Source organism: Cryptomeria japonica, chromosome 9 (assembly GCF_030272615.1).
Source record: "Cryptomeria japonica chromosome 9, Sugi_1.0, whole genome shotgun sequence".
NCBI classification, from domain to species: domain Eukaryota; kingdom Viridiplantae; phylum Streptophyta; class Pinopsida; order Cupressales; family Cupressaceae; genus Cryptomeria; species Cryptomeria japonica.
In genome coordinates this window covers 430,535,318-430,679,496 of record NC_081413.1, presented here as the reverse complement: position 1 = coordinate 430,679,496, position 144,179 = coordinate 430,535,318, and the positions used below count along the sequence as shown (strand labels likewise).

At 36.8% G+C, this 144,179-nt stretch overlaps 3 protein-coding genes and 1 pseudogene across 4 annotated transcripts; 2 read left to right on the top strand and 2 right to left on the bottom strand.

The window, feature by feature from the left end:
* Positions 1–51,713: 51,713 nt before the first annotated feature.
* On the bottom strand, positions 51,714–119,587 carry LOC131077851 (NADH dehydrogenase [ubiquinone] 1 alpha subcomplex subunit 2). Of its 2 annotated transcripts, XM_058015435.2 has the most exons (4): positions 119,452–119,587; positions 119,206–119,343; positions 113,891–113,997; positions 51,714–52,110 (listed from the first exon to the last, which is right to left on the bottom strand). In XM_058015435.2, exons 2-4 carry the CDS (start codon positions 119,289–119,291, stop codon positions 52,016–52,018), a joined length of 288 nt encoding a protein of 95 aa, XP_057871418.1. In that variant the 5' UTR covers positions 119,292–119,343; positions 119,452–119,587; the 3' UTR covers positions 51,714–52,015. The 2 variants fall into 2 exon arrangements, with proteins under 2 accessions (XP_057871418.1, XP_057871416.1); XM_058015433.2 differs by lacking the exon at positions 119,452–119,587 and having other exon boundaries at positions 119,206–119,427.
* Positions 119,588–121,681: 2,094 nt separating this feature from the next.
* On the top strand, positions 121,682–122,522 carry LOC131077839 (small ribosomal subunit protein uS2c-like; annotated as a pseudogene).
* Positions 122,523–122,756: 234 nt separating this feature from the next.
* Positions 122,757–123,305, top strand: LOC131077834 (ATP synthase subunit a, chloroplastic-like). Its single transcript, XM_058015408.2, has one exon. It carries the CDS (start codon positions 122,757–122,759, stop codon positions 123,303–123,305), a length of 549 nt encoding a protein of 182 aa, XP_057871391.2.
* Positions 123,306–139,959: 16,654 nt separating this feature from the next.
* Positions 139,960–143,697, bottom strand: LOC131858427 (uncharacterized). Its single transcript, XM_059211662.1, has 3 exons — positions 143,628–143,697; positions 140,422–140,633; positions 139,960–140,331 (listed from the first exon to the last, which is right to left on the bottom strand). The coding sequence occupies exons 2-3, from the start codon at positions 140,602–140,604 to the stop codon at positions 139,960–139,962; spliced, it is 555 nt and encodes a 184-aa protein (XP_059067645.1). The 5' UTR covers positions 140,605–140,633; positions 143,628–143,697.
* Between the last annotated feature and the right edge of the window lie 482 nt (positions 143,698–144,179).

Genomic DNA, 144,179 nt, shown 5'->3' with positions numbered 1-144,179 from the left:
AACAATATACAATCATAACCCACACAAAATTAATTCATCCCATGCTTAATAAAGATATATCCTTGGTTATATCATGATGTTATGAATGTATTAAAACTACTCCGACTATATTACTAATTTATGTTTTGATTGTTATGAATGATTTGAGATTGGTCAAGTGGACTACAGACTAATGCCTATACAATGGGCTACAAAGTCAAAAATAGCAAGAAAAAAAAATCATGAAAGAAACCATAGAAGAGTCAAACTAGGTACATATGTCATCAAATTACAAGAATTACATGGAGAGAATTCTTTGTAATCCAAAATGAATTGCATGAATCCATATGTAAAAAATGAGTGATGCAAAAAAAAGTGATATAGTGACACATAGGAATTGGTCAAAGATTCAACTAGTTCTAAGAACCATTAGACCTTGAAATGGTGAAAAAGTGATCCTTGGTCAATATGTACATCAACCTATAATAGATCTTCCCTTTTTCACAAAAATCATTTAGAATAGGTGTGAATGGGTTTGGCTATAGTCCTCAAGGAGATCCAAACAATCCTAGAACCACATTTAATCTATTTAATGAGGGAAAGGGTTAAGTTGTGATTAGGGATTGATTTGAATGTATGCAATAACCTAGATTGAAGGAAGCCAAAATGAACGATTTTATCAAAATAGGTAAATGCAAAACAAAAATGTAAAAGAGAGTTCTATATCTAAGAATAAAATGTTGAATAAAGTCTATAACTAAAAACTAGAGAAAAATGTGTCGAATAGGGGCATTTGGAACTCTAGTCCTAAATTACTCTGATGCAGAACAAATTGACAAGAATCATCTCAAGAGGTTTCAAGGATGCCACAATATAAATATCAAATGAAACTAGAAGGATAGGGGTGTTGGGTTCCCTAGACACATTGTGTTGGGTTAATCTATTCAAAACCTTAAACTATTCCTAATTGTCTACTTTATTTGAATGCATTGTTGTCTCAATAACAATCTTCATATTTAAACCTAGACACATGAAAAGAGAGGGAAAAAAGTTATATTACATAGGGGCTTGCCTAAGTCAAACCTTGTATTTGTGTTTCCACCTCTAAAATAGCTATGAAAGGTGATAAAGAATGACTTACCTCAAGGGAAAAAGGTAAATAAATAATGGTAATGCTAAAATGATAATGACTAACTTATATGTGAAGCCCTAGCTTGGATTCCACACAAGGTGTTTATGAAGATCTTGTAGTTGTTATTACATTGCATGATAACAAATTGAACCTTAGAGTTCTTGAATTATAATTAAAATTGATTGCTAGATCACTTAGGATTATAATATGATAGAGGGAATCATCTTTATATGTGACTAACACATTTTCGGCAATAATTATGTGGAAAGGGGTTGAGATAGGAATACCACTATTAAGGGCCTGACATCGACTTTCAAATATTGAGATTTGGAGCCAAATTAGGAGGATTGTGAATTTGGCATCCTAGTCTAGCCCAATTAGGTTGCACAAAGATTAAGGCACTAGGGGGTGAGACCAATGTTTCCAATTTAGACTGACCTTGAGACTTTTTGCTCCAAATCAAACACTACCTCCCAAATGGATGCTAAAAACATTGTAAACTTATAAAGGGTATACAATTCTTGACTCTACATTTAGCCCCTAATTTCACGAGGGTATGAGATTATGCCCATACACATGATAAAGTATAGAGTAGTCAAAGCCAAGGCACTTATCAAAAATAAAAAATATGACGCAAACATAAATCAAACATGAATCAATCATAAGATACGCAAAGCACATATCAAACATGCAAAACACATGGAAGACATGCAAGACAAACACACAAAACATATAGAAGACACACAAGTCATTAAAAAAACACATAAAAAACAAATATTTCAAGTCAAAAAGGTAAGGGGGCCTCAATATAACTCCATACCAAGCATCATCCATAGAATATAATAAATATATAACTAACTTATTAGGAAACTTAAACAAAACATAAGAAAATACTAATAAAAACATATATAGGAGCTTCATCAAACACAATGCAATAACACATTTAGTGCAAAAAAATGATGGGTAGATCACTTTGCAACTAGTTTTTCGTTAGGGGACATGCATGATGTGAAGTCATCATGGGTCTAGCAAGTTGTGTTATGCTAGATGAGTATGGATGCCAAAAAGCATCTAAGTATTCCACTAGCTAGCAAGTTGTGCTATGCTAGGTGATCCATAAACTAACAAAAAAGATCATAAACTAGCAAGTTGTGTTATGTTAAGCAATCAAGGTGAATTTTATGAATGCTATTGGCTAGAAAGTTGTGTTTTGTAAGGTGATTTGTAGATCAACAATCAAACTAGTAAGCCACACTATGCTAGGTGAGAAAAGGTGAATAGTATGAATACCATTGGCCAACAAGTTGTTAGGAAAATGGTGTCGTAATCTTGTAATTATATAAGGTTACTATTTATAGTAAGTTTATATTTGAGCATGTATTTGGTCCAAAAATATTACCAAATATATGGATTAGCTAAAATTAAGCATGTCAAGAAAAATTGTTGTAAGATCATGTCTGGATTTGAAGATATCGAAGCTTCCAAGTTTGAAAGTTTCAAAGTCAATTTTGAAGACCTTAGAGGAATTTTTGGGCCTAAAAGTGGTCATAATGACCATAGTGTGTTATACCTTGATAGAGACTTCACTAGCTCTCATACGCTTCAAATGATTGATCAATCAAACCCCCAAATCAAAATTCATGGTCTTTGAAAGTTGGATCTCCTAAAATGGAAAGTATAATAATGTGTTCGAAACATAAGTGAGTTGTAAAGGGGAGTGAGATGTGTTGGTGTGTTTTTGGACACATCATAGGGCATCTTGGATTAGTGATAAGTTTGGTGGCACTTTTTGGTAGTTTTATCTCATGGTTTCGTAATAACATTTGGCCGTTTTATTATTGTATCTCTTATATATTATGTGCATGAGATGGAGGTTGTGTGTAAGATTCTTATAGTTTTTTAGTTACCTACGAATATCTTGTTGGTGATACTCCTATGATAAGATCTATCTAAAGTAATATTATATTTTGTTGTTTATTTCTAAATAATATATTGGGTGGCTTTTAAAGTGTGGGCTATTCTCTTGAAAGGGTTTTCTCCACGTAAATTATTATGTTATGGTGTGGATGTTATTTGTATTATTAATTATTGATTTATATAATTTATCCATCCTATCAAGATTAGTGTAGGAAGTATAACTTCTACTACCTTAACTTCCTTTTATGTGGTATAAGAGTCTGATCATCTTTGGTTTCAATTGTGGGTTGTTAAGTTTTTTGAACTAATTAAGATTTGAGTGAGAGCTTGTGTAGAAGATAATGTGTGATCTTGTTGCAAGAATTTTCAGATGGCAAGTTCATCAAGGAGATTAGAGGTGGAGAAATTTTCTAAAAATAATTTTGATATGTGGAAGTTGAAGATGGGGGATCTATGGGATGATATTTATGAGAATTTCTTTGAAACTACAAATCCTAATTTGATTGCTCAGTATGACATTATGGATTGTACAACCAAGGGTCTTATTAGATTGTTCTTGACAGACTATGGTTTAATCAATGTCCATTAAGAGTCCTATACAAAGAATCTATGGAATAAAGTGTTAGATAGATCAGATAACCAAAAGACAACTGAGAGGGGGGGGTGAATCAGCTGTCACAAATTACCAGAAGCATTAGCAATTTAAAACAACAATACCGAAACCCAAAACAATAATACCAAAATAGCAGTTAATCCAATTAAGCATAAACAATAATCATAGAATAAAAGCCATCCACACAACACCAAGATTTGTACATGGAAAATCCAATGAAGGGAAAAGCCATGGTGGGAAGCCTACCCACAGTCAGATAATACTTTTGCAGTAAGTATGTGAATTACAATGAAGGGGTATGTACTTGCAAGAATGCCAACAGCCTAGAGCACACTGCTCATCACAAAAGGAGCCTCATTGACAACATACAAATCCATACTAGAATCTAGAGAAGTGTTGAACTACAAAAGATAGCATCTCCTATGCCTGAGTACAATTCCAGTTAAGCTCAATACCGGAGGACTAAATCCTCTTACACAAACCCAATTTGATCTCCAATTATCGACCAACTCCTCTTCCTGAATGATATTACATTATTCGCATATTACATTCCTTGACCATGACCTCTTACATTAACTATGATGATCTACAATGAGATCTTATGTTAGAAATTAGGATCTTAGGATACTAATCATTATAAACAAGATTATAAAGTAAATGAAATATGAAACATACATGTAAAATGTACACAGTACACAAGATATACATGGGGAAAACCCTTTCGGGTAAAAAACCCCATAAAGAATCATTTAATTAAAACACTTACAAATATAGTCTATAATAAAATAGACATGAACCTAGGGACACTCCTCCAATACTTCCACATGGCCAATAATACCTCATATGCATAGTGATACAACTCACAATAAAGCTCCAAATTCACACACCTCTCAAATGAGAGAAAACCTCCTTAAATATAGGAGGAAGGGTGGCTTCACTAGTCACACCTTTTCAATAACCGCCACTTATAAATAATTAATAATCTAATAGTTATTAGATTATAATTATTTTAAATGGGATATGCTTATAAAGCATATAATATATAAGGTTTTATAACCTTATATTAGAACATTATATATAAATGTTATAAGGATGTGATCCCTAATAACATTATGTTCTAACACTCCCCCTTAATGTTAATAGGGGATCACATGTCAATTTCCATAAAAGAAAAAATGAAGCACCCCAATAACGTAGGTCTTCTTTGACAGTGATAAACAGGGACACAAATATATGCCAACATGAAGATCATGCATTCCGGACTACATGAAAGTCATCTTGTCATAATTTATAATCCCAGTGTTTTAAAAATGATGTTGTGAGGTCTTAAAGAGCCGCGGTCCCCTCAAATTAGCCTCTCCCCAGGTTCATTACATAGTGCTCGTAGATCTTAATACAATGCTTTTACAAGTGGAAGTTTTACAAGGAGAAGAATTTACAATATGCCTGTAGGACTTTAAAAAATCTGCCCGTAGGTCTTACGATACTGTGCCCATAGGACTTAAAAAAAATCTGCCCGTAGGTCTTACGATACTGTGCCCATAGGACTTAAAAAAAATCTGCCCGTAGGACTTAAAAAATAAAGGATTTAGCCACTAGGTGGTGTCATTGACATGCACACTCCCCCTCAATGGCATCACCTAAGGCCAAGCATTATTTGAATTTGGAGCATATAATGCCTAAAGGTCTTATGCCTATTAGGTCTTAAATCTAGGATTTAGCCACTAGGTGGTGTCATGTACACTCCCCCTTAATGGCATCACCTCAAAGCCAATCACTGCATAGAGGATTTCAAAGTGATGGCTAAAAATATAATATATAGTATGTGCTCATGATCTTCAAAGTGTCTTTATTATAAAATGCTTTCACTTGAGTGAGGTGCCCATGATCTTCAAGGTGCCTTTATTATATAATGCTTTCACTTGAGTGAGGTGCCCATGATCTTCAAGGTGCCTTTATTATATAATTCTTTCACTTGAGTGAGATGCCCATGATCTTCAAGGTGCCTTTATTATAGAATGCTTTCACTTGAGTGAGGTGCCCATGATCTTCAATGTTTATTTTGATCTTTAGAAATGATATTCTCTAGAAAGAGTAAAGTAAATTCAAGTAATATAGTACTTTCATATGTATCCAAATGGAATTCTTCAATAAATCTTCAAGGCCATATTGATTCTTCAAGAGCTACATTCATATTTTGTCCATTTGATTCAAAGACACATAGAAGATAGTCTTCTTATTAAAGTATTGCAGCATCCATGTAATAGCACTTGCACCATATGTTTTGAAGGCATAACCTCGCCATAGAAGAAACAATATAGTTAGTAACATAGTAATCAACTTAATTTTTTGTACAAAGAAAGAACATAATATTATTTTTTTGTCATTTGCCAAAGATCATATAATATTCCTTATAAAAATATAGTCCAATGATTGGTAGAAAGGAGATCAACATATATTTTCATGAGAAATAATTTGTTGTCTTGCTTAAAATACAAAAATAGACATGCTACTACATATAGAAATGATCCACGAAAAATTAGGCAACGGGTGAGCTATCCTTTCTAGGTTTGCTCCCCAGATAGTTTATAAGGGCGATAGTCACCCATTTTAAATAGTATGATTGAAAGAAAAGAAAAAAAAAAAGATCAAATATAGAATAGAATAACAAATCACTTGGATCTCCAAAAAAAAGAATGCTAATGAGAAATTTTTAAATTTACTTATGAATATTTAATAGCCTTTATATTTCATTGGTAAATATTTTATCCTCTATCTATAGATGATCATTGTGATAATTTGATAGTAAATCATTCATACATCAAACATAGTACAAGTAGGAATATTCTCAATGTTAATATAATGCATATCCTTCATCAAATACTAAAAAAATTAAGATAATTCATGATGTTCCTTCCCTTTATTCCTTCGTATGTGACATTTTAAATGCAACATAAGCACTAATATAGTTAATAATAAGTAATTTGGAAGCTCCACTTGAAAGGGTATGTTGACATATTGAAGTAAAGTTAGTTGATTAAAGATTCAAAAAACATTCCATGGGTCTTAAATATATATGAAGACTTAAAAAAATATTGAAAGTAAATAGATAAATTTCATGATAATGACAATGGATACCAAAAATTACCCTATCAAAAATGTAGTTTAAAATATTCTCATAATAATTTCATGCCAATTAGAATGACAAAGAGACCTCAAGTATATAATTTTCTTCTAGATATTATCATGCCAATTTATATGCTTAGAAGGGGTCTAGAGAGTCTTCCCTTCTTGTCGTCCTCCCCCCACATCCTTACGGGGTCTCCCTTTATTCTTTACGAGCAGCCGCATCTTTGGTGTAAGGGGCGTAATCCCCCACTTGCCTGATCGATGAACAAGACTTGCCTTTAATTATGTTAATCATAATCAGGTATTAATATATTTCCAACTTTGTTTGATAGGATCGGTCTACCTACACTTATCTGATCGAATTTACTAGATTAGCGCCATGTGTTGCCACTCTCGATACCATAACTATCTTCTCCTATTTGTGCTTCTCTTTCGAGCATACTATAGTCCCTTTCCCTACGACTCGTTTATTTGATACTGGAAGAAGTCTTCAACGAAACTCATTATATATTGCTCTTATCAATGCAGAGGTAATGTGTTTGGTGTTTGGCCTTTGATGGCAGGAGTATCTGGAAAGAAACAATTCTTCACAACATCATCATATTCAGTCATTATCAACATATGCCTTAGTCGATCTGGGGTAATGAATTATCTTCAGACCCATCGTTCGTATAATCTTTTATCGTAGCTTCTATATTACCCACATCATTGATATACTACTGTGTCTCCTCACAATTCATTCATAATTCTAGTCATCAATAGCGTAACCATCGTTATCGACCAATGTTTGGTCAATGTCGCATTCTTCATGTGTTATCGATTGGTTTTGTGATATCGATTAATGTCATGTTGGTTGTCCTCTACCGTTGTTGACCAATTGATTTATCAATGGCAATCTATAGGATTCCTGGAGATATCTTTAAGGGCTGATGGTAGTATTGATACCTTGTAGCTCTTCCATATAGTATGGATTGTCTTATCCGGTGGAGATGATATGTTGCTTACTATCCTTCTTGGAGATGATCGATTTTCCTCTAACCATTAGCGATTATTTGTGACTTCCAGTATGATTGATGTTGATCAACTTCAAGTAATCGGTTGATCACCATGTTCTTCATCAGGTGCATATGATTGATATGTTTGTATCATCGATCTATTGTGTTGTGATCATCTTCTATAGAATCATTAATTGTTGCTTAAGGAAAATCATCTTTATTCATAAGACTTGTAATAGCTTATCCATGTAGTGTATCATTTATAAAGATAATACAACAATCTTTCTCAATATTAAATATATTTGATGAGGTTTGTAGAGAAAGATTATAAGTTGGTGCACTACATTATTACATTTCTATTATTACATAACCTGGCGACTAGGGTCACCATGGAGGGAGCAAGCAGTGGAGGGAGCAAGTAGGGGTGTCATGGTACTCATAACCGCAGTCCAAGCTATAAAACATTGTTTCCACATAATTAGACTTGGAATAATCCTCTGGAATAGTTAAGGGGCGTTCCTCGTGAGTGAAGCACTCGGTGAAACCAGTCATAGAGTCCACTACGTATGGCTTGTACTGGTATGCTATTCCCTTACTCAAGTACTTCTACATCGAGAAATGCCCACAATCTCAACATATTAAGTGTATGATAGATTGTGCTAGCAAGTTTGTGTTTCAGATCGACTCCCCGATGGTTAATAAAAATGTCGTATGGAAGCGATGAACCAGATGAAGATGAAGATGCATAGCTTGGTGTAACTTGATCAAAAGCATTTCCATTCTCCATCTGATTGAATTCAGAGGAAAGGATGAGCTTGGAGCAAAGGCGAAGAAGTTGGAGCAAACGTGAAGCTGTGCAGAAAGGGAAGACTCTATATCTGAATTTATAGAAATCCCGCTAGAGTTTTATGCAGCAAATTACGTGAAAGGATTGCAAAAAGATGAACAAAATGAAGATTACGATCAATACATTTATGAAGCTCAGATAAGCTCCTTTGGTAAAGCAGATTAGAGAATGTTTTACTTCCACGCACTATTGTGAATGGAACACAAATGACTTCTTCAACATAAAATTCATGTGTTAAGAGTCGTTGAATTTTTTGAAACACAATGTGTTATATGTGAAGGGTTGTGACCCATTTTGCCCTCCTTAACCTTTCGTACAAGGACAAGTCTTTCATTTTAAATGAGTATGGAGATTAAAGCAATATGACAATGAAATAAATGAGTATAGAGATTAAAGCAATATGACAATGAAAAGTAGAAGATCTTCTTATGAGGCTTATAAGAGTTTTTTTTTTATAAGTCTATGCATGATATTTAAAATAATGTATAATTTTAAATATTTATTTAATTTCAAGATATTACAAAAAAAATGATAAGTTGATGATGTAATTTATTAAAAGGTTTACGAATTACCAATTAGTTACTTAATATGAATTTGATTTGGAAAATTTAAAATTAATTTTGAGAATTATTGTTGATTAGTATTTATCAATACAAATAGAATATTTGAAGTTATTTGATCATAGATTTTCACTAACAAGGACATTTTTAGTTATCATTTATTTTAAAAAAAATATATCTCAAATTTGTCCTTATTTAATGTAAAATAATATAAATGGTTGTACACCTTTTCAAACTAGGCTCAAGGTAGGCTCACAGGGTGTACTTACTTAAATGTGGAAGCTTGATTTTTTGAGTATTTTGAAATTACTTAATGATATAACATACATGTTGATTGAGCATAAGGAATTTTCCCATCAAGTTCTATAGATCTTCTAGAATAATCTATAAAAATGATTAGTATAGCCTAATAGGCTCTAATACCATGTTAGAAATTAGGATCTTAGGATACTAATCATTATAAACAAGATTATAAAGTAAATGAAATATGAAACATACATGTAAAATGTACACATTACACAAGATATACATGGGGAAAACCCTTTCGGGTAAAAAACCCCATAAAGCATCATTTAATTAAAACACTTACAAATATAGTCTATAATAAAATAGACATGAACCTAGTTACACTCCTCCAATACTTCCACATGGCCAATAATACCTCATATGCATAGTGATACAACTCACAATAAAGCTCCAAATTCACACACCTCTCAAATGAGAGAAAACCTCCTTAAATATAGGAGGAAGGGTGGCTTCACTAGTCACACCTTTTCAATAACCGCCACTTATAAATAATTAATAATCTAATAGTTATTAGATTATAATTATTTCAAATGGGATATGCTTATAAAGCATATAATATATAAGGTTTTATAACCTTATATTAGAACATTATATATAAATGTTATAAGGATGTGATCCCTAATAACATTATGTTCTAACATCTTACATCTTATTTATACAAACCCTCGACCATAAACAATTGGGTCGGCCACCAGACAATAAACCAATTACATAATTACAAACCATGTCGGCCTTAGACCAAACAAATAATATCCAGCACATAAGACATCCCGAAAATACAACAATTGGTCTTATCCACACATTTCATTAATGTTGGTCCATAACCTAGATCAACCGAGACCAAGTATAGGTCCACACGCTTCAGCAATGATCCAAATGCCAAGTCTCAAACATGATCACCAAAAGCATCTTGAAACTCCATCAGAAGCTACACCATTACCAATTATGCAATGCATCAAATATCTCCACCAAAAGCTCTGTCGGTGAAACCCTTGCCGGAACCATAAACCAATCTTCATAGCAAGCAGGATAGCATCCAATCACCAAACCAAAATCAACTGACCAAATATGAGTATAAGCATTATGAACAAGTTAATTCCATCACCAGATTATACCAGAGTCAAACGGATCATTCCGGATCCAAGTTAACTAAAAACTACTCAACCTACCGGGGCTAGAAGGGTGTCGGTAAAGCATCCAAACAGCTAGTGTTGACATCAATGACAAAAAATCAATGCAACACAAGTCTCCCCCTATGGAAGATAGCCAGCAATCTCCTACATATAGCTCTGAATATCAATTTCTCTCTCCCTTTGAATAATATCTCTGTAAAGTTCTGAATTTCTTTTTCACATCACTATCTCTCCCCCTTTGACATCAATGCCATAAATCTGACAGAAATATCAAAGAAAAAACATAAGCCTCTAAATCTCAAAGTTGACTACTCCTCTTGAGAAGTAGCATCCCACATCAGTGTTGGAATGAATAGTATCTCTGATAATGCATGTCGGACTGATGCCAAACCGCATCAATCAAGTCTCCGTGAAAGGGGCAGAAACCCGCAATCTGTCTCTCAGGTAATCAAATGATTCCTTGGATAAAGGTTTAGTGAAAATATCTGCAATTTGTTATTTAGTGTTCACATAAACCAGTTTAACTTAATTTGCTTCCACCTTCTCCTTCAAAAAGTTATACTTGATATATATGTGTTTTGTCTTAGAATGAAATATTGGATTCTTTAATATATCAATAGCAGCAGAGTTATCACAGTGAATAAGTATCGGTGCATCACAATCCACCATTATATCCTTCAACATTTGCTTCATCCATAAAAATTGTGTACAATTAGTAGCAGCAGCAAAATACTCAGCTTCAGAAGTAGATAAAGAAGTACATGAATGTTTCTTGTTGATCCATGAGACCAACTTCTTTCCAAGAAAGAAAGCTCCACCGGAAATACTTTTCCGATCATCAACATCTCTAGCCCAATCAACATATGTATGTGCACATAAAGAAAAGTTGTCATTCTTAGGGTATCATAAGCCTTATTCTGATGTACCTTGCAAGTATCTAAAAATCCTTTTCACCGCCATCTCATGATTTTCTCTAGGATCACTCTAAAATCTTGAAACAATACAAACAACATTCATAATGTGAGGCATAGTCTGAGTCAAATAAAGTAGACCTTCAATCATATATTTGTATCTTGTATGATTTATCAGTGCAGTAACATCTTTCCTTGTCAATTTCTCACTTGTAACCATAGGTGTACTTACCGGTTTAGAATCTCCCATATCAAATTTCTTCAACAATTCCTTAGCATATTTAGTTTGACAGATAAAAATACCTTTGTCGGTCTGAGTAATCTGCAAACCTAAGAAACATTTCATCTCACCAATCATAAACATCTCAAATTCTTTCTCCATATTCTTAGAAAATTCTATGTATAATTTATCTTCAACTCCAAAAATAATGTCATCAACAAATACTTCAACAATCAGTATATCATCATCAATGATCTTATAATATAAATTATTGTCAACACTACCCTTAGTAAAACCAAGCTTCAAAAGATATTTATCCAACCTTGCATACCAAGCTCTAGGTGCTTGTTTCAATCCATATAAAGCTTTCCTTAACCTGCAAACCATATCAGTATCATCTGAGAGTTAAAAACCATCACATCGCTCAATATAAACTTCCTCTTCAAGATCCCCATTCAAGAATGCACATTTAACATCCATCTAATAAACCTTGTAGTTTTTATAAGCAGCATAGGCAAGAAATAATCTTATAGCTTCAATCCAAGCTACTGGTGCAAAAGTTTCTCCATAATCAATTCCTTCCTTCTGAGAATATCCTTTACAAACCAATCTAGCCTTATTCCTTATAACTTTACCATCCTCATTCAATTTATTTCTAAAAACCCATTTACTTCCAATAACATTTTTTATTTCTTAGGTCGGGGAACCAAAGTCCATGTGTTATTTTTCACAATCTAATCTAATTCTTCTTCCATAACTTTTAACCAAAATTTATCTTTGCATGCCTCAATTACTGATAATGGTTCAACTTGTGAAATTAAACATACCTCATTAGTTTCCAGTCTTCTTCTTGTCATCACTTCATTGTGTTTATCCCTAATGATTTGATCTTCAGAATGATTCAATCTCACATACCTAGGAGTCTTCTGACTCTTTGTTCCTCTTCCATATTCTTGAATTACTGTAGAATTCTCTGATGTTGCTGAAGTAACTAGTTCAACTCTCTGTTCTAGTAAAGGTGCTACCAGTTCAAATATAATTATTTCCACTGTTGGTTCCTTCTCATAAATTTTTATTTGACTTTTGCTCAGCTCATCTACTTTGACATTAGCACTCTCCACTATTCTCTGCAATCTCTTGTTATAATATCTATATGCTTTTATTTCATTAGAAGAACCAAGAAATATGCCTTCATCACTTCTAGGATCAAATTTCCCAATAGTATCATCTCTTCTAATATAACATTTACTACCAAAAATTCTAAAATACTTAGTTGTAGGTGTATTTCCAAACCATAATTCATAAGGTGTCTTACCGTTTTCTCCTTTGCTATGTACTTTGTTGAATGTGTAAATTGTTGTACTCATTGCTTCTCTCCAGTAGATATGAGGTAGACTTGCTTCCATCATCATTGTTCTAGAAGCATCCAAGATAGTTTGGTTTTTTCTTTCCACAACTCCATTTTGCTAAGGTGTCCGAGGAGCAGAAAAATGTCTTCTTATACCATGCTTGTCACAAAAGTTATTAAACTCACTAGATGTGAATTCTCCACCATGATCTGATCTCAAACCTTTAATCTTCAATCATGTCTCAATTTCCACTTTAGCCTTAAAGATTTTAAACTTTTCAAATGCTTCATATTTTTCTCTCAAAAAAGTAACCCACATCATTCTAGAATAATCATCAATGATTAGCATGTAATATCTATCACCGTGAAAACTTTTAACTCTAGCAGGGCCACACAAATCAATATGAATAATATCAAGAACATCATTTGATTTATCTTGTATACTCCTAAAAGAGGTTCCAACTTGTTTACCCATTTGACATTCTTTACATACCGGATTATAGGGCTTCATAATCTTAGGTATATCTCTAACAGCCTTAGTTGAACTAATCTTCACAATGCAATCAAAATTCACATGGCATAGCATTTTATGCCATAACCAACTCTCATCAATTTGTGTAATCAAACATGTATTCTCACTGAAGTTCAAATGAAATATGTTACCTTTTGTCTGTGTACCAATTGAATCTCCAAGCTAGATCTATTAATGATTTTGCATTTTCCATCCTTGAACTGTAATTGAAATCCCTTATCACCAATTGTCCTACACTCAAAAGATTATGCTTCAAACCTTCAACATAATAAACATTGTCAATAATGTTCTTACTATGCAATGATATAGTTCCTTTTCCTTTGTTCATACATGCCTTGTCATCTCCAAATCTAACTAGTCCACCATCAATTTCTTGCAAAGACAGAAACTTCCCTTTATCTCTAGTCATATGATGTGAACAACCACTGTCAATTACCCATTCATCCTTGTCCTCAATTTTAGCAGCAAGTGCCTTCTCCTCAGGTACATTGTCTTCCAGTGCTAGATTATCTTCCTTGATAGCTAGGAACACCCATTCCTTTCCATTGTCAGATCCACTAGTAGAATCTTCTATCAGTTTATCATCTGAATCAGTAATGCCTTACTCATCCGCTATGTAGCATGATTTGTCTCTATTTTTCTTGAATCTATACTTGCTTTGATATCCAAGGTTAGGTTTAAATGATCTTTTAACTCTTTCTTCAAATCTTGAATTTCTTTCAGGACATCTAGATACAAAATGCCCAATCTTATTACATGCAAAACATTTAAAAGGTTATTTTCCTTTCATACTTACTTCCTACCGGTCCTTTTGGTACTATTCTAGAAAATAGTGCTTCAATTTTCTCAAACTCGTCATCTTCTCTCTTCATATCTTCTAATTATTTTTTCATATAAAGCTTTCTAGTCTTGCTTACCGGTTGTAGATGTAGATGCATGAAAAGAAGGTTCAGTCTTTACAGCTCCAGAAGGTCCAAATTCCTCAAGCTCAAAAGAAGATAGTTTCCCAACCAAAGTATCTATGTTGACAAATGTATTAGCCATTGTTCTCAACTCATTAATAGCAGTAGCCTTCATTTTGTAAGTCGGCGATAGGGCTCTCAGGACTTTAGAAACAATATCATCTTCGCTCAGAGTTCCACCACAACATTGAATTCCCATAACAATCCCATTTACCCTTTCCATTAATGCAATAATCCTTTCATCTTCTTCCATCTTAGGTTTTCATATCTCACCCAATAACCATCAATTTTAGCAATCTTCACTGTAGGGTTGCCTTCATTAAGAGTCTGCAATTTATCCCATATAGCCTTTCTAGATGATTTGTCGGTTAATATCATTGTTTGTTGATCAGAAAGTGCACACAAGAGGATGTCTCTTGCTCTACAATCATTCTCAAGCCCTTTGTCAAGGTTTGCCGAAAGAGGCTTTCCAGATCCTGGATTAAAGGGTGTGACACCATTCTATGTGATCTCCCAAATCTCCTTGCCAAGACATCTCATATGAGTCTCCATCTGAATCTTCCATATTGTACAATTTGTTCCTTCAAGCCTCGGTATATCCCTTCGAAATATAACTCCAGAAGAACTGGATGAACTTGAACTATTAGTCGCCATAGGATCCTCCTCAAGCGGTTAAACTTTCTGCAGAGAGGACCAAAGCTCTGATACCAATTGTAGGTTAATAAGACAGATGCATGGATTAGTAGCTGCACTGCAGAGTTCTTTTTTGAGCTGCGCTGCGGATACCTGCATATTTATTCCACTAGCCCTATTTACTATAATTCATATAATCGGAAGACAACTGAGAAGGAGGGTGAATCAGTTGTCAAAAATTACCGAAAGCATTAGAAGTTTAAAACAAAAATGCCAGAACCCAAAACAATAATACCGGAAGAGCAGTTAATCTAATTAAACATAAACAATAATCACAAAATAAAAGTCATCCACACAACACCAATATTTGTACGTGGAAAACCTGGTAAAGGGAAAAACCATGGTGGGAAGCCTACCCACAGTCAGATAATACTTTTGTAGTAAGTATGTGAATTGCAATGAAGGGGCTTGCACTTGCAGGAAGGCCAATAGCCTAGAGCACACTACTCATCACAAAAGGAGCATCACTGACTACATAAAAATCCAGACTACAATCCAGAGAAGTGTTGAATTGCAAAAGATAGCATCTCCTATGCATGAGTACAGTTTTGGTTAAGCTCAATACCAAAAGACTAAATCCTTTTACACAAACCCAAATCGATCTCCAATGATCGACCAACTTTTCTTCTTGAACGATATTACATTATTCGCACATTACATTCCTTGACCATGACCTCTTAAATTAACCATGATGATCTATGTTGTGCATGTGAATTGTGATACATATAGCTACAACACAAACACTCAATAGATCATTACAAGCATGGTTATCAAATTGAAATCAAACGAAATATAAACCATGACAAAGCAACCTATCGCCTCCTAAGATATGCGAGTATGGATTTGCTCTCAGATATGGATAAGCAATCCCAATGACTTGACTACACCTAGACAGAGGATTTGAAATGATGAAGATGTGCAAACTAGATGAGATTGATTATGTTAGATTGATCCAAGAGTCTAATTAAGCTAATGATATGCATGATTAAGCTATGATGATAATGCAATTAAGCTAGAAAAGAGATTGATTAAGCTACATGACTCAACAATTATGCTAGAAAATGATCAAATTAAGCTAATGCAATTTCCTATAATAACAATTCTCAAATGATATGCCTATAGTAACAATGCCTAAATTTACAATGAGATGGGATCCTTTGTGCGTCAAAATGGGGGATATTTATAGGATTTCCAAGGCTAGGGGTGAGGTAGCTGGAATCAACGGTCAAGATTGAGTCTGAAGATATCAAGGGTGAAATTGGAGGAGGTTGGAGAAGAGGTTGGAGGAAGGGACACTTGTCATCTCTGTGGTGACAAGTGTCAAGGAGCCTTTCTCATGAGAGGGAAAGTGTCCAAGGGAGGAGACATGTGGCCAAAGTGTCATGCATCTCAAGGGGAGAATATCCACACCATCGGAAGTTAGGATAAGGAGGTTAGAATGTGCAAGATAGGATAGGATTAGGCAAACCCAAGGTTAGGTGGAATGGGTTAGTTAGAGGGATGGTTAGGTTAGGTGGTTAGAAGTTAGGAGGCATGTGGGTAATTTCAATTTAAAAATTCAAATAATAGGAAAAGACTAATTAATTTTCAACAACTCATAAATTGATTTGTTTTAATTAATTAGGGGATTAGAAGAATCAATTGAAATAGGGGGAGGATTAATTAATCAAAGGGGACCATTGAAATGAACCTATTAGATAAATCCTTTGATTTATTAATAAGTAGATGAAAGGGAGAATTTAATAAAATTACTAATGAATTCAATTAAATTAGGGAGGAGGATTAATTAAATAATTGCTTAATTAATTAATTATATTCAGACCATTTTTAGGTGTATACATTTTGCCCCTCTTTGAATTGAGGTGTGATGATGTGTTGATTCAAAGAATAATCTCATTTTGATAATGATATTGGTTTGATAGGATGCCCTAGACATTGACTGATAAATTGTGGTATGATGATGCCCCCTCAGGAGATCAATTGAGATAATTGATCTTCGGAGTGTGTGCATTTTCGCAAAATTGATATCCCGATTAGAAATGATTCGATTTCTGCAACTGTGGTTGATGAAAGTGTGAGTTCTACGATCACAGTGATGTGGTTCTTGATTATTGATAAACTTAATTGATTAAATTGATAAGATCGAGATTCAGTCTGGTTTCAGGAATGACACCTCCTGTATAAGACAAAAATGATCAAAGCGTCTAGTTTCAGGAATGATATATCCTGTATAAGACTTGATCACAACATCGAGTTCCAGGAAAGATACATCTTGTATAATACATGATAGAATTGATTTAGATGTGATCGATTGATAGAATTGATAAGGTTGATTGAGTAAAGAACTGACATTTTGTTGATATTAAGTTGCAGGAGGATTCAGATATGTTGATGTTGGTTCAGTTGAGGGGGTAACATAATATTTGCGTTGGGTCGACAATATCTGGAGAGAGATGAGTCATGAGTCTGATTGTGTATACACTTATGATGATACCTTGATGATTCCTGTGATATATTTAACCTTGGATAAGATGAGAATACGGGATCCCATGCAAGAATGACATGCAAGCTAAATGCAAATGAAAATGCAAAGCTACAACCGAACCAGTCACTCGGTTATTGCGTTTTTTCATCATTGAGATTTTTTTTTTAAACGTGGGAAGTGAGTGCAAACATCGATGGTATAATTAAACCATGATGACCTGAGAACTACTTTCCTAGATTTTGATATTGCAAGTTAGCACAAACATCGAGGTATAATTGAACCAAGATGACCTGAGTGTTGCTTGCGTAAAACAGGCAATATTAACCATTTCTATACGCAAATTGGAAATGTCTTCGATGATATTCTGATGATAATGTCCTTAGACAAATTTACACATATTAACGATTAATTTACAGATAGCAAACAAGAAAAATATCATGTTCCTTCCTTGTTCCTTTAGTCAGAGACATCCTGGAGTCACTCAAAAATTGTGATAGAGAAAATCAAGATAGAAAAGTTGAACAATCATGTTAAAATCATTATCCAAAATATATCATCCATTGAAAGGTCTGTGATGTGCTTAAACTGACATGTGATAGTTTGATGGTTGACAATTTGATCTTGTGTTCAATGTTGGATGTGTCTCAGTTTTTTATTGATAAGAGTTGCCTGACTATTGTTCTCTTTGTTTGATTAAGCTCAAAATGATCATAAATTTTGCCCCCAGCTAGGTACAGGATTTTGCCCCAAGCCTAGAAACAGAGTAATTATGATATACCCAATGATCCAAACCACGGCGAGAAGCCACCTAAGATGCTTGCATATGTACAAAGGCTTTATTATGGATATGAACAGCGCTGATGGAAAATGAATGCAAGAGGAAGGATGCATGAACTAATAGATGGAAGAGCTAGCGGACAAATAGATTTTGTTTGCCAAGTTTTCACCAATTGTTTTTATTGCACTTTTTCTCATATTTGATTTTTTTTTCACTATTTTTGGATTTTCGGCTTTTTCACTGTTTTTGGATTTTCTGCTTTTTCACTGTTTTTGTATTTTTCTTCTTTTTCACTATTTTTGGATTTTTTTGCTTTTTCAGACATAAAACTTCTTCAGATGCATGATATTGATGGGTTCCTTGAGTTGATCCTCGTCCTGTGTTGATAGTTGATAGGCTCCTGACCCAAATACTGTTGTGACCACAAACAGACCTAACCAGTTTGGTTCAAACTTTCCTTTCTTTTCTCAATCTGCCTGGTTGCGTGGATTTTCTTTGAGTACTAGTTCCCCAACATGAAATGTTCTCAGTTTGGCCTTATGATTATAATAGTGGCACATTCTTTTCTGATATACCTTTAAATGATCAAAGGCATTTTGTCTTCGTTCATGGATCAATTCTAACTCTTGCAATCTAGATACTCGTTGTTCTTCATTTGGGATAAGAAATTTTAATGATACTCATAGAGAAGGTATCTCTACTTCTATTGGTAGTATTGCTTCTGATCCATACACAAGAGAGAAAGGTGTGGCACCTGTTGGTGTGTGAATACTAGTACGGTAGACCCAGAGAGAAGGGTTCAATTGAATATGCCAATCTCTTCCAGCATCATTCACGATCTTTTTGAGGAATTTCAGAATGGTTTTGTTTGATTCCTCTTCTTGCCCATTCTCTTGTGGATAGTATGGTGTTGAAAATCTTTGTTGGATCTTGAATTTCTCACATAGTTCTTGGACATCCTGATTCTTGAATGGTCACCCATTATCAGTGATAATGGTCCTGGGTATTCCATAGTGAAAAATGATGTAGTTCAAGATAAATGCAATAATTTGTTTTCCTGTCATATTGATGAGAGGTACTACCTAAATCCATTTTATGAAATATTCTGTAGCTACAAGGATGAATTTGTGACCATTGGAGGAAGAAGGATTTATCTTTCCTACTAGATCAAGACCCCATTGGTAGAAAGGCCAAGATGTTGCCAAAGCATGAAGTTCTTGTGTTGGTGCATGAAGTTCTTGTGCTAGTGCATGAATCAAATTTCCATGGATCTGACATTGTTTGCATGTTTTAGCTATCTGAAAAGAATCTCGTTCCATAGTTAATAGCCCAAGCATATGAGTTTTTTTTAAAAGGGTAAGACCACTTGAATGAGCTCCACAAATGTCGTTATGGACTTCATTTAAGACCTTCTCAGATTTTTCTTGTTCAATACATCTTAAAAGAGTATCGTCCAGACCTCATTTAAACAGGGTATCCATGACAAGAGTATAATGGGAGGATTGGTGAATAAAGTTTCTCTTTTGGTTTTTTCACAAATTGGGAGGTAGGGTGTTATCTTTCAGATATGTATAAGTTTGGCCATCGCGAGAGGAATCATGCCCAATAAGGTGACAGATAGTTTGGGAATCAAGACAATTATGAGCAAGGTAAAATAACTTTTTCACCAAGAATTCATAACGCTCTTGATTTTCCTGTGTCTGAAGTAGAGAAGCAAGTGTTTCCATGGCATCTGCTACTTTGTTGTCATTCCTTGGGACCTGCTGAAAAGTCATTTCTACAAATTATTTCTTGATATCATCAACCATCTTATAAGGCATTAAATTTTCATCCTTTGTTTGATAATTGTCATTGATTTGATTGATGACGAGCTCAGAGTCTCCAAAGACTGGAAGTTGTGTAACGTTCCATTCTATAGCCATTTTGATACATGTAACCAAAGCTTCATATTTTGTTGTATTGTTGGTGCATGGAAAGATTAATTTGTACGCTTTTGGAATTGTATGACCTTGTCGTGTGATGAATGGAATGCCTACTCCAAATCCATGTTGTGCTCCATTATTGATGCCTGCTCCTGGACTGATATTTGGGTGATGTATTATAAGATCTGGATCGAACCCTGGAATGTCTACATATGACCATCTTTTGATTTGCCTTTTTTTGAAGAGTTCCAAATATTTATGTATTTCATGTTTGCATAGAGAGATTTTTGGATGTAGATCATTTGTGCCCATGGTAACTACCTCTATTGTTTCTATCGGGATAGATAGGTAAGGTGTCAAATCTCCCATCTTTCGGTGCCTCGAGGAGGTTTTCACCATTAGATGCATCCTTTATTTTTACGTTTTCTCAGTCTAATGTTATGATTAATTAGAAATAAAGGTTTTCTCGGTCTAATGTTGCCAATGAATGGTTTTCAGCATTATACTTGATATTGTTTTCTTTATTTTCACTTTTGCGACTAGGAGATTTGGCACCCACTTGACTCGAAGGTACGTTAGCAAAATCCCTAGTGAAAGTTGTTGTGGGTTTGATTTCATTAAGATATAAGGATATGGCATGGTCATTAGGAAAGGTATCAATGGTGGCATGTCTTTCATTTTCCCAGTCCATAGGTTCAGGAGGGATTAAGGATAAAGGATCCTCATGTTGAATTATGTCAAAGATATTAGGGGTCATGATAGAGATGTCAGAGATTTCAATATGTATTTCCATGTCTAGAATGATACTCTCGTCAGAATGACCTCTTTCAAGTAGCTTCTGATCATCCTCGATTAAGTCCAAGTCAACCGAATGTGATTCTGATTCAAGTGGGCTAGCTCCTAACGTTTGTCCTGCATACATGTGAACTATATCAACACCTACATCTTCTTCATCCCTTTCAATTTCAAGTTGCTCTTGTTTGCTTTTCCATGATAGCAAATATTTTCCATTCCCTCGATCTCTTAGCTGCATTTGTTTTTCCATGCTTGACAATATTGATGCAAATGATTGTTCCTTGGATTGTGTGCTTGAAGATGTTGCCTCTCTGTTATGAGGAATAATGACCTCTTGAGCTGGTTTTAGATTACTACAACACTGCAATGGATTTGAGTCTACTGAGATCATGATTTCCTACCCATTGTATGGAAATTTTAGGCACTAATGACATGCTAATAGAATAGCTTGTATGTCATGTATCCATGGTCTTCCCAAGAGTATGTTGTGTGGTAATTCCAAGTCTAGAACTTGGCATGCTGTGTCTTTCTGTAAAGGTCCCACTCTGATGGGTAATATCACAATTCCTTTAGAGGAATGCTCTTCTTCATCATATGATTTGATGGTGATCTTTTTGCGGGGATCAACTGCATCTTTTGAATAACCTAGAGCATGGACAAGACTCAATGAGAAAATGTTTAAGCCATCTCCACCATCTATGGGATTTGAATAGGATCCTCTAAAATAGGTTTGATGTCCATTATGGATATCCCTTGGGGAACTTCATCCTTGGGTGTATTGTTTGGTGATGATGCTATTGAAGGTTCTTGCAAGATTTCAAGAGGTGTAGGAATAGATGCCTTTGGAGAGTTAATTTTCTTATGGGGGAATGAGCCATTGCTAGACATAGGTGTGTGATTGTGATCTTTCTCATCAAAATCCCTTAGGGATCTCTTTAAGAGTTGCATAAAAGAGCTACCTTTCTTTGGAGATGTATTTGAATCCTTGTGAGGTTTTGACATAGTTGGCTTTTGATTTTGGACTTGTTTGATTTCTCCAATATGTTGATATGTTATGTCTTCTTGTATTTTTCTTTGGTATTCCATGTTTCTATGATCTTCAGCTATTTCGAATGCTTCAATTTTCGTTTCAGCAATCTTATTTCTCTGCGCTCTAGTTAAAACGGGCATATACGTGTGTTTGATATTGTGCAAGGATTCGATTGTCCAAAAAAAATTTTGATGAGTGATCAACTGTCAATGTAAATGTGATAGATGATATGACACGAAAAGATGATTCAAGTGTTTGAAAGTTTGCAAATTTTTTCGATCTTCGGTTTTGGAGTGCAAAGATGATGATTTTGATAAAAACCAAATCCAATAGGAATGATATATCCTACGATGTGGGACAAGGTTTTCCTAACCAAACATTGTAGTTTCGTGATAGAGGATAATATATCCTGATGAGAAACTATGTTTTGAGTGATCAGTTTATCAAAGAGGGTGATAATGCACTTTGAGATGTTAGATCTTGAACTTGTTGAAGGCGAATACTTGAAAACCTTGAGGTGTCTATTTCTAGAATCCGACTTGACAGGTGATAACTTGACCAAGAGAACCAAGGAGACAATCTAAGCATAGAATGAAAAATATCATGTGTTTATTTTCATTGTAAACTGACCAAGCAAATATGACAAGTCTGAAAAGACATGCAAGAAGATAGCTCTGAACTGACAGAGATAGAAATTTGAACGACACCTTATACAACTTCGAATGGAAATTTAAACAAGCTCATACGACAAACCACAAATCTCACATGACAAAAAGGAATAAAGTCATATGAACTTTCTCACAGAACCAGACAATAAAAGATGACACAAAATTCTCTACTGAACTGACTCGTACAAAAATTCTCACCAGACCAGATGATAAAAGATAACACAAATTTTTCTGCTAAGATGACTCATATGACAATTCTCACTAGACCAGACGATAAACTAGATGCGTCGTACGAATAAATACCAAACTCATATGAATGAGGACAGAACAAAGACAAAAACTTTGTTTGGACAGATTTTTTATCAATGAAGTTTTATGTTTTGCTTCTATTTTGCACTTTTTAGATGTCTAATTTTTTTGTTTTAGGGATGAAGACACAGCAAACACGTGATATGATAAGTGACCTCAAGCACAGAATGCTAAATCCTAAGGAAGTTGGCTAAGAGAGAAAACCTTTTCTTGCAAACTTAGGTACACACCCAATACCTAATCAAAATATGGCCCCTGAGTCTCACGCAATGGATTCTCAATGTCGTATTATCCGACTTCAAATGCTAATGGGGGCACAATATGGCAAGTGTCTTGGGAGAGTTACTATCTCTCTTGCATAAAGATTATCCCCCTTTCGGAGGTGAATCATGTAGCTTCTAATTTTAATCGGAACTAGTAAGGGATCCGTTCAGCGCATCAGGGTATAAACTCAATTAAGAGGTCTCCCAGCCTTGAAAACCAAGGTTTGATATACCCAAAGGTAAGGAGGAGAGCTATTCCCAAGCATTTTCGTTGACTTGATTTTCATCAAATCACATTTATTTTATAGTGGGTTGGAGTACTTGGCGTTAGCCGTTCCCACTTGGGTCGTTCCCCTCTCACTGGCCTTAATGGATTTGGCCTTATAGACTCCTCAGGAGGGCAGGCCCGTTAAAGATATGCACTATTGAAAGGAAAAGATGAGTCTAGCTTTCTGATCACCTAAGAAAGGTGAGAGCATACTTGCCTATCATCAAAACACATAAGACATGTTTGTTCATTTTCATTAGCAAAATAAGTGTGCCTAGAAAACTTAAAGAATACACAAAGTTTGGTTGAGTCCTCCTAGGCAACCTGCAAAACAGATATGTTAGTAGTCATGATGTGTTTTGATGAAATGAAGCTTTGACAAGCGTAATCTTTGACAATCATCTTGCAAAAACCAGTTAGGTCATCGAAAAACTCACAAAGAGACCAAGGTTAGCATTAGTAATAATCAAATTGAAGCATGAAAACCCTAAAATGCAATCTGTTTTGAAAACATGGAAGGAGAAATTTGTACGACAATTCTCACCTGCTCGTACGAGGGCACAAAGGAGCTTGTACGAGACAAAAAGGGAACTCGTACAAAATTCTGAATTAGACCCGGCCAGAAACTTGCTAGATTGAAAATTTGATGATGTCAAGAGGCCCAAAATGAGATTTCTGGCCCCACCATGGGCGCCAAAGTGTCATGCCTGTGAAGTATGATACTTGCAGCTGCAACACAAACACTCAATAGATCATTACAAGAATGGTTAGAAAATTGAAATCAAATTAATGATAAACCATGAAAAAGTGACCTATCACCTCCTAAGATATGTGAGTATGGATTTGCTCTCAGATCTGGATAAGCAATCCTAATGACTTGACTACACCTGGATGGAGGATTTGAAATGATGAAGATGTGCAAACTAGATGAGATTGATTATGTTAGATTGATCCAAGAGTCTAATTAAGCTAATGATATACATGATTAAGCTATGATGATGATGCAATTAAGCTAAAAAAGAGATTGATTAAGCTACATGATTCAACAATTATGCTAGAAAATGATCAAATTAAGCTAATGCAATTTCCTATAATAACAATGCTCAAATGATATGCCTATAGTAACAATGCCTAAATTGATAATAAGATGAGATCCTTTGTGCTCCAAAATGGGGGATATTTATAGGATTTCCAAGGCCAGGGGTGAGGTGACAGGAATCAACAGTCAAGATTGAGTATGAAGATATCAAGGGTGAAATTGGAGGAGGTTGGAGAAGAGGTTGGAGGAAGGGACACTTGTCATCTCTATGGTGACAAGTGTCAAGGAGCCTTTCTCATGAGAGGGCAAGTGTCCAAGGGAGGAGACATGTGGCCAAAGTGTCATGTGTCTCAAGAGGAGAATATCCACACCATAGGAGGTTAGGATAAGGAGGTTAGAATGTGCAAGATAGGATAGGGTTAGGAAAACCCAAGGTTAGGTGGAATGGGTTAGGTTAGAGGGATGGTTAGGTTAAGTGGTTAGAAGTTAGGGGGCATGTGGGTAATTTGAATTTAAAAATTCAAATAATAGAAAAAGACTAATTAATTTTCAACAACTCATAAATTAATTTGTTTTAATTAATTAGGGGATTAGAAGAATCAATTTAAATAGGGGAGGATTAATTAATTGAATTAATTAATCAAAGGGGACCATTGAAATGAACCTATTAGATAAATCCTTTGATTTATTAATAAGTAGATGAAAGGGAGAATTTAATCAAATTGTTAATGAATTCAATTAAATTGGGGAGGAGGATTAATTAAATAATTGTTTATTTAATTAATTATTTTTAGACCATTTTTAGGTGTATACAATCTACAATGAGATCTTACATCTTATTTATACAAACCCTCGACCATAAACAATCAGGTCGGTCACTAGACAATAAACCAATTACATAATTACAAACCATGTCGATCTTAGACCAAAAAAATAATATCCAACACATAAGACATCTCGTAATACAACAATGGGTCCTGTCCACATGTTTCATTAATGTCGGTCCATAACCTAGATCAATTGGGACCAAGTATAGGTCCACACGCTTCAGCAATGATCTCCAAATGCCAAGTCTCAAACATGATCACCAACAGCATCTTGAAACTCCATCAGAAGCTGCACCAACACCAATTATGCAATGCATCAAATATCTCCACCAAAATCTATGTCGGTGAAACCCTCGTCGGAACCAGAAACCAATCTTCATAGAAAGCAGGATAGCATCCAATCACCAGACCAAAATCAACTTACCAAATATGACTATAAGCATTATGAACAAGTTAATTCCATCACCAGATTATATCGGAGTCAATTGGATCATGTCGGATCCAAGTTAACCAAAAACTACTCAACCTACCGGGACCAGAAGGGTGTCAGTAAAGCATCCAAACAGCTAGTGGTGACATCAATGACAAAACATCAATGCAACACATAATCAATTCCACCAAATGGCCAACATAAAGTTAGTGAGATGTATGAAGCTAAATGTTTAGTGAACATGATTTTCTTTTGGAAGAAACTATATTCCTTGAAAATAGGGTAGGAAAATTACATACCACCTAGCATTCAATATGTTGGTGGTTGAATTAGCACCTAATGGTGTCAAGATGGATGAGGAGAAGAAATGCAATATATTGCTTTGTTCTTACCTGAGTCATGAGATTCTCTTATTTTGAATACCAACAATACATTTTTTTGTTTTTAAGATTGAAGATGTGGTGGGTTCTTTTCTTCCAAAGAGAATTAAAGGAAGGTATCCATCAATGCCAAGGAATCCCTAAATGTTCTTGGAATGTGTAAGGAAAAAAGAAAGAATAATAGAAACGTAGTAAATCCAAATCCAAGCGGAGATCCAAATATCCTCGAATGTACAAAAGTATTTGATGGAATTGCAGTAAGCCTAGACACTTTTGTAAGGAGTGCAAAGAAGAAAAGAAGAAGAAAAAGAATATATTGGATTTTGATTCTAAGTCTAAGATGGAAGATAGTAGTGCATTCATTATAGCTATGGCCACTCGTGTAGGTAATGATGCATGGTTAATTGACTGAGGTGCATCTTTTCATAAGAGCTCTAATAGAGATTGGTTTTATGAATATGAATAATTTGATGGAGGTAAGGTGTATGATTATCATTTAAATATTATTTGTCTTGGTAAAGTTAAGATCAACTTTCCTAATGTTAGAATAAAATGGATCAATATTGTGTTGCATATCTCTCCACTAGCATGAAATTTGTTATCTATGAGAAAACTAATAGATGCAAGTGTGCAAGTAGTCTTTTCTAATTTGAGATGAAAATGGTTAGAGGTGCTATGGTGATTACTAGAGATGTTAGATTTGGAGAATCACATAAGCTAGATGCATACACTCTTGAGTGTAATAGCACTTTTGTGAAAAGTAATTTTTTGAATATTTCATTGGAATAGGTGAGGGTTTCACCTTCACTAGATTGACATGTCTTTAGGATACTTAAGGGTGCTCTATCTTCTTAATCAAAGTTACTTGCAAATAAGACCATGTTATGGCACCGAAGACTTAGCCACATTAGAGAAAAGGGTCTAAGGACTTTGAAAAATAAAAACCTTGTCAAAGTTTTGAATGATTGTAATCTTGATTTTGGATTATGTGAGCAATGCATTTATGAAAAACAAAATTGTGTTCAATTTTATCAAGTTCTCATAAATCTTGTGGTGTGTTGGATCTTTATCTGATGTGTTTGGTCATGTAGATGTTCTTTCCATTAAAAAGTCCATGTATTATGTTTTATTTATTAAAAGTTATAGGAGAAGAAAATGGGTATATTTTCTAAAGAGTAAATATGAATTTTTCGGTCGATTTAAAGAATTTAAAGCAATGGTTGAGTTGTAGAATGGAAAGAAAATAAAATGTTTCACGTTAGATAATGGTAGTGAATTTTACTCTAATGATTTTTATATATTCTATAAATATCATGGCATTCATAGACATAAGACAACTTTGTATTCTCCACAAAAGAATGGAGTTTTAGAAAGAATGAACAAGACAGTGATGGAGAAGTCTAAGAGCATGTTGAGTTGTAATGCCCTGCCAAGAACCCTAAAGGAAAACAACACAACTAAGCAACTAAAGGGTGAAATATTTATTTTTTTAAGATTAAGTACATTTATTATAACAGTTGCACATTTAATGACACAGCGGAAGTCTAACACATGATTTCCTAAGGGTTACCAACAAAGATTAATTTGTAGATTATATTAACACCATGGTTAATCCAATTGTCCATCTAATTAGGAAAATTAAATGCTTAAGATAAAACCCACACATACATCTAAATTCCATAATGAAAGAGCCAAAGTATTCCAATGCATTTATTTATCCATAAACCATATACACAAAAGATTAAAGCAACAGAATTTTACATACATTCCACCGATATAATATTACAATATCCATAAATACATGGTTTCCAATAATACCACGGATTACAAAGTTACAATGTCAAGGTTACATAATTGTTTGATACAATGACCACAAGGTCTCAACTGAACAATGATCACGAACAAGAGCTGGTACATAAACCACGAACCAAGAAACACCAGTGAAGCCTTTCCTCACCTGAAGATACAATCCAGAACATCCGATGGGAAGTGGCACTACCACCTGATCATCTGATCCCGAAATGGAACCACCCCACCGTGCTAGGAGATAGTAGAAGACCCTCAAGCAAGCAAAATAAAACAAGTACGAAAGAACTATATGACTCCGCAAACATCTGTGTGACTCAACTTACAACACTAGTGACTCTAAGGAGAGAGAGTGTCATTGCATGGCTTATGGTGGTTACCCTAGTAGGCCTCCATAGGTCTCGGCCCCCATCCTGGGTTATCCTGGTAACCTCTCCCGAACCTCCAGCTCCATCTAAGCCTCATGCGGACCCTACCAATCCTTTCGTGAAGACAAGGTCGTAAGTTTGCCATTCTAGGCCTTCTCACCACATCCTGAGCCTATACAAGAACTCAACCATGTGCGAGGCACATTATCTTAACTAATATTTTAACTATCCACCCCCTAATCAATTATTAGGTTATCCACTTAGGGCGTGGCCCCCGCTCGAAAGCCACTCTCTCTCATAGGACACTAACAGGAAAGGTCTCTCTATGAGAACTCTATGGCGAAACAGACAGTCATATCTAATCCTGACAAACCACAGGTGAAGGATTCACAATCACTGACCTAGGATTGACCATTTGGAACAAAACACACAATGGCTCACATCAACGGGGTTACACAACAACACCTGACCAAGGGGGTATAACAACATATGACATAACGACCACTCAACCAGAATTGCAATGAAATTAAGCTTGACTGCAAATACCATTTACACAAGATCCTAATACATGCAATCTTTTCTTTAAACAGCCAAAAGCATAAAATACTTGCAATTAAAGATTTTCCAGAAAGTAAGAAAATACAACTATATTAATACAAGGAAATCAATGTTGTCATTTGTCCAATAAGGTTAAATAAATTCACATATAAATTAATCTCCTAATGTATTTCCAAGCATAAATATAGAATCTTAAATTATAAGCTTTTTCTGGAAATAACCAATTTCTGAATTTTATATATATATATATATATATATATATATATATATATATATATATATATATTACAACATGAAATCAAGCACGGTATTAAATAATTCTTCTTTGACATAGTGCCCAAAATTTTAAAAAAAACCTTAATATGAATATATACATATCAAAATTTAATTAAAAAAAATCCAAATTAAACAACTTGGCACGAAAATCGAAAACCCCAAACTCTGCAAAAAAATTACACAGGAAAAAGCAAAATCATTTAAATCCCTGCTACACACGGTAGCATGTACTACCGTAGGTAGTACATGCTACCCTACGGTAGCATGTGCTACCATCGGTAGCATACTACCATCGGTAGTTGCTACCGACTTGCCCTAAACCCCATTTTTTTATATATTTTTTTTAATTTAAAATTTTCAAAAGCATTAAAAACTATGGATTTCATTTTTTTCAATAAAAATTATTTTCCCAGAATTTAATTAGTACAATTTCCCCAAAATAATTAAATAAAATAATTTCCCCATAACTTCTAAAACCCAAATAAATTTAATTAAAATTAGATCTATTACTATAGCAACTAAATAATTACCCAGAGATCACACAATTATTGACATAACAACCATAGCCAAATATCGAAACCAAACCCCGACAAAAGGGAATATTTTCTCTGGTAAACCCATTTTCTACCAAAACTTGCAACTTTTAAGAACAGTAAAACATCTTGGCAAAAGTTTGCCAGAATAATCTTTCCAAAACTTCACAAAACTTAATCTACAAACACCCAGGACATAATCTCTTTCCATAAACTAAAATTAATTTCAGGAATGAATTTTAACCAAGAACACGAAATAACCAGAAAAGATTTTGGATTTGACAAATATTATACACACACATCATTCAGAAAGAGGGAAGAAATAAAATATTTTCTTTAAACAAACAACCAGAAGAAGCCACCCAACCTGGTATAGCTTTCCTAGAAGAACTTTGTAGGAGAGATTAAATCCTTCAACAAGCTTCCAATAATTTTTCTTCACCAAAATCTCTGCCTCTTTCCCGTGACTTCCCAAAATAAAAAGATATATTCCCCTTTTAAACTAAAATTCTAGGTTGCATATATTTTTCCCAAAAACCCTAATATTTAATTTTAGTAATTAAAAGCAATTTTATTTTTCTTTTCTAATTCCTAACCAAGGAATAAATTAACATGCAATAAGCAAAAATCATTTTTTTCTTTTCTTTTCTCATGCAAATTAATTAATTTCTTAACAAAAGGAATTGAAGCAATACTTTAATTATAATTTATTCTTTTATTCATTTATTTATTTATTTTGTTATTCTTTTATTTATTTAAAATTCTAGGAAACAATAAATGAAATTAATCTAATTTATTTTTTCACTAAAATTTAAATAAAATATATTTCTAACATCATGCAACTTGCAACTTAATTTAATAACTTCTTTTAATTAATTAAATTTATAATCTCAATGCATAAAATACATAATTCAAAAATACCAACTATGAGATAACTTCATAAATTTAATTAATTAATTAAATCCACTAAAACACACAAACTGAACAAACCCCAAGCAAAGACTCAGAAAAAGTCAAACGACAATACACGAAGGTCGAACAAACTAATAGGATGACCAACTAACGACACTCACAAGAGTGTAACTGGTTAAAATAGGGTCAACAACTACCTCCTCCACTTCCATCGGACAAATATAAGGCACGCTCAGACCTATGAAGCCAGGTGGAGACTATACCCCATACCTACCCAGTACTTGTACCTGCAATATCCTGCATCACCGAACCACACATGCATGTATACAATATAGAAAACACGGCATACACATTGATGAAGGAGAATCGCGACGTTCTCTGTCTCACCGAAGTGAGTAAGGAAAATCGTCCCCTTGCATCCAATACACTTGCAGACACACAACATATAATTTCACATTGCATAGATAAAGTAAAGTGTCAGTACATAGCAATAATCCATAAAATGCCATAAATCACAAGTACTGAAATACTGCAAATAAATTATGCATCTTATATCCAGATAAAGCATGAAATAATGTCATATAAGTCTGAATAACACATCAAGGTAATGTATCCACTTAAAGTAACCAATAATAAAATATGAGTCTAATGAGTTCAAACGATGAGAGGTACTACATTCTCCCCCCCCCCTTAAAACTAGGCTTACTCCTGGAAGCCTAAAACAAATAAGAGTACAGCTCTCTCATCTTCGCTACATCCTCCCAAGTCACCGAGGTCTCATCATTTGGGTCCCATAGGACCCTTACCTAGTCGATGGTGCGACCCCTGAGGATCAAATCCCGACGTTGAAGAATGTGCGCGGGCTCCATGGAAAGTTTCCCGTCCTCGACCTGTAAAGAGTTCCAATCAAGAACATGCATCACATCGGGATGATAAGGTCAAAGAAATGAAACATGAAAGACATCGTGGATGCGAGATAGACTCAGTGGCAAGGCAAGACGGTAGGCAACATGTCCTATCCTCTCAAGGATCTCAAAAGGGCCAACAAACTGAGGCACCAACTTAGAACCCTTCCCATAACGGATCAGACTCTTACATGGATGCACTCTCAAGAACACACAGTCGCCAACAAAAAACTGACGATCTATCCTATGAGCATTTGCATACTTCTTTTGCCTATCCTGTGCAGCTACCAAATGCTGACGAATCCGCTCAACCTGCTGCTCCATCTCTTGAAGAATATCCGATCCTATAAGCACCCTGTCCTCTAGTCACTCCCAACTCAAAGGAGTGTGGCAAGGACGACCATACAATGCCTGAAAGGGGGACATACCTATGGAGCTATGATATCCATTGTTATAAGAAAACTCTAGTGGATAGATATAATCCTCCTAGCGTGACTACTGGTCCATAACATACATGTGAAGCATGTCCTCTAAAACCTGATTCACTCGCTCTATTTGATCATCTGTCTCTGGGTGATAAGATGAACTAAAGTTTAACTGATTCCCCAAAGCATGCTGAAGTAAGGTCCACAATGCTAAGGTAAAGACAGGATCTCTATCGGAGATGATCCGCCTCGGAATCCCATGCAATCTCACTACATCTTCCAAGAAGACTCGTGCCACCACTGTTGTCGTATAGGAAGCTCAAATAGGAACAAAATGAGCAACCTTAGTCAATTTGTCAAAAATGACCATGATAGCATCATGACAACGTGAAGAGATAGGCAACCCAACAATAAAATCCATGGAAATGATATCCCATTTCCAATCCGGTACCAAATTAGGTTGTAAAAGCCCTGTTGGGTGCTGATGCTCTGCCTTCACCCACTAACACTCTAAACACTTTGACACAAAATCAGCAATGTCACATTTCATACCAACCCAATGATAAATCTATCTAAGATCTTCGTGCATCTTCTTGACACCTGGATGTGCCGAATAAGGTGCACGATGGGCCTCAGTCATAATCAAAACATGAAGACCCTCCAAAGGAGGTACATAGATTCATCCATGGTGACGAAGAAGTCCATCTCCCTCAAGGTTATATCCAGAAAATCTACCCTCTAAAGACCTTCCGGACTCTATCACGACTCTAACATCCTGATACCAAGTATCCTGAGGAAGAACTCCAATAATCCTCTCTCTCAAGTCTACTCCAAGGGACAATGCTGAAACTGTAGAAGTTGAGAAAGCCAACTTCACAGACCCCGAAGATCACCTGCATGCAAATAACTTGTCACAGAAAGAAGAGATGGAGACAAACAAGCAAGGGTGCTCTGAAAGCTGAAAAATGTATTCATCCAAGAGAGAGATAAATTACAATGATGAATCCTTATAAAAGGATATTGTGCAACCCTAAAAGAAACCCTAATAGGTAGACATTTAATAATTAATATAATTATTAAATGTCACAAATGCAAACTAAAGTGAAATCTTAAGAGAGGAATAAAGTTAATTTAATCAACATGATTAAATTAAAACCTTTACTCTAACACCCCCCCTTAAGATGAGCAAAAGTGCAGTTACAAACATGTGCAAGAAAGCAAAGGTAACTACAATGCAAGAAAGTAAACTTGGGTCCCGGCAACAAGGCCTGATCAGGTACCCAATTACAACCAAATCTCTGTAAAGTGGAGACTTAGAGAAAACCTCATGGGAAAAACTCTACTCCAAAAAGAGATGAAAGAAATAAATGCACTAATAACAGAAGGATAGGAGGTGGATAACATGATACCCCCCATAGACAACTTCTATCATATAAGTACATATACAATGGTCTCCATAGGAGAAAAAGAAAGAGACTAGAAGCCCCCCCCACAATGAAGAAACTCATGTCGCACATATGGATGCCTGAGGTAGAATCCAGAAAGAGATCCTGAAGCGGCATATAATATTCCTCCCCTTGGGAAGAAATGGATCCAAAGAACGAAGATGAAGAAACCCTGTGAAGAGAGAAGAATCAATCTGTCTCAAGATGTGTGCCATAATAGGATGCTGAAGAATCCCTCTGTCTGAACTGAAACAAAAGATGTCAAATCCAAACTGAATTGAAGACTCAAAAACTGCAACCTCTGAATGCACAGATGATGGTGGGCTAACAGCTGGAATATGGCTGTCAACAAAGAGGAGTTGAAAATCCTCAAAGTAATCCTCCAAGTCTGCAATATAGGACTCTACAAACAAAGACGAAATGCCTGCAAGATAAGAATCCCAAGTAGCCATGTCTGAAAGATGTATGATGTCCTGCTTAGCTGAATCAATAGGAGCCAAAGAAGAGGCAATATCAAACTGATCAGGAACAAAAGGAGATGATGTTGATACATGTATAATCTCAGTCTGAAGAGTAGGAACTGTGAGACAATCCTCTGATTCATCGGAATATGTAAGAGTGTCTAAATATTGAAGTTCCTTGAAAGTATCATGATCAAAAGGTGTGTTATCTCTCCAACCAATGGGTACAAGACAATCAGAAGCAGGATCCTTTGGGAATGGAGAAAGACTGGGGTCTCCATAGATCTCGCAAAGACGTGTCCAAAGTGAGTGAGGACAATCAATACCCGATATAGCCCACACAGTGTCAGAATCAACACTAGACAAAATAACTCCTACTATGTGATTTCTAATGATATCCCAAGCTAGTTTTCCCTCTAAAGTTGCTGGTTCAGGTATGAGATCATACAAATAAGCCAAAATATTAAGCCACCTACAGTGTGTAAGTATGCCCTTTGCCCATGACTCATAATTACCCCGTTCTAGAAATACAACTGAAGGGTGAGTAGAAAAACCCATGATAACTCTTCAAATTAACAAATCTGAGACTAAATGACTTTAATACTGATAAAGCAGATCAAATAAAGCCATCCCACGCAAACAAATCATTTCCAAGTCTGAAACGTCCAAGTAATTGACAGATGTGTGAAAACATAAAGTACTGAATAAAATGTACCTGGTGTAGATTCTGGAAAAATAAATGAAATATCTGGAAAGAGCACAGAAACCCCTTTCCAACGCCTATTCGTTTGCGAAAAATGGAGTCCGTATGCAAAAGATATGGCTCCTGGAGTGCAAAAAACTTGTTCTGACTTTGACTGGCAAAAACCACTACAAAACGGCAAAATCAAATAAAAATCATCCATCAATTAGATCGGGCTCGGAACCAGCTTTCCAACACCTATTTCCATTCAAAAATCCGAGCTAAAATGCCCGAGTTATGCCCGATTTCGTGAAAGAGCTCCAAAAGACCCAAATAGGCCCTTATAGCCCTCAAAAGGGCTAAAAAAAAAATAAGCCCCTGGTCCGCTGGGCGACCAAGGGCTAGCGCAGGTGGCTGGCGGCGCAGGGGCGGTGGCGGCGCGCGGGCTGCGCACGGGCGGGGCGCGGGCTGCGGGCTGCGCGGCGGTGGCTACCTGGCCGCGGCCGGTGGTTACCGCCGGCGGCGGCGGCCGGGCAGTGGCCGCTGGGCGGCGCACCGGCTGCACGGCGGGGTGAACAGCTGTGCGCGCCGGAAAACCAAAAAACACCGCTTTTTTAATTTATTTTTTTATTGTTTTTTTTTTTTTATTTTGCCTCTTGCTGCGTGCCCTAGGGCCGTACGGCCTTGGGGCATAAAAAAATTTGCCTTCTGGAGCAACTGTGTCCAAATTGGATGAATTTTATATGGAAATAGGGGTTTTTGGGCGCTACAAGCTCAACGGTGAGGTCCGTTTGGGCTCAAAGTGCACCGAAAAAAAATACCCCCTATTCCAAAATAGAAAACAGAAGACAAACACAGATCTGATGCAAGCAAAACCTGAAAATCAGATCTAACCCTCGTAGCTCCAAATTCTTCAGAAGAAGAACAGGAAGCAGCAGGTCTGGAGCTCTGATACCATGTAGAAGTGAGAAAGCCAACTTCACAGACCCCAAAGATCACCTGTATGCAAATAACCTGTCACAGAAAGAAGAGATGGAGACAAACAAGCAAGGGTGCTCTGAAAGCTGAAAAATGTATTCATCCAAGAGATAGATAAATTACAATGATGAATCCTTATAAAAGGATATTGTGCAACCCTAAAAGAAACCCTAATAGGTAGACATTTAATAATTAATATAATTATTAAATGTCACAAATGCAAACTAAAGTGAAATCTTAAGAGAGGAATAAAGGTAATTTAATCAACATGATTAAATTAAAACCTTTACTCTAACAGAAACTTCATGCCATCTATGACTCAAAGCATCTACCACTGCGTTCTCTTTCCCCTGAATATAACGAACCTCAAAATCATACTCACAAAAGAACTCCATCCATCTCCACTGTCAAGCATTCAAGTTTGGTTGTGTGAATATATACTGCAGACTGCGGTGATCACTATGCAGCTCAAACTGACGCCCTAATAGGAAATGTCGCCATCTAACCAAAGCATGAACTATGGCTGCCAACTATAAATCGTGAACTGGATACTTCAACTCATGGTTCTTGAGTTTGCGAGACTCATAAGCAACCACACGTCCATCCTACATAAGCATTGCACCTATACCTTCCAAAGAGGCATCTATGCATACCATAAAATCTCTAGATGGATCAGGAATTGCCAAAATCGGAGCACTGACAAGGAGTTCCTTCAAGGTACGAAAAGTTGACTCGCACTGTTCTGACCAAACAAACTTCTTCCCCTTCCTCTGAAGAGAAGTAATCGGGTGTCCTATCCAGGAAAAGCCCTGAACAAAGCGATGGTAATATCCGGCCAAACCCATAAAGCTCCGAACTTCTAAAACATTGGTCGGCGTTGGCCAATCAACAATGGCTTGGATCTTTGAAGGATCCACAGATACACCTTCTCTCGAAACCACATGACCAAGATAGTTCACCTCAGACTGGAAGAAGTCACACTTTTCCAAATTGGCATAAAGTTGATTCTCCCTTAAGCACTGCAATACCTAATGTAAGTGACCCTCATGCTCTTCCATAGTTCTAGAATAAATCAATATGTCATCCAAGAACACAAGGACAAAATGATCAAGGTAGGTGCGAAAAACCCCACTCATGAGGCTCATGAAAACTGAAAGTGCGTTCGTCAACCCAAATGGCACCACTGTGAACTCGTAGTGACCATAACGAGTATGAAATATTGTCTTATGAATGTCTACATCTGGAATGTGCAACTGATGGTATCCAGATTTCAGATCAATCTTAGAGAACACCTTGGCTCCCTTTACCTAATCGAAAAGATCATCTATACGAGGCGATGGATATCGATTTTGGATGGTTACCTTATTCAGCTGTCGGTAATCAATGCATAACCGAAGAGAACCATCCTTCTTCTTAATGAAGATAACAGGCGCACCCCAAGGGGAAACACTAGGACGAATGAAGCCCTTGGCCAACAATTCCTCAATCTGCAACTTCAACTCACTCAACTCCTGAGTAGTCATCCAATATGGAGCTCTCAAAATAGGTTTTACACCAGGAACCAAATCAATGCGAAATTCTATGTCTCGCTTCAGAGGCATACCAGGAATATGCAATAGAAACACATCAGCACACTCTCGAAGAATAGGGTGACCATCAAGAGTGATTTCTCAACTCTCTGACTCATCCACATCCTCAAGAGTAATTGCAAAAAGATGACACCCTCAATGCATGCACCACTTAAGTTGCATAGCGGAAATCATACGTAGGGATATCGGTCTCTGAACAACAATATCCACTTCCCTGCCAAGCTCATCTAAACACTCCACTGTCTTCTTGCGACAGTATACATGAGCACTGTGAGATGAAAGCCAATCCATCCCCAACACAACTGCATAAGAACCCAAAGGAATGACTCAAAGGTCAACTGAAGTAACCAGGGATCCTAGGTCCAACTCACAATTGGGAATAAAGGCATCTACAGAGACAGGGACACCTGTAGCCAACTCTACTGGCCACCTCCCCTAGATTTCCTAGCCATGACCTAGCACTGTAAAAGAGAAAACGGTTCAGATCTACGGCAAGGATAAAACAAGGGAAACACAAACATTAAGACCTAAGCAAAAAGGTCAAGTTGAATAGGCTCACTACAAACCCAGAGTACCCAGTGTTGAAACTTGGGCTCTGATATGAGTGGTGCTAGTCTAGAGAAAAAAAATTGGATTGAAGTTGTTGCTTCTACTTTCTACCTAATTAATAGGTCACATATGTTATCTCTTGTTGATAAAATACCTATGGATGCATGGTCAGATCATAATCCTTCATTGAGACATCTTAAAGTGCTTGTTTGTGAGGCATATCCACATGTGTCAAAGGAGAAGCAAACAAATTTAGATAATAAGGCTATGAAATATATCTTCATAAAGTTCAGTTATAGCGTGAAACAATGCAAGCTTGTGGATCCTTGTGCACAAAAGATAGTATATAGTAGAAGTATTATTTTTAGAGAAACTAAAATTGCTTAAGTTACATTAGAGCCATAACAAACATTTATGTGATTATTCTTTCTATGCCTAATAAATTTGAATCAAGACCCTTAGATAGACAGGAAGTTGAGGAAAATCTATCTATCTTTGAATCCTCAAAAGAGGAGGAAGAACTTGTTAGGATTTTTTCTTGAAATTTTCTAAGGTTGGATTTTATTTTTCTTTGGCCTTAGAATGCTCTTGCTTGAATCATTTTGGCGGGTATCCTTTTTGAGCACTCACTTGTTTTCCTGGTTTCCCTCTGCTTAGGTTCATCCCTCAAGGATTTTATATCATTCAAAACCGACCCAGTGTCCTAGTGTTTTTTTTTAAGTTGGTAATTTGAAAGTCTTGAGTCTGCTATGTCCCTCTCGTTTTAATGAGCCTTAGGTTTTTGGCCCCTTCTACATGGCATCCTAGGGACATAACTTAACGCACGTGCTTTCTATTGTTTTAGTGTGGGCCTTGGTCTATAAATCCCTCAATACACTATGAATGTTCCATATGCATTACTAAGATTTTGAGTGTCATTTGGTGTCGTATCTTTGCAATGTTCCAAAAGTGAACTCGAGACTCAGTGATACCTTTTCTCCTATTCTATTGAGTTACAAGTGGTTTTATTTCTTTGAGGTTTCAAAGTATTTAAAACACGGGTCCTCAGAAAGTTATTTTGTGGCTCTTGCCAAGTCATGGGTCATGCCACAAAGCCCAGGTGTTAAGGTACTCTGAGCTTGGTGAATTCCTTGTTTGTGGCTTGGTGAGTATCCGAGGAGAATGGTTGCGAGATGATTTTTAAAGGTAACTTGAAACTCGTTAAGAGGCTTTCATTCTCCTGGGCAAGTTTTCGAGCAAGTAGAGATGAGGTGCTTTGTCAACAAATGAAAGGGATCAAGCATGTCAACTTGAGATGCAGTGAGGTTGCTTGGAAGACTTCAACAAGTACTCGAGAATGATAGAAAGGAAATAGTATGCGTGGACATGATAAAGCTTTGGGTGGCCTACAATATGGAGAAGATTCCCTTAGGCAGGGAGTTTCAAATTTCATTGTTCACCATCAATTAATTTTGATTAAAGGATGAGATTAAAAGTTGTGTTAGTACCCATTTACACCACCAAAGTTCATACGAATTGTATTTATGAAGAAAAGACTGGAGATTAAAAATTGTTGTTTATGTTGTTGTTTCATTTTCGGAGTCCAGAGAAAATTTCAGAGCAAAGAAAGTGCAAGGTTAGGGTTCATGTGAAGAATTCGTACTACTTCCAACATTATCACCCAATCAAGCCAAAACCAGTAAGTCACTTAGCTTTTTTTTCTATTATTAATTTGAGATTGTGTCAAAAGGAGAGTAGGATAATTAGCCATAACCCTAGGTCGAGTCATCTATAGAATTTGAAAGGGATATTCAGAACAAGAATAAGATGTCCACTTCTTCAAAGTTTCATAGTCGGATGAGCCCAAGGCAAAAAAGCAGAAAAAGGAAAAGAACCTTCATGATGATCTAATTACTTTATTGTCTGGGTCATCGTATAGGCCAAAGACAGGGGTCCGTGTCCCAAAGTTTTTTGATAAACAAGGTAATTGCAGAGAGAGTTATTTTAAGGGTAGGGGACATCATATTTTCAAGTATTTCTTCTTGAAGTCAAAATCTGCTATCTCAGAGTATAATCCTTAGAGGTTAAGGCTTGTGAGGCTGGTAGTTCCAAATGTTTTTGTCAACCTAGATTAATCAAAGCCTTGGCCTAGTGTTATAATCCTATTGATAGGTACATTAAAGTTGTAAATGGAATTTTGTTTGATATTAGAAGAGGGAATATTTTGGAAGTTTTTGACATGGAGGATTGTAGAGATTGCACCACAAAAATTGACTTGGTGATTTTAAAAGAAGAAAAATGATACTACAGAGGGTTTCTACAGAAGAAAACGGTTTCCTATGCACAGACCTAGATATAGAGGAAACTTACACCAATTTTCTACAACAGAGAAACCTCCCTATAAAGTGGATTTTCTTTATAGATATTTTGAAATGACATACTATGCAATCTATCAAGAATTGGGATATGAAGGAGAACCTCTCATGCCTAAAGAAATAATGTTGCTAGCCTGGGATGTTCAAAGGAGTACTGGTTGTAGGACATGATTATTCCCAATTTGTTGTAGATGTAATTCATGATGTGTTGGTCAAAATTCAACATGGTAGTGCCACAATAATATTCAAATTGTATTCTCTATTAATGCATAAACTATTGTACCAAGTACAAAAGTTTAATGTGTGGGAATAAACCCTCCACGTAAAAGTGTTTGACCAAAATGGTATCAAGAAACCAATCCGATTGTGGACTTCAATATGGGATTTTGGTTATGAGAAATCTCAAGCCCTCATGTTTGAGCAACATTTTGTAAAAAGGATATACATTGTTTGTGGTATAGAACTCCCTAGGCTAACAAAAATGGTAATGAATATCCTAAGGCCAAAGGGAAAGGAGAAGGAACTTAAAGCTAGTATTGATCATAGCTAGGTTGATTGGTATCTAGCAGAGGAGTATACTTACATTGGTGTGTATGGATACAGTGGGAAGCCACATATTTTACCATTCATTGTGCAAAATATAACGGTTTCTCTAGAGATAGTTTGGTAGATATTTTTGGTCTTTGCTCCTTTTAGGATGCAATCTAAGGGATCTTTCCTTCCCTTGTATCTTGAGATTAGTAATTTTATAATTAACTCTAATAAAGGTTATGAGAAAGCAATTGAATTTCTTAATTCTCTCCATTTACCAATTGAGTTAACAACCAAACAGTTTGACCCAGAAGAATTATTCTTCTAAGAAAGCAATCACACTGGGGAAAGTTGAGCATGAATTTGTGTTAAATGAAGAACTAATGACAAATTGCAAATCTTGTGAAGAGTTAAAGGAAATGAGGTTGGACTATTTTAAAGTACAAAAGATTGAAAGCAGAAGGATGGAGGATCCATCCCACCAAGGTTTGTTTCTAGATGAATTTGATAGATTCCAAAGTGTTGAAACCCCAAAAATTTAAAATATACAGACAACGAAAACTCTCTGAGCAATTTTAGTAGAGCAATTCATAATATAGGAATATAAAGTAGATCAAGTAAATAAGGAACTGGTTGACAATGAACAAGATATTCATTAATAAACAACATATACAAGTTTCCTTAATAACCTATTGAGTGCTCAAGTTGAAGTATTATATATACATAATGTTGTGATCTTTTACAGCACCTCAGCAAGAAAATGATTGGGGTGATGACAAGCAGCAGTGAACTGTTAAGTATATGCAGTGATCTTCATCCATAATCGAGTAAGCTCAGCAGATATTAGAGAAGCGGAGAGGCTATGATGAGAAGTATCACCAACAATAGCAAAAGTTCATTCACGTTTTCGCAATTCAGACCATTTTTTGGGCTTGAATATGAGTTTTAAATGGTGATTTTTGTCTCTCAACAGAGGCCCAAACCATTCACCCTACCTTGAAGGCCATTTTTACAAGATTTTTGATATTTTTGGAGTGTCGGTAAGCTCAAAAATGGCCCAGATTTGAAAGTGACGGCCTACAACATTTCAGTAAAAAATATATATAGAAAATCATTTATTGGTGTTCGTGTGTTAATGCTTGCAATTTATGGAGACATCTTTACTTTTCCTCTTGCGCATTCTATCTTGGCTAGAATTCGGGATGTTACAATGCCTCATTTTATTTTGGCTTACAATTAATTGTGTTTGCTACGGATGATCGCCAAGGCATTATTGTCTAAAATTCTAGAAGATAAAAGTAAATGTAAAGAGCTTGAATTATGAAGGAAAGAAGGTGCGCAAATGCATTTTTCTCTGCAAGAACAGTGGTTGTTGATACCATTGTTTTCCAAATTCGCTGCAACAATGACATTCATCTCTCAGGGGGTCAAACCGTAACAGAGATTTTTATCGTATGCGGAAAAGGGAGATTAAGAATGCTTTGTGATGTTGTAACAAAAAAGCGCAGGGCGTTTCAAAAAATTGGTTTACATTTCAAATATTATATTTGGAAATGCATCAAAACTCCTTTACCAAAAGCACTTAAGAGATATATTTCGTTTAGGTAGCCATGAGATTGAGCAAATTACATTGGAAAGTTGGTGCGTATGATTTTATTCAAGAAGAGAAGCTAGTGTTGTCGATCTCAGCATGTCGCCCTAACCCTAACCCTATTGGGTATCGCAGTAACTAAAAACTCATTTCCCCGATATCCCGATGGAGTGGCTATACTGATGAAACTTTGCAAAGTGCAAGTTTAAAAACATCGGGTGATCGGCAGAGTAGAGATAAAGTTACACCAATGAGCCAATGAGGTAGTTTCATCTCATCGGGTCATCGGTAAAACTTAAAAACACTTACCCCGATAATTGAAAGTTACACCAATGAGCTCCAGGGAGGTGAAGGTAATGAGTTTTAATTTCATTTTACAATTAAGGATGTTATACATGTGAAAATTAATATGTCCTAGGCACATATAAGGGAGTATTTCTCAACCAAGATTTATATGCTGATATTCTATTTTGAGATAAAATACTTTGAGTTATTAAAGCATTTTAAAGGTGAAATTGTTTTGATAACATCTGTTCTTTACCTTTTGAGAAGTCATAAATGTATTTAAATATTGCTTGAAAATTGTTTTACTATAATAGGCATCATCTTTTTATTATAATATTTTTACCCTTTAAAATTCATTGAATCATTTATATTAGGGTAAATATTTTTTATTTTTCAAAAAACATAATGTGAATATTATTGATTACAAAAGGATACATTTTTACCAAAAGGGGAAAATCATTATTTCATTTTTCTATATTGTATTGTTTTTTATAAGGAAATATCTTGGTCAAAGGAAGTAATTACAGTTTATTTATAAATGTCTTTTGACATATAGTAAAAGTAATGAATTATAGATAATTATCGAATAAATGATTTTTTCTTCTATAAATATGTTTACCCTAATTATTGAATTGAACACTTTTTACATTAGGGTAAATAATTATAATGTTTTTAAGCATCAAAGTGTAATTATTGTTATCTTGAGAAAATGTACTTTTACCACAAACAAAGTGATGAAATTTCATTTATTAAAGATGAATATTAATGTTGTAATGCAATCCTTTCATATGCATATTTTTTTGCTTGATGTGTATAAATTGAATATTTTTATTAGGGTATATTATTCATATCATGTACTTAATGGTTTGATTTGTATTTGCAAAGGTATGTCCATGTGATAAAATATTTCCAACCTATTTTAGATCGCCCTAAAAGGTGAAAAGGTATTAGAAGTTTTTCCACGGATATCATTTTTACATAGGGAAGTATATGCTTTTATTTGCTATATAAAATCTTTTACCTTATGTTATTTAATGAGAACTATTATTAGGGCAAATTATTACAAGTATAAAATACTTTGATTTAAGTGAATTATCCTACAACAAGTATTTTGCATAAAGGATTATTACCTAATCAAAGATAAGATATAGTTAATGGTCAAATCAAAGGGATTTGATTGGTTTGTCTAATGTGCAGGAGATATTGAGAAGATGACTATTTGCCGAGGAATCGTATTAAGGCGGAGAATGAGAGATACATTATTAAAGCATCATTAGTATGAATATTTTAGGGTTTTCTTGTAATTATCTTTGTAAACCAAAGGGTGTGTCCTTTGGGAAGGCAATTGTTTGGGTGTGTCCTTTCATATGTGTCTGTTGATTTATATATTTAAAGGGAGTCAGTTTTATAGAGAAAGAGGAGATTTTCATAGAACATCATGTTGCTGTAAGGACTGAAAGTCATTTGTACTAGGGAAGTCTGTAGGAAGAAGAAGTACTATTTTGTGCAACCAATTTGTAATGGAGTATCTGCAAGTGCATCTTATGTATGCAATCATTTCCTGAAGGTTAATATACAAGGTTCGTTGTTTCTTTTCCAAATATTGTGCACACCTTTGTGTTGATGATTACCTTTGTCCTCTTGATAAATCTGTGTATAGATTTTCTATGATGTGAATCACATGTTGTTGCATTAAGTGAAAGATTGAGTTCTTATTGTTTGTGTAACATATACTGAACCTTCATAGTTGATGAGAAATTGTCTCTTGAGTTGATAAGATATTATATCCACAAAGTGTCATATATATCCCTGGATAGAGGCACTGATCTGTTATTGATTTTTCAAGGTTTTGATCTATATGCATTCAAGGTCATTGACAGAAAAACATTCTTCCCAAATCCTATATGAACTTATCTACGCATATGTCTTTTAGGTCCTGAAAGCAATCTCATTTTCAATATGCATTCACAATCATTTCTTTTCGAGGGCATTTATTTAAAGCACATAATAAAACATAATTGCAGACAATAATTTGCCAATTTGAAGGCTTAAATCCACTTTAAATGATCTCTTTTGTGTTTGAGAGTGTGAGGTACACCCGCCTAGGTTTAGTGGAGCCTAAAGTGCAGAGGGATTTAGTCTTTGACTATCCTTGTTCGTTGGCCAAGGCTGATTGGACTGCTTGAGGATTTGGCAAGTCTTTGGGTTTTCCAATCTGTGGTTTTGGGCACCAACACAAAGGATGGAGTTGTTCATTCAAAATGCCTCTGTTATTCTAGCCAACTTGTCCATTCCTCCACCTCCATCCCCAAGTCCATCAACCTTTGCAGTAGGAGGAATAGTGATAGCTTCACCATTAGCTCAAATGTCTCCTACCCCATCTTCTAGTGCTACACTATTACATGAAACTAATGAATAATTTGAGCAACAAGAAGGATAGGAGGTGGAACAAGAAGTGAGGGTATAGCCTTATATACCTCCTAGTGACCAAAATGATGACATTATTGAAATAAGTAATTTGGCTGCAGATGTAAGCAAAAGGGCTTCTAAAGCAATTTTATTTGATAATGACACTATTCATTGAAATGAATTTAAATTGTTTTTGTACAAATGGAAAGGAAGAGAATTAATTGGTAAACAGGTTGACATCCCCAATGAGCAGTGTGAAGAATACAACAAAAAAATCTATGAAGGTGTAAAAGAAGAGTTTGAAAGTATGATACCTGAGAAGGGGAGAGAATTGCCAAAGAAAGTCGGTTGTTTGATGATTCCAAGGATGGACATTTCTTCATGTGTTGTTTTTGATAGTTTGAGGAGAAGCCAAGGAATTGACTTTCACCTTACTGATGAAGGGATAGACAAACTATGTTTTGGATCAAGTTCAAACCCTCAAACAAGACTCTGTCAATATAGTGCTTCTATCCAAAAGGCAAGAAGTCGGTAACAATCACTAACCCACAACAAGTCTTGGGGCAGTTTATGGTTTATAGATTGAAAGATATTTTAGCTACTAAGGTTGCAGAATTGAATGTGAACACAACTCTTTTCAACAAGGAAAAAGTGGAAGAGCGGGAAGAAAAAATTGCACAACTCATAAAAGAGAATATTGACTTAAAAGAGGCACTGGGAGTGTCTACAAGTAGAGTCCTTCTGTTATAATTGGAGGCTACAACATCAAAATTGCAAACATATATTATCCTTGAGAAGGGTAAAAGAGAAGAAGCAAAGAGACAGTTGGTCAAGGTACAATGGGAAGTAGTATCCTTGAAGAGGGAGCTCAAGATGAATAGGTTTAGGCTTATTCAGAATCTCATTAAGGAAAAATTTGAGCTAATTTTGCCTCATTTGCAAGTCATGTGGATCAGGCACCAAGATATTATCCAAGTCATCCAGAGATAGGGAGAAATAGAGATTCATGTGAAGCTTGTGATGAAATATTTGTCTAAAAAAAAACAACTACTTTATTGTCTTCACAAGTTTTCTAAATCCATTGAGGATGAAGAAAAGGGTCCATGGGAAAACGTGTTGACTGAATTAGAATTTAAAAAGTCAAAGGTTGATGCACGACTAGTTGAGCATCGCAAATTTCATAGACAAGTGACCAAAGCTCTACTTAGGTTCAATCAGTTGCAATATAATCCTCCCCTGCCATTCATAAAGGACAATGGAGAATACAAAAAAAAGCAGGGATGGAGGATGGAGATTGAGAAATATATTTTGCACAACATAATTGATAAAATCATAGATGATGTGTAATGCTCGCCAAAATACCCTAGAGAAAAATAACTAATCTAACTTCAAAATAGAGATAAAAAAAATTTAAAAACATCTATTAATGCAACTGTTATAGTTAACTACTCATATGCAATAAGCATACATTAACAAATAACATTTAACCATCTTAACATAATCACAAATACACTTAACGCAACTGAAAAATAATCATAATACATCTAAGCATTCCCTAGGGTATATCAATGCCATTACCTAGACTAATTATAAACAGTAATATAACATCATAAGCATGATAACATACTTGCATACTATCTCTAACATGATCTATTCTTTCCATGAATACATGATTATTAGCTATTATACAACATGAATACATCCATCTATTATTCATAAATTAACCATTCCCTTTAAGTTCATTTTAAAACACCAATACCAAATCTTCCTAAACTCAATCACTCATACATATATCACATTTCCAATATTACATGAGGCTAAATCAATATCCATAAATCTAGTTCCATTAATAAACCAATGTCACATGATACATATATAGCATTTGCTCTTCTAATAATAGTCATCTATCATTACATGAATACATTATCCTTTCAGAATGAGGAGCATGGTGCTCAATTATATTATATTTACATCATGAATCAATACATACATATGCCATATAATCATATACATCAATCTGCTACAAGTATCCATCCATAGCTAAAGAGATAAAAGATCCACATCCATGCAAGGAAATCCAACGAAGAACATCCCAATGGAAGAAGGCATCAAACCACCCAACCATGTGGAACCATAAGGAACCACCCCTCGTGCTAGGAGATGGCACAAGATACCACTCACACTCTGAATCTAGGTTTGACACCTAACAACCAAAGGAAATACCAATACAACGAATGCAAGAATGCAAATAAAAAAATCCAATCTCAAAACCTCCAAACACAAACCCTCCAGAGGCGACACATTAAACAAGGCTCAAGGCACTAGGACCTACATGTAGGGAAAGAGTGTCATCACATGCAACAAATGGGAACCTAGGCACACATCTCGGCCATCCTAAATTCACATGTGAAGCCATCTCGACCTTAATGGGGTAAGGGAGATTAGTTTACCTGGGTTGCCAAAGTCTTCCCAATCCTATCCTGGATCACTACCGTTGGGCAAGGCAGAGGGGCCACCATCCATTTATTATCTTATTAAGATGAAATATGCTACCCAACCCCAAGATTTATTATATTAAGTTATCACTTGATTACAAAGTCAAACTCCCAATGAGATATCTGGCGATCTAGACCTTGGGTAACCTAGCTATCTATCCCCTTGCAATCTTCGATCACTCACTTGGAAGCCCACTCTCCCTAGAATGCACCTAGACCTTAGGGTGGAACATACATCAAAATAACATCATAACCACAATAATGAAAGCTCACAAGAGATATAAAAGTACCCATAACATCATAAAGAACATGTTGCACGAAATAGGATACACAAGGCCTCATACATAACAATAGCCTTAACCAATGCATAACAATCAAAGATCCAATCATGAGAATAAATAAAAGATGAATCCAAATCCTTTTCAAATCCTGAATAGCGAGGCATAACACATCCTACTTGTATCATAATAACAATCCTCAATAGCAAGGAATTCTCCCTCTTGCTGGAGCAAGTCAAAGCATAAGAAACACCTCAATAGTAAGTCACAAACCCTCTTGCCGAAGCACAAAAAACATCACAAATATCAAATTACATCAAGGTAAACTCGTGTTTTACATTATTTCTTAGGAATGGAAATTTGGCAAACCTCTAAAGAAATTTTCTTATCTCAAAGTAAATATGCTCAAGATCTCATAGATAAGTTTAAAATGGATGATGCTCACCATGTTTCAATTCCTATTGAATTAGGCATTAAGTTAATGCTTGATATGCAAACTCCTCTTGTTGACCCTACTTTGTATAGACAATTAGTTGGAAGTTTGAATTATTTAACTCTTACTAGGCCAGATATTGCTTATAGTGTTGGTTTGGTTTCAAGATTCATGTCTAAACCTCAACAAACACACTTTAAAGTTGCTAAAAGAATTTTAAGATATATTAAAGGAACTATTAATATAGGTTTGTTTTATGATGCAAATTCTGATTTTACTTTAAAAGGTTTTACTGATTCCGATCTAGGTGGAGATCCCAATGATGGGAAATCTACTTGTGGTTATTGTTTTTTTGTTGGTTCAGAAGCAATGCCTCTCTCTCTCTCTCTCTCTAGGCATTGCCTCATTCATAATATCACAAGAGGTTTTTCTTTGTTTTTCCCCTTTCAAAAGTTCTTGTGCCTCCTTCACATTTGGGTGATTGCTCCAAGGTTTCTGCATTTCTCTTGGTAACATTTACTTCATCAATAAAATTAACTTGGATTTTGTTTTTCTTTCCTTGCTCTTGTATTTCCTTTCAACAAGATATGTACATTCATATCATCCAATAGTGTATGAAGTGTGTCAAAATGAAGGGGCAATAAAAATGCTAACCCTGTAAGAGCATTGGGAGGGACATGAATCTCATGAACTTGAATGAGAAAGTTGCATAAAGTATATCATACTTTATTCATGTCACAGTGTGACACTAGAACCCGTGGATATCTTCAAATTGAACACTTACAAATCAATGTATTGGAACTAACATCGTTTCACTTCAGGTGATATCTTCATATTTGTATTTACTGAACTAGGATGTCCAACAAAATGATCGTTGTAATCAATAAATTAACCATGTGAATAGAAAAGCAGCACTCCTTATTGAGAACCACATTACACCTTCTGACGGTTCATCAAGACTACTGAAAGTAGTGTATCTTTTGAAAACTTGGAGCCTGCATGAATCTTAAATTTTTTTGAATACTACAAATAGAATGCCTCCCATCGCCACTTTTTGTAGGTAGTTGTGTGGCATCAAGAATGAATTCCATATCTTTTGTTCTGAGTGACATGAGTACGACAGCTTTGCACACCATAGCTATATGAAGCACTGAGCATCCTTTAGCATTTATAAGATTAACATCAAATTTTCAAGATACAACTATTCTTATAATCTTTCAATCACAAGATGGAGTTCTTTTGTTGGTCGTGTGAAGACTATTGTTGTTTGTTTCTAGAGGTCCTTTGTTGCCATTCTAAATTTAGAGGGTGCTACTTGTCCTCCGTGAGCTAAACCACAATCCCTCCCTTTAAGGCCAAGACATTGTAGAAAATGAAAATTTTTATCTACTTAAGGGTTTGGTTTGCAAATTTAGCAATCCTTGGCCTTCCCATCTTGATCTTCACAAACGCATCTTAGATTCTTGGTGTCCTATCATCAAGCGCAAGATTGATATCTCTTCCCATATGCCAGTGATTTCTTCATTGCATTTGTTGACTCAAGGACAAGGATTTGGTACTTGATGGCAAGTCATGGATGTAGGGAGAGCACTCTCTTAGCCAAGCCTTACTTCCTTTAACCCCCTTTTTGAACATCTCAATGTTCGACCTATGTGCATTTGCCTTTCAAATCTTCCTATCCAATTCTGAGAAAATTCTTGCTATGAAACATAGGTAACTCTATTAGTTGTTTCTTGAAAGTTGACTTTACCACTTCCTACAAAGGTCACTCTATTTTTGCTCTTATTCGAGTGGAAACTGTTGTGGTTTAGATGGTGAGAGATAGGCCTTGGAATCAACCATTTGACTATGAGGGTCTCCCCTTTCATGCAGACAATGCTTTACCATCAGCCACATAGTTGTTGATTGTCCACTCTCCTAGTGCAAGGGCATGTCAATATGGTGGAAGAATGCCCAAACAAAGATTATTTGACAATTCGTGCATTTGACTCTTTGATTGATGGTTTCTCTCATGATAATATGTGTTCTCAAAATGTTGGTTCTCATTCAATTGGTGCAACAGTAGTCTTGCCCCTATTTTGCTCCATCTTCTCCTAATGGTGAAACCCAACCACTTACTGTGATCACTCGACCTGGTATGCCTATAGCTTCAACTCTGTATCAACCTACTTGTGAGGTGGCCACTACATGCTTGACTTCTCCACCTTAACATTCCATGGTTCCTAATATGCACGTAGCTGGTCCCTCTATACATAGCTGCTTCTCTAAGTACAGTGATTCAATGTTGTGAGAAATCAGCAAGCCCTATGTGTTACAACTTATGATTATATATCTCAAAATGAACATTGGACAATTAACTTGTATTCTATAAAGATGTGATATTAACCAGGGACTATTATGTGGCAATGTCATGGATTTGGATGCACTTGAGGCGATAATGTTTGAGAAAGGCAATTAGGGCGACTATAGGTAGGTTGACTATTAATAACTATCTCAAAAAATATAAGCAACCCCTCAAACAGAGACCTCCAATGAGTCCATGTTTTCTCCTCCTAATAGATAGGACCAAATATTACTAGAAAAGCGATTACAGATCTCTTAAAACTTTTACAAGTCTCTGTATGAGAACTGTATCAAAACCAGTAAAATTTCAAAACTTCCAAGGGAACGACAAAGCTTCATTTCATGAGATATTTACTTCCTAATTAACCACTTTCTCAGTAGCATGCTGGTCAAAAAAAGGTAGCAATGAAGGTATTTTTTTATGCCACCACCAAGCTGAGGCATTTGCATGGTTTGTGACAACCCTACTGCCTCGTACAAGATCATAATTGTAAAATAAATTCTAGATAACATCTAGCCATACATATCGTACATGTGTTCAAATGCACAATTAGACAATTGTAACAAATGATTATCAGAATCAATGCAATGAAGTTAGTTCGCTGTCTTTCAAAATTTAGTAAACAGTAAACACCTAAAAAATGCATTAAAAATAGAATATCTTCCCAAGAATGCTGAAGGGAATTGCCAGCATTTGAATGAATTTCGAAGTAAAATCACAAGTGATTAGTCAAGGAGTAAATCATTACTGAGGGATCATGTTGGTCACCAGCAAGTCCAAGGGTCAACAGGGCAAAAAACACTCTTAACAAAAGGTGATAATAAATCTGGTTTGTTTGATTCTTGTGGCCCCCATTCTTGGCTTCAAGACAATCAGCACCAATATCAAAATAAAAAATGAATGTCAGTACTTCGACCAAGAGGTCTTGACAATTATTGGGATTTCCAATTATCAAGGCTTTCACTAAGGATTTGCAAAAATACACTGATCTCTAAGTATCTAATACAGGTTTTCAATTGGCTTAAAAACTCCTCGTAAGATAAAAGGATGAAGATAATTTAATCATGTTGATGTTTCACATAATAGTTATACAAAAAGTTTGTTTGATGATTGACAGCAGTAATTTAAAGAATTCCTTGAGAATAGAGTGCTATTTTACTTCAACAAAAAATTTGATCAAGGAAGCTGGATTAAGCTTCCAAGGTACAAGTAGAAAACAAATGTTTGCCTGCTTTTGGTGGAATATTATCATCAGTGCACTTATTTCAGTATTCAGCAAAACATGATGGGATAAAACTCATAATACTTTAACATCCAAATACTAAAGCATTGGCAAACTATCTGCCACCAGCTTTAACTAGCTCTTCAACTTTTTTTGTGATTTGCCCTTCTGTTAACCCATCCAGTGCCATACTCTTCTCTTCTCCATATTCTGTTTTACATAGAAGATAAAAACCAAGAGTTGTTAAAAGGCCTTAATGATATTCAAAAAGAGAGAAACTTCGTCATCTCAAAATTCAATACATATATAAATATCATACACCATCCAGTGCAAGACTGCCAGCTGTCGACAATTAACTGATCACAGGAGAATAAACGTGCTTCGATCACATCCAGCAAGAATCACTCTTTGATAGTGGATTAGTGAGCTTAATCAAAGTAGAAATGCAAAAAAAAAAAGAAATTGGATTTCCTTAACAATAATTCTTGTCATAGATACCAGTATACAAGAAGTTCATGTGTACACTCTCAGGCCCAAGATCATTGACACAGCTTTCAAGAAGGATCATGACAAAGTCCCATGATTTAATATTTTAGAACTATTCCCTTTGTGAATACTTCAAATAACCCCTCACTAATATAAGGAATAGCATCACACATTGAAAGATCTTACAGAAACATGCATGCCCTGAATAAAGTTTTCCACAAAAAGAAAAAAGAAAGTGGAATTATCATAGGCTGGAGAGCTAGTGTAAAGGCATAGAGTCATGCAATACGCAGTACTAATTTATTTAAAAGACAATATGATTCTTGCTAACAAGGTAAAAGAAATCACCTTAGTTTTAAACAATCACAGGCAGAACAGAAAAATGCACAATTTCTTACAAGATATACTTAAACTTATAACCACTTAATTAGGTTGAGATGCAACTGCTTCATTTTGAATAGTAAAATTCAAACTCAAGTTTGACAAATGTGAATACAAAATATCTAATAGTTATATTATCAATAAAATAACTATTAGCAAGAGCCTAAGTATCAAATGACAATGAAAATCAACAAATATAACAACCACATTAGAGCCCTTACAAAATGCTAAGCTGGCAAGGAGCAGCAAGATCATCTTAGACACATCATGAGCCTCATTAGCTTCTCATTGTTGCTCTCAAACTATGGATCATTTCACCCAAATAAAACCCAGTTGTGCCACCTGATCTTCATCAACATGCCTTGGTTCTTCATTCTCCACACCCCATTGTGTTGCTGGGCCCTCCTTGTACATAGTCATCTTGTGATCCTACAGGCACAACATACTTGGTAGAAAGCACTAACTTCTCCACTCTCCAAGAGGTAAGCCAATTTCTCTGCTGTTTTTTAGATGACCCTCGATGGTTAATTTGACTTGCCATCTTTTGCTCTAGTTTGAAAGATGATTTAGGTGCATTGATGATCTATGAGTTCCATAGAAGGCATCGTTGGCATCTTCTAAATAATACATACAGTTGCACCTCCTCAAGACCATCATCCTATGGCTCAAAAGTTATGCTCCCACTGCTGAGTCTTATAGTACTCCTCATCAAGTTGCCTCCGTTCTTCATTCTCCACACCCCATCATATTGCATGGCTCTCCTTGCATATACTAATCTTCTGATCCTACAGGCACAAGGAACTTTGTAATAGAACTAGCTTCTCCACTCCCCAAGAGTTAAGCCTATTTCTTGGCTGCTTTTTATGACCTTTGCTGCTTAATTTGACATGCCATCTTTTGCTTTGGTTTGAAAGATGATTTGGATGCATTGATAATTAATGAGTTCAATACAAAGTATGGTTGGTGGCTTCTGTAATATATTCTTTCGGACATCCTTGGAGTCATCATTCTATGCTTCAAAAGTTTATGCTCCCTTTGCTGCATCTTGTGGAACTCTTCATTAGATGGCCATGGTGAGGCATTTAGATGATAATGGATAATGGTATAGTGATATATTGATGGCCCCTTTTTAAAATTCTGAAATGACTCCTCCAGTCAAGTACTTCACCCAGTGAATGCCAGTTGAGGGTCAAATTGGTATGGCAATCACACCACATGCTATTGCTCTTATGACATCTAATAATACGGCACTTTATACCTTGTTCTGGGATGAATACAGCTTGTCAACCTGTATTTGAGCAATTGATGCATTTTGGTTCTTGCTTTTGGAAAATTGGAGCTTGTTCCTATGAAACGGTATAGCTTCTCTTGGCATGAACTGCCCAGTTATGGAGTTGTTCCTTATGCAATCCAGCCCCTTGGAGTTGCTTCTTGAAGCTTCTAGAATTAAAAATTAAGCTAGATTTCTTCTTGAACCAACTTCAAAAATGGAGTGATCATGTGACTATATTTGATTTTGTTCGAGTCATAGCTGGTTGTTTGGCACTCCATTGAGAACCTTTTTTACTAGTCAGTCCTTTGCAGCACTTGGATGACCTCTCATGGTTCGGACAATTCTTTATTTCAGGCAAGCTTACTCAAGATTCAAACGATTATGGCTTTGATGTGACTATTCATGGACCACATTTTTTCGATTTCATCTTTGTGCTTCTTGATTTGTCAGTTTTAACAATTGTTCATGTAAGGATTGATACTCCTTGGCTCTAGATGATCGAGCATTGATCATACTGACTTTGAGACTTTGATGTCGTACAGTCTTTGATGGAGTAAATAGTGGCTATGAAGTTTGAACGAAAGAAAATGACACAGAGTACTACAAAATCAAGGGAGAAAATGAAATAGCATAACAATTATCTTCTATTAACCATGAACAGATATACTTCAAAGCTAACAATGACACAGATGACTAGGAATGAGAATTCCTGTGATTGTGAACTAAAGATGAACATCCTAACTGATTTGTTAGCTGGAACTGAGAAGACAAACCTGAACTCAAGTATACGGAAGCACCACATATGTGTATCCTTCTCTAATATTCTCTCTCCCTCAAGGTCTTTAACAAATATATATAGAATTACAAGAGTTATAGTTACAACCAAGGTCAATAATATAGCAGTATAAACAGTTTGATTCCATAATAGTAGAAGTTCATCTTCCTTGTTGCATAGGTACCCCTTCCATGGCATGTGATACTAAAGAGCTGATTGGAATAGTGCCATGTAACCGAATGGATTAGCATTGACAAGGAGGATACCAGCTGGTGTAGGAGTCGGTGCTAAGCCTATGTCACCCCAGGGCTCTGTCATCCTTGTGCCAACCTAGGATGTGCAAGTCAGGTTGTGCAACAACTTGTAGTGTTGCTCCATGGAAGTGTGCCAATCTTATGTAGGATGATGTTACTTTGCTTAGAGTCAGTGTAGAGCCAACCGAGATAGCACCCAACCAGTGCTAGACTTCATCAGTGATAGTGTCAGCTTTAAATAAGTGATAGACTTGAAACCTTTATATCAATGAAGCAGAGTTCTGGAAAAAATTTCAGTAATTACCACTTGCCAGTTTGAGTGTCAGTAATCCAAGTTAGCTCAGATTGCCAATTTTCTCCTAATTCGGCACAAATTTTCAAGAGGTGGTAGATCACCAGTAAATAGCAACCAATCATGAATAAGCTTGTTGCGCCATATGCATATAAAATATGGTTTTTTTTTCCATTTCGAACCTCATTTTTACATACAAAATTTGATGTTCTGAGAGAAAATTTAAAAGCAGACTGACAGTTAACAAAGCAAAATTACATTGGATTGAATCAGATCACTAGTGTTTCAGCAGCCTCACAACTTGCATTCAACCAGTCTAAGTAAGGCCTTCTAAGGGTTTTTTTTTCCAACTGATTTTAAACCCCAAAGGCAAAGGTTTTTAATGTTAAACCCTAACTATTAGAATTTTTAATGTTAAACCCTAAGCATTACAACATTAAACTTAAACCCTATTGCTTAACAATTAGGGCTTTAACAATAAACAACAACAATTAGGCCCAAAGGTTTTGTTTTTGTCATTTAAATTTTAAACGTCAATTCAGGTTTAGGTTTCCATTTATGTTCAGAAGGGAAATGAAAAATCCTAAAATTAAACCCTAATCCCAAAATGCTAAAACCATAAACTATTGTTATTTTAGAGATAGGATTAAGGTTTTTTTTAACATAGATACCAGAATCAATCTTGACACAAGATTGGTAGGCTGATTTTGTGCTCAAACTTGGACTCAACACCCAAACTCAATAGTACCTCTGCAAACTGAAAAAACCACGAAATATAGAGATTTTTTATGAATTAAAAAGGCTTATCTATGATTTCTTATCTAATCAAACTTAAAGACACAAAAAACTATTCCACACACACACACACATAGGCACACACACACACACCCACCTACATACATAATGTTTTGGTGTACAAAACTCCTGGATTATCCATGTCACCAAAAATAAAAATCACATTAAGTCATACACTATGGTAGAGAGGAGGATAGTGTATCACCCAGCCCAGCCAACCAAAAGTATAATTATAATTCAATTACCTAGGTTTTAATTTGGAAAAGATTGAGAAATAAAAAAATGTTTCCCTTCCATCCGAAAAAACCCAAAATGCTTTTTAGTTTTTTTCTTTTTAAAAACTAAGAGACTCAAAAGAGTAGCTCCCAACAAGGTCAAGGTGCTATGCACCTCATTTGTTCCTTGTTGCAATACAAGGCAAGCTTGAGGGGTGAAGCCCCCACCACCAAGCGCAAATTAAGGCCTTTAAGGCAATACAATGATGCATGCCATTTTTCATAATTTATCACTTTTAACCAAGCTCCAAGAGTCTAAACTCCTAACCCTTCAAAAATGCTAGTATTGAAGCCATAAAGCAATAAGGAGGCTCTGTCTATGTTTTTTGGCTTTTAGGGTTCACAATTACATTTAAAATTATAAGATTTTATGCACTAAAATTGACCCTCAAAGCTCACAAGTTCCAATGAATCTAACAAAAACTCACCAAGTGTTGGCTTGCATTGGGGACTCAACAAGTTTGCTAAGTAGGTAGTGAATCTAAGTACTATATAATTTTAAATTTATACTAACCCTTATAGGTAGCCATTACAAAGAAAAGAAAACTTCTTAACACTAACTACAAAAACATTTTTTTAGGGTTTATGGTAAAGGATTTTTTTTATGTGCTAAATCCTAAACCTAAATTCAAAATTAAATTAGGGTTTACAATTAGGGATAGGTAATTCTTTTAAACTTCTAGTGTGTACTATTAAAATAATATTGTTATATTTAGCTTATAATGATCATTTAAGTTGTATAGTTAGTTTTTAGTAACTTCCTTTATTTCTTTAGTTCTCCATTGTTTCCATTATGAAAAGATCTTTTAGAATCAGCTATTTAAGGAGTCTTCGACTCCTTTGTTTGCTACATCGTTTTTTGTGCTTATCATTTCATGGTATCAAAGCTAGGGTTTGCAGAACCTCAAGATCAAAGTAGATAATTACCGTACAAAGTTTTTTTTTGGTTAAAATCGCAGAGGTTTTTTTGAGTTTTTTAGCGTCGTCTTCAGAATCGCGTCGTTTTTTCCTTTGGTTTGCATCGAGTTCTCTATGCAAACCGCACCAACCTAAGGGTGTTTCTTAACAGCACCGCAACAAATCTCTTTTTGCACAATTTTTCTTCAAAAATCCTAGGTTTCTTAGCGCCAAGGATTTGTCTACGTTTTTGTTTGATTTTTTTTTAAATCGTTGGTTTTCAGACCTATATGCAGATTATTTTCCTAAGTTTTTGACACGATTTCAAAAAATTGTGGGTATAGTTTTCTCTAGCAGCTCATGCCACCTAGTACTTTGAATTGTGCACCCAGATTTCAAAAATTGTGGGTTTTGAACATTTAGGACTGTTGTACGCCTAGGGTTTGAAATTTGCAAATTTTTTGCTGATTTTTTTATCAATAAAAATTGAAGGTATTTCAGAAGCTGCATTTATCTTGTTATTTATGCCTTTGGATAGCGGGAGGGATGGCTTCATTACCCAACATCATGTTGGAAGGTAGCAAGAGATTCAACGACAAGAATTAAAATACCTAGAAACAACAAATACTCACCATTTTGAGTATCGGTGCCTTGACCAAATTGTCCTTTGTACATACACTCATTCAACAATTGCAGGTAAAGAGTAGGACAAGTTTGATGAGCATAACCGTGGAGTTGTTATGTTCCTCAAGCTATATGTCACAGATGAGATGCTTCCAAAGGTGCCGTCTAGCAAGACCTTTGCAGAAATTTGGACTCATCTGAAATCTGTGCACGAAACATCAGATAAAAGCAGAGCCTTCTTCCTCAAAAAATGTTCTCGACAATCATGGATGAGAAAATGTTTTTGCAAGATCATTTGATGACAATCAAAAACATTCGCGATTAATTGGAGGCCATTGATCGCAAGATGGAAGAAGATATGGTCACTATAAGGTTGAAAAGCTTACCATGGTCGTATGAGCATTTTATAGAGACATTGAACATCACCTCTACAAATGTTGACCTGAAGTTCGATGAGTTGTGCAACAAACTCTAGCACCACGAAATATCTTTATAGCAAACAATATCTTTATGCCATTCATCTGGAGTGACATCCTCAAAAGCAAAGACTTGTTGGACCAATCCGGGTCCTTCCTGTTAGAAGTATGGTTGTCGTTGCACCAAAAGATCAACCTGTTAATGCCTGATACAACCACTAGACTTATACAATCCACAGGAGGTGGTTAACCCATGTCACAAACATGAGCGTTGCGTTGGACAGCACAAGGAGACCAAGGGCACATCTTGCAACAATCCCCCCCCCCAACCGCAAGTGAGGGGTTTGAACCTATGACCAAGCTTTGATACCACTTGTTAGAAGTACAGTTGTTGTTGCACCAAAAGATCGACCTGTTAATGCCCAATACAACCACTAGACTTATAAAATCCACAGGAGGCAATTAAGCCATGTCACAAACCCGAGCGCTGCGCTGGACAACACAAGGAGACCAAGGGCACACACCTTGCAACACTTCCACTGCTAAAGTTTGAGTTAATTCTTGTCCTCTAGCAAGTCTCATTGGTTGGATCTCAATGTCGTACTCTTGGATAGAGGCAACCCACTTTCCTCTCCTTTTTCCTAGTTCATTCTGCACAAGGAGTGTCTTCACTACTGCATCTGGCACTATGGCATAAACTTTCGTCCTTAAAATATTATGCCTGAATTTCTTAATTGCTTTCACTAAAGCATAAGCTTGTTTCTCTACATTTGGATATCTTAGCTCTGTATCCTTCAACGGTGAGCTCATAAATGCTATGGGATGTTCATCTTTATCTTCATTTCTCTATGTAAGGATTGCAGCACATGTATGTTCTAAAGCAAATGAATATAAGTAAAAGGGCCTTGTATAATCACGACCGACTAGAACAAGAGGCTCGGCAATGATGGACTTAATTTCTTCAAATGCTTTCTTTGCTTCCATCGTCCATTCCATCTTGGCATCTTTCTTCAACATCTCATTCAATAGATGTACTATCTTAACAAATCCGGTGATAAACTTCCTCACAAAATTAATCTTACCGAAGAAGGACTTCAATTCTTTCTTACCACTCGGGAGGATGATCTTTGATATAGCTTCAATTCTTTCCGGATTGATGGAAATTCCTTTTTCTGAGATAACATGTCCTAGCAATTTTCGTTTCACGACTCCGAACATGCATTTCTTGGGATTAAGAGATATCCCGTATTTTCTGCATCTCTGAAATACCTTTCTCAAATCTTCAATGTGATCTTCACTTTTCCTTAAGTAAACTTTCGTGTCATCCATGTAAATAATGATGCACTTTCCAATTAAATCTTGAAATGCGATGTCCATTGCCCTCTGGAACGTGGCTCCGCCGTTGATTAAGCCAAATCACATCCTTCTGTATGCAAATGTACCCCACTTCGTGGTGAAGGCGGTCTTCAATCTATCTTCATATTCTACCATCACCTGGTTATATCTTGAATATTTGTCCAAAAAGGACATCATCTGTGATCCATTCACAATCTATAAAACCTCGTCCAATGATGGAAGCGGGTAGTTATCCTTCTCTGATGCTCTATTAAGATTCTGAAAATCAACACAAAGTCTTATCTCTCCATTCTTCTTTCTAACTGGGACCAAATTGGCGACCCACGTCGAGTGTTGCACAGGAAAGATAATCCTGGTTGAAAGCAATTTCTTCACTTCTTGATATATGAGAGATTCTAGCAAAGGGTTCACTAGCCTCTGTCTCTATCTGAATGGCTTACTATCTAGCTTCAAGGGAATTGTATGTGTAATGATTGATGTATTATATGTCTTCAAAACATCATATCCCCATGCAATCACATCAGGAAAATCTCTCATGTTCTTCAATATGCCTTCTCTTTCACTAGGTGTGCATGATTTCCCTATGAACACATTCTTAATATCTTCGTCATCTCCTGAATTCACAATTTCACAAGCACCTCCCTCAGAGTCTTGTGGTCTTTCTACTGCTTTCATTTTATTTTGATCAAATATCCTTTCTAGCTCTACCATTCCCTTAGGAATAGTATTTGTCTTCAAATTCAAGATGCCCTCAAGATCATATCTGCTTCTTCGACTTCCTCTTCATCAATAATCAGACAAGAAAATATCTGAGTTGGTCAGAAAATCTAATATATGCTTATCATCTTCGAATACTTGGAAATTGGTAACATTATCTAGTACGGATGGAACTGATGCTAGCTCCACTGTGAACTTCTTCGATCCTTCCATGGCAATGGGTGCCAAGGAACTAGCAGCTTGTGCAAGTGCATCTACCACTTGGTACTGTAATCTGTATATTGACTTGATATTAGAAGCATCAAAGCTTTCGATGAGGTCCCATACCCTATTGCGGTATCGTCGTGGCAGACATATTGTTTTCGTACTTGTCTTACTACAATCTCTGAATCTCCAAACAAATGTAAAATCTTCACTTTCTTTTGAAAGGCTAATAGTAATCCATGAACTAAGGATTAATATTCAGCAACATTGTACATGGAAACTGCAATCTATGAGCGGCCGAATAATTCTCTCCAGAGAGACTAATCAATTCAAACCCGACTCTTGATCCTTTCTTTGATTTTGAACCATCAAATCTCAATGTCCATACTTGACCTCCAGCGTTTGTTTCCTCTTCTTGTTCTTCAATTCTATCTTTAAGTTCCTCATCCAACTTGGGTGAAGCCTCTTTAATTTCTTCAAGTGTCAAAACTTCAAGGATTCTCCTATGTATCTAGTTCAAAGCTATCTTGCACATCGCGCAAGAGAATTCGAAATGAGATGCATTGTGAATTCTACACCAATTCAGCAACAATAAATCTTGAATACGAGCACGGTTGCCTAACTCAACTCCTTGTTGGATACTTTTAAACACAAATCTTCTATAACTTTCAAACATGTCATTGTCTTCATCTGAATCACGATCACTTTCAATGACCATCTCTGTAGAACTCGCTTTCTCTTGTTGATCTTGTTCTATCTCTTTCGTTGGGCTCTAAAGCATCAAGACCTCTACAACTTTTGGTTTATAATTTCCCAAATCAGTTTCTAGGAATAAAATCTCATTGTTTTCCCCATATTCTGTTATCATCAATCTTAATCTAGGGGTACTATCAATCTTGATCTGATTAGGTACACCTTTCCATGGCAGCCACATATGAGAGAAATCTGTCGAAAAGTAACCATGCAATCTCCTTGACCAATCTCGACTTAGAAGCATGCCATATCCATCGGGAATGTCTACAGCTGATATATCTAAGAAATGTTGGACTCTTGGATCTGCAGCCAACTGCATATGAATATTGTTAAGTAATCCGATCACAAGTACCTCTGTCTTATCCAACTATGTAACTCTTTTACAAGGTTGTATAGGAATGAGACCCAATTCTCACATATAGCTTTCGGCATCACATTACTTGAAGCTTCGGAGTCCACTAGACAATTGTGTAAAAGCTTGCCAAAAATTCTTACTGAAAGTAAGAACGGCGTTTGTTCATCTTGATAATTAACTGTTGGCTTATCATTTTGAACTTGCCGATTTTCTTCTTTCTTTACATCTCCTTCTGAAACTTTATCTTCTTTTGTTGTAACCTTCTCGATTTTAGTTGCATCGTCAATGGAAGCAATCTCACTCTTTGGAAGGATTTCACCCTTGGTAGAATTTTCAGTCACAACTAGTGAATCTTTAATTCTCTTTATTGCATTGTCTCTTGTGAGTAAAGCTTTTCCTTCTAACATAACTTCTTTCTTTGGTATACTTGGTGTATTGGATGATCCTTGAACCATGCATACTGTATCGGGCAATTGTTGATCATTTGGTTCATCTTGAACCACATTTATGCTACCTTGATGAGCATTTGTAGCACCTCTTGGGACGTTTGAATTGGCTTGATCCGTAGCTCTCCCCACAGTATTCTCACTCAAGACAATTATCAATTTATCTCTAATCTCAAGTACCTTCATCAATTCGAACAATGGCAGGCTCACCTTGACTTTCTTGAATTCTTCTAACACACACAGACTTGGCCTCTTCAAGCCTTCTTTCAAAGGTGGAACATTCTTTTGTCTATACTCAGGTGAATCTTGTGGATAGCTTGGTGTATTACTAGCATTTGGATTTGGTGGAGTAGCAAAATTGTTCAGAGGAATTGATGTAGTTAAAGGCTCTTGATTTCTCAAATTCCTCTAATAAACTTTAGGTCCTGAATTCCCTGATGATTGATGGAAAACTTCCCTTATCCCTTCAAATAGGACACTGTTATTCAATGGTGGAAAAACATACTCTAAGTCTTCAATAGGTCCATTTGCTTAAGCAAGCAGAAACTGAGAACCAGGCAGGACCATCGGTCCATTAAAGCCAATTCTGGAGGAAATTTCCCATTCTGCTCGTATACTAAACTTTCATCACAAGCTAGAGGAAATCTGAAATCCTCAATAATCAAAGCTTGATCATATCTTGTTGTAGGGACTATTTCATATCTCATCGTTGGAGTGCTTTCTAATGTTTCACTGTTACGCACTTCTTGTTGAAAAATATATGTTGCAACCTTGAACTTGGGACAATGCAACTCTAAATGTTGACTAGTATCGTGTAATCTGAACCAATTCGATAAGGGTGACATTGGTGGATTGTCAAGCGGTGACAACACATTTCCATTGTTGGGCATAGTATTCCACATTCTCTTTTGATAATTCTAGCTATTGCCACGATATGCTTGGTTGTTGTTTAGATTATTATGATTGTTGCTTTGGTAACCTTGATTGTTGTTCTAATAATTTTAATTATTGTTTTGATAATTTTGGTTACCACCTTGGTAATTTCTATGCATACTGTAGAGTTGGTTGTTCTGATTCCTCAAATGAGTAACCTTTGTAGATAACTTCTTTACTTGATCTATCAACTCTTTCATTTCCTCTTTCTTCTCCTGTGTACTTGGTGCAATCAAGGAAGGGAGATCCAATGAAGGACATCCCCGCCTTGCAGCCTATAACACAAAACACCATGCAAGATACCGGTAACCGGTTCACACAACACAAGATATAACCGGTAAAACAGAAAGAGCAATCCTTATAATAGTTTAATGAATTACATAAGCCCTCAGACTTTACACATGCTGGACCGCAGCCCGGGATTACAAAACAATTTTTACAACTCAAAACTATGATCTGCAGATCATCTGCTCAGCAATTCGGCCTCCGGTAACAGTCTGCACTGTTCTGCACTGATCCAGACCTCAGTCCCTCCGAACTTCAGTCTCCTCGGACCAAAATCCCTCTGAAAACTGCATCTGCTCTCGATCTCTTCTTCCTCGAACCTCTGTCCTCCAAAATGAATATCCAAACTTCCTCTTTATACCATCAGCAAGCAACGGTAACTAAATCAAGTCGGCCAAGATCAACAAGTTCATGATGAAATGTGCAAACAATAAGATGTTGGCCCAAATCACTAAGAACACCTCCAATAATGCATAGAACATTGCAAGAACATCGGTCAAGCCCAAAACAACATCTCTTAACGATCCGCAAGTTACGAAAACCATCTGCAACCCAATTCAGCTTCGCTTTACACACTGCTAGATCAACCAGTAAGAACACACCAGCACCGAGACAATACCAGAGTCGATATCTCACCGGAAACAAATCCAAATGCCATGAATTTTGAATATGAACAAGACAAAGACATCAAGATGATAAATCCAAATCCACAACTGAGAATCCAAAAACATCAAAAAATGCAACGATCTCCAAGCAACTCCATTGTTAACTGCTCCAACCGGATGAACTACTCTGGTGCTCCTGCATCAGTACTTGTGGATGTCAAAGTATTTTGTAGGTACACTGGGTGCATTTGGAGAGCTTGAGAAAGAGGTGCTCCGAGGTGGAGTACCAATTGATTTGACGGTTGAACTACTGAGTACATCGGTTGCAGAACTGGATTCATCATTGGTGTGTGATGTACCAAAGCTTGACTAAGATTATGAATTTGATTTGCAACTACAGGCGACCCCAGATCGAGCAAGGGTCCAATGATGTTCTAACACAATCCTTCACTAACCTCCATAGCTTTAGCATATGCTTCATTCAAATTTGTCAGGATGGGATTAATCGACACAAACATTGTTGTAAGTGGATCCAAAGCATGGTAATATATCTCTCGAGCATCTAGAACAAGATAAGGAGTTCGCAACCTTGTATAAGCCTTTTGGAACCGATTGTTGAATGAAGTAGTAGGCTCGTGCTCGTCTTCTACATTCAACAAACTGTCTATGCAACTCGGATGGAGAAATTTGGATACCAAATTTTCCAATGAACGACACTTTCAATCCCTCCCGCGTGTTGATGGATCTTGCAAGTAAATGGATGAACCAATGATACGCCTCTTCTCCCAAGGAATAAGGAAAAAGTCTGCAAGCTACATCTCCATACTCAATTGGTCTATTTCGCAAGTGATCTTCAAACATCTTGATGGTTCAAATCATTAGCATTGTACTTCGAGCAAAAATTCTCCGAATTCTTCGGCATCTCATGTATTTCATCAAATACAAGCGGTGATGGGTTGGTGACCAACCATGTAGCACCGTTTGGAGGTGGACCTTGATTTTGATCCATTTCTTGATCTTCTTCTTGATATATAGGTCGGCTAGGACCTTGTTGGGTTTCTTCTTGATCCTGACTTTGATATAGAGGACTTCAGAAGATATTCTCTCCCTCTAGCACGTCCTCTTGGTCAAACAATCTATTTTTGTCTGTCGTGTCGGAGCTTGGTGAAGCCTCTCGCCTCCCAAATCTGGATCTATGGGCAAACCCCAACTCGCAATATCTTTGTTCTCTTGGAGTACATCTTAGAATTCTTTGAAGTCTTTCGAGCGAAAATGAATAGATGCGATCCAACATGACTTATCTGGGAACAATTCGAACTTGTTGTAGTTTTTGAGCAAGTAGATCCCTTTCAACTTGAGCTTCAATTTGTTTAGCTATCTCTTCTTCGTCCAACACGAAAGTAACTCCAATGTATTGTGGTGCACTTGTTTTCACTTCCCAAGCAAGATTGTTCAGACTAGATATGATGTCTCTTTCTACTCCCAAGTTCAGTTGCTCAAATTCACCTTCACTAGTAGGTTTGCCTTTTCTAGTGGGTGCAAGTAGCACCATCATGGTTCATGCTCAACATGAAAATTGTCTAACTAGTTCAATTTCTTCTCTGCTAAGTTGTAGGAGATGGGTTCTCACGATTGATTGCTCTAGGAACAATGACAATCGGAGACAATTTCCCAACTCTTCCTCTTTATCAATCATGGCTCTCACTTATCGGAATTTAGCATGGCTTCTTTTGTTTCTCCAAGCAAGAGTGTTCAATTGTGAGATGATATCTTGTTGTTCACCTAGGATGAGTTCTTCTTTAGGCAACACCATTCTGCATCATGATCTTAGAAAAATCCTCCTTCGTGCTCAGCAAAGGCCCTCCTTCTAGCACCAATTCTATTCATGTGTGTTTTATGCACATACGAACACAAAATAAAATACCAAAGTATTTTACCCTCTCTTGAACAAAATAACCTTAGATGCTAAATATCTGATCCACTAAGACGATTCCAAGGTTTCTACGTCAGTTCTTTACATGTGGGTAACTCAATGGTTTGATGTGATATTGATGTTTTCACTTGGGGACTTACGTAATTGCTCAAATGAATCAATCTTATCATGGATTTGGAATAGGCTCTATCAATGACTTAAGATTTTGCACTTTGAGCTCAATCTATTTTAACAAAGCTTTAAAAAAAAGGGACAAAAGGAATATGGTTTAGGAATTTCTATTCTAAAACCTACAATGCAAGAAATGGTGAACGATTCAATAGAATCCTACTAGGCAAGGTCTCACCATCAAACAAACAATTTGACACAAGCTTAGTGCAATCATCTAAAGTATATTTCATAGATATTCAAATCATTACCATCAAAGCAATGCATAACAATGGACGTGCAACAATTGAAGTTAAGTTTGCATAAAATTTCAATTGACCACACAAAGCTAGCTTACAATCAGCAAGAAGCTAGTTGTATGGATTAGATGGATTCCACACAAATGCATTCAACAAATTCCTTCATTCAATCTAAAAATATTTGAAAACAAATTCTAATCTAACTTGGAGGCAATGAGAACCACAAATGCATACAACACTTCAACAAAATCACCAAACTTCAATGATTGTATTCAAAACTGCAGCATGTAGACGACAATTCTCAAAAATCTCCCTTACAAATGAAAGGCAATGGGGATTATATAGAGTCTCAAATGAAATGAATGGCCAAAATTCATTTAGAATCGAGGGCCAAGATCATGCTAACACAACCCTAAAGTTGCCCTAATTAGGGTTTACATCATAAAAGGAATCACCAACATGTGATCCAATGGAATGATGCCTGGTCATCAAGTAGGGAATCTTCTACAAGATTCTGACCTGCATTTCTCTCTCTAGCAGCATATTCCAAGAATCTGGCCAAAACTGAATCTAACTCCATGGTAATGTTGGGCAAAGCCTCCTACTGAGCATCAATCACATCCAACGCATCGGAACAAGCATCCAAAGTATTCTCCCAATCCGGCATAAGCTTTTGCGAACTATGGACGTGGATCAGCAAGGAAAACAAATCACCAATTTGATTCTTCTTCAAAGAATCCAACTGGTTGAAGTACATGAACATCTTATCTCTCAATTCTTCTAAGTGTAGACCGCTGGAAACACTAACATCTACCCCTAACAATTCTTCAATGGATGTAAGGATCTTCAATTGTATCTCTTGAATTGATCCTTCCATCTCTGCACAATCCCTTTGTGCATGCTCATACATAGATTTCCGCATGGCCAATGAGCAATACGAACCCTAAAAATTATAGATATCTCCCTCATGCACAACTCTTTCTTGGATCAATATGGACATCGAAATTTTCTTCAACACTCTGAGGTGAGGTATGGTCTTCTCCTATATAGGTTGGAACACATCCCAAACTCCCTCCAAATCTTGCATTCTATATGTGAGCATCGGTGTCCTGTCAAATACCTGGACAAACTGAGTAAGGAAATCATCTGCTTGTTTAGTCACATCTTCAATCCATTTACCAAACTCTGCATGCCTTGTTGCCTCATGATCAAAATGAAGTCCACGATCAACTGCGATAGGCAAGACAAAGGTGGGATCTTCACGCCTCATCCCTGCAATATACTCCTTAAGCTTCATGTTTTCTTTGTTATACATATCTTTCTTCTCTATCTCCCTGTCCAACCTCGCATTGATTGCCTAGACTATATCATCGAGTTCCTAGAACTCCTATGTCTTTGTAGTCCATCCAAGGGCAACTGAAGTGATCTGGTAATCCACAGGGGTAGCCACATCTCTAGCCACATCACCAATCAGGATAGCCACTTGTGCAATCCGCATACCTATTTCATTCCTAGCTATATTGGAAAATATCTTAGCCTTAGGTTTTTTCTCCTTATTATTCCTGGCTAAGTAGTCATCAATATTATCAATAGGTTGTGCCTCTACCATCTTCTTACTTTTCTCCATGCTTTGCAGCAACCAATCAGGAATGGTGGAAATTTCCATCCCATCATCAAGACACATTTCCCGATCAAGTCCTCTCAATGCTGAGATAACATCGTCATCATCATCTTTGTCCTTAGTTGAATCATGAACATTATCTCCTAAGTTAACCTCCAACTGAACAGTGGGAGATCCTGGTTGTTCTTCCTCTTCATTTGATGGCAGGGACTGTGTTGTAGCATGCAACTCATGAATATTCTCTGGTAAGATCACTATGTAGAAGCATTGTTCAAACTCCCTGCTTTGCCCTGGCATGTTGGTTTCCTTGATCGATGAGGAACTAGTGGTGGGCAGAGGAACACTGAGCTTTTGCTTCTTCTCCTTAGTTTGTTCTTCAATCTTCTTGCCCTTTGTTTTGGATTCTCCAGGCGTACCCTTCCTTCTTTTGGGAGCTTGACTCTCCTCATCGTCATGTATCCTTACTTCACAAGTCGTTCTCTCATCATCATCGAGAGAAGGCTCCACTTGTTTCATCTTTTCATAGGTGAGGGTGACACCCATTTCTACCAATTTCTTCATATATGTGTCCACCCACTCTTTGGAGAATTCATTCACTTCTCGCATAAGTTCACTCAAATCCGCCACCTTAGGTTGTGTCCAATTCGATACTAGGATGGGCTTGCTCACTTCATTTTCATATTGTGGATGAGTATGATCACTGTCATCAATTATCTGGTCTGGAATGGGTAAAAGCTCACATTTCCTCATGAAATCAACCAACATTTTGGACCACATCCCCTTTCTTACTGCATTTTCATCTATGAGATTAGCCTAGTAATCCTCAATGATTAGCCGAGTAATCCTCAATGTAGACCTTATGTATGAACTTTTCTCCCTTGATCTTCACAACATTCCGATGTGGATCAAATCTATCTCTACTCCTATATGTTCCAAGGCAATAAAATGCAAGCTCATCAATGACTGAACTAGCTACAACTGCATTGTGACATGCCTCCATCATCTTCCCTGAACAATAGGGGGAGTTATCCCTGTTCTATGCTTTTCCTTTTGGATGAAATCAAATTCCAGAAGTTGTCTCACCATCTCAAGTAAGATCATTCTTTCAGTAGGATACCTAGGAAGTTTGTAAGGTTTGGATCTAAATCCTTGAATCCGTAGGTATGTGAAGGTGGGAAACTGTATATACCATGATCCATATTTCTCAATAAGCGTTGTCGCATCCTTGAACAATTGTTTGTGGATTCCACCTTGTAGTAGCCTCGTGATATGCATGGTGAATGCATCATTCACCCTCCTATAATCTTCAATTCTATGCATATCAAGTTGTGGATAACATTCATAAACTCTACACTCCCCTGGTCCATTCTCAATCTTGCCTTTGCATATTAATCCCTTGTATGTGACGAATCTTGCAAGCAGGTATACAAGGCAGGAGGTCATGCTGAAAGACCTTGTCTTTTCAAAATTTCTCAATTGAAAATCCAGATTGTCATTGATGATCTTGGCCCAATTGACCACAATTCCTTTCATTATATCCTGGACAAAATAGAACATCCACCCCTCAAATAAGGCAGCCTAAGGCATTCCCATCACTCGATTGAGTAGGAATAGTAGATCACTATACTCAGCCTTAAAATCTGTGCACATGAGCGTCTTGGGCATCTTGGAATGGTGAGGCCTTGGTTCAATCATCCACTCTTTATTTGCTATCACCATACATTCATCCGCCCTGTTCTTAAATTTGGCATCATATTCATCCTGAATTTTCTCCCGCATATCCATAGTCCTAGGAATCTCGAACACTTCCGCAATCGCGTCCTCAGCAAAGTATGCAAGCATAGTTCCTTTAGGAGATTTGATCATACGGGTTCTTGGGTCATAAGGTCTTGCACACTCCATGACTAGTTCACTGCACTGTATTGATTGCAGAAACCCGACGGCGTGGTACATGCCACTCTTCATGATATTTGCATAGGTAGGAAAAGGAAGTAGGTTCTTAATTCCAAACATTATTTGCCGCATCCGCTCCATATCTAGGAATTCCATGTTCGTGTCTGTGATCTTCTTCGTGTCTGTGATCTTCTTCCGTCGGGATGACAATTGGGACTCCGAATAGAATCCCTTTTGCACGATCATCAATTGTTCCTTCCTAGCTCCAATCCCAGTTTTAGACATGGTACCTGTATGAAACTAGAAGTCAAATATCATGGAAAATTATCTAAGCAACTAATTTCCAAAATTATATAAGTTACGATTTTTAAAGATTTTGACCAATTTAGGGACTAAAATCAAGAATTTTATCCATATTCATCACGAATTCTGGAAATAGAATGGAAATTTCATAGAAACAGGGTATGAAACCCTTATAAAACCTTTGTTTTTAGACTCGTATGAGGTCTAGAGTATACCAAAATTTTGGAAATGCTTGGAAAAGGATGTGATAAGGTCTGATTTTCAATTCTTCAAGTCTGAAGACACCCTTCCAAGGTTGGCCATAACTACCCTAGTCTGAAGACAACCTGTAAAAATCAGTCATTTGGAGAGGTTGCAGCCATGTATAACACTTGTATTTGATAAAATTTACCTTCCTGTTGGTGTACGTTTTATCATATATCGAACATTAGAATAAGATAACCAAAGGTATTCTATCCTTTCTTGAAAAATCACCGCTTATCATATGGCAATTCCAAGGTCTATATGTGCGAACAAGCGACTTTAGTGGGATAGCTACTTGGGTAATGTATGCTGAAAATCTCAAGGGGGACTTACATTTACAAATGTCTTTCAAGCTTCTGGTCTTAAGATAAATTTGACAATTTCATGCTCTCTCTTTTTTCTGGATTTTCCGAGATTTAGGCTTTCAAAAAGAAGAAAAGGGGATAGGGTTAAGAAAGCTGATTTAAACCTACAAATTATGGAGACGGTATTAACCAGGTGTTCTCGGGAAACCACACTATGCTTCGCCACACTAAGGACAACTACACAAAGCGGGTGCAATCTTCAATGGGCTGTTCTTATGATCGAAGTTTTGGCATACACAAGGGATAGGCTCAGACTAACTTTACACAATGAAATGGAAATCATCCATTCACCAAAAGTATGAGCGGAGATATACCGTTAATTAATACTTATCAAATCCTTCATTCAACTCTAACAACTTGAAAGCAAAACTAAATTAACTTCTAATAAATGTGTTGAGGAAATTGAAACCATGCTAATCACTCAAATAACAGAGATTACAAAGCCTTAAGAGAAAGCGCACATGCAATCTATTATTTGAAAATGACCTTCACACAACAATATATCAAAAACCTCACCCTCTCCAAATGAGAGGAGGTAGCCTTATATAGTTTTCCAGAAAACAATGAACGACCCAGATCAAACAATGATCAAGGGCCTAGAGTGAAAGTTACAAACCCTAATTAGGATTTCTCAAAACTCTATCAGTTAGAACAGACAAAAGAGTGACATGTGGCATAGTTGCTATTATCACCGAGATGAGCGTCCAGTTTCCCCTTTTGCAGATTCAATGTATCTGGACACAATGAGCCGAACCTCTTCCGTAGTGACACTTGGCGAGTTACTAATCTGGAAGTCGACGACGTCCACATCATCAGTATACGTGGCGAGGCAAGAAAGTTTTCGTCAATGAGGAGAAAATTGACGAAAACTTTCTTGGTTTGTCCAGCCATGAATGATTGATGATGGCCTCGTACTCCTCCATGTGGTCTTGATACATTTGATTGGCCTCATCCTTGGTTACATATACAGCATTATGATATTTTGGAATTTTAAAGGCTTCCCTTATGGCTACATCATTGATATTGGCCAACACTCTCCCGTCTGGTGCTATAACATCTCTATTGTCAGGGTTATAGTGCCTAGCACACTCAACTACCAACTCTGTGCACTACATAGTAGGGAGAAAGCCGACAGCATGCACGATGCCACTCCCTCAGATTGATATGTCTGAGGTTGGTATCACTAACATTCTTCCATTTCGAGTTCATCCTTGATTCAAGAGGAGCATCCTTGTCTACTTGGAACTTCATCGTGACTGAAATCTGCGAAATCACATGAAGCCTAAGTTAGAAATCAGAATTTCAACTTAAAATTTGAGGTTTTGAATGACTAAGTGGTTGAAGTTGTTTACTTCATTTTTCATACTTAGTCATTAAAATGGAGTTTTCACATGTAGGAATTTCGAAAATGATATTAAAACTCCACACTCTAGGATAACTATATTCCGATTTTAATCCAAAAACCAGGTCTGCAATCACATCAATCTTATCCAAACTTGCTTTGAAAAGGCGGGAAATAAGAAAGAAGGTATGGATATTCAGTCTTAATATGATCCTTCTTACTGAAAATTTGAATGAATTTGCCCACAAAATGAAATTTCACCTCCAACCAACTGAGTTGAATGAGAGAAACGGATAGAAAGAACTCAGAAAATTAGATAAATTTGCTCCCTATCAATTTGATTTCTTCGAAATCTGCATGTAAACTTGGGGTAAATGGTTGAAAATCTCAGACTTATACTTGGAATCAACTTTAAAATCTTCTTTCAACCTGCAAAACTCTTAAAACTTCTCTCAAAATGTTCTTTACCTGTAGAAAACCTCTCTTAATTGCTCTCAACTTGCTTCAAGAAATTCGAACCTCATGTGTAAAAATGAGAGAGTGAATGAAATATTTGTATGAGGGTTCGATTTTATAATTAGAAACTAAGAAAATCTCTTCAAATTTTGTTTCTAATCCTTCCCTGGCCTTTTGAATCTGCAGAGAATGTTTCTAATTTGGTCTTTAGTTTGCAAATCAAACTCAATCTTATATATTCTTCTTTCAAAACTTTCCAAATCTGCACTCAATTCAAACTTGGATGATAGATTATGCTGACATCATCTTCTTGTCTTCCATTTTAGCAAGTATCTTACTTGGGCGGATTTATTGCAAGTTGGGGAACTAAACAAGGCACCACACTCCAACATAGGGCGGACTTTGGAAGATTGGTGGAACAAGACAAGGTACCATACTTCATATTCATCATACTTAAAAAAAATCTGATCATTTTCAAGGTATACTTTGGAGTTTGTTTGATCTTTCATCGATGAGGCAGACTTCAACCAACTCATGACACCACACTTGTTCATCTTTTAGGGTGGAGTTTAGAGAGTTTGTGGCACCACACAATCATCTTCATTAATACTTCCAAGGGCGGACTTTATGAAGTTCATGGCACAGCTCTTTCAAACATAGGGTGGACTTTTTGAAACTCATGGAACAAGTCTTACCACTTCATCAAGTAGGGCGGACTTCCATGAGTTTGTGTATCATCATGTTAACTTTGCAACCATTACTAGGGCGGACTTTGAGAAACCCATGACCATGCTTCCTTCACCCTTGGGCGGACTTTACTTTCAATGCAAACTAGTCCTAGGCGGACTTTCCTTGCCTTATGCACTTGGTCTTTGTAGGAGGGCAGACTTTGTTAAGTTCACACACCACTCACCATCTCCTTAGGTGGATTTTGTGAGACTTATGCACTTTTTACTTGCTTCTATCAACCTTAGGGCAGACTTTGAGAAACTTGAAAAACCTTAAACTCTCATTGCAAAGCGGACCTTTCATCCATGATCTTAGGAGGGCGGAATTTTTGCTTCCTTGCACCATGGCTATGACCTCCAAACACTTAGAAACTTCCTTCACTTCGACAAGGCAGACTTTTTGGAGTTAGGCACCCTTTCTCATCACCTTAGGCGGACTTTCTTGCCTCCTTGGACCTTCTTCATGGGCGAAGTTGCTTGGGCGGACTTTGAGAGTTTTGGAAACCTTGGAGGGCGGACTTTACTAGCTCATGCTCCAATTCTATCAAGAGTAGGGCGGACTTTGTGAGTCTCCATCTCCATACGGCGGACTTTATCTCTCCTCCATGGCGGACTTTCTTGACTTCCTTGCACCTTCTCCATCATCCATAGGGCGGACTTTATCTCTCCTCGCAGCAGGGCGAACTTTGAGAACGTCATGACCACGCTTCCCTTCCATGAGGGCGGACTTTGTGAAGCCCCTGACATGATTCGCCAGACTTAGAGAGATACCTGGAAAACTTCAAAATTTGATAACTTCTTCAATTTTAGCCAAATTAACATGATATTTGAAACCCATACTCAAGTAACCCATTCGAAGCGCCATGGCCCCTAAAATGTAGGAACTTAGCTTTTTGGGTCAAAACTTGAAAAAAAATTATTGCAGTCGGTGTAGGCCAGTTGTACCAGTGCAAACCCTAGGTCCCCACTCCGAAAAAGCAAAAAGAAGACATTCCTAAAAAATAGGAAAAACTTTCTAAAAAAACCCATCACGGGGATCAAGCTAAACATGCCAAAAACGAAACTTCCTAAAAAATAGGAAAAAGCAAAAAAAAAAAACTTTCCAAAAATAGAAAGTTGTCTGAATTCGCTCAAATCAATTGCGTTCTTCATCCTTTGGCATTTCTAGGCACTTTGACGGTGTCTAGACTCTATTATCACTTGGTTTGCAAAAACTGACTTTCAATCCTTAAGACTCAAACCATTCAAAACTTGACAAAACTGAGCAAAACTGAAGCGGAAGGCCACGAGACACTAAAAAAAACCCTAGAAAGCAGGAAAGGATAGGGTCCCCATTCTCCATGGGGTGATGTGTGAAAAAGGTCACAACACTTCCCAAAGTGAAAATTGCTAAATCTAAGCGCAAACAAAGGGCTGGTAATAAATAAATAAATCTGCAGACAAGTCTGGAAATGGTGTTTCAGACTTATATCAACAATGGAAACTCCACCAAATGTCCCCAAAACTCACTAAAATGAGTGCACAAATGAAATCGCCCAAGTATGGAGGAGCTGGAAATGAAAGTTAGTCTGCGGACAGCCTGCAATGATGGAGTTTCAGACTTATAGCAGCAATGTTGAACCTCAGAAAACACTCCAAAATGACCCTTCAATCAAATCACCTAAGTGAGGAATGGTTGGCAACTAAAAAAATGAAGTCTGCAAATGCACACTTCAGCCAACAATGGTGTCCAGGTAAACTCCACCAATAGTGAAAAATTCAGGTCTGATCACAATGGCAGCCAACCAGCATCAATGGCGCTCAACAATGTCTTCCAAAATCGCCAAAAATGTGAAGCAAATAGCTTCACAACAAAATCGCCCCTCCCTCCAATGGTGGCGCCAACCTAAAAAATCACCCAATGTGGCATGGGCAGCCACCAAACGCATTGTAACTCCCCTCCAATGGCAGCGCCTGGGTGTAGTTGGGCAAAATTGCCCTTCAATCTGCAACTCCAGCTCACAAAATGGTGTCCAATGGACACTTAGGAAAAAAATTGCCTAGCTGGAAACTCTCCAATCAGCCACCAAAATGCCACTTGACTGTCACAATCAGCACTTATAATATTATTTTCATGCTGAGCAGGCTCTTTTAAACTAGTTTTCACCCTGTCAACTCACCACACAAGAAATGTGGGATAAAACTTTGCCTCTTTATTCTTGCCTGAGAAAATCGATTTGCCTTGGGAAAAATATTTGATCATTAACAATCGTTGCAAATCATTAAATAATTGTTTTTGATTATTAAATAATCGTTGTTAATACAAAAACAATTGAATTCAAGCACACTTGCATTAAATTTAATTCACTTTTATCAATTTTGGGCCAATTGGGGAAAATCGCCACATACTCGGATAAAAATCCAAATTAAAATTCATCATTAATAATCACATTTGCCTATTTTGGTTAAAACGACCCCTAGATAAAAATCCAAATCAAAAATCTCTTCGTTACGCTTATTAAGTCCAAATTTCATCTTTTGGGGAAAATCCATCCCCATCTGGATAAAAATCAAGATCAAAATAATCATCATAAAGCACATTTGAGGAAATTCGCCACTCATCAGGACAATTATCCACATTAAAATCCATAAATTTCGCTCACAAGCTGACTTGGGGAAAATCAATCTCCATCTGGACAATCAATTTCATCCGCATGAAATTTATCTGCATTCCTAAGGAAAAACAACCCACGTTAGGAATATTTCCAACACTTAGTCAAAAAATGGGCCTCTTGGGGAAAATCGCCCTCCATCAAGAACTTGAATGGGGAAAATCAAGGTCCATCGGAAATTTGCTCAAAAACATGGGGGGAAAACGTCCTCCATCGGGAATTTTGACATTTAGAACTTTAAAACTTGCTTTCCATCGGAAATATGGTGATTTTCACATTTAAAAACATCTGGACACCTCAAATTTCATCATTTTCCATCGGAATTGAGCCCAATTTAACTGGATTTTGGGCGGGAAAATTGGAATTCATCGAGATAAAATGCAAATTTGACTTAGTTAAACTCCTAGAAGCGAAAAGACAACTCCTAAAAGACCTATTGACATTTAGGCACAAGAATATCACCAACTTACCACACTTGGACGCATTTACGATCAAAATCATAACTCATTACAACTTCTTGACTTAGGCAAAATTAGGATCACACAATCGTTTTGACATTTTTTAAAATACTTGATCCTATTGACTCCTTATTTCAAAACTTGCAACCCTAATTGCATACCTAGACATGATCACACTTCAAAATTGAGACTCGGTCATTAAAAGCTCAAAATTGTCATCTCGCTCCCAAAACCCTAAACTAACAAGACGCTGGAAGCAAGAAAGAGGAGGTCCCCGTTTGCAATGGGGCGATGTGTGAAAAGGTCACAACAAGAAGCAGCATCAAACTCCATTTTCAGAAGGACGAGCTTGGAGAGCATCAAAGGTCCTTCAGCTGGTTCATGCAGATGTTTGTGGACCAATGAATACTGCATCGATTATTGATGCCAAATATTTTCTATTGTTTGTTGATGATTTCAATAGGAAAATGTGGGTGTTTTTCCTCAAAGCAAAATCAGATGTGTTTAATGAATTTCAGAGGTTTAAAGCCTTAGTTGAAAAAGAGTCAAGATGTCCAATCATCAATGCTCTTAAGTCAGGTAATGGTGATGAGTTTTGTTCCAACAAATTCATTGACTTTTGTTCTAAACACGATATCAAACATCGGCAAACCACACCCTATACCCCTCAACAAAATGGTGTAGTTGAGAGGAGGAATTGTACTATTACGGAAATGGCCCAAAGTATGTTGGAAGAAAGTGATGTTCCAAAGAAGTTTTTGTTAGAAGAATTTGTCATTGATGTCAAATGCATTAATGTCATTAAAGTTTGCAGAACTTTTGCTATATGAAACCCTAGTTTAGTAAATGCAAGACGCACATATCTGATTATCTGGAATGGTGATATGACAATCTTCAGGCAACGTGATAGTGTCTTGTTCTGCAGCCATCGATGCTCTATTTGATGAATGATCACTGTGTTATTCCTGTTATTTTTGAGAAATCGATCATGACGAAGATTAATACATCCTTTCTCCTTGATTATATTCATGATTCTGGATAAAAACAGTAACAGAATTTTAATGTTATTTTGCAAAGTTAGTATTTATTTATATTTATCAGATGGAATCTTGATAATGAAAACATATTGTGCAGAATTCATTGATCAAACAATAAGTTCAAGCATCTTCTATCTGCATATGCTGAGTTGGTTATAATCAGTTTTGAAGTTTGGTTCCAACTGATTTTTGACACCTGAATTCAGTTATAAACTGCCAACTCTTTCATTGTTATGATCACACTAGGCAAAGATTGTTTGCATTTTTTTCTTCACGATATAAAAGAATGTTGGTCATTTGTTAAAGTTTTTAAGACAGGTTTCAGTTGATAACTGCATAAGCAGTTGAACAGTTTTTTAAACTTTCTTTCAAAATACTCAACCGATATAGTTACTTGCCTTGTATTTAAAGAGAACAAAGGATCAGGGAAATGTGTGTCAGTATATAGTTGCTAAAAAGAAAGGGGAACGTATGAATGGATATGCTGTGAATAAAAAGGAGAACGTAATGGGAATGCAGTAAGTATGCAATATATAATGAAAGATTAAGTAGTGCAGTGAGTATGCAATTCATTATGGAAGATTAAAACAGTGCTGTGTGTGGTAAATTGAATCAATTTAAAATGAGAAGAAAATCAGTTATATAAAAACAGTGATATATCCTTTTTGATGAGTTTGTTTTGAGTTTGCTGACAGTACTGAGTTTGTAAAGGTTTATTTGCAGATTGCTATTGTTGTGGTACATAAAATAGATCAAAATATCTGAAGGGTGTTGATATTCAGTTTGTAACACTTTACTTGTATATCTTTAAAGTTGTAAAGTGTAATATTGCAAATTTGAAATCAGTGATTACTTATTTGATTCATAACATCCTTATGGTTGGTGCCTCAAGGATGCTGAGTTGGTGCTCAACTTGAGAAGTTTGCAATTGTAAAAGTTGGTGCTCTCAAGCAAGGAGTTTGGTGTGGGTTGGTGCTCTCAAGCAAGGAGTTTGGTGTGGGTTGGTGCCCTTGATTTCTGTAAATGTTAATGCTTTGTGAGGCTGGATTAGGACAGTAGATCCTAGCAGCTCTTTTCACCGTGGTTTTTCCCATTCCGAGTTTTCCATGTAGTTCTTGTGTATTGGCTTCTACATGTAGTTGCATTTTTTTCAATTCTGATTTTATGCTTATCAGTTTATCAACAATACTTTAATTGATTAAGGATCTGAAAATTTAATCTGTTGAGTTTAGAATCAGAAGTGAAAAAAGCAGAAGTACAGAAATAATAAACACTTGAACACAGCAAATACCCTGGGAAAACCCTCCTTCTTGAGGGAGAAAAACCCAGCCAATAGTATCTCTTATATTATTGAATAATACAGAAAATTTTCCTTTACAACTTGGCCAATCTCAAGGCCAATACAATGATGAAGTGAAGGCACCTCACTAGGCGTGAATTTACAACAGAAATAACATCTCCTTAATAGGTGTTGATCTGAAGCAATATGCCAATATGAATATGCTGAAGATATCGAACTCCTTCCTCAAGCGCTAGTTTGTCTACAATGTGTTAGATCCTCAAATGAATGAAGATAAGTATATATATGCAAATCGAAGTGCCTTTTCAAGAATAGTCGGCCCCAAGAGAGACGTTTTTACAAACATGAAATAGGACGACTTCTCATCAAGTCGGCTATAATTTAAATGGAGGTGTCTCACACTTGAGTCGGCCTCATACACAAATCATTTAATTATTTGAATTTGATAGGAGAAAGAATCCCCCCCTACTACAATAACATCAACACTACCTCTTAGCTAGGGAGATATCTTTCCAGATATCCATGTCATGGAGTCTCTCAACATGACACTCACAATGGCTACACCCATTTGAGAAAGAAAGTTCATCACGAAGTCACTCAACGTGATATTGTCATGGAGTCACTTAACATGACTTCCACCATGGTTACTCCATGTGTGGAAAGGAATACGTGCACAGGTGCCCATCACGGGTTCACTCAACATGATGTCGTCATGGAGTCACTTAGCATGACGTCCACCATGGCTACTCCCAGAGGGTGGATAGAAGTATAGAACCACATCTCCGGCTCAGAGATGCACAAGGGCTTTCACCTCAAATTTCTCCATTTCAAAGAAAAATGCATTATATCAGGTAACACAAATCATTGATGCTGAGCCTCCCTCTCGCCAAGGGCTTCATTCTCCACAACTCCGAGCTTGTCTCAAAAATGCACAAACTTCACTCTAGAGAGAGGCTTGGTGAGAATATCAGTCGTCTGATCATCAGTGCAAAATTACTTCAATTGAATAGCTTTCCTAAATACCATATCTCTAATGTAATGGTATTTGATTTCCACATGTTTTGTTCTATCATGGAACATTGGATTGACGGATAGCTTCACACAGCTTTGATTGTCACAATGAATAATAGTCGGCTCCAATGATTGTCCAAACAATCCTACAAGGAGCTTCCAAAGCCACACTACTTCTCGAGCTGCTACACATGCTGCAATATATTCGGCCTCTGCAGTGCTTAGTGCCACTGAAGACTGCTTCCTACTACACCAACAAATCATCATAGACGCCAAGCTAAAGCAACATCTAGAGGTGCTCTTCCTGTCAGCTACACTCTCGGCCCAATCAGAGTCGGAATAGCCTTGTAGCTTTAGATTTACACTGGAAGTATATCTCAAGCCATATCCAACTGTGCCATGCAAGTATCTCAAGATATGCTTTGCTGCAACTAGGTGAATTTGCCTTGGTTCACACATGAACTGACTGAGGGCACTCGCTGCATAGCAAATGTTTGGTCTAGTATTGACTAGATACATCAACGATCCAATCAACTGCCTGTACATGGTGGGATCTACCAAATCTGAACTAGCTGCAAACTCACTCAATTTCTTCAAATTTGTTTCCATCAGTGTAGATATAGATTTGCAATCCATCATCCCAAATCTCTTCAAAATATCTATGGTGTATTTCCCTTGACTTAGAATAATCTCATTGGGTCTCTGCCATACCTCCAATCCTAGAAAGTAATGCAAAAGACCTACATCCTTTATCTCAAACTCAGAAGCTAACTTCTTGCATTTGGCAATGAGATGTTCTTCTCCAATAAGGAATAAGTCATCAACATAAAGAATCAATATTAAAGCCTCACAATCAATTACCTTGAAGTAGAGATTTGAATCTGCATCATTCTTGGAGAATCCCAAGCTCGTCAGGTATCGATAAATCCTCTCATACCAAGCACGACGTGCCTGTTTAAGTCCATACAATGCCTTCTTCATCTTGTACACATGGGATTCCTTTCCATGAATCACAACCCCATCTGGTTGTTCAGTGTACACTTCTTCTTCAATCACACCATTAAGAAATGTTGTCTTTACGTCCATTTGGTGTAGCTTCCATCCTTTAGCTGAAGCAATAGCAATAATAGTTTTGATGGATGTATAATGAGCAAGAGGAGAAAATGTCTCCTCATAAGCTATTCCCTCCTTTTGAGAGAATACTCTAGCCACAAATCTTGATTGGTATTTTTCAATGCTTCCATCAGCTGCATGCTTGATCTTGATAGCCACTTAGAAGATACAACTGATTTTCCTTTAGGTCTCGGTACAATGTCCCAAACATCATTCTTGATAATAGATTGATATTCATCAGCCATAGCATCTCTCCATACTTGCTGACTTGAAGCTTCCTCAACACTGGAAGGCCCAGACTCAATGATGTGACTCATCAATGCTACATAGCAAGGAAAAATCTGAGGTCTTTTGCTTTCTCTGAATGTGCCTCTAGGGGCTGCATACTTCTCTTCATCTTGCATAGTCTGTCTAGCCCATAGAGGTCTCTTTTGACCTATAGCAATATCTCACGAACCATCAATAGGTTCCAAAGGCTCGACTGGATCAATAGCCTCTTCAGGTTCAGTAGACTCCCTCTGAATCTTAGGAGTATGATCAACGTCCATGTCCTGAGGAGTCTCTTGGTCTTCATTATCTATCTCCATGTATGAACCTTTAGATCTTTTGAATGCAACATCTTCTTCAAAAGAGACATCCTTGCTGATCTCTATCTATTTTTGTCCTGGAATGTAAATCCTGTAGGCTTTTGAAGATTCACTGTAACCCACAAATATTCCTTTCTTGCCAGATGGTTCTAACTTGGATGTCTTATCTTTAGGCACATGAATATAAACAAGACAGCCAAAGATTCTCAAATGACTAACCTCAGGTTTCACACCTGTAAATGCTTCTTCAAGAGTCATATTTTCCAATATTCAATGAGGGCTCTGATTTTGAACATATACTGCAATTCCGGATGCTTCTGCCCAAAGGAAGGTTTGTAAGTCTTGATCATGGATCATAGCTTTGGCTGCCTCAACTATGGATCTATTCTTCCAATCTGCAACTCCGTTTTGCTAGGGATTGTAAGGAACACAAAACTCCCTCTTAATCCCTACCTCAATACAAAAGTTATGAAAGCCTCTAGAGGTGTATTCTCCTCGGTTATCAAATATCAGAACCTTGATCCTTTTCCCGGACAAATTTTCTACTTGAGCCTTAAATTCTCTGAATTTCTCAAGCACTTCTTCAGATTCCTTAGACTTAAAAAAAGAAATCCAAGTCTTTCTAGAGTAGTCATCAATGAAAATTACATAATACCAAAAACCACTCAAGGATGCCACAGACATTGGACCACACAAATCAGAATGAACAAGATCTAAAATACATTTTGATCTACTTTCACTACTATGAAAGGACCCTTAGAATACTTACCCATTGCACATCCTCTACAAGTACCATTATGCTCCTGACTGGGTTTCGGAAGGCTAGTAACCATCTTCTCCATGAATGGAAGAGCTCTAAAGTGAAGGTGAGCAAGTCTCCTATGCCATAGCTCACTTGAACTGGTGGAATCATGCATCAATGCTTGAATTGGACGAATGGAAAGTCTATATAGACTTTGTTGAGACATGGACCAGCTAGGACTCGAACCTAGGACCTTCCATACGCTGCTGGAGTGCTCTACCACTAAGCTACTGGCCCCTCTTGGACCAGTCCATCGTCAGTCCGGGTGTGGCTTATTTCCAACACCAACACCCCCCCTTAAGCCACACCTCTCGTGTGCTTGGGGCTCCTAGCCTGGACCTGGCTCTAATACCATGTTGAGACATGGACCAGCTAGGACTCGAACCTAAGACCTTCCATACGCTGCTGAAGTGCTCTACCACTGAGCTACTGGCCCCTCTTGGACCAGTCCATCGTCGGTTTGGATGTGGCTTATTTCCAACACCAACAGACTCTATTGACAAACACCAATCACTCAGGCTATTTTGATGCTAGAGTTATTCGGCCAAGCAAAGACTTTTCGCCCAGAAAATGCAACTTGATATCCTTTGTCCTCCAAAGCTGAAATTGATACAAGATTCCCCTTGATTCCTGGTACGAACAAGACATCACTCAAATGAAGAGGGATGCCAGAATCTAGGTGAAGAGAGGTGGCTCTAGCACCTTTTACTGAATAGCAAGTATCATCTTCGATTATCACTTGAAGATGAGTTTCTCTTTCTACTAAGTTTGAAAGATGTTCTTTATAAACTATAATGTGACGTGAAGCGCCACTATCAATCAACCATGTGTTACTATCGGTTGGAACATTGCTTGATAGGGCAGAGATGAATAGAAATCCACTTGAGTTATCTCTCGATTCCTTCTAAGGAGAGACATCATCCACATCCACAATAGAGACATGATGCTTTGGTCTTGTTGCACAATCTCTAGCATAGTGACCATACTTGTCACATCTGAAGCACTAAATATGGGAGAGATCCTTCTTCTTCTTTGATTCAGGAGCAGCATCTGATTTCTTGACTCTATTCCTCTTGAAAATTCCTTTTCTCCCTTCTCTTCCTTTTCTCTTTGAAGTTTGAGCAACAAGAATGTGATTGTCTTCATTGGGAGAGCTACGACCAATACCTCTTGCTGCCAACCTAGATTCCTCTTGAATGCGATCTGTTCTAAGGCGATCAAACTTTGGTAGCTTAGATCTTCCACTGATACCTTGGATAAAAGGCTCCCAAGATTGAGGAAGACCGTTAAGTGCCAACATGACTAAGTCCCTATCTTCAACTATATCTCCAATGGCATATAGTTGATCCTTCAATTCACTAAACTTCATGAAGAAGGAGATGACTGAATCTCCTTTAGCCATCTTGATATGATGAAGTTGTTGCCTTAAAGCAAGAGCTCTGTTGGTGTCATTGATCTCATACAATCCCTCCAAAGTTTTGAACATTTCTCTAGCTGTCTTCAACTTGGAGATAATAGACACAAGGTGATCCTTCACGGAATCAATCAATATCTTCTTGGCCTTTGTGCCATTATTCCTCCATTGTGTTTTCTCAGTCTCATTGGAAAGCTCAGACACCTCACTCTCCACAAACTTGAGAATATTGTTTTCTTCCAATGCAATAAAAACTCTAAACTTCCAAGAGGCGAAGTTAGAGGCACCATCAAGTCTATCTTCAACCTTGAGTCCGTTCACCATTTTCGATGCTAAGATAGATGCCCTAAGATGAGAAGAAGAGAAGAATATTCCGTTGCTTAAACAATTATGATTACAATCTTGCTTAAACCCGCTTTGATACCATGTTAAGATTTGGATCAGAAGTGAAATAAGCAGAAGTACAGAAATAATAAACACTTGAACACAGCAAATACCTTGGGAAAACCCTCCTTCTTGAGGGAGAAAAACCCATCCAATAGTATCTCTTATATTACTGAATAATACGGGAAAAATTGCCTTTACAACTTGGCCAATCTCAAGGCCGATACAATGATGAAGTGAAGGCACCTCACTAGGCGTGAATTTACAACAGAAATAACATCTCCTTAATAGGTATTGATCTGAAGCAATATGCCAATTTGCTGAAGATATCGAACTCCTTCCTCAAGCGTTAGTTTGTCTACAATGTGTTAGATCCTCAAATGAATGAAGATCGCATGAGTATATATAAGCAAATCGAGGTGCCTTTTCAAGAATAGTCAGCCCCAAGAGAGACATCTTTACAAACATGAAATAGTACGACTTCTCATCAAGTCGGCTATAATTTAAATGGAGGCGTTGTTGTCCTCATTTTTGTTTTCAAAAATATGGACTATTACATGAAATTTTTGTCAAAAAATGAAAATTTTACTCTATGGCATGCTTCCCGAGGTAAAATTTTGCTTTACCCCTGGACTGGACTAATCCTCAGTCCATCCTCAAACCACGTTTTGAATTTCATCGCATTTCGAGTTCGTTTGCTTTGTTTTACCTTCAATTTCGGGTTTTCTCTCCCTGACTACAGCTGGGAAATTTTCCTTAAGTTGCAAGTTTAATTTTTCCTTTGTTTTAGTGATAAAAATAGGGAAATTTTAAGTTAATTACAAGTGCACTTTATTAAAAATAGAACTTGTAACTTACTTTTTATTTCCCCCTTGTTGTTTTTTGGCTTTTTAGTCATTGTAGGAACGTTTTGAACATATTACAAATGAACTTTAAATTATAAAGTTAAAACAAAACTTGTAATTCATTTAAAAAGTTCCACTTAAGTGATTTTAAGTTATGGTAGGGGTTTTCTCCTCCATTACAAGTTTTATAAAGTCACTTTAAGTTGTGATAGGGAAGTGATTTTAAGTTATGGTAGGGGTTTTCTCCTCCATTACAAGTTTTATAAAGTCACTTTAAGTTGTGATAGGGATTTTATTTCCCTATTACAAGTTTTATTTTCAAGTTATTTTTGTGACTTGTAAAAGGAATTTTATTTTCCCCTTACTCGTTTTTTGTTGAGTTGTTTAAAATTTGTAAGGGGAGTTTTATTTCCCTTTTACATGTATTTTAAATTTGTAGTTTGCTCTCACAAACCCGATTTTGCCTTAATGAATGAAAAGTGACATTTTTAAACTTGCAAATAGGTTTTAGAAACCCGATTTCATATGTTCTTTGCAATTTTAAAACTTGTTGCCCTTCCCCAAGAACCCGACCAGCTATAGAAGTTGGATTTGTTGAAAGATTCCAACGATTTTTGTGGAGAAATTCAAGGAGGAGGAAGGCGTTTTGATTTCATACCTATTCTCATACATCTTGAAACTCTTTTTGTGCCATTAGGAAGACATTTTGCTGATTTAATGGCATTCAAACAGCAAACACGTGTTTCATGAAATGCCACGATTTTCTTCATGAAGTGCCATAAATCTTGATTATCCTAAGTCATTTTGGCTTCTTGTACCTAGGCGTGGAAATTGAATGCATTATTTGACCAATTCTTCATGCATTTGACAGGCGTTTTGCTACATATGGCATTTTGTTTCAAAAACGTGGCTAGGGTTTGGAGTTTAGTTTGTTGTCTATTTAAGAGATTCTTTCTCTTCTTTCAAGGATTGCTTCTTGTTCTTAGGAGGTCATTTTGTTGATCAAGGTATGCTTTCTTCACTTGTTCTTGTTTTCTTTTCTTATTTTAGTTTGTTTTGGTTTCCTTGATCAATTTGTATATGTTAGTTTTGTTTTGTTCTTGCCTAAAATCGGTTTTGTGAGAGATTTTCCCCTTTGTTCCAAGTTTGCAAAGCAATTTGTGAATTGCATTGTCTTTCCCTATTTTCCCTCTTTGCTTGCATTCGGGATTTAAAAACCCGATTGCAGGTGAGATGAAAATAGTTAATCTACCCCTTTGGTTGAAAAATCTTAACCATCTTTTGATGAAATTCCAAGTTTCAAAGTTGGAAAATACTCATCCTTTCAAAATCGGGTTTTTAAAACTTGATTACAAGTTGAAAATTCTTCCCATTTTTATAAAGATGATCTTCCCAAAATCTTTTCATTTTCATTCATATTCATTGCTATCATCCATACATACCATTCCCGCCATTTCCTACATGTCAAAATCTCATTTTTTACTCACTACTTCATTCTCCTTTTTACAAGTATACTTGCATTCGGGTTTCAAAAACCCGATTACACGTTTGTTCCTCCCCACTTGTATACTTGTAAAACGTTCCCCAAGATCCGAAATTGGTCAAAAGCCAAGTTCCAAGCATCCCTATTTATTTCCCATCTTCCTCTCACAAAGTTGTGAAGTGCAAGAGATAGGATTTTTCCCATTTGAAGAAGAAAGATGCTAGTTGCAGCTGATCTTGATTTTGCTTTGACACTCTTAAGTCTTCATCGCAGCGTATCAGGTTGTTCTTCAATGTCAGATTTACAATCATCTTCCGTTCCAAAGAAGATGAAATACAAATTTGATAAGTACCAGAATGAGGTCTCCCCTTCACAAGTTTCCTCTCCTATGGATCATATCAATGATACGGAAATAGAGCATGGTGACATGTCAGATTTCATCAAAAGGGTGGAGGATCCGCAGGATAGTAATATGCAGCGATTGTTGGACAGCCACATTCACCATGCTTCTTCTTTTCCGGTGGCTACCTTAGAACTCGAGTTCGTTCTTGCTTGTGCTCACCATTTTGATAAAGAGACAAGAACTATCATAAATGATGATGAGGAGGCAATAATCCATCTTGATGCAGATACTATTGAAAAAGTTTTCGGAATACCGTCAACACCTGTGTATATGGAGATTTCCAAAGATAGTGCAGCTGATCACTATGTCAAGAGGGAAAAGGATTGCAAACGCCACATTAACAGGTGGATCCATGAGCCACGAGCCGCTTTCACAAGATGAGCTAAGTTATACCGTTGTGACTTCAAGTGGGAAATTGAAGACATCATTACTCTCCTCAGTAGGATATTGGGTCTAGAGCATTCTAATGTTTTTGAACCCTAGATGTATCAGTTTATCATGTTTATAAGACAGTCCCATCACATCTCATGGGGTGAAATCATCAGTGATGCTTTGTGTGAACAACTTGTGGCAGTCTCTATCACCATGACGTTCTATATGAACTCATATCTTGTGTATCTAGCAGCATCACTTGGACACTTCCTTGGTCTTTCTACCAAAGGTGATCGCTCGCTTATACCTGTGTGAGAGTACTATGATCAGCTGCCTTTGAGACCCAGCAGACTACATTACAGGAGGGTTCAGGATGCATTCTTTGCTTATTTTATGTGTCACTTTGACAAGACACTAAAGAATATATGAGTGTCAAACGAACCATGGGAGAAGGTGAATGAGTATGGCTGTTTGTTCCTTCAGTTCTCGACTTTCACATACATGAGAGTTGGATGTTACAGCGGGCAGCCGTACATGCTTCCTAGATTCCCAACTGATAATATTATTCTTATGGAGTTGGGAAGACAGATCGTGGCTGTTCATGCACATCAATCTATCACACATAAGGTTGGGATGGGGATTTCTACAACTAACCCATTGAAGATTGGCTGGTACTCCCTCATTACATCTACCAAAGCCAAAGCTATGGAGATCGAAATGCAGGAGATAAAACTCAAAACATTCAAGTCAAGGGCAGATTTTGACTACTGAGGCATGAAAGAAAGGATCAAAAAATCCTTTATACATGTGCATCGGATAGAAGACATTTGGGTGGATCTTCATACAGAAAAGGAGGTCCATAAAATGGATTATTGCAGTTTGAAAATATCTCAAAAATCCTTCCAATATTCTTTTCCAAAAAAGCTTTCCATTTTTTATTTAAGTTTGAAAATATTCAATAACCCTTCCAATATTCTTTTCCAAAAAAGCTTTCCATTTTTTATTTAAGTTTGAAAATATTCAATAATCCTTAAGATATTTTCTTCCAAAAAAAACTTTCTATTTTGGTCTTTGAGTTCGAAATCTTGGAGGAGTTTTGTGACATCATGTATTTTCGTTGATTTTGCTTGACTTCCAAGAGTAGGGCGGAGTTTTAAGTGTTCAACTTCATGCTTGGGCGGACTTTAGGAAGGACTCCAACATGTTCTTGGATAGGGCGGAGTTTTGGTGTTACTTCCACCAACATTGGCGGACTTTGGAGTCACCTCCACCAAGGCGACTTTGAAGGCTCCAATATGCTTGGAGGGCAGAATTTCGACAAGGCTTCCATCATGGTGGACTTTTCAACTTAACCTTTTATATGGCGGACTTTGAGGGGTCTTCAACATTACACTTTGCACCTTGGGCGGACTTTGGAGTTTGCTCCTCAAGGCGGAGTTTAAGTCATCTCCTTCATAGGGCAGACTTTAGGCAACATCCCCTAGGGTGGACTTTAGGCAAGGCTCCCACCATTTGAAGACCTTGGGCAGACTTTAGGCTATACTCACAAGGCGGACTTTGATTACACCCCTTGGGCGGACTTTGGTGACTTCTCCACCAAGGCGGAGTCTTGGACTATCTCCCCAAGGCGGACTTTGGTGGCATGTCCCAATGTGAAGACCTTGGGCGGACTTTGAACACATCTCCAACATGGGCGGACTTCTAGAGGTGGCTCTTCCTTCATGACTTAGCATCTTGGGCAAAGTTTGGACTAGCTATCTCACATGGCCTAGGGCGGAGTTTAGAACACATCTCCCTAGGGCGGACTTTGGAACACATCCCCTTGATGGCATCACACACATGGCGGAGTTTGAATGCATGTCTAGGATGGCAGACTTTGGAAGGTGCTCCCACATGACCTCGCACACACACATGGCGCACTTCTTGCACCCCTTGGGCGGACTTTGAAGGGTTCTCTAGTTTGGGCGGACTTTAGACAAGGCTCCTACATGGCCTAGGTGGACTTTGAAGACCACTCTCGAGGTTTCTCCAAGACAATGGCGGACTTTGGAGTGTTGGCCATCATGGCCTCTTCAACACATGGTGGACTTTAGAGGTCTTCTCTTCATGGCCTCCCGCATCATGACATCATTTGAACCTGCAACCATACTTTAAAACCTTCGTTAGCAAGACTTAGAAGAATTTTTAGAAAAATTTCAAAATTTCACAGCTTAATCAAATTTAACCGTATTAACTTGAAATTTGAAATCCATGCCTAGGTGGATTATCTGAAGCAGTATGATCCCTAAAATCTAGGGATTTAGCTTTTTAGGTCAAAACTTGGAATTTTTGGATCTCGGTCGAAGCTGGTCAGTGGCAGCAATTTAAACCCTAGGTTCGCATCCTGAAAAAGCAAAAAAACCTAAAACTAGGGATTTAGCTTTTTAGGTCAAAACTTGGAATTTTTTGAGTCCCGATCGAAGCTAGTCAGTGGTGTAAGTGTAAACCCTAGGTTCGCATCCCGAAAAAGCAAAAAGCAGGGATCCCTAAAATCTAGGAAAAACTTTCTAAAAATAGCCACACCGGGGATCAGGCTGAAAATGCCAAAAACCAAACTTCCTAAAAAATAGGAAAAAGTAAAAAAGCAAACTTTCTAAAAAATAGAAAGTTGTCCAAATTCGTCCAAATCAATTGCGATCTTCATCCTTTGGCCTTTCTAAGCACTCTGGTGGTGTTTGTATTTCGGAATCACATAATTCGCAAAAAATTAACTTTCAATCGTCAGGGCCTGAAATGCTCAAAACTGGACAAGGCTTGGTGAAACTGTAGCGGAAGGTCATAGGACACTAACAAAACCCTAGAAAGCAGGAAAAGAGAGGGTCCCCATTTGCAATGGGGCGATGTGTGAAAAAGGTCACAACAGGTCGCAGGTCCGAGATTCAGATAGATAACAAGGAAGGTGCATCATCTTCAGGCACTAGAATTAAGTGATGTAGAATGACTTGACTCTCACCTATTTGTCCCATCCCGAAGGAAGTGACGGAAGTCTTTCTGCTTTCAGAAAACTTCATTTCCTTTCTCTCATTTCATTTCAAAAGTTGTTACAAATGTTTTACATTAAATTGCTATCACTTTTCTGTGGAGAGAAAAGGATATTGGCTTTCTTGAAAAAAGAAGAAAGACTCTTGTTCCATCCTATTTTAGTTTTAGTATTAGATAGATAGGGGGAGCCTTCCCTTAATTAGGAGTGTCATACTCACACACTGTGGTTGAAACCACAATTTTGTATATTTCCCCAAGCGTACAAAATTTTCAACCAACAGGCATCTCACACTTGAGTCGACCTCGTACCCAAATCATTTAATTATTTGAATTTGATAGGAGAAAGAATCTCCCGCTGCTACAATAACATCAACATAATCTACTACTGATTCACCCCCACCCCCTCTCAGTAGTAGAATTGTGTTCTACAGTTTTGGGTTGAGGCAATCTACACTACACTATACCTTCTTAACAAGTCTCCCACACAGGTCATCGAGAAGATGGCATTCCACTGCATAAGTTTGGATTCTGGATGCTAAGAGAACCAATCTAGATTCCAAAAGTCTGAAGTTGATGCTCACAGGATACAAAGCCAATCATAAGGCATATTAGTTGATCGATGTGGACACTCATCATCTAAAATTTAGCAAGGATGTTATATTTGATGAAGAAGGTGGACCTTTTCTACTCTCTTCTAACATCAAGCATCCTAAAGTTCAGCCTTTGCAAGCTAAAGACTTGGGTGTCTGACTTCCATTAGCTCCACCTGAACGGGGGGGGATTTTGTTAATTCCGCACTTCTGGAATCTCCTAGGCAAGTACCCATACCAGCAGATTTTCCTTAAAACAACCTGGATCAGCATCCAAATGATTTCATTCCAAGCAGCCCAAGTCATGGTGATCATACCAATTTGGAAGAAGATACATGTACCCTACAGTCTCAGTGGTGGGAAAAGCTCATTGGTGATGTTCAAGATAATGAATTGGTTGAGGGTAGATCATCCAAAGGTAAGAACAAGTAGAGTAGCGTTAACTTTGCTCTTATGGCCAACATTCAAAATGTTTATGAGCCCTAGGATTATTCACAGGCAAAAGGTAAACTTAAAAGGGAAAAGGCTATGGAATTTGAACATTATAGTCTTTTGAAGAACAATACTTGGGTTCTTTCAGTTCTTCCACCAAAGAAGAAACCCATTGGTTGCAAATAGGTGTACAGAGTCAAGTACAAAGATGATGGAACACTTGACAGATACAAAGCAAAGGTGGTGGTTAAAGGATAATCGCAGAAAGAAGGTATAGATTATGAGGAGACCTTTGCTCCTACAACAAAGATGAGCACCATCCGTCTTGTTCTAGCCATTGCAACACAATTTGGCTAGAAAGTCCATCAAATGGATGTTAAGAGTGCCTTCCTCGATGGAGATTTGGAGGAAGAAGTATACATGATGCAGCCTCAAGGATATAAGGTTGCAAGAAAAGAGCATCAAGTATGCACATTGGTAAAGACTCTTTATGGCCTAAAGCGAACCCCCATGGCATGGTACATAAAGATTGGTAGGTATTTGGATGCACAAGGTTTTCAACGAAGTCCATCCAATCCCAATTTAGACGTCAAAAGCACTGGTAGTGACATCATTCTTTTTGTCATCTATGTGGATGATATTATCTTACTGGTAGTGGGGCACATTTGCTCAAGCAAATCAAATTGAATTTGTGTCAGGGTTTTCATATGATAGATTTAGGCCTTCTACATTATTGTCTAGGTGTAGAAGTTTGGTAGACAGGTAGTAGTATTTTCATTTCTCAATCTAAATACGTTAGGAGTTTGCTAGACAAGTTTAGAATGATAGATTGCAAAATCTCGTCAACACCTATGGAAAAAGGGCTGAAACTTTCAGCCAATCCAGACTCACTAGGGGTCAATGAGTCAGCTTCCACGCAACTAGTAGGCAGCCTCATCTATCTTACAGCCACTAAGCCCGATTTTAGCTATGTTGTGAGTTACATTTCTCGTTTCATGACAGCCCCTAAGGTAGAACATTGGGTTGTAGCGAAGCAGGTGCTGATTGATTTTGGCATTCTGTATAGCAAAAGCAGAGATCCTCGGCTGATTGATTTCATAGATTCAAATTGAGCAAGTTTTGTTGATGGCAGGAAGTCTACTTATAGATATGTTTTTAGTCTTGGTATGGGGTGCAATCACATGGACCAATAAGAAGCAACAAGTAGAAGCTCTTTCCTCGATAGAAGAAGAGTATATGGGAACTCTCAAAGCAACATGTGAGGCAGTATGGCTTTGGAGGATGCTTTCTAATATGAAAATGTCTCAAGTCGGTATGGCTTTGGAGGATGCTTTCTAAATTCTAACATGAAAATGTCTCAAGTACGGTCTTCACCCTTGTTTTATGACAATCAAGGGGCGCTAAAGATTGCCAAAAATCCAATCTTCCACAAGCATACAAAACATGTAGAGCTTTATTGTCACTCCATACAACAACTTGTTGAAGATGAATCAATGATGTTGCAATATGTTCCAACTAAGGATCAGATTACAAATATTCTTACCAAGTCCCTGAGTCCAAAAAAAATTGTCAAATTTAGGGGCAAACTTGGTGTAATTAGCAAAATGACCATTAAGGGAGGGTATTAAAGTAATATTGTTATATTTAGCTTATAATGGTCATTTAAGTTGTTTAGCTAATTTTTAGTAACTTTCTTTTATTTCTTTAGTTCTCGATTGTTTTCGTTATAAAAAGATCTTTTGTAATCGCCTATTTAAGGAGTCTTATGCTCATTTGTATAGTATTTGATTATCTACATCGTTTTTTGTGCTTATCATTGTATGTACGGGAATAATAAGTAATTAAGTAATTAGGAAGTACTTTGTTTAGTGATGTAATCGAGGTTAGGTAGTTACGGGTGTGACGGTTGTCCCTCGCACCCCCTCGGTACCTTTATATACCATGTGATGTAACTTGCCATTATAACGATTATGAATGGAATGGTATCTTTTTTGTTGGCTAGCAATTGATATACATTGTGTGACTTAACATATTATGACTATGTTTATCTGAATCTATGGCATTGCTGTTTTTTGTTATGTATTCCATCCTCATGCATTAAACTGTTCGCCCAGCGGGCAAACATCTGGCGTCGTTGCTGAGTTAAACTTGGGAATGACAGGAATATACTACATGGCACAACGATAATGGTCCAACCATTGAATGAGAGGAGGAGCAGCCCTGAGGAAGAAGAACCCGAAGAATTGTTTGAAGGGGAAAGAGCATTGATAGTAGACTTTAGGTGCATACTGCAAGCATCCATTGAAACTCACGTATGAAGGGAAGCAGCACGAGAAGACATTTCTGAGAGTGTTGTGTGGACTTCCCTCGGACTGAGTCCCACGGTGAACCGGTTGATGAACAACATGCCCAACCTATTGGCACAAGCTTTCCTTGCTCTTCAAAACCACCGAGAGGAAACATACCGTGAGAACCGGCAGCAACAAATCTTACAGCAGTTCGAAGAGAGGAGTCGGCACAAGGAGGAAGAATGTGACGAAAGTCGTCGGCGAACCTTCAATCCCACGGAACGAAGGAATTGATGCTAGTGACACTGAATAAGGACAATATGCCAAAGGGACAAAAAGACGAGCACAAGGCAGCAGCGAGGGCACTAAAGTTGGAGCAACAAGCCGAATGTTGGAGACGGCTAAAGAAGAAAGCGAGAATGGCAATGATGGCTCGAGTGGCGAGGGCCAAGTTTCTGTGTTAATAGAAACCACTAGGAAACGATTGGGGGACCTTTCCCTCAGGTTGGAGGAGATTGACGACGGGAGTACGATAGAGCCGTACACGCCATTTAGAGGTGACGAGACCAGGGGAGAAGAGGAGATCGAGACCGAGAACAGAGAAGTGGAAGATTCTGATGCGACCGAAGGTGTCGAGAGGAGACAAGGGCACGATAGTAGAAGCAATCTGTTCGGTTCAAGCTCATCACATCCTGGTAGTCGGAATAACTTAGTGGGACCCAACATACCAAATCTCAACGGACCACTTTCTAGAGGACCAATGTCTGGAGGACTAGTTTCTGGAGGGTTGAGTTCTGGAGGGCAGACTGGGCCACAGCCAAGGAGCATAATGGCGAACAAGTAGAAGTTGCCTAAATTCACTGGAGACGGGAAGGAAGATCCTGTACAGCATTGTCGAACATGTGAGACGATCTGGTCGGCCAATGGAGTAGCCGACAAAGCTAAATGGGTGGTGCATTTCCCCGCCACCCTACGTGGGGTAGCCATCGACTGTACTCCGATACAGATAAGACGAAGGTAGGAACTTGGGACGAGTTACAAAAAGCCTTCGAGACAGAGTTTCGACTCCTTCGAGACGACAATGAAATCGTCGAGAAAATCTTTAGTACGAAGCAAGGAAAACACGAAACAGTTAGAGCATATAGCCGGCGATTGAAGGAATTGCTGGGAAAGATGGACAACCAGCCGGTTGATGGATTAAAGAAAAGGTAGTTCGTGGAGAGTCTGAAATCATCCGTCAGGAAGAAAATGAAAATCGTACCACCCACGTCCTATGAAGATGCCTACAACCACGCGATGGACCTGGAAAGTGAAGGCAAAACGTCTAGTAAGAAGAAAGACAAGTCCTCTGGTGACGAGGAATCCTCGGATGGGAGTAGCAGCAATGAGGGATCCAACAAGAAGGTGCAAGCCCTCCAGAAGGACATATACCGCATGATGAAAGAATTTAAAAGTATGAAGGGAAGCACGAGCAAGAATGAGGAAATGTGGTGCACCAAGTGTAAGGAGGAAGGTCATACAAAAGGCACCTGTCCTAAAAAGGCCTTCTGTGAAATTTGCCAAGTGTTGGGACACTCCACCAAAGAGTGTCCCTACAATATGAAGACATCCCAACCCCAAGCCAACACCACGGCATCATCTAGCGGTTACAGAGGTAACCGAAGGGGAGGAAGAGGCAACAATAACAACAACAATAACCAGAGCCGAATGCAGTACGACGTTAAAGGACGGCCAATTATTCAATGTCGGGCCTGCAAGTAGTGGGGGCATTTTGCACGGGATTGCCAAAAGGCTGAAACCCTTCAAAACTTGTGCAAATGGTGTGGTCCTGGCGACCACGACGATACAATTTGCCCCAAGCCCAGAGTGAATCTATTAAATATTGAGAAACCTACCGAGGAAGAGGTGTTGCGTCAGTGTGTAATGGAGGAAGAGGTGCCAAGCGTTCTGAGGGAGGCACATGAGGGCCCCACGGGAGGCCATATGGGACCCGACACTACCGCACGAAAGGTGCTACTTGCAGGTCTGTGGTGGCCCACATTGTATAATAACGCCAGAGAATGGGTAGTGGGTTGCGACACGTGTCAGAGAGTCGGGAAGCCGCTGAAGAGGGATTTCATGCCCCTCAACCCCTCGCATGCTCAAGAGTTATTTGAGCGCTGGGGGCTGGATTTTATGGAGCCGCTCAAGGCCAACCATGCCAGGAGGTGTCGCTACATTGTGGTAGCCACGGAGTATTTAACTAAATGGATAGAAGCGCGGGCATTACCTGACAACTCGGCCTTGAGTACCGCAAAATTCATTTATGAACAGATAATCACGCGATACGGCATCCCCATCTAGTTGACCAGTGGCAGGGGTGGACACTTTGTGAGCCACGTCATCAAATTACTCACGACTGAATTCAAAGATTTTCACTCGTTGTCCAGCCCTTATTACCCACGAGCCAATGGCCAAGCCGAGGCTACCAACAAGATTCTAGTTGGAGTGATCTATAAGTCGTGTGGCGTCGAGGGAGAAGATTGGGAAGAAAAGTTACCCTTTGTTTTGTGGGCCTACCGCACCACCTACAAGGTGACTACAAGCCAGACACCATTTCAACTCATGTTGGACGATAAAAGGATGATGGCCAATGGGCTACCGAAGCATCTTAGCAAAGGAGGAAGATGTGGCATGAGAAACACTTGAAGTGAGGCTCACCTCGGGACAACTGGTGTTGAAGTACAATGGGCGCAACGAGATTAAACCCGACAAATTCAAGGTAAGGTGGTTAGGGCCGTATAAAGTTCAAGAAGTGGCTGAGAACAGGTCGATTAAATTGTGGACACTGGATGGACGGGAAGTTCCAAAGAGCGTCAACGAGTCGAAGTTAAAACCATATAATGAGAGAAGGTATAGAAACGACCCTGGGCAAGCTGGAAGCTCCCACGAGCATAGTTAGAAAGTGAATAAAAAAAAAAATTATTAACTAAAAAGAACAATTAAAAAAAAAATTAAACAAGAGAGAAAAAAGAAAAGAGACCACCGTACGGTGACGAACACTGCACGGTGGAGCCATTCGCTCCCATGCGATGGTAATCACTACACAGTGGGGCCACTTTCACTCCCATGCGATGACAATCACTGCATGGTGGAGCTATCTCCACTGCCATGCGATGACCCTCACCGCACGATGTAGCCATTCCCACTCCCGCACGATGATGACATCCACCGCACGCGGAGCACACCCACCGCACAATGAGGACATCCACCACGTGGTCTCAGGCACATAAATCATGGCATTTGGTTAACCGGAGCACCCGGCCATAAGAGGGATATCGATTATGAAGAAAAGGTAACTCACCGTTTATCGCCAACGCATAAAGCCACGAAGAACACCACCGCACGCACCATACAGGCAAGAGGATATATTCATCAAACACGGAGGCAGGTGGAACCCGACAGCCAGCAGAAGCACACGCGGATGGACGGCAAAGCAATATCGGCGGCTTGCATGACGTAGGGAGGATTAGTGTCGACCGGTTGGTGGAATTAACCCTAGTTATCCCTTCATATTTCATTGCATAAACAACAAAACAGAAAACAGTTAATGGACCCCAACGGAGGCAAACGTTGGAAAAAACAATTGCAACAGTTACCTGCTACAGTGGCGTCACCCTCTGCCAACAGGAAGGACATCCGCATTTTACCTTCAGGTGTGAAAGTAAGAGGCGGCATGGCTAACAGCAGCAAAGGCAAGGGCAAAAAGGTACGAACTAAAGTGCAGAGTCAGTTGGTAGCGAAAGATGATGTGACCATCGACACCATTACTTTCGAGGGTCTGAGTTGAGCAGATTGTAGAAAATGGTGGACCGAGACACCGCATGATGACCCCGTGAAAGCACAACTACGACAAGCACAGGTACACTAGGCCATTCAGATGCCCATATTTTGCATCAAAGATTTCGAGGTCGTGTTGAGGGCTATGATTGGTGCATATGACAGCCACAGGCGGCAGTCGGTGTTCGACTATGAGCACTACCAGGTTACGGTCTCTTTGGCTTCCACAGAGTTCACGAGGGTTTTTGCTATCCCAGGGACGCGAGGAAGAAAGTAGATAAGGGCCAGAAAATATCTCCAGACTTCAAGGATAAACTCCTGAAGTTGATGTGCACGGACGACCTCACACAGGCCGAGCGTGATAGCCTCCAACATGCAAGCAAGGGAAAAGGCTTGAAGAAGTCTTTTTTACGAGAGGGAGATTGGCGGTGCCTCTTGGATGTGTTGAAGAGCCGCTTGATGGGAGCCAGTAGGGCTTCAGACATTGTCATGGCGCAGGTTGTATTGATGAATGGCATCCGCAATGGTGTGGTATATGATTGGGCATTTGTGCTCACCTTGCAGCACAGAACTTTCTATATGTCGTACCATGCCATTGGACTCTTCTTGAATGCAGTGCATCTTCAGATACCGCCCCAGACACAGCACTTGGTACCACATGGCCGTGTACACCCTAAACAGCCGCCTATATTCTATTGGGTCCATTTAGATACCTTGGCACCGAGCGGAGACATACAAACAGGCAAGAAACGGAAGCAAAGGGTGGTGGTGTCTGAGTTCGAGCCGGAGTCAAGACTAGTCGCCAGAGTGAGGAAGAGAGTGCAAAGGACGACTCTGTAGATACGTCACAAGCCACGGAGGGTGGTTTCAGGATGGTAGGTAGAGGAGGACAACAGGTGGAGGAGGAGACCGTGGCGACACCTCCCGCGGTTATGCAGGCAGCGGCAGCCACACCTCCGCGAAGTGAGTTACCCCAGCAAACGACACCATCAAGTGCCACGATAGCCCCTCGGACTCTACCACCTAGAGCAACAGTATTGGCAGTGCCTGTTCCTGGGTTTGGGCAAGCCCGGTCACCAGTAATTATGATCCCGGGATGCATGGCCACGGCATTAGTGGCCCCACTAGGAGCACTCGAGGCCCAAACGGTAGGAGGCAGGATTCCAACGACAACAATGGAGGCAGGGACCAGTGGGAAGATGGTTGGTAGTGAGGCTGCGGTAGCATCAGAGCACCTTGGAGGGAGTGGTACCCCTTCTCAGGCAAATCTGAGTGCCTAGCTGAGTCGGTATAAGATGGCACCAGTGGCACCGGTTGGAGCAGTTGTCTTCTCTCCACGGCGTGAGTTGTCGAGCCCCCACGAGATTATAGACTTGGTAGGAGATAGCTCACAAGAGAACTCGCGGGCAATGCAGGGACACCACTCACCCATTCGGGAGTTGGTGCTGAGTCCTCGGCAGGAGCAAGAGTTGATACAGAGCCCCCCTCATGCTGAGCTACTGCAGAGTCCTCACCAGGATGCCCAGGAGAAAGGTGTCTACACATCTCCGAGAGTGGATTGTAGCCTTGGCACGGTCCCAAGGAGATGCCAGGACAGACAGACAGTTGGCGCAGCTGCTTGGGTTTATGAGGAACGGTTGCACGGCACACTTTGTCGAGTGCTTTGAGTCGAGGGGGTGGCCTACTACAGAGACCTTGCAGATGTTGGAAGATTGGGGTCTCCAGGTGCAAGTTGGAGAGACCAGCACACAATCCCTGTTGCAGAGGGTAGAGCAGGTCTTCCGTGAAACATACTATGAGCTAAGGCGGACACAGCATATTGCTCAAGGTACGGAGACCCAGCGACAAGAAGTTGTGTCGGCGAGCGAGGAGTTGGATGCTCGACTCCAACAGATGGAGGAGTCACACAGGGAGCAGTTGGCTTGGGAGAAGGCCTCGCGGGTAGCGGAGAGAACTACCTTGGAAGAAGAGTTGGCAGAAGAGAGGTCGGAGAAGGATGCCTTGGGGGCACGGTTGGAGGAAGCCTAGGAGGAAAGGGCTATGTTGGAGAACCGTCTCGCTAGTGCCTTGGAGATGGTGGAGAAGAAGGATAAGGAAGTCCTGGAAGCCACAATGATGGTGAAGACGGCTATGGAGTGACAAATGGTTGCAGAGAGGGACTTGCAGTTGAGGACTGAGCAGGTCTACAAGTTACGAGCACGCCTGGCAGCCACACCACGAGCATCGGCACCATCCTTACTAGGGATGCTTCCTCAGCCCCATTCTCAATCTTGATTTTTTTCTTTTGATCCTCCTGTTTTTGTTGTCAATCGTCACGAGACGACCTTGTTTTTTGGGGGGGATGATGTAGGCAGCATATTGTATGTACGGGAATAATAAGTAATTAAGTAATTAGGAAGTACTTTGTTTAGTGATGTAACCGAGGGTAGGTAGTTATGAGTGCGACGGTTGTCCCTCGCACCCCCTCGGTACCTTTATATACCATGTGATGTAACTTGCCATTATGACGATTATAAATGGAATGGTATCTTTTCTATTGGCTAGCAATTGATATACATTGTGTGACTTAACACATTATGACTATGTTTATCTAAATCTACGGCATTGTTGTTCTTTGTTATGTATTCCATCCGCATGCATTAAACTGTTCGCCCAACGGGCAAACAAAAAGGAGGACGACTCTTCAATTAGAAGAGTGGCGACTCGATTAAAGTCGGCCTATAAATAATTCTTGGTTGGCGATCATAAAAATTAAGTCTCCCGCCGCTAATACTTCAACAACAAAATTTTGGCAAGGAAGCCAAAAGCATATGATGGATGATGATGCATGCATTTTGAGCCAGCCCTGCATCTCAATAGCTTGTAAGTATTCTTAAAGTGTGTTTGAACACACTCCAAGAAATGTAATTGTTTCACTCAACAGCAGATGAATGATTTGGTGTCTATTCACCGCAACCTCCACCTTCAGCTGAAGAACATTAGAGGTTAGAAAACCTTGCAGTTCTAATCATGGTTTTGTTGCAATTTGCAATTCTAATACTTATTCTATATACATCATTTAATTTGATTATATCAAGGGGAAACAAGAATAAACAGCCAATTAACCTTGAAAAGATTGAGTCAAATTCAGAAAGGATTGCAAATAATGATGATCATCCTAGGCTAATTGCTGATGTGTTTTTATGCACTATGCAACACAGAATAAAATAATAAGTATTCTATCCTCTTGATCAAAATCCTCCCAAGTACTAAACTTTGTGATCAAATGGGATGACTCCAAGGTTCTGAATGCCAAGTCTTGACGTGCTCTTGGATAGACTTAGTGTGTATGATGTGATAATGCTGGAATCACAAGGGGACTTACCTCGAATCTCAAGTGCTTGAATGACGTTGGAATGTGGAAACTAACTTGGCAACAACTCCACAAAGTTTAGTGCAATCTCCTAAGGTGAGCGTATGATGTTCAAATCACTACCAACGGCATAAACACCATCATGACGATGCATATCAATGAAGAAGTAGCAATTGAAGTTAAGCTTAGATGAAATGAGTTCAATTGACTATGCAAGATACTTCAAAAACAATGAAATATTTAGTAGTATGAACATAGGAGCTTAACCATTAATCATGCACAAAGATCTTCCATCCATCTAATTATCATTATCTAACATAAGGATCCAACAAAAAACCATGCAATTATGTAGAAGAAACAGCACATTCTACCATATCTTCAATTAAAAGGATGTTGATTTACAAGTTTGGCAACAATTTATGCCTTCTCCTCCTACTCTACTATAATTGCTTGCTTGTTATCTGCTACGTTCTACTAACTATCAACTATTATATTTACAAATGAAGAATTGGAGCCTTAAATAGTGCTCTCATTACGATGAATGACTCAGATCGATTCACAATCAATGGCCAAGATTGAAAGATGAAAACCCTAATTAGGGTTTGTTACATCCATTACAAAACATTTAATGCTTGACCAATGATAAAATTGCATTTCATAGGACACATGTCCTTCCTTGAATATTTGACCAATGAATGACGAGAATAGGTACATCAGACTTGGCGCCCACATGTGGTAGTTATCCTCCTTGTTGGATGAGCTAGGTGCATCAAATTTGGATGCCTTATCTTGGAATGATGTGATTAGATAAGTGATGACTGTTGGTCGTAAAATGGGCTTTGTACTACTTGTTAAGCTACGTAGGTTAAGTATGTTAGTGTCGTCGAGGGTAGTTGTCCGTTGCACGACGGTTCCCCACGGGTGGCAACCGCTACCCTCGACCGTGTCTTTATATATGCTCTTGTACTTGTTGTTGGATACACTGATGCAGAGAATGATTATTGTACTAGACATTTTGGCATTAATGAAAGCATTGCTCTGAGTTTCTGGTTACTATTCTATCCTATGGTTATCATCTGACTGTTGATATGCAATATTAATAACACACCCCACGGGGTAAACATCTGGTGCCGTTGCCGTCTGAATCTAGGTAGCCACAGAGCGTGAATGGCCTACGAAGGATAATGGGCCAGCCCATTGGCAATAGCATCGAGAGGGATGATAGCCGACTGAGAGAACTTTATGAAGGGGAGAACGCATTGACAGGCGACTTCGTGATCCGGTTCCAGGCGGCTATAGAGACTTTCGTTCGAGGGGAGGCTACATAGGAAGAGGTACCCGAGGGTGTAGTCTGGAACACTCTCAACGTCAGTCCGGCGGCAAATAGGTTGTTGCACCAACTCCGATGTCTCTTAGCCCAAGCAACCCTTGCCCACCAGCACCGAAGGGAGGAAACCCAGCATGAGGAGCGACGCCAATAGGTCCTCCGGGAGTACGAAGAAAACAACCATCACTAGGAAGAGGAGCGTAATGGCAAGCGACGACGGGAAACTTGAACCTTGAGCCTCAGGGGCAGAATAAAGAACACTCCTACATTATGTACAGGAATTAATGTCCAGCTTATTAAATAAGGATAGAAATAAGAAGGCATAAAGTTAGGAGTGGGAGGCCGCACAGAGAGCCCTGATTCTAGAACAACAAGCAGAACGTAGATGGAGGCTGAGGCAACTTGCCGAAGGACAACCTGTCGAAGGGTTGCCCGAAGGGAACCAAGGAGTTGTCACGAAGGGTGCAGGAGCAGAAGCCGAAGGAGATTTCTACGTGTCGCCAGAACGCCGTAGGGTGAGAAGCTACGAAGAATTTTGGGAGGAAACAAGGCTACGAAGAAATCTGGTCGAAGAGACCCGGGATCAGTTCAAGAATTTATCCCTTACACCGCGCACGGAGGACCACCGAAGGGAGCGAACAGACGACGAGGGTGAGAACAGAGGGGAGGGCAACCGTACGACCGTAGGTGCGGAGGAGGCATAGGCACACGGCAAGCAGGACCCCCTCTTGGGACCCATCACACCAAGCACGCGGGTACAAACCACCGTACCCCCTGTCACTCAAACAACAAACACCACCGGCGCGGGTGGGAGTGGTGCAGGTGCACGACAGGCGGCATGACCCCCATCAATGGCCAGTAAACAGAAGCTACCGAAGTTCAACGGCAACGGAAAGGAAGATCTCATCCGCCATTGCCGCACTTGCACAACCATATGGTCAGCAAACGATGTTACCGACCAGGACGAATGGGTAACACAATTTCCAGCAACCTTAAGGGGAGTGGCCATCAACTGGTACTCCAATAGGGATAAGGCCAAAGTCGACACATGGCCCAACCTGAAGAAGGAGTTCGAGATAGAGTTCCGCCTCCTCAGAGACGACAATGAAATAGTAGCCGAAATCTATGGCACAAAGAAGAACAAGAACGAGACGGTCCGAGCCTATAGTCGGCGGCTCAAGGAACTGTTTGGGAAAATGGAGAGTCAACCAGCGGATGGGTTGAAAAAGAGATGGTTCGTGGAGGGACTGAAACACTCCCTCCAGAGCGAGACCAAGACATCCAAGAAGAAAAAGAAGAAGGATAGCTCGTCCGAGGATGATGACTCTTCCGAGGGAAGCAACAGCGATGACGAGTCCGGCAAAAAGGTGCAAGCCCTGCAGAAGGACATGCTGAGGATGATGAAAGAGCTAAAGGTGGAGGTCCGAACAAGACCGACGAAGGGGAGCTTTGGTGCACGGAATGTAAGACGGACGGCCACACGAAAAGCTCCTGCCCAAAGAAGGCCTATTGTGATATATGCCAGTTGATGGGGCATCCCACCAAGGAATGCCCCTACAACATGAAAACACGAAACCAACAAGTATTGCTTACGCAGGAACAAACAACTACATCGGGCGGTACCAGCAGCTCCCAAGCAAACAACAATGCAACATCGGGAGGCTACCGAGATAACCGGTGGGGAGGACGAAACAACAATAACAATACAAGGAGCCGGATCCAATACGACTCCAAAGGCCGACCGATGATACAATGCAGCGTGCAGCCAGTGGGGGCACTTCACCCGAGACTGCCCGAAGAGAGAGGCCACACAATATTTGTGCTAATGGTGTGGACCGGGAGACCACGAAGACGCCACCCACCCGAAGTCCGGCGTCAACTTGCTCGATATCGAGGAAACCAAAGAAGATGAAGTGTTGGCCGAAACCCGTGCCCAGACCCGGAGACGGAGAAGCGAAGGGTACGGGAAGCACGGGAAGAAATTGAGAAAGAGATACGAGAGAGGGCGAAAGCGAAGGGTACAACGGGTACTTCCAACCGACCGGAGGCGGAGGAGGCTATACTAAATCAAATTTTAAAACTAGAGGTGCCTGTGAAGGTACACGATCTCCTCCAGACGATGCCTCAATTACGAACGGCGTTGCTGAATAATCTCTCCCAACCACCGCACGAATGTTCCTGGGGGGTCTACAATAGACCCCAGGCTACTGGCAGTTAACACTGGAAGGAGCCCGACCATTGTGGAGATGGGTATCCTTGGCACCATTCTAACCGATACCATCGTTGATGGTGGATCGGGAGTGAATGTTCTTCCAGAAGAAACCTGGCGGAAGTTGGGGAAGCCGACGCTATGGCCATCTACATTCAATCTGCTAGGAGCAGATCAGCATGGAATCAAACCCATCGGGACACTAATGGGCCAGCAAGTTACCATCGAGGCGCAACCCTTCATACTGGACTTCGTGGTAATCCCACTAAAGAAAAAAGGGTATGATGCGATCTTAGGGAGAGGGTGGCTGGTGGCAACCAAGGCCACCCACAACTGGAAGAAGAACACTCTATCTATGGAGAATGGAGGAAGGAAGTTTATCATAGACCTTGGGACACGGTTGGTTAGTGAGGAACTGGCATCATCTTCGAAATCTGAGGGTGAAGGAGAAGGCGACTTGAGGGACGAAGGACGGGGCTGCATGGAGCCCAACGACGAAGGGATTCTCAAACTAGGAGAGTGCTCTGAGGATGAGACAAGGTCATTGAACGGGCTCTTCCACTAGCAGATGGAGGATTACGAAATGTTCCAAAGCTACAAGCTCGAAGTAGAGGAACCAGAGCAAGTAACAGAGGAGGTGTACCTGCCGGAATACAGAGAATATTGGAAGGGAGACGCCCATGTGAGTGACACCACCGCACACCAGTTCCCGAAGGAAGAACCCATCAAGTATCAAGAGGTAAAATTGAAGGAGACAAACCTCGGTGACGTAGATAATCCCAAGATCATTCGTGTCGGCAACGATTGGAACCCTATGTGGAAGGTCGCAGCCTTCAAAATCTTTATTCTTCTTCTTCTTCTTATGTACGGGAAGGAGACCGTGGTCCCTATAGAATTTATGGTTCTAGGTCTTCGGATGGCCATTGAAAATAGACTTGCCATCAACGGGTCCAAAATGAAACCCTACCACGAGAAGCACGCAGGGACCCGAGAGGTCGAAAGGACACCCGAGAGTTCGGAGGGGGACCCAAGAGGATGGAAGGGGACCCGAGAGGCTGGGCAGGCGACTCGAGAGGCACGGGACAAAAGCGGGAGACTCTCGGGGGAGGCAAACCGAGAAGGATGAAGGGTGATCCCAGAGGCACGGGATCCGAGCCGAAGACTCTCTGGACAATTAGATTAAGAAATTAAATTAAAAAAAAAAATTGAAAAAAATAAAAAATATATATATATTTTTTTGAAAGTGGTGGTGGGACCACCGTATGGTGGAACCACCACGGTGAGACCACCGTGCGGTGGAACCACCGTCGACGGAGGTCACCGGCGATGGAAAACCACCGTAGGCCTGAAGGAGCACGGCAACGGCGACGGCGGCAGCGGTTTAAAAAAAAGGGTGAAAGGAAAAATACCACGACACGGCAGGGATAAACGGTGGTGATGGCATGTGAAAAGAAAAATGCGCCGACATTCAAAAAAGCATGCATTTAATTTATAAAAAATTAAAAAAAATAAAAAACGACGACCAAATTGAAAAATTATCCTATGGAGTCTGGAGCGAGGACGTTGAAAAAATTAGAGTGGAAGAAGGGTTTTGGCATCTTAAAATATCACAAAAATGATGTGCGACATGGACTTCCGTGTGGTTCTGAAGGTTGTAAATTGGTGTTGGCGGCCCCTGGGGCGCTGCCCCAACCCCCGCGAGGGCACTGCCCCCAGACCCCCAGTTTATTTTTGAGCTACTGTACACTTTTGAGTTGGGCGAAGGGCATCAGAGAAGTCACGGTAAGTGTTGGGGTTGTTCTATACTATGAGAAAGAAGCCTGAAGCTAAGCATTGGTGGGGAAGCCATAAGTCGTAGAGGGAGATGGATTTGGAGGTTGCGAACAAACAGAGTTTGGGGGAATGCATTGCAAGAACGCGAAGTCGTACGGCACCAGGGAGTTATTCAGTTCAGTTATCAGCCTTTGGGGCGTGTGATGGAGGATTTAAGGCGTCTCCTAGCCTTTGTGCCAAAGGATTGTGGCCACTTCCAGGCATGAATGGTACGCTTTGAGGAACTCGGAGTATGTCTCGACTGGACGTGAGGTTGCCTTGGTGGATGCACAGAGGGCTCGGGAGGAGCTGACCACCAGGTTGGAGGCAATAGTAGCGTGAGACTTAGCTCAGCGTACCCAGGAGTTGGATGCCAAGAGGGCAACGCGGCTAGCTATCGAGGACAAATTGGCTAGGGAGACAGTATCATTTGAGTAGCAGTTGGTGGAGGCTGAGACTGAAAAGCGTGTTTTGCAGACAAGTTTGGTTTACGCACAGGAGGACTGTGATGTCAAGGAAAAAAAGAACTCCTTACGGAAGCAATAATGGTGAAATCCGCACTTGAGCATCGGATGGTAGCAGAAAAGGGTTTTCAGGCGAGGACGCAGTAGGTGTATGAGTTCCGGGCTCAACTGGCGTCAGCAGTTCCTGCATCTTCTTCATTGGCGGTGCAACTACCTCCTTTTGGGACGCCCCCTCAGCCCCTTCTTCTCAGTGATTTTCTTATTGTATACAGTGTACTTCATCCCCACTTTGTTGTGTTAGTCCCGGATTTTTGTCCTTGTCGTCCGGAGACAACTTTTCTTAGGTGGGGGATGATGTTGGTCGTAAAATGGGCTTTGTACTACTTGTTAAGCTACGTTGGTTAAGTATGTTAGTGTCGTCGAGGGTAGTTGTCCGTTGCACGACGGTTCCCCACGGGTGGTAACAGCAACCCTCAACCGTGTCTTTATATATGCTCTCGTACTTGTTGTTGGATACACTGATGCAGAGAATGATTATTGTACTAGACATTTTAGCATTAATGAAAGCATTGCTCTGAGTTTCTGGTTACTATTCTATCCTATGGTTATCATCTGACTGTTGATATGCAATATTAATAACACACCCCACGGGGTAAACAATGACCAGGTGCCACCTCAGCTTGCTCATCTTGTAACTCATCACAAGGGTAGGTGATGGATGCATATCTCTTGATACTCAACATTTCCAAGCTCAATCATGAATGAGACGAAGGTATGAGATACTCCCAAATTGCATCATCCTTGCGGATCAGTCTTTCTAACTTTGATTAACTCTTTTGGAATTATCTCCTTGATGTACTGGCAATGATTCTTGGATTTCCAAAGGAAATTCAAGAATTGTGAAAATTTTCTTTCTTTAGCACGTGTATTCTCATGCTTGTTGTTGTGAATCTTGTGCTTCCTTGAACTTGGAACACTTCCTTTCATTCAACGGAACTCTTGAGGGTGTTAATCATTGCGTATGCACAAGATGAGGTTATGATGCCTCCCTCTAGCAAGGTTACAATGTTCCTTGTCTTTGCTTTGAGCATGCTGATGTTGATGTGTGAGTCCCCCACACCCTAGCAAATTTGATGTCATGAAGCAACTTATCTTGTATACTTAATATTCCTAATGTTGCAAAGCTTCTTTTGTTTTCTCATGTCTTTAGGTTTGAACACCATGAGCTGATCCCTTGCACGTCCCCTACCTCTTGATGAAGTTCCTTCTTTGTTTCCAAAACCTGAAAAGCAAATACACCTTGATCAAGACATAGAAGAGAACAACTTCGATCTTTAAATCAGAAATGAATTCCCTTTGTTTAATCTTTGATTTTCACATTTCAAGGTCTGATTCTAAAATCTGATTTGTCATGTTTTCAGTCCGAGACTCCACTTTTATGTCTGATTTTTTTATTGACTTTAGGTCTGATATATGTCTTAATTTTCATTGGCTTCAGGTCTGGGACCTACTACTATTCACTACCTTCCCAAGGCGTGGATTGGAAGTGACTCCCTAAGGAATTCAGGCTTTCAAGGGGGCACTGACAGTCATCAAAAGGTGATCGGACATATATATATATATACAAAAGCAAGGGACACAGGCAATAGCTTATGTCCCTAGAGAACAATAGGCTGTCTCTTCATTGTGAAACATAAAAACCAATAACGTAATTAGGTATAAATATAATTTATCATAGACGGAGTGAGAAGGTGCTTCAAAAGGTGAATGGTTCTCATAGATTGCACATCCTTCCAAGTAATGACATGTTTAGAACTTGAGAGCAGTGAAGCTTATATCCTTAATTTATCAAGATTTCTTCCAATTTATCTTTTAATGCCACCGCTGCTGATAAATTGCCAAAAAGCTCATGAGAAATTAAATTTATCAGGTCAACACATTCCTACTGGTTTTTTGACCAATTTTTTGTTCCCTTTAGCACTGATAAAATATGATTTAAAACAAAAATATGATTTCTTGTTGAGTAATTGCAATTTTTTAGCATTTAAATTAAAAGTTTTTGGTCAAAAAAATCCAAGGTTAGGGTTTTTTTCTGATTTTTGAAGCCATTTTTTTCTGACTTTTCCCTAACTCCCAATCCTAACCGAACCTTTTATCCTAATTTTATCCCCACAAATTCAAAACTCTCTTTATCTTTTAGTTTGCTGAAAGATATTTGGTTCCTATGGTTCAGAACTTGAGACAATGGATCATACATTTGATATGCCTTCACATATATTTTATATACCTTCAACTCCTATCAGACAAAAATGTATTTAGTGGCTTTTGGACTCTAGCCCCTTTTACTTCTTGTGCAAACGAAAATCTTAAAATAGGCAGCAATAGGCTTTCACCCACTCTCAGCTTCTTCACGCATACCTCCTAGTCTCCTAGAACCTAAACAACCCCAGTAGGAAAGTAATTCAAAATGTAGATTATACAAATGACTGCCCTAGCCAAGAATTTTTAGTCCAAATTTATAAGTGAAGCATACATCTAAGTTTCTAACCATCTAAACACTGGTTTGATATTTCTGTTTGTCCACCACATTTTTGTGGTGTATACAGCACACGGTGCTCACCAATGATGTCAGCTTTCTTGTAGAAGTTCTTAAAGGCATTAATTATCTATATTTTTTTATTGCAATAAATACACCACTTCAATTTAAACGAAATTTTTGAATTCTAAAAAGCATCTGAAACATATGACATTTGGACTTAACAAAAAATTCAAATGCATCTAAAACATTGACCATCAAGATCGCCAAATTCTTTGGCATAGACCTTGGATAAAGGCAAGGCACAACCACAACAACAGAGAAATTCCCTAATGACCAGGGTCGACATATGCAGTTAGCACCTAATATTCCAAATAGTCTGGATAAGAACTTTAAGAGAAAAAATAGGCGGTCTTATTTAGCTGACCATTGACAAATAAATGGTGTTATGAAAAGCACTAGCTTGACCTCTCTCCCTAGGTAGTTCTAGTAGCTATTCAATAAGCTTCACTATCCTTTCACCTTATAATCTATTAATTTTGACTAGCCTAGTCTTATGCTAAACCTACACCATGGATATGTTTAGTAAAAAAGCATAAATTTTCCAGAAAGTCATAGTAATGGGGAATACTGAAACAGCCAAGAAACTTGGTTGAAAATGATGTTTTCCTGCTGCTAGCTTTCGAAACATTATATTTCAGAAACATTTTCAACAGGAAGAAAGATTTTGAGAAGGACAGAAACAGCAGCTCAGCATTTCTACATATAGAACCCTTTCTAATTTCAAGTTCCCGTGCCCAAAATATTTCCCAGTATCTAGTAGCATTGCATGTTATGCACCATGTAATGTTGTCCTCCTTTAAATGTACTTAGCAGATCCATCAACAAATTTCAGTTGGTGGAGGAACATTAATATGATTAGCTTCTTTGATCTTTCCTAGCATAAAGTGAGCTAGCAGAATAAGTATATTCAATATATTTTCTCGCTCCTATTGTGAATTATCTCTCATTCAACAATTTCAAATTGAGTTGTTTCATGCTAATATTTTGCTTTCTTCTTGAATTCCTTTTATATCTCCTTTATATCTCACAGTCAAGACAAACACCAGGTCAATTGATTGTACATACAAACCCGTTATACAGATTGTCAATTATAAAGTACCAAATGATTGAAGTCTGGCAGAAAAATCAAATATTTGAAATTTACAAGCATTGCATGACTCTAAAGAAACCTAAGTCACAAGATTCGGCGAACTTCATCCATGAAGTTTGAATTTTTTAGAATTTCAAATTTTTCCATAAAATGTGTTTAAATTCAGCAATTTATTCGTACAAACACGACATCATTTTTTTCCATTAAAACAAAAAATTTACAAGCGTTTTTTATAGGGTTTCCAGCGGATTTTCAACGCATTTTTTTATAGAACGCATCTCTCCGCCTTTGTAAACACACAAACCCCCTGAGAACCAGTGAAGGCGTTGGCTAAATAGGAGGTTGATATCGGTGGATAGCGGATGTTTTGATTTGCCAACCACAACACGAGATGACCTTTCCTCACATTTGATATCTCTACTGTGTCTGCTGGATCGCGGGTGGATTACTTGATATCTCTGTGTCTGCTGGGGCAGCGATACTTCCATTTCATAGCAAACTTCCTCTAGTCTGCCATTGCTGCCGTGCCTACCTCCTCCTGTCTGCCATCGCTGCCGTGTTCAAATAGGCAGCTTATTTGATTTTAATTATTTTTCTAGCTTATCCCGATTTTAATGTTTTTGTTTGCCATTGATTTCAAGCTGCATTCAATATATATTGTTGATATTGATATAGCCATATAGACCAATAGTTTTACTTCTTACGCTAAAAGAAAGCTTTCATATTGTTTTATTTTTCTGCATTCGATATACATAGAGTTATTTTTCAATTTTTTCAGTAAAAAAAAAGTTCCACAGTTTTATTTTTTACTGATTTTCCAGAATCTTTATTTTTTACATTTCATATAGTTTTATTTTTTTGTTTTACATGTGCTGTGTGAAAACTGAAACATTGGGCAACATTTTAAATTTCATTTTTATTTTTTAAATTAAATTTTCTAATATATGTTGTATTAAAAAATATAATTTTATATTTGTTATTTGATACATTTCTATTTTAATAATAGATGTTTAAAAAATTACTATTTGCAGTTTTTTATTTTATTTAGTTATTAGAAAATCAAGCATTTATTATAATTACTTTTAATAGTATTTTATTTTATTTTTTCATTTTAAGCTAAAACTCAGCAGATGTCAAAAAAATAAAAATTAACAATTTAAATATAACAAATATTATATTTAAATAAAGTTTTAAACTTATTGAATTATTTTTCTTTTTAGAGTTAAAAATTAACATATTATATATTTTTTGTTTTAATGCTTTTAAATAAAATTTAATCCATGTTTTAAATATTAAAAAACATTTTTCTTCTAAATTGTACAAATTGTAATGGCTCCCAACAAATCAACTTCAGAGGCATGGAAACATGTGACCCGCAATGGTGCTTATCTTCATTGTAACTTGTGCCCGAAAGTTTTTACCGGAACTTTAACAAGGGTAAAGGACCACTTGCTTGGTATTACAGGGGGTAAAGGTGGAGGTGTTACTGCATGTCCAAAAATGACCAAAGAAATTAGAGCTATTTTAGAGAAAGAGCAAGCCTCTTCGATTGTAGGAAAGATGCAGCGGCACAAAAGAAACAGAGAATTGAAGAGGATTTGTCTAAATTCACATCTGCTATGTCTTCCTCTTCGAGTCTACCCAAGGCCAAAGGGGCATCCAAAGAGAGTGGAACTTTGAAGAGTCTTTGGAAACCAGTAGAGAAACAACAGGTGGATGATGCACTGGCAAATTTGTTTTACACAAGTGCTATTCCATTCAATGTAGCTAGAAATCTGCATTTTTGCAATGCAATTCAAAAAGTTGCAGAGTTTGGCAAAGGGTACACACCTCGCACTTCTGAGGCTTTCAAGAAAACTCTTTTGCAGAGGTCAAAAGATAGAGTGACTGAGAAACTAGCTGAGGTCAAAGCCTCTTGGAAGGCAACAAGTTGCACCATATTGAGTGATGGATGCTCAGATATATGTTAAAGGACATTGATCAATGTTTTGGTGGCTTGTCCTGAAGGTGTTGCATTCTTGAAAGTGATTGACACCATGAACCACAAAAAAACTTCTGAATACATATTTCAAATATTAGAGGAAGCCATTCTTAAAGTAGGGGTGGAAAATGTGGTTCAAGTGGTAATTGATAGTGTAGCAAACTGTGTGGGAGCTGGAAAACTGATTGATGATAAATACCCACAAATATATTGAAGTCCATGTGCAGCACATAGTTTGGATTTGTTGCTCCATGATTTGGCTGTTTCCATGGATACATGAAGCAATTCATAGAGGGAGAGTAATTGCAAACTTCATAAGAAATCGTCATCTCACATTGAGTCTTTACAAGCAGTATGCATCTAGGGAGTTGTTGAGGCCTTGTGACACAAGGTTTGCTTCATTTTATATCACTTTAAAAAGAGTTGTTTAAGAGAAAGCAGCTTTGACATCTGTTGTTTGTTTCAATGAGTGGGAAAATTCAGCGCTTTCTAAAAGTGTGAAGGACAAGAACATAGAGCAAATTGTTTTAAATAGCAGCTTTTGGAAAAGTGGAACAAAGGTTCTAAGTATATGTGAGCCAAATGTTGATGTGTTTCATATGGTTGATGGTGACAAACCTTGCCTTGGTATGCTTTATGAAAGCATGGATCATTGTAAGGAAGTTATTCAGAGAGCACTAAACAATGTAGATGCAGAGTATATGGAGATATTGACATGGAGATATGGGAGACAGTTGATTCTAGATGGAAAATGATGCACACACCTTTACATGCAGCAGCTTGCTATTTGAAGCCTAAGCTATTTCATATTGATAGACAAGCTGATTTTGAAATTATGGTAGGGTTTCATGAAGCCATTAGCAAATTTGAACCAGATCCAACAATTGCAGCTCTAATCAGAGACCAAGGTTGGGTATACAGAAGAGCAGAAAGGTTGTTTGGAATAGCAGGAGCCAAATATGATATGACACGAGATGTGGTACCTCATTATAGATGGTGGATGAGCTATGGAGCACAAACTCCTGAACTTCAGCACTTTGCCATTAGAATATTGAGTCAAGGAGCAAGTTCATCAACTTGTGAGAGGAATTGGAGTTGCTTGACCACATCCATTACAAGAAGAGGAACAAATTGTTGTTTGGAAAGTTGGGAGATCTTGTCTACATTCGCAGCAATTTGAAATTGTTCATGAACAAATCAGCAAGCGACTCCACATCTTCTTCACAACAACGCATTCCAAAAGACATAGAAGTGTCAGTTGCAAATGAGCCTGACTTTCTTGATGAGGAATTGGATAGTGATACAGATGATGATGCTACACCATCTAAGCCAAGTGCTCTTGATGACTTAGAGCTTTTTTGAAGTTCTAAAGTCTTGACTTTTTATTGCACCTTTTTGAAAAGAAAACATCTTCGCAATCATGATTTCACATGTTTCTTATGGTTTATATTTTATAAATGTGCCATCTTTTTATAGTGACTTCAAATCTATTTAGCAATGTTAAACTATTTTGATAATTTATTAGAAGTATTACATATATTTAAAAATAAACAAAATTATATAAGGCGAATTTAATCCAAAAAAATTTCGAATTTTTCCCTTGTTGAATTTCATGGCTATCGAATTCGAATTCGAACCTTGTGACTTAGAAAGAAACTACACTTCAGCAGCTCAGCTTCATATTTGAACATGAAATTGTATAGTTACATTTCCTATTAATGTAGGAATCTTACCATATCTAGCCCATATTCTTGGCTCAGTTCCACTACACTCTCGAATTAAAATTGGAAACCTTGGGTTTAGTGTCTTCAAGTCCTTATAATTTGAACGAATAAAATCTCTGCAATTTAAGAGCACAAGAAATCCACATATAAATCTTTTGGCTTCAGAGTAACCAGATACTGAAGAGTCCTCACAAAATATAGAATACAATATACAGAAAGAAATTGCATTTGAAAAAACAACATACAACATTATAATATTGTTTAGAAAATCAAACTCAATGTTAATTGCTGAAACAAATCAGAAATTTCATAAAACATAATGAGATATGAGGAGCTGAAAAAACTTATATAAAACAAGTATACATATATTGAACATGCAGCTTTAGGCTGTAGATTTTTATTTCCTAAAATAAATTTCAAAGTTGCAAGGACACAGATACGGTATCGGATAAGGATACGGTAATGGATACGGATACGGCCATTTTTTAAGACCCCTAATATGGATACGGCTGGATACGTCATTCATAAAAAAGCACTATAGACACATAATTGCTACATAAATAATGATAAGTTGATTTAACATTTTACAATATGCAAAAATAGTACAATTGCATTGGAAGATAACCCAAAAAATGGGTCACTCAAATAGAAAAACATTTCATTTGTCTTTCTCATTGGGTATAGGTTTTGTATATACCAATTTTTATTTTTTTAAATGCATGAATGAAGTTTTGTAAAACTGAATTTAGGAAGATTTCCGTCAATGTTTTTAAAAAATCAAATCACATAGTATCTAGCATGATTGGAAATCAAGATATTTGGGCACATGTGGGTACATTATTCAATGTGTATCCGGGCTGTATCGGATACGTTTTGTTTCAGATACGGGAACGGATACGGGGATACGCGTTCCCAGGGAGGGACAAAGGAGTTTCCGGCTACTCTGATAAATTTACATGGTTACATTGCTGATAATGTTCAAGAATACAGGCATTTCATTCAAACAGTATAAAGTATGCTGCAAAAAATTAATAATCAAATTAGATGTATGGTCTGAAAAGGCAAATTACATTGGTAAAATAGAATTTTGGTTTTGATAGAAATCGTACTAAAGAGGAAAGAAGAATGAAGTAAAATTGATGGCAAAACAACATTTGAGTGGTTATAATGCATGCAAATGTTCTAGAGATAGCTTAAAGGTCCAATCACTTGCAAAATTGATAAATAAAAATGGAAAGAGATCATGTGTGAATTAACTTTTTAAACATTAGACTGTGTAGGCTATCATAATTACTAAGATTTCAATGTTCTCAGAACCATGTTACAAAATTTACACCCAATCTACCATGCAGGGCAACAGGAGTACTTGGTGCATGACAATTCTATGAAATATTATGGAAAACTTACGACTTGCAGTGTTAGTATGGAAACATTTAAATAATTATAAGCATTTCTGAATTTAACTGTCCAGACTGAATCGTCTGTCTAATTTTATTAACATAATGTTAAACTCCCTTGGCAATATATCATTGTGTATAATAAATAAATTAAAAGTTACAAGAACTATTGGATTTTAAGATATGGAGGCACACAAACATAGAAAGAACTGAGACAATCAACAAATGCTGAATGAGAAGCAAAATGGATAGGTAAGAAACAGAATAATCCGAAATACTGAGCATATAAACACTAGCCTACCTTCTTGTTTTTAATTTTTTACCAAAATCACTAGAAGCGTTGAGGCCATCTTTGAGCAGGTGTAATTTGAAAGTGGAAGTCAGTGAAGGGTACAAGTTGGCATTAGCTAGACTCTTCCCTAATCCTGATGTTAAGGATGTAACTGCAAATGAATTTACAACACACCAATTATCTAAGTATTCCCACTCTTCATGACAAGTATAAGAAGGACGCTCCCAACTGGTGGCACCTCCTTGGTCCAACACCTACAATCTCTTGCAATCAAAGTTTTATCGCAAGATTTTTATTTTTATCCAAACATCCCTAAATTTCAATTTCAAATTATCATTTCTAAAATTTTTTTAAAAAAATTCTGTTTGAAGTTTGATTTATAATTCAGAATTCTAACTATCTAACTTTGCCTCAATAGGTTTGCCACTTCATCTTCATCTAAGCAGAATTTTAGTACATGCTCCATGCACTCATTAAACACAACCAATTGACATTAAAAAAACATTGAGTTAGGGTACACGCATTGAAACTTGTGCCTTCTATCACCAAACAAAATGACTACATGGAAAGGGCAACGAAACTGTTGTATATACTACCTATATAGAACCATTGCAAGCTAAGATACAACTGCTACCCAACATTTTCCATTATTGGAGTAGTCAAATAGCCAACACACATTTACTGCTTCTAATCTACCAGCATCTAATTTCAATGATGATGATGATCATCATCATCATCATCTTTAGGAAGAACTATATGATGCTAATTGCTGATTTTATTATTTTAATATTGAACAATGACTATCTATCTTGACATTTGAGTTTGACCAATCCACATTGAAGTAGTATTTTTTATTTTTATAATAGTTTTGTTTAGTATATGCATGTTATGTTGTATACTAAACTTAATTATTGTTTTCTGGCTGCAAATATGTATATATTTATAAAAAAATATTAATTTATTTTTGAATGGACGTAACCAAAACAAATCCAATTCCAAAAAAAAAGTTGTACTGGCATACCCAAACTAATAACTTAGGTTTTCAATGATTTAAGAGACCTAGACCTGCGAGAGGTTGTAGGGTATGCATACAAGGGATTTATACCGCTCAAACCAAAGACATCACCTACCACACTACTTTAGATCTGTTCATTGCTGCTACTTACAAAAGGAAAAACCCTAACGATTTTCAAATTCCTTTTCTTTTTTTCCACTATCTTTTATTTTTCATTTTTGTTTGATTTATTGTTTTTTATGCTTTTTTTTATAATTTTGGATTTCAACTTTAATTTATTCGAATAAGTAAATGATTATTATTTTAATTAATAATATATGTTACCTATTTATTAAACTAATAATTAAACGTTTATATAATATTATGAAAAATGAATGTTTATTATGACATCTAATTTAAATAAATTGCTACGGAATTAGTATATTGTTTTGAATTTCTAAAATTTATGGTCATTTTGTTCAGAATGAGTATGATATGCAGTATTTTGAACTTACTATATATATATATATATATATATATATACCCAATTCCAAATCAGCAACTTAGAGAAAAGGAAGCTTCAAGGATTAAATAGCTTTTATCAGCATATTATTGTCAACGAACATTTCAAGTTTATAAAATGAGAAACATCAGAATGAGCCACATATTCCTTATAATTTATATTTTTAAACAAAAATCAAAGCTTTCACACATGAAAATTTATATCCCATAATTCACAATTATTTGAAGTTGAATAAAAATCATTATTTCATCAGCCCCTTCTGATTGAAAACACCATAAAGCAAAACAATAAGAATCATTAAGCATATAGACAAATAATCCTTTAAAAACATAAAATTTATATTATTCCTTCCAACAGAACTTCAATCTGATGTGTACATTGTCGAAAAGGTGTTCAGGAAGCTTATTGAAGATTAATCCTCTTGCTTTCCCTTCTAATTATCATGACAATGAGGAGATGGATGGAGCTGTTCAAACTAAATTGAAGGAACAGAAATGATGTTGCAGTTTTGTTCTTCAGCATGCAATGTCTATTTTATGGTTAGAAAGTTGAACAAAATAACAGAATTAATCTATATAATTATTTTCTGCCATGTCAACACAAGTCATATAGGAAAATTTAGCTCTTCTGATTTTGGAACCATATACCAACTTTGAAAATTGAAATCAGCTTCATATTAATAGTTGAAGCATCAAAAAGGAAGTTAATAAACTGTTATAATTATAAGTCGGTAAAGTAAAAATTTTGAGTCTTGTTATCCACCTATCTCTTTGATTGGAATCATTGTGGACAATCATGTTATATGTTGTAATTAAAAAAATGTTTCTGATTGATAGGAACTGGCCCATGATATAGTGTTACAAAGAAACATCACTCCATAGGATTTTGGTTTATATATTTGTAATTTTTTTCATATATAAATCTAATTTTGGAAAACTGTATGTAGACAAAATATTTTTTCTTTACTTCTCTTTTTTTATGAAGCTTCTTGAAACATAGACCGCATGACACAGACTTCCTTTGGGTTTAGATGTCAGGATTGAGGCATAATTATTCTAGGAAACAGCCCCAGACTTGCACCCAAGTTCATTCTGGTGAGGTAGGCATCAACAAGAATAGAACTATGGTGTGAGTTATTAAACTCTGCCACTCTCTAGCCAAATAAAAAATATACAGTCCATGGGGTCGTGCTATAATGGTTAAGAAGAATCACCGTAAGGATGTGATCTAGGTTAAAACCCCTCTAAACGCAACAAAGAGATCCATAACTTTAATAAAAACGTGTCAAATTTGTGATGTAATAATTATGGGATACATTTAAAGACGATCCAGGTTCAGTAAGAATGAACTGTAAGACCAGCGCATCCAACATAAAAGGCAGCCTATAATCTCACCAAACATGTACCGGGCAAAAAAAGAACAGAAGCCCTGTTTCCATAACAAAAATTGCTTTGAGTGCTAATTTTGCAAAACTAAAAAATTCTCGAAGCCAGTCTCCAATTCAAAATACATGTTCTTGTTATATAAGGCTACCCTTGTCCCATAAGTTTTGATGCAACGGTAATGACAGGCATTTGTAAGAATTGCACAGAAAGCCCCCCACTGCAACAAGGCGCCCTATAACCCTGGTGCGCATATGGCGATATTGTGGTGTCACGATTACATCGTACTATAACTCCAGCCGTCATTTGCGAAGGTTGAGTAACAACTGAGGTGCAATCGAGTGTGGCTTAATCTTACGAAATCTGGCCTAACCTTACCCCACACCAAATCAAATACCTCATAACCTTGCCCAAAATGACTAGAAAAAATTATTATAAGGACAAACGCAAACACATTCCATCCGCGCAAGCGAAAAAAAATACAGCATTCAGAGATCTAATTGAGAGCGACCCAAAACCAGCAAAATCTACAAACAAGTTTAATAACCGACAGGACAATTGAAACTAAAAATGTCTTCAAATGCTAAAAACAGTTAAAAATAAATAAAAAATACAGAATTCCAATTATTTTGCTGTGTTGAGCAATATTGAATGGTCAGATTGAAAATGCTATGGTTATTAAAGATTAAGATTTCGGGCTTTCTGAGATTAGGGTGTAAAGAAGTAGGCCAGAAACCTGGTTGCATTGCTCGATGGCGAGGTTTGACAGAGATGGATGCGAAGCTCCTTCAGATTTCGAGACAGCTGTGCCCTCCAAGCCATTTCTTCACCAAAATTGGCCCTGGTTTCTGCTAATCTGTTGATCTATTCTCTCCTAATTTTCATTTCCATATTTTAATAATCAAGTTTAAAAAATAATTTGTACTTGAAAAAATGAAACAAGTTATATTTTCTAAAATATTTTCTAAATGCCCAAACCTACAACAGAACTCGCAGCCTTTAATTTGTTAAAGCGCCTTTCTGCAAATGTTCCTCTCGAAAAAAATTTACTAAATTTTGATTGGACGGTAAATGTTCTTATTATTAATTGTTATTTTAGTTGTGGAGAAATTTTGGAAAGAAGGTTGAGAGAAAGAACAACTATTTATTTATCATGATGATGGAGGATTATATAGAGGTCAATATTTAGAGGTTATAGATTTTGCAATTGAGAACTAATTCATATCATTTTTGGTGTGGTATACGTAACTGCAAAAGATTAAAAGAAGCTTGAGATAAGGGGGTTTGTATCATGTGTAAAGTAAGGATTGTGTAAAGAGAAAAACGTTTCATTGGAAATTACAAAGTGAAAGTGTACAATGATATCAAGGTTCGCTAAGAAAATAGTTTTAATAGCGACTTCCTTTCAAGATCTATTCAACAAGATTAGGTGGAGAGAATGATTAAGTTAGTTTTGGTTTCTCATGTATGATTAATTCATGTTAATTTCATTATTAGGTTATTTTAAAAAATTTATTAGGATAAAAATGTGAAAAAATAGAGACAATCAAGTGCATATTCAAAAGTTTAAATTATTTTTTATATTTTTTTAATATTTATGATTGTTGGTAATATAGCAACAAATTAAGTTAATAATAGCATAGTGTGATGATTGAATGGTAGCATTGTGGTTCTTGTCATCAAGGTTCAAACCTCTACTAGAGTGTTATTGTTGTGTGTTCATAGCTCCAACCAAAAGCATTTACCCTTGATTAAATAAAAAATTTAAAAAATAGCATTTACTATCTTAACAAATATGAATATAAAATGTGGAGGCTTGAAAGAGATTGGAAAGGCATGCAAAGGCAAGAATTGCGAACAAAAGATGCATTCTTTAATTGTTGTGATTGTAACTATAGGTATTTGTGTTTTTTTTTTTGTTTTTGCAGATCCAGACAATTGGACAATTACGATTCATGAGCGAATCAAGCAGATGAATGAAGAATATTTGTTGAATCGAGATATTCATAATAAATTGCGAGCTGACTTCGAAAATCGAATGAATCAACCTTCTCCTTACATAAAATCCAGATTGAAAAAAGGGTTAATTCGAATCAAAATTTTTGGTTCTATTTTCCAAAACAAGAGCGTTCGATTCATTAGGAAGAAAATGCCTTACTTTATGAAAGTTTTTCATTTAAGGGCAAAAGTATATGGATATCCGAAGATAAACAACTCCAAGGATCTGGTCAAATTGTAGTTGTTCATGAGGAATCTTTCGTCATTAGATTAGTTAAACCCCATTTGGGTACTCGAGGAGCAACTCTTAATAGTTATTATGGGAAAATTCTTTACCAAGGAGATACATTAATAACTCTGTTATACGAAAGATTAAAATCCGATGATATAATTCAAGGTCTTCCTAGAGTTGAACAATTGTCAGAAGCCCGCTCAAATACTTCAATATCAAAAAATCGAAAAAAAAGATTTCAAAAATTGAACAGATACCTAGCAATATTTTTTGGAAACTTTTGGGGGTCATTCACCAGTGTTAGAATGACTATGGAGGATAGTCAGAATCAGTTGGTCGATGAAATTTAAAGGGTTTATCGATCCCAGGGGGTACAAATTTCTGATAAACATATAGAAATTATTGTTCGCCAAATTACATCGAAAGTTTTAGTTGTAGATGTCGACAGGTCCGAAAATAAAAATTGGGAAAATGGACTAGGTAGTCTTTTTTTACCCGGAGAACTCGTTGGATTATCATGAGTACAAAGAATGGATCGCGCTCTAGAAAAAAGAATAAACTATCGAACCATTTTATTGGGAATGACAAACGCATCTCTGAATACTCAAAGTTTTTTGTCAGAAGCGAGTTTTCAGGAGACTGCTCAGGTCCTAGCTAAATCTGCTCTTCAAGGTCGCATTGATTGGTTGAAGGGCTTGAAGGAAAATGTTATTCTCGGGGGAATGATACCTGTCGGTACTGGATTCAACCGTTTGGTAAAACGGAGCAAAATGAATTCGAGAACGAGTAAAAAAAGTCTATTTATCAATAAAGTCGAAGATTATTTTTTTTGAGCATCAATATCAAGTCTTGATTTCATCTCTTAAACAAAAAACAAAAAATAAAAAAGAAGCTAGTAAAAATAAAAAAGAAGCTAGTAAAAATAAAAAAGAAACTAGTAAAAATAAAAAAGAAACTAGTAAAAATAAAAAAGAAAAAATCAAAACGAGCAAAGCAAATTGTTAGATTTCATTTAAAAAATGAAATGAATACTTGTACCAAGTACGCTACGGCAAGCAATCTAACCCATTCCATTGGAATGTAGATATTACACATAGTAAAAAAAGAAAAGCAAAAATGACGAAAAAAAATTGGAACATCAATTTGAAAGAGATGGTAAAAGTAGGAGTTCATTTTGGTCATGAGACCAGAAAATGGAATCCTAAAATGGCACCTTACATTTTTAAAGAACGTAAAGATAATCATATTATAAATTTAACTTACACCGCTCGTTTTTTATCAGAAGCCTGTGATTTTGTGTTTGATGGAGCAAAAAGAGGAAAACAATTTATGATAGTTGGTACAAAACATCAAACAGTTGATGCTGCTAAATTAGCTGCTTTAGCAGCTCGATGTCATTATGTAAATAAAAAATGGCTCGCGGGTATGTTAACTAATTGGTTTACTACAGAAGCAAGACTTGAAAAATTCAAAAATTTAACGAAAAAAAAAATACGGGAGGATTTGATGGATTTACGAAAAAAGAAGCAGCAATACTCAAGAGAGAATTGAACAAATTGCAGAAAGATCTAGGGGGTATTAGATACATGACAAAATTGCCCGATATTGTAATAATTCTCGATCAAAAAGGAGAATATACTGCTATTCGGGAATGTAGAACTTTGGGTATTCCAACAATTTGCTTAGCTGATACAGATTGTGACCCAGATCTCGTGGATATCCCAATCCCAGCCAATGATGATGGTAGAGGACCAATCCACCTGATCCTAAATAAATTAATTTTAGCAATTCGCGCGGGTAGAGAATTGTACTATAAAAAGTGAATTAAAAATTAAAAAAGAGAAGCTATAACTAAGTTGGCTACTATTCCCAAATCTTATAGAATAGATTAAGATAATCTATTTTGATAGAAATAAAGAAATCTTCTTAATCAATCAAATAATCATTCCATTATTTTATTTCGTAGCTTGACTGATGATAGTGTAAATAATTGAGGAATCCGTCATTGAACCAAAATCATTTCTTTTTGAAGTTCATCTTTCTATATAAAGGGTAATATGGATATTTTACAATTTCCTATTAACATACTGAATTATTTCTACGAGATATCCGATGTGGAAGTAGGTCAGCATTTTTATTGGCAAATAGGGGGGTTTCAAGTTCATGCACAGGTACTTATAACTTCCTGGATTGTAATTGTTGTCTTATTAGGTTCAGCTACTCTAGCTGTTCGAGACCCACAAATCATTCCGAACGGAGCACAAAATTTTTTGGAATATGTTCTCGAATTTGTTCGGGACTTGGCTAGAACTCAGATTGGCGAAGAAGAATATGGTCCCTGGGTTCCTTTTATAGGGACTATGTTTCTATTTATCTTTGTTTCTAACTGGGCAGGTGCTCTTTTTCCTTGGGGAATTATTAAATTACCTCATGGGGAATTAGCCGCACCTACAAATGATATTAATACCACAGTAGCTCTAGCTTTGCTCACATCCGTAGCTTATTTTTATGCAGGTTTTACAAAGAGGGGTTTAGGCTATTTTGGTAAATATATTCAACCAACCCCAATACTTTTACCAATTAACATATTAGAAGATTTTACATAAGTGTTTATTATTTGGTTATTTTTTAGAGAGGTTTTATTGTGTCTATTTATAGTTGTATTTTTGTTTTATTGTATGGCTCATTTATTTGGAGTGCGAATCTTATAATTTGAATAGCAAGTTTGTGGGTTCACATAGTGATCATTTGAAAGTTGACATTTCAATGTTGAAGATTTCCACAATAAGACTTTGATACTTTAGTGTTATTTTATTCAGTTGTTCTTTACAAGTCAATGTTGTAAAATTTATGTGTTATAGATGTTCTATATTTGTATTTATCTTTTTAATTGTGATTTTATGTAGGAAGCATGGGTTGATCTAGAGCCCAAATTTCATTTATTCACAGTGCAAGAGTGGTAGGTGGTTTGGAGGCAAGTTTGTGGGTTTGCACAATGAGGATTTGAAAATTTATTGTTGTTTATGCAATTATTTGAGTAGAGTATTAAGGTTTGAAGGTTTAGTGTCATTTTATATTGTTTTTGTATTTCATCAGTGCAAATAATGTTTTGGGATTGAACATTAAGATTTGAAAGTTTATTATCATTGTATGTGTGTTGTAAATATTTTTCCACGTGTGTGTTAAGCACCTTGTATGACAAACATTTTATTGTTGTATTTATGATTTTTATTTTGTGACTTTGTGGAGTAAATGTGGGTTGAGCTAGAGCTCATATTTTAGTTTTTATGTGTCAAAGTGGTGAGTAGCCTAGGGGGCAAGTGTGCATAGAGAAAATTAAAAGGTCTACCATCAGTTTATATAATTGTTTGTGTTTCATTGTTTGAAATTATTTTTTTCAATTGAGCATTAGGGTTTGAATGTTTAGGGTCATTTTACACTATCATATTTTCATGTCATTTTTAAAAATGTTTTATTTAGGTTGAGTATTAGGATTTGAATGTTTGTTATATTTTTATAGAGTTGTTATTTCCATTTCATATTTGAAAGCTATTTCTTATTTTATATAATTGTTGTTTGCATATCATTGTCACATATACTTCTTTAGCCAAATATGCATAACACAACTTAAGAACAAAATTCCATGATGTTATAATCATACCATGAGTTTCATAAAATTAGTAATTGTAGTTGTCATTGGTGTATTACTCTTTTTAAACATATCAATTTTTTATTGCTAGTGGTCATATTTGTGTAGTTACAAATAAACTTATAGGCCTAATGTTTATAGCTATTCAAATTAAAATTGGAAAATTGTAGTTTCAATTATTGGCATAGTGGAATATTTGGAACATGTTGTGGACATGTATGAAAGCATAAAAGATAGAATGATTATGTCGAAGTGTTGTGATTCACTCTATACTTGTAGAATATTAAGGTTTAACAAATTGTAAAATCTTTATTGGAATTTCAAGTTTCTCAATCAAAAATTATAATTCACTCTCCTCAGGGTATTACAAAGTGGGTTCAAATGTGACTAAAAAGCATCAATGATCAAGCCTAACATAATTTATCAAGTGTAAGAATAAAATGGTTTATAGAATAAAAGCCCACATATTGATCAATGTTATTTCATTTTGTTTAACATAATTGTATTTAAAGTCTTAGATCATGCAAAGTATTAAGATTATCCATAACTCATGAGATAGGCATGACAAGCTAAATACATTTCATGTTACTTTCTCTTATAGATATAGTTAGATCAAATCATGTTAAGGATAGAAACAACCATCTTTCAAAAATTGCAACACCATTGTGGTTCCTTGGTATCATTAGCTATTGTTGTTGGAATAAAATAAATTTGGTTGATGAAGTTTGCAATGAAGATAAATCAATATGTTGAATATAAAATTCTAGGGTTTATTGTTATCATTAACCATTAGACCTAAAGTCGACTAAAATCATTTGATCAAAATATCATTGAAAATTTTAATATTATTAACTATTTTCTATAATTTATTTTCATACAATATTGAAAATTGAAATAATGTAATTAAATGTACAAACTTCATAGTATAAAGAGAAGAAATAGTAATAATTGTTTGCATGATATTCATCTAGAAAAATGCATGTGACCTCTATATACTCAAAGCTTAAATGCTTTCCACTATTTTCAAACCAAATAAATGTTTCTTTGTTTCTACATGGAATGCATCTTATGATATGAATAACCAAATCGATAGATTTATTATAAATTCTCATGTTTTACAAATATCTATTTTAAAAGTAGAATCGAAGAATTGCTACTAAAAATAAAAATAAAAATAAAAAATCATAATCTAACCCCCTAAAAAAAAATAGTCTTACTTTATAGTTTTGTCATTTTTCTTCATAAAATGAGATTATTGATCTTCATCTATAATTTATACATTAATTTTGTTATAATAATTGTCACTCTCATTTATATGATGCCTTCCATATTCTAATTTTCTAGAGCTTGAAATTACCAAGCTGTAATTTTTTTTATCTTCATGCAAGTGATCAAGAGACCTTAACTTTCTCAACTTCTCATATGTAATATGAATGTCTTTGAGTTCAAATTATTTTTTTCATAAATTTTTTAGAACCCATCATGGTTTTCATTATTATTTTTTTCTACTTGACCACTAATCTTGATGCTACATTAATTCAATGTTATTGAAGTTGACATACCAACATCTACACAAACATGTTTTCCCTTAACACATTCCAAAACTTCTTTTGAATAATAGATATAACATATGAATTAAAATCTATCTTTTGTGATCTTATAACATCTTCAAGACTATATTGTTTCTTGAAACTTTTAGTGTATTTATTAACTTCAATCTTTTGTTTAGTCACACTCGTCTCCACTTTATCATTTGGGTGATTATAAACTTAATGTTTAGAATATTCTTCACTCTTTTACTATGTTTACCATTTTCTAAAACCATTGTTTTGAAGGCATTAATGGTATCTTGATTCTAACCGTAAACTTAATAAATATTCATTAGGGTTTTAAAACTTTGTGTCAACGTTATTTTTCTTTTTCAAATCTACTAAGGTTTGATTGTGCACCTTCTCCCATAGATTCTAAAAAGTGGACACTACTGTTTTAAAAGATTTTGATGTAAATGTAGCAATTCCTCTATCAATGCTTAAAAGTGGATACAAGCTACCTCTAAAGTTAAGCATTCTTTAGGGGAAAGAATCAAACCCTTGGTTGGTCATATTTTGATCAAGCATATGTTTCTAGAAAATGATAATCTTTCAAACATGAAAATATTCATAAACTAACAATAAGTTGTTCTTTTCTTTATTCTTTATTTAAATTTGGGGTTGTTCAATAAAAAATATATGATTAGCTAGGTAATTTGGAGCATTTGAAAATTGGAGGAATTACAAGTTGGTCACAATTGTAAATTGTCTAATTTTTGTAACCTTAAATTTCTAGAGATAATATAGCTTGTGATTTGTAAACATTTTTAAAGGATCAAGGATGCAAAAAAATAGTTGTGTTTTATCATTTTTCTTTCCACATCAAGATTAACCATTAAAAATACAATATCAAATGTTACAAAAATGTTCTATATTAAAATTCTATTTGACATCTTATTTTATCTTGTTGTAAGTAGGGACCATGGTGCTTAATGCTACATTCCAAGTGAATTAACCTAAAGTGAAAGAAAAAGTGTATACAACAAGGGTTGCAGGGCTGCGAAGTTCCTACCAAAATCTGACAGGACGGTTTGTTTTGGTTTTGGTTTTGGTTTGTTGATGTCAATGTTGAAGCATTGGAATGGAATGTGTGGATCCATTAGGAATCCATTGAAAACTAATTTATGTCTGATGGAATTGTGTTGGTCCTAAAAGATGTGTATGCAAAAGGAGTCAACAAAATTAATTGTAAAAATGCCTCTTTGAGAGGTGCACTAAACCATGAATGTCAACATCTATATGGCTTCAAAAGAAGAGAAAGTTAAAAACATCTCTATGGCTTCAAAAGAAGAGAAAGTTAAAAACATCTCTATGGCTTCTTATCTCTGTCAAAATCTTAAAGCAGGGCAGCTCATAATATTCTTTTTTATGGCCTGGCTCAGTGATGCCAATTTCTTTAGGTCATTGGTGACATAAGAACATTGTTTGCATTATAGCTAGTCCTCCATAATTTCACACCACCTTGTGCAAAATATAATAATCACGTCTTACTGTGGAGGAATTTGCGGTTGTGGTTCAAGCTATAGTTGTGGAAGTGGGTGCAAGGGGTAGGTTGTTTTTAATCATACTTTGCATTCAACACATGCCTTTGATTTTCTATAGTTGGTGGTCTTGTTGGTGTTAACAGAGGTTAAAAAACAACATCAACACAATGGTTCTTTTAATAGTTTAGTTCATAGATGGAAATAAATTGAGTTGTAGAAGGGTTTTGTAAACTTTTTTGTGTTGTAGATGCAACATGTATGCTAAACTGAGATCAATTTCAATGGAAATTGGGTTGGGCGGCTCTGCCTCTGACATGGGGTAATCCATTCATCCAAATGGCATTGTTAGAGTTGTATTTTCAGATTGGCATAAACAAATTGTATTCTTCTTAATAAAATAAGATTTATATATTTCATAATTTATTTGATGATATTTATGGATTAGATTGTGTGTAAATTTTTTATAAAAGTATTGTTGTTGCTTTGATAATCTAGAGGAGCCTGAACCTGTGACATGGGCTGCATGATAGTTGTACAAAATAAGAATGGAATATATATACTATAATAACTTGCAGCTACATTTTATGTTGTGTTATGCCTGCGTGATGTTGTATTTAAGGAATGGAAAGTTCCTTAGGAAGTTTGTACTATGGATTTGCCAGTGTAACTTTCTACTGCAAATGCAAAACATAGTTATTGTATACATTTCTGGTCATGGGTAATTAGAGAGATTGCTTTCTTGGCCACCTATTTTAGTTTATCAGTAGCTATGTTATATGTTAGATGTTGTCCTATATAATGATTCTAAGATTGAAATGGGTTTGATATGATGATCAGAAATTTGAATTCCTAATCAGAAAACATAATCACCTACAAGCATGAGCTTGGTGTAATAAACCACTTGAACTTAATCCAAAAACTCAACTAATTTTTTTTTTCTAATATATAAAAATATTGATTTGTTATTCTTATTTAATTTTTATTCAATCACATACTCAGGTACATCTATCCAAACGAGATAGGCATCCATCCAACCAGAATGGGCATCTAACCATATGAGTTAAGCATCTATCCATATGAGATAGGAGGTTTCATCTATCCAATCTGGGATAGGCATCTACCCAAATAGAGTAGGCATCTATTCATAAGAATAGGATATGCTTTGGCCAAAGACTTTAGACTCATCAGGACCATCCGGGTCTTGAGCCACTCTCTAAAGACTACACTCCCCTTCTAGGAGTGCACCGAGGTCGCCGTCCTTAGGAGTATTAAAATAATTACATAAACAAGCTTGAGTTCCGCCTCGAAATTCGGCCTAAAGCCTCGGGAAGTCAAGCGAATCCATATGGGATTCTTTCTGAGTATACATTGAATTAATTTTAACCTTTCAATTATTATTTGCACCATGTGATTAAAAGACAAAGGAGCTTCAAGAACCAACTACTCACCCATAACCAAATCCTAACCCGCATCCCCGAATGCCTGAGTACAAGGGACAACTTCGTCCCTAGACTGCCTACATACCCGTTTCAACACGGGATCAAGGCGTAAAGTATGTAGTTCTGGTTTCTAACTATGGTTTAATGTAAATTGTTTGGTGGGTATGCAACCCTTTCTAGGGTCAATGTCGCAGACAGTTTCTCTGCGGTTGCTACCCACGATGGTAGCTCTATAGCAAAAAGGCTCAAGGTGGCCTCATGCTTGTGGCCTAAAACAACTAGGTCCTATTTCCTATTAAATACATCACCCTCAAATCAGTTATCATACTTTGAAAAATCATCAAGATAGATAAATTCCAAATTATCACACACCACCAAACCCTAATGGGGTTTTCCAAGGTTTAACTGAGCGGATGTAAATTCATTTTAAAAATTATCTTTTTAGATTATCGATCCAAGGGGGATTACCCACCCCTTGAATTTTTTAACTTCCATATGAGCCTTATTTCTCCCCGACGATTTATAGGGACGATGCCATAGACGTCGTTGTTGCAGCTTTATTAGGCGTTAAGTGCAGTAGTTCAACATGAACGGCATTACCCATAAGCGTGACCCAGAGGCACCATAGATACCGAACGCTGCTAAGGTTTTGGTTTCATCTCCTCTTGTTTAGTTTTCTAACTAGGAATCTAATTTTGAATTCAAAAATCTTTTGTAAAGCAATATACTAATATAATCATGAAAATAAAACTATAATATACAAGGAATTTTCGCTTGAAAACTTGTAAAATTATAACTTATGAAAAAGATTGAAATACTTCTCGAAAGGTACTAAATTGCTTAAAGAAAAAGTTAATTTATCTAATACTACTTGGAAATAAAATTGATATTCACTTGTTTGAAGGAAAAAGAAAATAACCATTAACAATATTCTTTAATAACCACAATACTTTTAATCACTAATTGTTTGAAAATAAGATTAGAAGAGAGTCTAATACTTGCTAAAAATAAAGAACCTAAGCAATTTGAATCAATCTTCTTCTAGTTGCTTTAGAACCAATGTCAATTCCTTGCAAGATTACAAGAGATAACTAACTGTTTTTTCCACTTGAAGTAATGTTAACTTTATCCTTAGATATTTCCTACATATAACAACCTCTCCAATTCCAAATTCTTAGAAGTGAGCTAATGCTTGCTCCTAAAATGTACTTCAATTAAAATTTATTATATTACTCTCCAAGTGATCATGGGGTGGTTTTCTTGAAAACTCATTTGCCTAATAATGATAGAACCCAATAATCTTAGAACAATGAATCCTAACTTTGTTTAGCTTCGAAGGTAAGTCTCATTAGATAATTTATAAATTAGAGATAAGTACTAAATTTGAGGTCCGCAAAGTAAGTCAGGTTTAATAATCTCACGTAAAAGATTTCAACCTTTGTCACACCCATTTACTAAACTATTTTGGTTTTCAAATAAAATTTCTTTACACCTTGATTAATACTACTATTCTTCCAAAATAGATTATACCCATTAGATTGTATGAAAATCATTTCGAAACTTAAATGTTAATAAAATATATCTATACTAATTACTTGCAATATAAAAGTAACTTCTCCTTTACCAGCCCTATGTTTCTTTATAGCAAGAAGGCAAATGTTTTTAACCATTAATAGAAATGGCCATCCTCTATGCCTTGAAATATAACAAAGAGATGAATCAAATATTCGACTTCTTGGATTGAAGGAAATTCATATCGATCGAAATACATGAAGAGTGCTATGAATCTAAGCACATTTACATAGTAGGTAAATTACTTGCACAAATTTAAATATACAAAGGGGTAGTTTTGAAATAAAGAAATTAAATATTTGAAATGTATTGAATGTTTTGGAGAAATCCATTTACTACTAGGTTCCATTTGAGACTAGCTAATAAGGGAGAATCCAATACTTGGAATAATTTCATTGGTGCAAAAGTTTCCCAAGATGCATGAGAGCAATGTCAATTCCCTTTCTTTTGTTTTCCTTAAGTCAACTATTTTATTTAATAAGGAGATTTAACCGTTTTATCTACATCCTAAAAAGGATTAATTCATTATAATAAATCTCTTAATGTTCAATTATCTATTTGAATTCCACAAGTGTAATTTGACCATTTCCTTATGCAATATTTATCCTTTAAAACCCCCAAAGGCTCTTTTCTCATCTTTGAGGGAGATAGTGAGATCTTTATAGATAAAGTATTTATTAAAAGGAAGGTCCAAATTTACAACTTAAATTTCCATATCAAACTCTTTTATCATGAGTTACATTTGTCGTCCTCCTCCCTAGGAAATTTATTACCACTTTAATTTTTTTTTCTTTAATACTATAATTTACACTTAAGAATAAATCCTTAGATTCTAAATAAATTGAACAAGTTTTTAAATATTAAAATTATTTGTAATGCTTAACTATAAATCAATTCAACTAATATGAATAATTTTTAATTTTCAAATGTGCAAATTAATCCTAATGATACAAATAAATCTTTGCTAACAACTTAAATATAAATAAATTTTCAACTAAATAATCTTAAAAAGATATGATTATTTCATTTACCTTTAATAAAACAATTTTAATTATTACTAATAAATTTTAGTTATCTTCAACTAATAAAATACTTTTTTTTAATTAAATAACTCAAATAAATAAATTTAATTATTTCATAAAACTTTCTCTTAATATAATATGAGAGGATACTAAAAAGAATTCTTTAAAACAAGAAACAACAAAAAGCGTTTTCTTTTAACCTATGGAAAAATAAAGATATAATTATTATATTCAACAATCATAAAAAAAAAATGGTGTGTATATATATATATATATATATATATATATATATATATATATATATATATATATATATATATATATATATATATAATGATTTTGTGGTTTATTATTATTATTATTATTCCTGTTTAATAAGAGATAAAATTTCTTGTTTACAGAGATATTGTACATAGGGATGGGTAATCCAGAGATAATAGACAAGGGTAGATGAGTATTCCAGAGATAAATAGACAAAGATATTTGTACACAAAGAGCTGAATTTCACAGATCATAATTTTGAGAGGTAAATATTTCATAGAGAGGTAGAACTCACAGATTTTACTTTGAAAAATGAAAATTTTCACAAGAGAGCTTTTCACTAATTTCACTTTGAGAGAGAGAGAGAGAGAGAGAGAGAGAGAGAGAGAGAGAGAGAGAGAGAGAGAGAGAGAGAGAGAGAGAGAGAGCTTTTCACAAATTATACCTTTCGAAGACAAATTTTCCAGAGAAATAAACACAGAGACAAATATATATATAAATACTCTATTATTTAATTCTTTTTGTTTAAATGCAGAGGTTAAATAAATCTGAGAGGTAATTTAACAGAGGAGAATAATATGTTGAAAGTCAAGCAAACATATGGAGTAAATTATTCTAGGAGGAGAATAAACACATGAATAAAAATTATTCAGAGAAATGAAAAGCACAGAGAAATAATATATCCCCCTAGATATAAATAAATTCATAAGAGCAAAAGAGACTAAAGTAAATTATTTCGGGAGGAGATGAATAAACACAGGAAAACAAATTACTCTGACCAATGAAATGCACAGAGAGATAATTTATCCTGAGACTAAATATTTCTCAGAAAAATCAATTTGAGATAACCAGATAAAGTTTTCATAATGAGAAAATATTTCTCAAACAAATAGTTTACATGATGCATTTGAAATAAAGTTTCCCAGAGAAATAAATTGTACAAAATATTTGGGCTAAATTAATATTTTGAGGTAAAGTTTTCACCTAGAGAAAGATTTCTAGAAGATAAGTTATACAATGCATATTTTGAGGAAAGATTTCACATAGGGGAAAAAGCACATGATTTTTCCTCTTTCTATCTTGATTTCTTCTTAATAAAACAAATGTATTTACTTATATTATTTTATTCCCAAAAATTAGATCATTTATTTTCTCTTTGAAAAAGATTTAAATGAGATTTGCATATTTAGAAAAAAAAACTAATATCAAATATTTTCCTACATGGAAACTAAAAAGGATAGGAAAAGGGATTTCTCTTATTATTCTAATCGAAATAATTGAGAGAAAATTTATTTTAAAAAGGAAGATTTCAAATAATAAATAACTAAAAGAGATTAAAAAGAGATTTCTTTTGAAGATTACAAGATTCATATATGCAACAAGTGAATGGAAAAGGGGGAACCTGGATTGGACGAAGAACTTGTTGTAGGAATCGACATCAATCTCTCAACTAATATTTTTCAACACTTCCTTGTGGCTTGATAGAATCTCCTCCGAGAGACTTTAAAAATACTATCTTCTACCTTACAAAGTGTTCTCAAAATCCTACTACTAACATGAAGAATTGCATAATACTTTTCATCCAAAAACCGTGAACTACTATTTTGAAAATTGAAATCCATTATATAGAAAGGGAGTCATTTTCCCACTACTAAAGGAATTAATTGATTCACATATTCTTTTTTTTCCATGCAAAAGTGGGGGTTACATTCATATTAAATTTTGAATTTGAAACTATTTCATGTAAGACATATTCCTTACAACTTGTCATAGTGGCGGTTACATTTGACCATGCATTTTGAATTTGAAAATCCCTTCTAGAACGTTCTTATTTCAACTGCAATTATTCTTTAGAAGCCTTTCCAAATTATATCTTATTGTTTGTCCTACTACAAGAGGAGTGACACAGAGGCCTTTAATCATTGAAAGTCAATACCATTGATAAGTTGAAGAATTCACTTCCTGAATTAGAGCAAGAGGTGAAGGGGTTCTGTGTTTAAGAAACTCTTTCTGAATTTACAAACCTTCCAAGAATGTCAAATATGTATATGAGATCACATAGGAAGTCATATATATAGGCATGTGAAAATGTTGAATCTGGCTCATTCCTTAAGTGGAGCAATATATTTTGTTCCCAGTCTGATTATTTTACTGTATTGAACATTGTTAAGGTTATGCGTTCCAAAAACTTCTGGGACTTTTATACTTTCTCTTTCCAGTACTGTCTGACAGGTATTTACTTCCTAATTTTTCAGTGTCTCATCTCATTCAAATATTCAGTTTAGTTTTCTTTGTTTTCATAACCTTTTTGTAACATGTTTTATCATACAGAAGATGGACAAAAATATCTGGACATAGAAAGTGTCTGTGTGAGTTGCTAAAGCTGGGCTCTCTCTCAAATACAAAGAGCACGTCAAAGCTCAATAACATTATTTGAAATGCATTACTTTTCATCTCGTATCTTGAAGTTTGCTTTCATATTTCATGTGATTTGTCTCCAGTCTACTTTTTGACTCAAGTAACATTATTTCAATGCATCGTTTTTCATCTTGTATCTTGTATCTTGTATCTTGAAGTTTGCTTTCATTTTTCTAGTGATTTGTCTACAGTCTGTTTTTTAACTGAAGTTTGTTCATGTTTTTAGAACCAGGAGGATTGTAAAGCCATTATTCCTGACCAGTGGTAGTGTTTTCTAAGCTTTTTTTATAAGGTATGCTTGATATGCACATGTGATTGTTTTTTACTTTTTAGATAATTTATATTTATGATGATTGTTAATGTCTTTTTAAGTTTTGATACAGATCAATTACCCAAGCTTTGATATTTATGATTCATCTGATGCATGGCCTTTGCTTTTGGATGATTATGTTGAATGGGCACAAAAGAGGCTGAGATGAGACAACCACTACTTAGCACTAATCAGATGCATATATTGCTTTTTCTTCTAAAGCTCAGTTGTAAAGAATTAAAGATTACTTTTGGAAAATGACATTTCTTTTTGAAAATCTGTCAATTGTCATTTCCAGTTCTGATGCTTGGTTCTCAGTTCTAACTATTAATCTATTTTTCTCCATATTGGGATAGTAATTTGGAATGAGAACAGTGTGGTTGTCCATCTGATGACTTGTTATGTTCTAGCTTGTCATACATAAATCTTTCAATATTATGAAAATAAAGTATTTGTAACTTATGTACATAAAATTTAGAAAGTCTATAAATAGATTTAGTTCTTTTTCCTATTTGTACTGTTGTAAAATATAGTAAATGTCTGACTGCTTGTTACTCTTGAATTTTATATATGAATTAGACAGTGAACTGGTATTTAGGATGTCATGTAATTGCCTTTTGCAAAGATGTAGGAGCTAAATCATTTAGTTAAATTATTAAATAGAATGTGATTGCATAACTTTGGTTATGTTATTTCATGCCTAATGAATCAACAACACATGTGAAATTTCTTGTATTCATACTTAAATTCAAAGGCTAAAACGCAGTATAGGTGCAACTTAGTTGGAATGCAAGATCTGCGTTCAAGACGGTAAGGTGTTCAAATAAAAAGGGAAACATATATGACAATGAGGAGCCTGAAACATGAAAGAAAGCATAAAATATTCCTTGAGCTTGTATTTCATTAACAAGGATGCCCTTTTATTAAACTTAGGGGAAGAAAGACAGAGGCAGTGGAGGGGAGAGGTTCAATCATGTTTTTTTTTTAAATTTCAAAATACTGTAGGTGGAGCAATAACTTAACAGGTGCTGCAGGGAATGTGTATTCCTTCTGTATCAGATCACAATTTACTAAAATAATAATTATTTGTCAATATGTCCACAATCCTGGCAAACCTATTGCGGTAATTTCTATGGAACCATAGTTTAGTTACACAAATAGTTTTGATATGCCTCCTCAATGGGACTACTAAATAAGGGCTTGCATGAATCACACACCTCAAGTCTTGGACAGAATAAATGTGCATTTTTTTTTATATCAGATTATAATTTACTTATGGATCATTGTTATTTTAAATATAATTATCTGTCAATAGGCCCACAATCCTGCAAGCCAGTAGATTGGAGGAACTGCAATAATTTTTGTGGAAGGCATAGTTTTAGTTACACAGAAATTTCAATATGCTTTCCTCTTGGAATCGCCAGGTAAGGGCTTGCATGAACCACATCCCTCAAGTCCTGGACAGTATAATTTCCCTGGACAAGTATTGCGAGTTACAAATATTCCAAAACACAACCTGGGCAGAATAATCACCTTGGACAAATATTGTGGGTCCAGGGGAATCTTATTCACATGGACATGGGCATGCGAATGGTGGATAATATTTAGTCATATTGGCTCCTACTGTAGGGGAAGATGGAATGGACTTATTTAAAGCTTCATAAATAATTATGTATATATGACAAACAAATACACATTTATGAATCAACACACTAGTTTTTGCTCCTTCCAATGCCACTACTCGTGAAAGCTCTTGAATTTAGTGTTAGAGGCTTTGCACATTGACTTCTACAGATACAAGTATTTGCTTACATATCATACTAGTCCATGATTCTAGAGTATAATATAGTTAGAGGCTACAACCATTCATTCTAAACCAAATTTAGTTAGAGGCTACAACCATTCATTCTAAACCAAATTCAATGAACCTAAGCCCATGCTACATTTTCAAACCGAGGTCCACAATAAGCCTTTCGACATGGAAATAAATATTTAATACTGTATGAACAAGATTTAGTGTTCGATAATTGTTCGCTAAGATTATGAAGTTTGCTTAGATTTATCATTAGTGATTTGATTATGTTCAGTTTTATTGTGAAATAATGTCTACTTCCATTTAACATGCTCCAAAACTAAGTCAGGATGAATCATCCAAGTCAAATCAGCTAAAAACCCAAGAAAATCAGTCCAATAAATCTTACAAAGGTAAGTGGCAAAGGTACAAAAATTTCTGACTTTGTGTCTTAAGGATGCAAATAATTGCTTTAGCCATTTGTTAGAGATGGGCATACTAAAGTAGAATGTTGGAAGTTGCATTATAAATTGCACCCAGAGAATCAATACCAAAGGTAAAAATCCATGGTCACCTTAGTTGACAGAAAACAATTGGAGATAGAGGGTGATTCAGATGTCGATATGAAACTGGGTCACACAACTACAAACGTAGCAAGTGACAAGAGGGAATAAGTAATCTCTTTCAAATAAAAAATCCAAGTCAAGAAGGGTATGGTAAATTAACTCTTTAATTCCAGCTCACAACCTAGTTTTATTTCAACTGAAAGCTATAACTATAACAATGCTTGGTTTGCAAACTTCTGACCATCCTAAAAGACTGAGAATTTAAGGTTTATCTTGTTATTTGTTTAGAATATATTGATGAGTTTGAAGCAAATTGACTCCATTGATAAATTTAGTCTTATGTTTGGAAGTCTTTATTTCAGTGCTCCCTGAATAGAGATAACATCTGAAAAAGCTTTGAAACTAGGAAACATATGTACCCCCTCACAAGTGGCATATTTTTTCCCATTTTATCAAAAGTACAATGATATCCAACTTAGAGGTATGAGGACCAAGAAAAAACAATAAACAAAAACTAGGGTTTATAACTTTAGGTCATCCAAGAAAAAATAATAAACAAAAACTAGGTGACTAGACTTGGTACTAGTTCGGGTTTGGGTTTGTTTCATAGGCTTGCTAAAAAAAAGGGGGGATCTTGGGTTCATTTTGGATAAAAATCATATATATATATATATATATATATATATATATATATATATATATATATATATATATATATATATATATATATATATATATGTCAAGCGTTAACAATCAACCATCATTGATCAAGCAACACCATCCACATTATTGAAACATAATAATAGGCATCGTACACTAACTACATCATCCCCCAAAAGAAAACAAGTAAGCATCAAGTAACATCAGGGAAGATTCTCCAATTTGATGATGATATTGTAGAAAAAGGCCTCTACAAGAACTTGGAAACATAGTTCACAAGAAAATAAAATAATTTCAGTGGGGGTCTAGGGGCAGCACCCCCAACGGGGTTGAGGGGAAATGCTCCTCACAAGGTCTAAGCGCATGACCCTTGGCATGTTCCCTATCACGATATAAGGTGGGACCAAGAGGCAGAGCCCCCAACACCAAGCCCAAATTAAGACCTTCAAAACCACATTGACCTTAATGGCACACATCATTTTGCATTCACAAAGAGAAATATCTTTGTTTTATGACTTTCTTTTTTTGTCTTTAAAATGATTGATATTCACATTTTAAGATTTGGGGAGATCTTTCGACTTTTTAGGGAAAAACTACCAAAATTTGTCTCTTGGGCATCACCCCCCAAAATTTGCTACAAGTATGCCCAAGTTTATCCCAGACGAACCCACAACTCTCTAGCAAGACCCTAGACAACCCTCAAGGCAGACCAAATCCATATCCAGACCAAACGGAACCCAAACCAACAAAACAATAGGAGCATGCCAATAACATAGACGAAACAAATGCATCTTAAACTAACAATTAAGCCATTAATGCAAGAAGAAATATCTAAACTAATAAATTTTGAGATGATATTTTAAATCAAGCATTCCATATGGTTGCAAATCTGGTACCAATAAGGAAGAAAAATGGCAACATCCACTTATTTGTGTATTTTAGATATCTTAATCCAAATTTATTTTTAATCCAATTTATTTAGAAGTCCCCTATCTGCTCAAATTGATAGATCAAGTTTTTCAAACTATGTGGAAATAAAAAATTTGGTCAAAGAGAGCAAATTTGTAAAACTTGTTTTTCCATCAAGGAGAGCAAATTTGTATGTCAAAGAATACCATTCAAAATATCAAGCATTAGAGCCATCTTTCAAAGGGATGTGTACATAGCTTCAAGGATTCACAAACAAAATTATCCTTTTTTACTTGGCTAGCATCATAACATTTTTCAAACTGTGTGGTAATCAAAAATATTTTCTCTACTTGGATAGCTCTAGGAACAATTTGGTCAAAGATGAAGACAAATGTAAAATCATTTTTTCCACTAAGTGCCTTATGGATAGCCTTAAAGAAAGCTTATAAAATTGTATAAGGATGATTCACTGAATCCCTTATGTTCACAATTAGATTCTCCATGGTTGGAAAAGAATTTAAGTAGCAACATCTACCCTACTTTATAAACAAGGGCTGTAGGCAGCGTAGTTCCCGCCCAGTACTGCAAAGGTGGTTGTGTAGTAGTTTTGTTTTAAAAATCGTAGTCTTGAAGGTCTGTTCATGCATATAACTGTTTGAAACAAAAATATGAGCCATTTCCTAAGCCTTTGGTGTACATGGCTATAGTTTTGCAACGTGTTAAATGGAAGCAGACATTATTTCACAATAAAACTGAACATAATCAAATCACTAATGACAAATCTAAGAAAACTTCATAATCTTAGCGAACAATTATCGAACACTAAATCTTGTTCATACGATATTAAATATTTATTTCCATGTCGAAAGGCTTATTATGGACCTCGGTTTGAAAATGTAGCATGGGCTTAGGTTCATTGAATTTGGTTTAGAATGAATGGTTGTAGCCTCTAACTATATTCTACTCTAGAATCATGGACTAGTATGATATGTAAGCAAATACTTGTATCTATAGAAGTCAATGTGCAAAGCCTCTAACATTAAATTCAAGAAGGAGCAAAAACCAGTGTGTTGATTCATAAATGTGTATTTGTTTGTCATATATACATAATTATCTATGAAGCTTTAAATAAGTTCATTCCATCTTCCCCTGCAGTAGGAGCCAATATGACTAAATATTATCCATCATTCGCATCCAATATGACTAAATATTATCCACCATTCCCATGCCCATGTCCATGTGAATAAGATTCCCTTGGACCCACAAAATTTGTTCAAGGTGATTATTCTGCCCAAGTTGTGTTTTGGAATATTTGTAACCCGCAATACTTGTCCAGGGAAATTATATTGTCCAAGACTTGAGGGATGTGGTTCATGCAAGCCCTTACCTGGTGGTTCCAAGAGGAAAGCATATTGACATTATATTAACACAGTAGCAGAGTTTGTGATAGTCAGACAGTATCATATTTTGTAGGGCCATTGCCACCCAAAAAAGTAATAAGGTTCACAAGCTTTAAAGGCTGAAGTATTTTTCAAGTTTGCAATATTCATTAACATGGAGAGTGTTAAAACCCAATTACACCAAAATTCCTATTGCTTGACAATATTAATAATGGTGTTGTTCACAGCTAATGTGAAAGTGCCATAGACGTGGAGCCTGTGCAACATAAAGACCATTGGTGAGATGTCTTGTTGGTATTGTTCATATGTTATATCTGTGATATCTGGGTAAGTTTGTTGAAGTATGTCTCCTTGCAAGGAGCAGTCGATGTTGCCTTCTTGTGTATTCAATGTGCAAAGTATGTTATGGTGGCAAGAGGTTTGTGTGTCAGCGTTACAATACGTGCAATGGACAAAGTCCATGTCAATTGCAACATCAAATGGTAGGGAGTGGTGGCACGTTGAGCAAGATATTTCATAGGGTGGAAAATAGGCATTTTTTGCTTTGAGGACACTGACAACCTGCAATTGCACTGTGTACAGTAAGAAAAGAATTGTAAATACTATGTAGTAGAAAGATTAGGGCAGAGTTGTAAAGGTACGTGTGATCACCTGGATATTACATTTGGCAAGTGTCTCCAAATGTGCTTTTGTGCACTGGTCATTAAGCTCTTCAATGAAAGTAGACTGCAATGGGTGGAATGACCGGCTTCCTTGGGGACCATTACGCACAATATTTTGAACAGTATAAAAGGCATATCTACTGTTGATAAGAGTTGTTGCAAAGTTGTGCATAATTCTGTGTAGGTGGTGGAGATGAGAACCTGCAAAATAAAAATGTTAGTGGGAAGGGCAGAAGAGGACATGAGAGGAGGAACAAAAAAAGAAGGTGCAATTCAAAGTGTTCAAGATGTACAATGGCCATATCTTCCTGCAGATCACCATCCTTTATATGTACTTCAAGGTGTGTTTTGGTCAAATGGTAACTAGTTCCAATTGCTCCAAATGAACCAACGAAATAGTCGCAGTCAGCTTCGCTTAGTTGTGAGATTGTAAAATCGGGTGCTAGTTTGTGTTCGGTACAAACACATGGGGTAGTTTCAAAGGTGCTTTTTGTAGTGAGAGCAATGCAACAATCTACATCACCTCTTTCGTACTGTGATTTATTTTTAATTGTAAAGTTGGAAATGTGGATGCCTGATCCAATGGTCAAGCGTGGCAAAAAGGTGTCCACCAATGTGTTGCTAATATTCATTGTGACTGTCATCTGGCCTTTACAATCTATCAGGTCCACATGCAATATCTCAGTTTTGTTTTGTGTGTTGGTGTACTTGGCAGGTCCATATAGAACAAGAATGTCACCTTCAAACATATAACCAATTCGTTGTGTACACAAGTCCAGTATTGTGCTAGGTTTTGGCGGTGTTGAAGAAAGGCTGCACAAGGAAGGGTCAATAGCGAATTAATGAACGAGCATTAGTAAACCAATCGATGTTTATTGGCAGCAATCCATGCTTATTGGAATCAACTTAAAGCTTATGAAACTCTAATAAGGTGAACACAATAATACATGCAATTTTACTTAAGAGACAATTGCACCCATGATCCAAACTAGAGTTGTGAAATGCATAAACTAAGATGTGGACCACAACAGTGGAACCAATAAAAGAATGTGAATGTGAAAGCATGAACAGGGTGCTTGTAATGTATTCAAAGATTGCAAAGTAATTGAACATTAAAGAAGTGTGCTCCCATGAAGTGTAAAAGGGCATGCGTATGCATCTATTGGGAAGATTTGGAAACTTCAAGAAGGTCCATTGGTTTAACGTCATTTATCAAAGCGTAAAGGCGAGATTTATGTTGTCATATGTTGTAGTTGCAATAGGCATGGTGAACATGTTTGCAATGCATGGAAGCCTTGACAAGTGCATGGGCTGTAGAGGGAAAACCAAACAGAATAATTACTGGTTTTGATTTCAATTTAAAGAAATGAATTGGATACATCAGAAAATGCTTCAAAAGCTTAAGGCAACAAGGAGATTGGAGATTGTTTTATAGTCACTGCAGTGCTGTGGTTGAGAAATGATGCTTGTGTTTTAGTAACCAAATTGAACTCGAGGGAATAAATGAAAAAGAATGGGATGTTGGACATGAAGAGATCTCAATAAAACAAAACAAAACAGCCTCAAGAAAGTGTGGCAGGTAAACAAACAACAAGACAAATTGCAACAATCACGAGACTTGCGCACAAGTTTTTAATATGTGTCTCCAAGTGAAAAGAAAAATTGAAATAGATGGCAGAATTTGAGAGGGATACCTGTGGCTTGAATGGCTAGTTTGTGGAGCATGTCTGGAAGATGGTGTTGTTTGTTGTCCCAGAGGTTGGAGTTGGCTACATGACATGAGAGCAAAACATCAGTAAAGGACTTCAAGAAACATTGTGTAAGTGTAAGTCTTCTTACTACGGTGGGCATTTTTACCATTTGCTTATATGCAGGGCTTCAACACCACTCTCTTGCTGATCACATTCCATGTGGCCAGTGGATCTGCAGGAAAAGTGCAAAAAGTGTTTTAGTGACTTGAGGGGGTTGACAGGGTATGAAGGAATCAAAGTCAGATAATTCAAGTCAAACTCCAATCTAAATGTGAGTTTCAGAAGGTAGAACTTCTTTTGTTATCAGGATTGACATATGTTACCTCTTGCTTGTATGTGGTTGTGGATTCGGATTTTGTTGTTTGGTGGAATCTGCATTACGATTATGCTACTTGAAAGAATCCATTTGTTGACTATAGATAAAGCAAGAAGGCAAGGCAAAATATTAGTGTGCTATTTGTACATGGTTGGTTGTGTCAAAAATGTCTCATCTCACAAAAGGGAAATGAATAGTGAGTAGACTAGTGACCAAGCAGAAATGTAATCTATTGATGGACAAGAAATAGAGTGGAAGTGAAATTGAAGGAGCAAATAAGTTGAAAGAAAAATAGTGTTAGTAGAAATGAGATAGATGGTTTGGATAGCTTTTTTTATGTTCAATTTTGTGCGGCTGCATTTTGACAGGGGCAAAGTTTTGTTGTTTAATGTTGCTAATTTGCCTACAAGAAAGCAAAGCAAAAAGTGCAACTTAGAGAGTGAATGAAGATATTGTATGGGGATCAATGTATACAAGAGCAACTTATAGAGTGAATGAATGAAAACGTGCTATGAGGATAAATGTATCTGTGGAGGAACACTAGCTTTACCGTTTTATTGTGTGATGTTGTGGAGAGGTGGCGTCTGGTGCACTGGCTTCCATGTTGGTGAGGCATCTACAAAATCAACAGATTGAGATCAATGCAATGGTAGCAAATTTATGGAATGTCGTTGAGACTAAGGTGATTCATTAACAAAGTGGGGAGTAAAGAGGCATATTTAGCTTCAATGTCATTAGTGTTTGACGACACTAGGAAATCAATGCAATATGGAAGAGGTGCGAAGTTCATTAGCAGAGTGCACAGATGTTACCATTTTTGTATGTGCTCGTGTGAAGGAGTGCTATTTTGCTTATTGTATTCGACCTTGGTAGAGCTCCTGCAAAGGGAAGAAAGCATAGCATAGGATGGCAATCAGAGTGCAAAGTCAATTAGGTATGAATTTCTTTTTTAATTTACATGACAATAACTGATTGACATATTGTGCTATGTTGTATACATCATTGATATATAGGCTTGGACTATAACAAATAATAAATTCAAGCTGCAATGGGCACTAGAAAGAGAGAAGTAATGCAATTTGTGAAAGCAAATAATTTGGGTGGGAATGAAGGAATTGAGAGGGCTACCTTTGTTTGGTATGACTTGCTTGTCTAGCGAGGGTGCTGCAAGGGTTGTCTTTTCCTTTGAGCTGATCGACATGGCTGTAACATAGCAAAGCAAACAAACATCATAAGATTTGATGCTAATTTTATTGTTAAATAGCAAAGCAAACAAATGTTGTAAATTGTGATGCTAATTTTATTGACACACAAGTTTAAATTTATTTAGTATAGTAGGCATGTTTTACCACTTCGTTGTTGGTATTTGTGCAGTAGGTGTTGGTTGTTGCAAAGTCTCTTTGATGTGCATGTATTTACAAAATACAATATTTAGAACCATCCAATGTCAGGGTATTTGTAGAAAATACAAAATTATTAATCAAGCAATTGTTGAAATATTGTTTAAAGTTATCACATCCAATGTCAGGGCATGTGTAGAAAATGCAAAATTATTAATCAAGCAATTGTTGCAATACTATTTAAAGTTACCATTGTTTTCCAAGGTGCTCTTGTAAGCTATGAGCATCTGGCTGACTGCAATGGACATGTATGGAAGATCTGCAAAAGCAAAGTAGTGAG

Excerpts from the sequence above, each read along its gene's own strand:
- LOC131077851 (XM_058015435.2), bottom strand. The coding sequence starts at position 119,291 with ATGGCTTGGAGGGCACAGCTGTCTCGAAATCTGAAGGAGCTTCGCATC. Across the intron at positions 113,998-119,205 it reads CCATCGAGCAATGCAACCAG|AGATTTTATTCGTTCAAATT; the intron begins GTTTCTGGCCTA and ends CTTAAATTGCAG. Across the intron at positions 52,111-113,890 it reads AAGAATATGGGCTAGATATG|AATATGGAGAAGAGAAGAGT; the intron begins GTAAGATTCCTA and ends TATGTAAAACAG.
- LOC131077834 (XM_058015408.2), top strand. The coding sequence starts at position 122,757 with ATGGATATTTTACAATTTCCTATTAACATACTGAATTATTTCTACGAG.
- LOC131858427 (XM_059211662.1), bottom strand. The coding sequence starts at position 140,604 with ATGCACAACTTTGCAACAACTCTTATCAACAGTAGATATGCCTTTTAT. Across the intron at positions 140,332-140,421 it reads TTGCCAAATGTAATATCCAG|GTTGTCAGTGTCCTCAAAGC; the intron begins GTGATCACACGT and ends GTGCAATTGCAG.